This window comes from Ambystoma mexicanum, chromosome 11 (assembly GCF_040938575.1).
Source record: "Ambystoma mexicanum isolate Mex_15411 chromosome 11, UKY_AmexF1_1, whole genome shotgun sequence".
In the NCBI taxonomy this organism is placed as follows: Eukaryota; Metazoa; Chordata; class Amphibia; order Caudata; family Ambystomatidae; genus Ambystoma; species Ambystoma mexicanum.
In genome coordinates, this window is record NC_090934.1 from 30,304,093 (window position 1) to 30,448,271 (window position 144,179).

At 49.3% G+C, this 144,179-nt stretch overlaps 1 protein-coding gene across 1 annotated transcript; it reads right to left on the reverse strand.

The window, feature by feature from the left end:
- Positions 1–35,096: 35,096 nt before the first annotated feature.
- LOC138504890 (taste receptor type 2 member 40-like) lies at positions 35,097–118,589 on the reverse strand. The gene is made up of 2 exons (XM_069625297.1): positions 118,545–118,589; positions 35,097–36,104 (listed from the first exon to the last, which is right to left on the reverse strand). The coding sequence occupies exons 1-2, from the start codon at positions 118,587–118,589 to the stop codon at positions 35,097–35,099; spliced, it is 1,053 nt and encodes a 350-aa protein (XP_069481398.1).
- Between the last annotated feature and the right edge of the window lie 25,590 nt (positions 118,590–144,179).

Sequence of the window (144,179 nt, forward strand, 5' to 3'; positions counted from 1 at the left end):
TTTAAGACCATTTATCCCCAGTATGAAAAGTTATGTTAAAGACACAACAGATGCCATCAATAGAATTGAGGGAAATACCTTTGATCCAAGGACGAATCTGTTAATGTGTCTAGACATACAAGCCTTATACACGAATATACCTCAATTGGCAACATTAGAGGTAGTGGAAGAGACTTTGCTGAATAGACAAGATCACTCTCCAGTCTCGAATTCCTTTATAAAATGGTGCACAGAAATGGCCCTTGCGAACAACTTTTTTCAGTTTATGGGCCAGTTTTATAAACAAATTGAAGGGACGGCCATGGGGGCGGCAATGGCACCCAATGTGGCCAATTTGTATGTAAATATGTTCGAAGAAACGGTGGTGTACACCGACCGAAACCCTTTCCAAGAGAACATATTATGTTGGCTTCGGTATATAGATGACGTTTTCGTCATCTGGAAGGGGAGTGAAGAAGAGTCTAGAAATTTTGTATTATGGTTGAACTTACAGAATAGATATCTCAAATTCACCAGTAACATTAGCAATGAATTAATACATTATTTAGACATTTGTATTTATCATGAACAAGGTGTATTACTGATTAAACCTTTTACTAAGGAAACAGATAGGAATGCACTACTACATTACAATAGCCACCATGCGCAACACGTCAAGAACAATTTACCCTTTGGGCAATTTTTGCGGCTGAAGAAGAACAGCAGTACTAATGCCTTGTATGAAGATGGGGCTAATGTGCTCATTGACAAATTGGTAAACAGAGGATATCCTTCTTCTTTGGTCAAGAAGGTGGCTAAGAGAGCTTTTAATAACAACCGAGAAGCCCTTTTGGACCGACAAATACGTAAAGATGCGGAAATTAGAGAGACCCCGCTAGTATTTGTGAATACATTTAGTAACCTTTCATACAAAATCAAGGGTATTATTCAGAGGAATTGGAAGAAAATTATGACTAAAGAAATGAGAAGTCCCATTATAGCTTTTAAGAAAAGCACTACTGTGCGTGAGCTAGTTATGAGGAATGATGTTAAGACTAAGAAGAGAGGAGGTCAACAGACAAATTTGTGGGGCCTTTCGCCAGTCCAGGGTCATTATCCGTGTGGTAATTGTACCATGTGCCAGCAAACAAGGAAGACTACATCAGTTGATTTAGGTTTACGGAAAATATGGCAAATGACAGAACACACAAACTGTGAAACAAGCAATGTCATTTATTTAATTAAATGTCCATGTCAACTTATGTACATTGGAAAGACAAATAGAAAATGTAAAACAAGGATGATCGAGCATAGAAGCTGCATTAGGAATAGAGTTGAACAAGCACCAATGGTAAAACATTTTATTGAAAAGAAACATACTAGTAACGAATTCGAATGGGTGATTCTGAAACAAGTTAAAGGGGAGTCACAATCACTGATCAATGGAAAGTTATTACAATTGGAACAAAAACTTATTTTCTCATCTAGAAGCCATCTCCATGGTTTAAATGAAGGCGTGGAGTGGCACAATACTTAGACAGCTGTCTATGACTCGGTCTTCCTTTCTTTCCTTTGGGTTTTTTGAACTTTGAATCTCGATTGATGTAATTGTGAGATCATGTGGATCGCCGAATATATGCACATATTGGAGATTATGATATATGAGAAATAGGTACAGAAAGTATGTAATACATGTAGAAAATCTACCTTTTCTCAGAACATATGGCGGATTGTGCCACAATGTTTCGAAGCGAGTCTATGCTTTTTTGAATTGAAATGTATTGGGAATAGAAATGGTTACCTACGGCTCACATTTATTGTGGGGTTTTTGTTCAAGATGAAATTGCAGACATGGGGATATGTGGTGGCCAGACATGCAGTAGCACGGTAGATAAATGGGCGACCGGGGACTTCATTTCCCAGCTGCAGGCACACGCACGTATGGTGACGTCATCGCTACGCGACGCGCGTTCACCGACCCGCGTGGGACGTGATGACGGCATTACGTTACCCGTGGTGACATGCGCGAGACCTATATTGTTCCCGGAGTTGTTTGCCGGTGGTCTTTTGAACAAGTTGATGCTAAATTAAGAGCAGGATATAAGGAGATTACCTAGCCTGCGCTTTTGTACCAAGGGAAAGAGCGTGTAAAGCGCTGGTGACAGCACACTGGAGAGGGCAAACAGGATCTTATTGAAGACATCCAGCCCCAGTGGGAGTCATCAGTAAGTAATGGATGGTTTACCTAAACAAGATATGTAGGAGATCTGTATTATGTGGGAATTAAACTGAAGTTCTGTGTGCTTCGGTGTTGATGTCTTTCAGGTATACATAGCTGGAAGGGTAGATGAAGCTTTTTGAACCAAGTGAAACGTTTCAGCGTTGATGGAGTGATCCCGGGTGGCATAATTAAAACTATATGGTAAGATGCCTCCTTGCAATAAATAAGGGCTGATGAGCTCAAAGGTATGGGTAATAAGAGTTTAACACGGGTATATTTTGTGCACTAGGACAGAAGATATAGGAATACAGGCATGAAGTCCTCAATCAACGGGATATTTGTCTAAATTGAACCAATTGAGGTTGAGAAGAAGACTCTGGGATAGAGAACCCCCGAGTTAGGAAGGTATGTTATTAATTACATTCTCTTCACCCTTATGGGGATTAGGGTTATAAAGTTAGCATAACTATGTGAAAAGTGAGAGTGATACAGTGCCTCATTTTTGTATTAACAGGGTTTACAGACTTTTAACAAGAAGATAGAACTTTGGAAATGTGGTTTCATCTTGAATAAGATCTACACAAGACACACACCCCTGAAGAATGTCCCACATGTTTGTGATAGAGGGACAGAAACTTGTACAAGTTGGGTTTTTGGGAAACTAAGAACTGAATTAGTTATAAGTTTATCTTTGAAGTAAGGGGACTCAGTGTGATTGGGTCATACGAGCCTACCAAAAGATCAATTTTGAGATCTGATTCGATTGAAGCTGAATTACTTGTGTGGTTGTAGAAATTGATTGTTTGTTGTATGTGACATGATTATTTTTATGATTAATTTTTTATCTCAAAATGAATTTTGTATGATTAATAAAATTTGTATTTACTGTTAATTTTGTCTAAAAACATATTTTTGAGATAGGGTACCCGTGTAAGTGGTGGCATATCTTTCCTTTTTTAGGAAAAAACGTTAAACTTCTTTTTGTAGATATTAGGCTGGACATATGTTACCATGACAATGGGACAGTTTCAGACTTTTTATGATGTTTTCCACTTCCTTTGGTGTTACTTGGGAGAACTGGAAAGCTGTGCATTGCGGCTGACTTTTCACTGGTGCAGAATTGGGGCGATGGCGGCTTGAGAGGCAAGTCTTTTTAGATTCAATTTTACTTTGTAGTAGGGTGATTTTGTCTGCAAGTGCTTGCTGGATTTTTGTGCACCAGGCCCCATCCTTGGTGCAGTCCTGGGAGGGAGGTGCTGGGGATTCGAGCTCGTTTAGGTTACTAAAGAGCTCTTTAGTGCTTGATTTGGCATTGTGAATTCTGGTGTTGTAGGCTTCTTTTCTAGTGGATAGGATAACCGCTTTATAGGTTGCAGCTGCTGAGGTGAACAGGCTTTTGTTATGACTAATAGATGATTTACGCCAAGTGGTTTCCGCTGACCTTTTGATATTTCTTAGGGTTTTTAGTTCGGAGTGAACCATTGTGGAGATGGGCGGATGGGTTAGCTTTTCTTAGTTTTAGAGGTGCAGAGGTGTCTGAAGCTGATTTAAGGGTAGCATTATATAGGTCGACCAACTTGTTGGAGTCAAGATTCTTGAACTTGGAGGCGTCCAAGATGTTGTTGATCAGTGGCTGAAGACTATCAATAGAGATGTTTTGGCAATTTCTGGATAGAGTGGGGGGGTGATGGTGGTTCTGGGGTGGGGGGAGGTAGAACCCTGGATAGAGAATGAAATGAAGTGGTGGTCTGACCAAGCCACAGGTACTTTCTGTAGAATCGTGATGGAGCAGTTGAGGGCGGACACCCAGTCCAGTATTCGACCTTTGGTGTGTGTCGGTTCTGTGATTCTGTGTTTAAAGCCCAGTTGGGTGATGGAGTTTTCAACAGCTAGGGCGTATGGATCGTTGGGGTCTTGTAGACCTAGGTTGAGGTCTCCCAGGAGGATGGTTTGTGATCCCAATCTGGTATTGGTGCAGAGGAGGTTGGTAATGTGGTCATCAAAGGACGAGGTTGGGCCTGGGGGCGGTAGATGAGGTGCATCTGTATAGTTTGGGTGGGCAAGAGTGCGAATTTAACAGACAGGAGTTCTGCAGATGGGATGCTGGTAAGGGAGGTAGCTCTAAGGCCTAGGTGAGTTTTTGCAATGAAGGCCACTCATCCTCCATTGCCTGAGTTTCTGTCGGCCCTAATGATAGTATATCCTTCTGGAAGGGCTAGTGAGAGTGCTTGGCCTGCTGCTTGGTGGAGCCAAGTTTCTGTGATGGCCAGGAAGTCCAGGCGGTTTGCATAAGGTCAGCGATCTCAGTAGCATGGGCTACTAATGAACGAGCGTTGATAAGTGCTCCTTTGACAGTGGTTGGCAGAGGAGTAGAAATAAGTTGTGCTGAGATTAAGTTGTTTGGGGGTGGAGGGGTGGTCGTTGGTGGAGAGGGATTGGTGGGGATTGCGAGGTTGGGTGGTTGCGGAGGCTTAGGCGCTGCTGCTGAGAAGATAGATTGGTTGTATTTATTAGGTGTGGGCAGGGCGTGTTGACTGCTCATCCTTAGAGTGACTTTGTGGTTAGGGAAACGAGAACCTAATCTCATGGTTCTAATGTGTACAGGCCATGGGATGAGTGGTGTGGGAGGGACAGCGAAACGCTGTATCCATTCGAGAGGGCTGAGCGGGGGATTGGCTGCAGTCCTTGTGGAGGAATCAACGGTTGAGATGCTTTCATTGATTGGTTGGAGAGGTGGTAGGAAATTAGTTGGGGTAATGGTGTTGAATAGAGGTAGGAAGGAGGCCACGACAAAAGTGACTCTGTGTAATGTGGTCATAGTGGTATAGCGATACAGGCTATGGATGAACAGCACAGTGGCTAGTGCCAAAAGAGATAATTAGAGAGGGTGGGTGGACAGACTAATGGAATCTGGCCTTAAGCATAGATGCTTTGTGCGCAATCTATGCAGGAAGCAGTCTGGCTGTGAGATAGAGGTGCAGCGATAATGCTGAGAGCCAGGAGAGATATAGCACAATATTCAGTGTGCAGGACTGCTAGTAGGCACAGAGAGCAGATACTTCCCGGGTACAGCGACTTCAGACGTGGACGGTGGGCTAGTCCAAGTGTGACTGATGGTCCGGGACAATGGTGGATAAAGTGGGCTAGGTAGCAATGAGGATGCAATATTTAGGTACACAGAGGGCTAACGCTGCAGTAAGGTAATAGCAAAGGCTGGATGTGCAAAAGGCTTTGGCAGGTAAGTTTGTAAGTACAGTGGCTAGCATACAGGGCATGGTCAATTGGACCCATAATGATTAGAAATGCATCAAATACTGGCGTAGGCTAGACGTGGCATGCAAAAACATATACAGATTTAGACTACGAGTACAGAGGCTAGGGTCCGCTGATACTAGATGGTCACTTCCCTGTATAGATACAGGCCTAAAGCCGCTGTTAAGGCAATGTACTATATGGTAGGCATAGGCTAGGACAAGGATCAATGCTAATATGCTTCAGTGCACGGTTTAGTGGTCCTGAGGGAAAGGCACATTTCAAATTTCAAACGTAAAAACTTCAAAGCGCTGCTTATCGTGCAGGTTTGCTAAAACAACAGATTAATGCATGGTTTTGCTAGCAACTGCTAAGACCAATATCTAGACATATGTATTTTAATGCAATATCCAGCACACTTTCTGGAAACAATTGGCTAAAAAGCCAGAGTGTGTGCAATTGTTTTGTAGGGTAACACCAATCCAGTACATGCAAGACACCAACAGTGCACAGGAACATTAAAGCTTTGCTATTAAAATGCCATGCCTCAATGAAAACATGTCCAAGTGGCTGCACAGTCTAGACACTTAGTAACAATACAGTAAAGCATGCCAGGCCCCATTTAGACATAGCTAGACTGGTTGCAGTCATAATTTTAGTCGAAGCACTAACACTCATCAAGAAGTAAGCACACATTCAAGCCTGCATCTCTGCAGCCTCTAACAACAGAGCCAAACTCTTTAAAATCTGCAAGGAACTCACCAATCCTATTGCAGTCTCTGTCTCTCCTGTTCCCTCCCAGACCCTCTGTACGGCTCTGGCGTCTCACTTCTCAGCATAAACTCAGGACATTCTGTCCTCCATCTTCCTCTCCCTCTTCCTCTCTCGGCCCCCCTATCGCCATCTCTCCCTCTCCTCCTCCTTTCTCCTCTTTCTCTCTGATAACACCTGACAAGGTTTCTAGACAAGTCCGATCTATGAAATTGTCATCCAAACAGGTGCTCCCCTGCTCCTCCAGAACCATCTAGGACCATATTGACACTCTCGCCGATTTCTGTAATAACTCTTTGCCACTGGAACGTTCCCCACTCCCCTTAAGCACTCGCTTCCGCACCCACTCCTCAAGAAGCCATCTGCCGATCCTACCTGCCCGGCAAACTATCGCCCAATCTCCATTACCTCTTTCCTGGGCAAACTCTTGGAAATGCTGGCCATCTCCCAGCTAACTCTCCACACTAAATCTGTTGGTTGTCTCCATGACCATCAGCCTGGCTTCAGAGCTGCCAGAGGCATGGAAACGGCTCTCCTGAACACCCGTGAAGATCTGCCCTCTAATCTCGATTCCAGCATTCCGTCTGTCCTCATCCTTGATCTTTCCTCTGCTTTTCGACATGGTCAACCATGCCACCCTGATCAATCGACTCCGTGAGAACCTGGGCATCATGGATCAAGACATGAAGTGGCTGACCTCCTTCCTCTTGGACCACCCCTCCCATTCCAACTTTGTCCCTTTTGCTCTGCCACCTCTCTCTCTACCTGTGGTGTTCCCCAGGGATCTATTCTCTCACCCTGTTTTTTCAACTTCTACTTGGCCCACATGATCTCTACCTTCTCCTCTAACTTTCAGTGTTATGCAGATGACACTCAGCTTTCCTTCAGGCTCCCCTCAGCCTCCTCTCCTCTCTCTCTCATTCCTGACTGTCTATCCATGATTCAGGATTTGTGCGCCTCCAACAATCTTAATGCCAGTAAGGCACAGATCCTTACTGCCCCTGCTTTCCCTCTCTCACTCTGGCCGCCTGCCCTGGGCCCTCTTCCTTCGCCTTGCTGCGAGGCAAAAAACCTTGGTGTCATCTTCGACTCCACTCTCTCTTTCTCTCCTAACATCTCGTACGTCGCCAAGATGTCCCACTAACAGCTGCACCTCCTCAAAGGGACCCTTCCCTTTTTCAATTTCCCCCAGAAGCTCAATGCCTCCAGAGTCCTGGTTCTCCCTAGGCTGGACTACTGCAATAGCCTCTTTCTCAATCTGCCTGCCTTTACTCTCGGCCCTCTGCAACTGATCCAGAACAGGACTGCAGGACCTATCCTTGGTCACAAGCCCAGGGACCATATCTTTCCAGCCCTGAAATCTCTCCACTGGCTCCCGATGGCTGCAAGGATCAAGTACAAGACCCTTTGCATTGTCCACAAGGTTTTCGGGGTCAGGGCCTGCACTACATCCAATGCTCTCTTCCAAAATAACTTCCTTCTCGAGTCCTTTGCTCAGCTACCTCCAACTCTCTAAGGTTTTGACGCTTCTCCAGGCAGAGAGTGCAGGGTAGATACCTCTCCTCTGCAGGTGCCTCCCTCTGGAATGGCCTCAATGTCCCTCTCAAACTTGAGCCAGAATACCTGAAGTTCCGTAAGCAGCTCAAAACTTCCCTCTTCTCCCCTGCTTTCTCTCTCCCTCCCCTGCTGACCTACCTGACCTACCTGTCTGCTGTAACGACTGGTTGCTTGGCTACCCTCAGAGTCTCACTGAGTCACCCTTCCACTGCCTCCAGGCCTACCATGCACTTATGGGCTATAACTGTAACCCTACAGTCCCTTGTTCTCCTTGCACTACCCAGAGCCGCACTGCCCTGGCTAGACTTACTCAGAGCATTGCTGTTCTGTTTTCCACTCCCCTCTCCCTTGCACTCCCCCCTTTCCCCGTGCACTTCTCGTTCTTGCACTTGCATGATCAGAATGACACAAGGCCTAGTAAGATTGTTTGTCTTGTCATCCCTCCCTTGTCTTGTCGCGCCTAGAAACACCTGTGTACAAGCGCGTATAAATGACATATAATATATAATTTTTATCACAGATGCCCAGAAAAATACACAATGCCGTATTAAGAAATGGCTAGACTGGCAGCACCCAAATGTCAGTCTAGCCAGGTAATTACACTTAGCAGGACTGATTTACCAGAAATGCCTAGTTAAAAAAAAGTAATATCAAACTGAGGAATGACTAGACTGGCTGCACCAAAATGCATCTGTAGCCACTAATACCACATATCATGCCTTCTTTAACCTGGACACGGATGACCATTATGATTTATCGCACAATCTGGCACCCCACACATTCCCTCTGCCCCCCACTCCTACCCCAACCTCCAAAATCAGCTCCTTGGCCCAAAATTACCTCCACGTCCCTCTTCCTTGTCTCAGTGCTTACGTATGAGGCTCCTTGCCTCACAGGTAAGTACTGGGATGAGGAAGACTGGGACTAGGAGTAATGAAAATTACAGGTAGCTAACCCAGGCATTTCCTCTGTGTACCTCTACCTCATCCCAGTGCTTGTGTATGAGGCAGAGTACCTCATACACAAGTACTGCCTCATACACAAGTACTGGGACAAGAATAGGGCTAGGAGTAATGAAGATTACAAATAAGTAATGAAGCCATTAACTACAAGTAGTGGCGCAACACTATTGAGCTGAATGGGCTTCAGTACTCCCCCCCCCTTGAAATTTTGGGCTATGTTGTCTCGACCTGGCTGACCTACAGAGCAGATGCCGGACAGAACAGGACACAAATGTTAAACGACACCTGGGTTTCATGTTAACAAGGGCCCAGCAATTACTAACGTAAAGCATTTCACTGTTAGTACCTGCATTCAAATGCCACATTTTTTAGGCAATGGAAATTGGGATGTGGGTTTGGTAATTGCATGCTAGTGGAATGATTGGAAGGGTAGAGAGGAAACAGGAGACCGCTCATTCTCACAGCACTCCATAAGTGGGTGCTTTCAGACTTAAAGGAGAGAGTTAACTGCGTGTAACATTGAAGCTGCACTAGAATAGTCTCATTAAAATGCGTAAAGAAGTTAGGTGCCCTCACACAAATACGCTTGCCCCTCCCCCACCACCCATGAAGTTAGCGCCTCTGCCAACATTTGAAGGGTTAGCCCCCCGAAATGTAGGTTTTGTTGTGCCACTGAACACAAGCGCACACACCATTCACCATATATACACACACGCACACCCTGCCATCCATACATTTATGTGCGCATTCTCTCACCATACAGGCACACCCAGGCAGCCACGCATACATTTGAGTGTGCACACTTTCACCATACAGGCACACACAGGCACCCACCCATACGTTTAAGTGAGCACCATTTCACCATTCCCTCACACATGCAGCCACCTATACATTTAAGTGTGAACTTTTTCACTGTACACGCACACACGCACACCCAGCCACCCATACATTTTAGTGTGCACCCTTTCACCATACAGGCACACCCAGACAGCCACTCATACATTTAAGTGTGCACCCTTTTACCGTACACGCACACACGCACACCCAGCCACTCATACATTTGTGTGCACCCTTTCACCATACCCTCACACAGGCAACCACCTATAAATGTAAGTGTGCACCCTTTCACCATAGACTAGCACAGGCACACGTCATTGGGTTGAGGGGAGCCCTATTACTTCAAAAATAAATTGGTTTTTTTTAAGTCACTCTGACTTCATAAAGAAATTGATTTCCGTTAAGACCAAGCCATAATGGAAATAATTTCTTTATGAAGGCAGAGTGACTTCAAAAATAAACTATTTCTTTTGGAAGTCATAGGACTCCCCACCACATGGCATGGAGGCCTCCAGCCTAGGGTCTTCCATGTCATTGGGTGGAGGGAGCACTCAGACTTAAAAAAGAAAGTTTATTTTTGTAGTCACTCAGCCTTCATAAACAAATAATTTCTGTTACAGAAATAATTTCTTTATGAATGCAGAGTGAATTAAAAAAGAAACATTTTTTGAAACTTTAAAAAAAAAAAAGATTTTATTGATTGTCATGATGCCTACCTCCAAGGAGCCAGGTCCGACCCAGCGACCCCAGAGGCAGGCATCATTTCCCCCAGGGGAGTGCCAGCGGGCCCAAGGTGGGGCCCTTTGGACGCAGTCCTGGCGCCTTAGGCGCCAGGCTCATGTTGGACCTCTGTCCTGGCGCCTTAGGCGCCAGGCTCATAAAGCTAGACATGTGTTCAAGTGTTTTAATGTGCACTTACCTGATGCAGACCATGCTGCCACATCCAGGCCCTCTTGAGGCCTGAATGGAACTACTTTACCTGTGGGACTACTTTCCACCCGGGTGTGGTCGGGGAAGGATACATACCTGATCGGAGGAAGGATACACACTTGGGACTTCTTCCAAAGCTATTTAAACCACAACCGATCAGCAACTCACGCTTCGCGTTGTTCTGCTCCTCGCAGCTGGACGCTCACCGTGTCAGCTCCTGCATCTGGACTTCAGCCACGCCTGTCAGCATCCTGGGTCACCTGCAAAGGGAGATAAGAGACCTTACCAGCTAAATCTGCACCACAGAGACATCACACCGACGATCCTGAAAGGGAAGACATCATTTTAAAAGCATTTCGCTTCGATCGCTGCAGCGCTGCATTTCACTCACCTTTCCTGGGCGCCTCCATCTCAGCAGCGATCATCTGGATCCGCACCCACTTCCCAGAGCCTAGAGAGAAAAAGGCATGAAAACAAGATGAGAGAAGGAAGGGAATAGGAAAAGCTCAGTTCTAAGACTTACCTGTTGGGTCATTCCCATTTCATTTCGGGTCCTGCCGCTTCCCGGCATTCCGGACCCCGGCCCCTATGGGGAAAAAAGACAATGAACATTATTATTAAGCCTGGACTTTTGGACTTGCAACAGAACTTTTACAGAGCCTTACCTGAATAGTCAAGCTTACCTGAACTCCCATCAATCCTCAATCCAGTGAAGTAACTGGGTTTCAACGCGCCCCTGCATCAGAAGCAGGATGGAGAGCTCATCTTTCCTGACCCTAAGGTGAGACTTCACGGGGAATCGTGGAAGGGAATCGTGGAGGGTTGGAAGAGAGTGGGAGGCTTGAGCATAACTCAGTCAGTAGGTAATACTCCCTTTTCACGCACAGGGGAATATTCCTGCGAGCCGGAGAAGCCAGAGTAGAGGGCCCTTCCTGTCCATCTTCAGAGTCCTGCGCTCCACCATAGAAGAAGCATCAGCACTCGAAGCCAGACCTGCGCCTCCGTGGGAATCAGGTGAGCGTTACAGAACGCGAAGCCTACCCACAATTTCCCACCTGGGCGCTATGGAGACTTCCGAGACTGACCAGCTGGCCTAGCTTTTGGGGGAATTACAGGCAGAGGTGCACTCAGCCCGCCAGGAGACTAACGCTCTCAGAAGAGAACTGATCTTATCCAAGGAAAGAACAGATGACCTTGCCAAAAGGTTATTACAGGCAGGGCACACTCCTTTACCTAATTCCGGAGACATTTCCACATCAATGGGTTTGAGTAACCCGGTACAAATTAATCTACCTGGACACATGCCTTTGGCCCCGCCTGAACGTTTTGCGGGGGATCCCAAGAAATATGCCGTCTTTATGAACCAATGTCGTTACACTTTCTATGCAGACCCGGAGCCTTCCCTAACGACCTGACCAAGGTAGCCTTTATACTCTCTTACCTCAGTGGCAGTGCTGCCGATTGGTCTATTCCATTGATAAATCAGGATGATCCCATTCTCCAGAATTTTCAGGGCTTCCAGGCCAGCATGGAAAGATTGTTCGCTCGACACTCTCAAGGACAGGCCCTTGATAAGGAACTGCTATCCTTACGACAAGGTAATCAGGATCTTCTGTCCTACATAGCCACCTTTAACAGACTGGTTGTGGAAACTGGATGGCCAGAAAGCAAAAGGATCACATTGTTTCATCGAGGCCTGCGCGGAGAGCTTAAGGATGTTCTAGCTCAGATAGTAAACCCACCCAGGCCTGCGCAGACTACATTGACTTGGTGGTTCAACTTGATCACAGACTTCAAAATAGAAAAGCAGATCGGTTCAAGTATGAAAACCGAGCACCGATCAAAACCCACACTAACTCCAAGAGTAACGACGTATCTGAACCTATGCAAATCGGTGGTGTTAAAGGACCATTAACGCAGAAAGAACGAGAGAGAAGGCAGCAAATGCAACTTTGTCTGTATTGCGGGACTTCCGGTCACTTTCTTCGAAATTGTCCAGTTAAACCACTTAAGAAGGTGGTTGGAGCTACTGATAACGAATTAGTGACACCTGATTCGGGAAACGACCTAGCCCGGCAAGCGTAGGGGTCCGCTTGCCGAGCTTGAAAACTAACTCTTTGTCCTCGCATTTTGTCATGCCAATGGTGCTCGTGGACCCAAAACAGCCTCAGCAGTTGCATGCTATAAAAGCATACATCGACAGTGGAGCTATTGGAAATTACATAGACCGTGAATTGGCTTCCAGGATTAAGCTTCCTCTCCGCCCGAAAGTAACCCAAGATGTCATTACTACAGTAGATGGAACCGAAATAGCCTCAGGGCCTGTAACGCATTCCACTGTTGAAGTGACACTGGTGGGTCAGGATGGACATCGGGAAGCAATCGTGTTTGATGTGATCAAGGCCCCACAATTTCAAGTAATTCTTGGAATTCCTTGGTTAGAAACACATAATCCCAGAATCGACTGGCGAGCAAAGAAGATAAGTTTTCCTGATTGTGAACCAACTTGTTATCCAAGAAATCCAGCTATGGGTCTAGCCTCAGCAACTTCCACCCCTGTACAGCTACCGTCAGAATACCAAGAATTCCAAGACGTTTTTCAGAAAGAACAGGCTAACACGTTACCTCCCCATCGGTTTTATGATTGCCAAATCGATCTGGTACCCAATGCTCAACTACCTTGTGGTAGGATTTATGCTCTTATGGAACCTGAGAACCTGCATTTGCGTCAGTATTTAGATCAGTACCTAGCCAATGGTTTTATTCGCCCGTCCAAGTCTCCTGTCTTGTCAGCCCTGTTATCCGTGCCGAAAAAAGAAGGCGACTTTAGAACGTGTATAGACTACCGCGCCCTAAATCAAATAACGATTAAGAATTGTTATCCTCTGCCCTTGATCACTGAGCTTATCGACGAGGTGAAAGACGCTTGTGTGTACACGAAGTTAGATCTCCGAGGAGCTTATCACCTGGTGCGCATAAAAGAAGGCGACGAATGGAAGACTGCATTCCGCACCAAGTTTGGGCTCTTCGAATATCAGGTGATGCCCTTCGGTTTGTGCAATGCACCTGCCGCCTTTCAGTACTTTATGAACGATGTTCTTCGGAAACTTATCAATGTCTGTGTCATTGTTTACATTGACGACATCCTGGTGTACTCTTCTTCAGAATCTGATCACAGAAAACATGTTAGGGCAGTTCTTGAGAAACTGCACCAGCACAGATTATTTGCAAAACTCGAAAAATGTGTTTTTCATACCACAGAAGTTGAGTTTCTCGGATTCATCCTGACACCTCAAGGAGTCCGAATGGACTCGCGAAAGGTGGACGACATCCTCAAATGGCCATCTCCAAGCTCGGTGAAGGGAGTTCAGAGCATGCTCGGCTTTGCCAATTTCTATCGAAGATTCATCCCGGAATTTTCCCGAACAGTCCAACCCATCACCGCTCTCCTAAAGAAAAACAAACGCTTCGAATGGACTCTTGAGGCCGAACAAGCCTTCCAGGACCTGAAAACCAAATTCACCTCTGCACCTGTACTGAAGCACCCGCACCCAGATCTCCTGTACATAGTGGAAACCGATGCATCCAGTTCGGCCATGGGAGCTGTCCTGTCGCAAAGAGACCCAAAAACTAACCAACTACACCCAGTGGCCTTTTGGTCCAGAAAATGTTCTCCTCCTGAAATCAACTACGCAATTACCAATAAAGAGTTAGTGGCCATCAAATCTGCTTTCAAGGCTTGGCGTCACTACCTTCTCGGGGCAAGACACACCATCACCGTAATTATGGACCACAGAAACTTACAGTATTTAAAAACGGCCAAAGCTCAATCTTCATGACAACTCCGATGTACTCTATTCTTTGCGGAATTTGATTTTGTAATTACCTATCGCCCTGGCTGCAAGAATGGAAAAGCGGACGCCTTATCCCGGATTGGCATGGAAGAACCTAATTCGAGCTTAGAACCTGTGCCCATCATACCTGAGCAAAGAATCTTAGGCTTAACTTCATTGCAAACTATTGAGGATATCCAAACGCAAGTAAAACAACTTCTAGACTCTTCAACCTTACTGGAATGGAGTCAAAAAGGTCCTCATTATACCGTTAAGGATGTCTTACCCTACTTCCAGGAGCGGTTGTTTCTGCCAAGTAAAGAATTGCAAGAACTTGTTATTGCCCATCATCATGAATCTTTAATGGAAGGACACCGTGGTATCGCTAAAACGGAGGAAAAAATCAAACGCCACTTCTGGTGGCCTTCTTGGAGAAAAGACATAAATTCTTTTGTACTGTCTTGTGGAATTTGCGCCCAAAACAAGGCTCAAAAGAAAAGGCCAGCCGGCCTACTTCAACCCTTGGATATTCCACCGGCGTCATGGCACACCCTGTCAATGGACTTTATAACAGATCTGCCTCCTTGTGCTGGTTACAACACAATCCTTGTAATTGTGGACCTATTCTCCAAAATGGCCCACTTTATCCCTTTAAAGGGTTTGCCTTCAGCTTCCACCTTGGCCAAGGAATTCCTGGAGAATATAGTTCGCATACATGGTTTCCCTTCCATATTAGTCTCGGATCGTGGAAGTCAATTTATCTCACATTTTTGGAAGAAGTGTTGCCAACTAGCACAAATAGATGTGCGGTTATCCACCAGCCACCACCCCCAGACCAACGGACAAACCGAGAGAACCAATCAGACTCTCGAGCAATATCTTCGGTGCATGTTACCAATCCGAGGTAAATTGGAAAGACATCCTTTGGATCGCAGAATATGCATACAACAATTCAGTGCATTCTGGAACCGGACAAACCCCCTTTTATACTTTGTATGGTCACCATCCTCGGACCTCTGACCTAGATCCACCTCTGAACCTGGAAATGCCCGCAGTAAATCATCTGCATTCCACAATAACCCGAGCCTTCAAAGAAGCTGCAACTCATTTACAGCAAGCCAAGAAAAAGTATAAAGAAAACGCTGATTTGCACCGAAGTAAAACTCCTCCTTACCAAGTAGGAGACCAGGTATGGCTAGCAACTAAACATTTACCGCTCAAGGGCCCGCGAACCTTCAATCCCAGATTCATAGGACCTTATCCCATCAAAGCTATAATCAACCCAGTGGCCTTTAAACTGGATTTACCGTCCAACATGCGTATTCATCCAGTTTTTCATGCATCACTTTTGAAGCCAGTACAACCAGGAACCCGATTGTCCAAGCCTCCAGATCCAGTTCAAATTGAAGGGGAATTAGAATTCGAAGTTAAAGACCTTTTAGACTCCAAGGTGGTAAAGTCGAAACTCTTCTATCTTGTTGACTGGAAGGGATATGGACCTCAGGAGAGATCGTGGGAGCCTAGTAACCATGTCCACGCACCTCGATTAGTACAAAGGTTTCACCGGAGATTTCCGAACAAGCCCAAACCCCCGGAGGGAAGAACCTTGGGAGGGGCCTTGAGGGGGGGTACTGTCATGATGCCTACCTCCAAGGAGCCAGGTCCGACCCAGCGACCCCAGAGGCAGGCATCATTTCCCCCAGGGGAGTGCCAGAGGGCCCAAGCTGGGGTCCTTTGGACGCAGTCCTGGCGCCTTAGGCGCCAGGCTCATGTTGGACCTCTGTCCTGGTGCCTTAGGCGCCAGGCTCATAAAGCTAGACATGTGTTCAAGTGTTTTAATGTGCACTTACCTGATGCAGACCATGCTGCCACATCCAGGCCCTCTTGAGGCCTGAATGGAACTACTTTACCTGTGGGACTACTTTCCACCCGGGTGTGGTCGGGGAAGGATACATACCTGATCGGAGGAAGGATACACACTTGGGACTTCTTCCAAAGCTATTTAAACCACAACCGATCAGCAATTTACGCTTCGCGTTGTTCTGCTCCTCGCAGCTGGACGCTCACCGTGTCAGCTCCTGCATCTGGACTTCAGCCACGCCTGTCAGCATCCTGGGTCACCTGCAAAGGGAGATAAGAGACCTTACCAGCTAAATCTGCACCACGGAGACATCACCGACGATCCTGAAAGGGAAGACATTATTTTTAAAAGCATTTCGTTACGATCGCTGCAGCGCTGCATTTCACTCACCTTTCCTGGGTTCCTCCATCTTCAGCAGCGATCATCCGGATACACAGCCACTTCCCAGAGCCTAGAGAAAAAGACAAGAATAAGAGGGGCGAGAAGGAAGGGAATAAGACTTACCTGTTGGGTCATTCCCATTTCATTTCGGGTCTTGCCGCTTCCAGGACATGTTCCGGACCCCGGCCCCTATGGTGAAAAAAGACAAAGACATTGAATGAGCGAATGCAAAGACAGTTCCCGAGCGCTCATCCAGAACTAACCTGCCGTTTACTGGAACTGGAACTGCACGTTTCACTTCGGGTCGGTGCCATATCTCCGGCATTCCAAACCCCGGCGCCTAAGGGGAAAAAAGACATAAGCATTAGCGCTTGCTGCAAAAAGACAATGAACATTATTATTAAGCTTGGACTTTTGAACTTGCAACAGAACTTTTACAGAGCCTTACCTGAATAGTCAAGCTTACCTGAACTCCCATCAATCCTCAATCCAGTGAAGTAACTGGGTTTCAACGCGCCCCTGCATCAGAAGCAGGATGGAGAGCTCATCCTTCCTGACCCTAAGGTGAGGGTTGGAAGAGAGTGGGATGCTTGAGCATAACTCAGTCAGTAGGTAATACTCCCTTTTCACGCACAGGGGAATATTCCTGCGAGCCGGAGAAGCCAGAGTAGAGGGCCCTTCCTGTCCATCTTCAGAGTCCTGCGCTTCACCATAGAAGAAACATCAGCACTCGAAGCCAGACCTGCACCTCCGTGGGAATCAGGTGAGCGTTACATTGATTTTTTTAAAATTCCAAGTGGGGCCCCCTCCCAGGACATGTGCTGTGGGGGCCCCCGGCTCTGCAGGGGCTGTGGGGGCCCGTTACATCAGAGTATTTAGTATGAGAAGCGTTATCCGGCAGGTGCAGATGGAGAAGCTCATCAAAATGGTACTTTAACGACAGCATTTGACAAAGTGAAGGAACAAGAATCAGAACTCCAACTTGCTCCAATAGCCGACAGGTAATTCCTGCAGAAAAACATGTTAATACCCGTAGCAGCCAATTCTGATATGAAAGAAAGAAAGGTATTGATAGATGAAGAAAGAGGGCTGATCACATATGGACTATCGTCCCAACATACACACAGTGTTTTACTATAGCTTTTGATGCAAAAGGCACTTAGCTCTGTGGTTGAGTGCTGGCCTCCTGCCTGCGCACTCTCAGGTCCGGAGCTCGGAGCAGTTCCAATGCTGCAAGAGAGTTTTGGTATTAGTGACCTGTGTTAACTCACATAGGCATAATACATCACACACACATACAGTGCTGGCACATGCACATTACACATTGGAGACAATCTGCTCACTGAGCTTAAAAGTACCCAACTATAGCGAGTGGTTCAGAACATGTGGCCCAAGTTCGCCGCATGTGGCTTAAAGGGAATAAGATTCATCGTGCCGCCAAAGTTTTGCCGCACGTGGCCTTATATAAAACACTGCGTGCTGCCAAAGTTTGCTGCACGTAGCTGTGGTCAGAAATGCTCTCAGTGCTGCCAAAGTTTGCCGCTCGCGGCTGAAAACACGTTAGTAAATAAACGCTACCCGCGTTAATAGTAATGGGTCTTGGTAGCTGAAATCGTTGTTGGTTAAATGCTAGGGAGCGCTGATAGGCACTTAGCTTTTGCCCCTTGCAGGGGACGGAATATGGCTGGGCGGTGCCCCCTGCGCAAGCCCCTCAACGGACTGGATATCCCAATGCTTCTCCGCTTGTTCCGCGCTCTCCCCCCGCAGCTGCGCTTCTAATTCCCATGTGGGGGTTGATCGCTCATTCGCTATGGTTTTGCTGCACTTATCTGTTGTAAGCGAGGGGCCGGAATGCTGGTTCCATGGGGCGTGGCCCCTCACGTGATCCCCGTCGGCAAGAGCTCTGAAGGATGTGTCCGTTCCGGTCGGGAGCTTAAGCACAAGCCCCGTGCCTTTGTTCTGCGCGCATGCGCATGCGCGAGCCCCTCCCAACCTGGGAGTGGAAAAGTAGTTCCCGGCCCGGAGGCTGCTGGGAGTTGTGGTCCGGCGAGCCTTCCGCCTGCAAAAGGGACAGAGAAGCCTCCTATAACTGGAGGCTGTTCCTTTGGGTCTGTTTTGTTTTGCATCTGGTTCTTCTGCGCCCTGGGCCCCTCACTAAGCCCTGACTCCCCCTTACAACTCCCTGTACCCTGACAGTCTGGATGCAAACAACCATGCCTTTGATGCTTGACTGAAAAACTTTTAAGGCCAAGAACATCTCTGACAACTCCAAAACAAAAGATTATGTGTCCTCTCCTCTCTATATGCAATCAGAGGTTGAACACCTCCAGGTGGTCCAATGTCACCCCAGAATCCAGCGAAGAGGAGTCAGTACTTATGGTCACCTGAGGAACTAGGTCTGAAAATGAAGTCCCTTCTTTTAGGTTGCTCAGGTCGGACATCCACAAAAGATCGTTCTTCATTTCTGGGGACACCAGGACTGAGTGCGATTTGGGGTCTGTTGCCTGGGACCAGGGCTCACGGTCAACTATGTCCATGTAGTTTTGAGCTTTACCAATATAACCACCAGTATACAGGAGACCATTAGGCCCAACAACCTTTGAAACCACCATGCCCCCATGGGGGTGGAACTCAGAAAGAGGGCACAGGTTTGCAAAAGGTCTCTAATCCACTACTTTGTGATGAAAACCCTTCCACTGTTGTGTTCCAGCAGAATCCGATGAAATTCAGGTCCTGAGAGACCATCATGGAGGATTCCCTCCAGTTCACTGATAGGCCAAGGCAGAACAGAAGAGGAATATGTTTTCTTGCCGACTCCCTCCAAAATCTAATCTTCCTACATCATGAGTTGGAAAGCCGTAGAGTTGGATGTGAAGGGCTTAGAGAACAAGATGGTTTGTCCTCTTCTTCCTGCATGTCAGCTGCCCCTTTATCAGTGGTAATTTCTACCGGGTCCATCAGACGTGGCGTTTGCGGCAGAAAATCAGGCTGAGAGGACGGTCTTGTTCAGGTGTTGGGGTCTTCACAATTCCATCGAGGCTGCCACGATATTCCTTATTGAAAGTATCATTAGTATCATTAATCTGACCCAACCTTTACATCTAAGACAGATGCAACAAAGGATGGGCCCTCCAACCACGTTCCACATGTCCATTCAACTCCATGGCTAAAAGGCTCTCGCCGAAGGACGCGCTAGGCTTCGATCTCGGCCTGGTTTCAAGCGACGTAGTGGCTGTGTGAGTAGGCAAAAAAGGGAAGATGTTTGAGGTGCTGCTATTTTGAGGCCCTCTGTGGAGATGTGCATCACAGACTTTTCTGAGGCCTTTGAAGTTTTGACCGTTATTTTAGGAACTTTGATACCTCTTTGGCCCTCCTAGAGTGACCCTCTGCAACGCTGGTATTTCCAGTCTTCGGGTGAACATCTGACCTTTTTGCTCCCTCAGCATAGCTGGTGCTTTTTTATAGCCCCTCTTATGGGATCCTCTGATTTTACTCTGTTTCTTAGCCACAGGAAGGGGATCATCTGCATTGTCAGTAACAAGTTTAGTTCCTTAATTGGGTATCCTCTGTGTTGTCCCTGATACTTTTAGCCCCAAGATTGTGGGATGTATTGACCCACTCTGCTATACTATGCGGACCCACTCTGCTATCTATGGTGCGAGAAACAGCAAAATATTGGCAAAGCCCTTGTGCGTGCAAAACCTCCAAAACCGCGTTTTTCAACACACAAAAAGATGGCTGCACAACCTGCCACCCATGGTGCATGTGTGGTGGAACAGAGCTCACGCTGTAGAAAAAGTGCAGGTGGGCTCCATGACAAATAAACATGGGGTACCGAGGGAGCAGCAGCGCTTTGCCAGTGAAACTCCAAAATGTTCCTGTAAATGACATTTACCGTGCTGCTGAAACTTAAAAATGCCGGTACCAAACACTGTCCAACACTCAAAATCTTGCTTGGCGCTAAAATTCATTTAATCTAATGAAGCACCGTGAATTTACAAAGTCCTAAAATGTTAAGGGTAAAACATTTTCTCAGCAAAACTGGATTGCCTGTGAATGACAGTTCCTGTCAAAAATCTGTGTGCAGCCACACAGGGCTACCTGTGAGTGACAGCGCCTGTCAAATGGGCTCTCCTGATTAAACTTAAAGTTGTCTAAAACTAAAGATCTGCCGGATTAGCAAATATAAAAGGACTGTTGCTGAAGGGAACACTGATCTCAGTTGTTTTGATCCCACAGGTTTAAATCTAAGAATGTAATTTATCTATGTCATCTGATGCAACAAGTTTGTTTTGTGCTGATTTTAAGTCAAGAAATTAAAATGTAACTTAGGCTAGCTGGGCCTGCAAGAAGTTGAAAAACAGGTTTCCACCCAAGGGGAGCGCATTCCTCTCAGCAGATGCTCACTGACATATGATAATTGTGGGGCAGGACAGACTTTTGTCTGCTGCCTGGGACTGAACAATGGCAGATCCTCCAGGCCAGGAAACGGATGTGTGAAAAGGTTGTAAACTAGGCTTGCAGAAGGAAGTCCCAAGAAAGTGGGGGCTACTCCTTGACTCTATGACAGACAAAAGGGGGAACATTTGCTGCTAAGAATCTGTAATGAACAATTTTTAGAGACTTATAACTCGCTATCAGAAATGGTGAAAAATATAAAACGGGCAGATTTGTTACTCTAATTTTTGGCCCTACATTTCAAAATGTGGTGGCACTGTGTAGCATATTCTGAACAGGAATGTTATGTTATGTTATGTCAATTGAATTTATAACGCGCCAAAGCCCACAGACATCCAGGCGCCGAAAGACAAAAGTAAGAAGGGAGACAGGGGGTTTGTCCTAGCAAAACAGAATTGTCTTCAGCTGTTTATGAAAGGCGAGATGATCCTCTATCCTTCGTAGCTGTGGTGGGAGGGCATTCCAGGCTTGAGCACCCTGAACATGGAAGGCCCGCCCTAAACCACGAGATCGTTTTATCCGTGGCAGTGCCAACAGGGAGCCTTCAGTAGATCTTAAGCATCTCTAGGTCGATAGATGCTAATCTTCTCTTTCAAGTATAGAGGAGCATTTTCAAAGATACATTTGTGGCATGTAGTGAGCAGTTTAAATTGGATGCGAGCTGCCACCGGGAGCCAGTGGAGTTTTTTTCTTGCAGCTCTGGTGGGTTCAAACCTTTTCATCTGAAAGATGATCCGCACGGCTGCATTTTGTATCTTCTGCAACTGTTGGATATCAACCTTATTGGCCCCTCTCAATAAGGCGTTACAGTAGTCCACACGTGGCAGTATCACTGCCCTTACAAGTTTTATACGACTTTCCACCGATATTAGCGGAGCTACTTGTCTAAGCACCTTTAAATGGTACTTAGTGTTGGTAGAGATAGCTGTGACATGTGCCTCACTATCAAGACTTTCCTCTATTTATGTGCCTAAAGTCTTGACTTTCTGCACTATTTTAATTTGAATGCCTTCTATGGTAAAGTGATCATATTTTGGCTTAATTTAGATTGAGCATGCTGAGAGCCGAAGTGTCACGACCACCAACCCTGCAACACTCGCCGCCACCAATTCCGTATTCCATGTACACACGTTTGCCCCAAAGCGCCCTATTTGGGTTCATCATTCATTAAGACCCCTCTACTGCACCACCAAGAGAACTTGGAATGAGCCCAGCTGGACCCAGGCATGTGGTAAATGGCACCGGTACACTATAGATCATCGGATGGGCCACCCAACATGGAGGGGAATCAGCCCAAACTCTGTTGAAGGCTGCAGTCTAGCCTCCTGGGTGTGGCTGCTATATAAGCCACGCCCAGGCTTGATTTCACGCTTCACGTTGTTCTGCCAGCAGGCAGCGGAATGCTCACCGTGGTCCTCAGAAGCAGACATCAACACTGTGGATTCCAGCCATTGACTTTCACTGAGGAGAGCCGCCCTCTGCATTTCCTGAGAGGCTCAGTTGTTAAACTCACCAGTTTCCTCTTATCCGTCGTCGGCCCGGATGCTCCCATCAGCTTTTCCATCATCGGGTCTGCGGACCCTCTGCAGCACGTCCGCGTCGGCCGGCTCCTCCCATCAGCTGTTGCCATCATCGGATCCGCTGCCCCTCCATAACTCCTCTGTAGCTGCAGCCATCGATTCTGCGGCCCTCCACAAGCCATCAGCTGCTACGGCCATCCGCTCCAGCCACGTTAAAGGGCCCAGCTTCATCAGAACCCTGCAAAGGGGAGAAGAACTGTGAGTAAAGAAAGGGAAGAAGTGCACAGCGTGTACAAATGAACATTAGCACAAAGGAACGTTTATTGTGCATGCAAAATTAGACCAAGGCAAGACAGACACAACCAAAGACAAAAAGCTTGCCAGCAGAGACAATATTGTTACGCTCACCTGGTATCCACGGGGACACCACCCAGCCGTATGGACACTGGTATCCTTCTCTGCGGTTCCCAGATGTGGCCAGTGGGGGAGGTTCTGCCTGTAATACAGGATGGCTATGTTCAAGAGTGGCCAACTGGGGTAATTAGCCTCCCACCACCCCGTATGCCTTCAGCCCCTCTGGGGCCTCTCCTCACCTTATTGTTGATTCAGGTGTGCTCTCTGTCCTGCCTTCTTGGCAGGGGCGCGTTGTCCTTTGTGGGCGGATGCGATCTAGTTACTTCACTGATGCCGGCCCGTTTGAAGTCTTTCAGGTAGGTCTTATTGCTGTTGTATATTGTTGTTATTCCTGCATGCCTTTCTTGGTTTAATAATGTCTCTTTCTCTTCCTTAGATGTGCGGAAGTCCAGTGTGGTGCATTGGCTGAATTGGGTCTCGCCGGTAAATGATGGCATGTAATGAGCGCTATGATGCGGTAAGTAGGCGGTATGCGTAGCGCAGTGATGCCTTGCCTTTGCTAACCTGTTTTCTTTTCTTTTCCCATAGATCACGGTGTTCACCCAGGGTGTGGAATTCTGAGGCGATGCTGGTCGAGGGGCGAACTGCTAGGTAAGCTTTTCGGCACAGTTCGTTATGTTGCAATGTCTCTAATACCTTCTTTCTTCCCCTTTTGCAGATCTGTCGATCCGGGAGACGTGCTGATCCTAGAAAGCTGTTCGCAGGAGCTGTGGGCAGCTAACGATGAAAATTGCAGGTAAGATGCTGCTGCTAACAATGTTCCTTTTGTCTCCTTACAGGTGCTGTTTCTCCAAGGTTCGCGGGTATAGCTGGACACGGTGAACTTCACGTTGCAGGATTCCAAAGTAACGCGAAGCGTGTTATCCAAGATCGGTGTGGTTTAAATAGCTTCAAGAAAGTAGTCCAGGTAAAGTAGTTCCTAGGCTACCACACCCAAAACACTATACTGCATAGCTTGGTTCCTGGGTGCCAAGCTATGTGGATGCCTCCATGTTGGCGGGCAGCTTCAAAATAAAGTAGTTCCCCAAACACATGTCTTCACTATGTATGAGCCTGGCGCCATAGGCACCAGGACTGGCTCCAAGAGGCCCTAGGCAGTGGATGCCTAGGTTTATTGGAGAGCCGAGCCAAGACCTCTCCTGGCCATTGGGCTTGCCAGAGGGGTTTTTGGATGTGGGTCGTGACAAATATCTAAGAAGCCAGCAAGCAAGCCAATCTATACAACAACAATCACGCTCCAAAAGCGCAGCATTATCCAAACCACAGCCGGTCTGGGCAGGACTCATCAGTGAAGCAACTGGTGGAAGTGAACTATTGCACCCCTACTAAGGAAGAAAGCAGGATGGAGAGCTAATCTTCTTAACTCTTAAGGTGAGCACACGCATATATAGAGGGGAGGCGGTCACGGAAATGGTAAGGGGATAGGGTGGGGACTACAACTACCACTAGGCCTTTTAACCCACCACCACCTGTCTTCTTGGTTTCCCATAGATGCAGTCAGTCAAGTGAGCAAGAGAGAGCACCAAGCTGAGGTTCCTGATACTCCCGCAGAGCTAAGGTGAGCGTGACACAAAGAGCATCAACTCAGTTTTAGCAGCATTTAAGCAAAGCCAATTTGCTGACATCCATTGTTTTATGGCATGGTACGCTACAGTTAGGGTTTGTTGATCAACATCCTGGTTCCCGGTTATATTCAATACCAACTGAAAGTCATCTGCGTAATTACAGAAAAAGATCCCCAGATATTCCAGCTCAACACATAGGGGAAGAATGTAAATGATGAACAACAAAGGGGAAAGACATGCCCCTTGCGGAACTCCACATGTTATAGTCTGTGGCTCGGAGGCACAATCACCCCAATGGACACGTGACTGGCGGCCCTCCAAGAAGGATCTAAGCCAGGTAATGGCATTATTGGAGAGTCCGCCAACAGTAGCCATCCTTTTAAGCAGGATTTTATGGTCCAGCAAGTCAAAGGCTGCCAATAGCTCTAACAGCATCAGCAGCCCTGACTTGCTGTGTTCCAGTTTACCGAGCATATGTGTTTGTAAATCCAACAATGCAGTCTCAGTTCCGTGGAAGCTCCGGAAGCCTGATTGCTTCATGTGCAATTTACCAGTGTAAAAGTACGTAAGATTGCAGTTGTGTAGTAGCTGCCTTATCAATGAGCTTGAGGAAAAATAAAGTATTTGTGATGGGTCTTAAATTAGCCGTATCCAATGGGTCCAAACCCGTTTTTTTTTTTAGCAGAGGGGTAACTGCCACATTTTTAATGGAGTGGGGAATGGAGCCGGTACGAAAAGAACAGCTAACAAACCGACAAAGAAACGGCGTAAACAATTCTCGATGCTCCAGTATATATTTAGAAGGGAAGATTTCCCCTGGGCAATTTTTGGGGTGCATTGTTTTTAGTAACTCCAGCATTTCAGTTAAGTTGGGTCCTATAAAATTAAAATTGCCTGGAAGGTTGGTGGAAGTACCTATTTTAGATGATTTAGGTCTGGGCAAGGGATCAGACAATGGAAGTGTTAGTGCTTCCTGTTCAATTTTATTTTGAGCCTTCAGCAGTTTGTCTGCAAAAGCCTTCTGGACTCTACTACAGTCGTCAGTAGAAGGTTTAATGGAGGGGTTGCAGGCCATAGGTTTCTCCCATGTTCTGAAAAGGCGGAAAAGTTACTTTGTCTTATCTCCAGCCTGATTTATTTGGTCATCATAGAAAGATTTCTTAGTCTCTATGATCATCTTCCTGTACTGCTTTTCAATGAGTTTCCATGCTAGCAGATTCTCATTTGATTTATTTTTGTGCCAAGTATGTTCCGCCTGTCTTTTGCTGATTTTAAGTTCCGTAATGCAGGAGAGAACCATTTATGGCGATTGGGCAGGTCTTTAATCTTTCATGAGGACATACTTATCCAGCATTTCCAACATGACTTCATTATAGACTTTTATAAGTCTCTCAGGGTCATCAAGGTTGTCTGTTTTGTTCAATAGTGACTCTACACAAGTCGTTAAAATATGGGGAGTGATATTTTTGAAATTACGTGATTTGACCGTGTGTGCCGTAGCATGCACTCTTACGGATTTAACAGGAAGCTCCAGGCAACATGCCAGGAAATAATGATCAGACCAGATGCATGGAGTGGTAGAAATAGGTCAGAATTGGACATTTCCACGCCCAATCCAGTCTAAAATGTCCCTTGTTGTGCGTGGGCTCTGTATTGTGGTTGGCAATATGATGGGTTTTCATAATGTTTTCTAATAGGAGTGTTTTTTTGTCCGCTTTATCATTTTTCCAAAGATTGAAGTCGCCCAATATGACCAGCCCTGAGTTAGTAGTCAGCAATGGTACAACTAAATTGATTAAGTCGTCATTAAAGTTGCATAATTCTCCTGGTGGGCAGTAAAGTAAGACCATATTCAGGCTATAGTTAGGGTTTGAGGTCAATTCCACATGGATAATATCACATCCAGTGCATTGTATTTTAGCCTCATAAAACCCCAGCTGTTTTTTGCAAATTATGGCCACTCCACCCACGATGTTGTTCTCTCTGTGCTTCCCGAAGAACACGTAACCTGGAGGGGTCACCTACTCTATGGTGGGTCCATGGGTTTCCGTGAGCCATGTCTCCATAAGGCACATATCTGGCTTATACTCCTGGATATAGTCATGTAGTTCAATACCATGGCAATGGAATGGCAATATATGTGGTTTTATGGGAACTGTGTTCAGGCTAAAATTGTTACACTTTGCACACACATTCCCATGGTAAACACGCATATTTGTGTACATTTGGAGAAAGTTTGGAAAATGTGTTCATGGCGAAATGGACAAAATGCTGAAAAAGGCGATACAAGGTCTCATAGCTGTGGGATTTTGAGGAACAGATACTCCATAATATATGTAACCCTTGTATGTGATTTTCATAGAGGTTACAAATGTGTAAATATGTATTTAGGACAAAATTCGATTTTGATACTAGTGGCTAGGGGAGGTTTCTAAGGATTGTAAAACCCAAACCATAAATTTGACATCATCTGTCCTTGATGCAATCACTCGGGTGCAAGGCGGAGATGAGGCTCAGATCCAATCCCAGTTCACAGGGGGAGGCTTAGTAAGCCGGCCCATACACCCATTTTTGTGATATCATTTGAAAGGATAAATAGAGACATCTGACAACACATAGAAGATTCTCTCTTCTGATTCCAGCGAAGCACTCTGATCCAGCATTCAACGTCCAGCTTTTCACATCCTTCCAGATCCAGATGCCAATCACTAGGCCAAGCAGTAGCTGAACCATTTTCAGCTAGGCCTCACTTAATCCTGAACTAATCTTTACAACCCAGTGGAGCGCTGTGGTGTAGGAAAGCATCCTGAAACTATCTGGCTTGCTACCATAAATGCTTGCCTGATGAACACGCAATCCCAGTGAATTGAAATATACAGAAACAAAAAGGGCAGATCCTGTGAAGTTCCGGTGACCGGCCTAGCTCATTCAGTCCCGCGCCTGATGTGCTGTCTTTCCCTGTTGGACCCGATCCATTGACCAGAATCTTGACGGGCCTAAAATCTTAAATCCCTGTGGATTGTGAGTATTAATAGGACGCTAGAGAACTATTGCATACCTTGCCTGATCTTGTTCCACTCCATTCTCTGAACTACTCTTACTTTCATAACCAGTAACCATGCCAAAATCTTTAGTGCTATCTTATTCTGTCTGTTGGCTAATGCGTCATTTTTATAGTCATTTTATTTGTGTAACTCTCATCCAAAAATCCCACTTATGGGTGTGGACTGATTCCACCGGGGAAGGTGCTGGGGATCTGTTACTGAAGTCATGAATCAGTCTCAGAGCTTACTGCGGCCCAACCTTGTTGGCTAGTCTTCATGATCTAGTCTTGAGTAGAAGCATAAGCCATATTTTCTGATTTTGAACTGAAGTTTTTGTCCAAATTTGTGTCTTTATTTCCGAAAAACTTCTCTCACAAAAACCTCCATAACTCCCTCAGTTTTAAAGATAGAAACAAAATTCCCACTGATACCTAACATCCTTAGCTGCATCCACAACCGCAGTGCGAAACAGTGTGATTGACCCGTTATATAAAAAATCGCATAAGTAAAGGTTTGCCACGAATTTAAGTTTTGCAAAGGTTTTACACATGTGAATCGCCTTTAAATCATTTCCCACTTTGCCTTTGAGATTACAAATGTTTTCTTTTGATTAAATCATTGCTTGTGATTGTTTACATCTGTTCAAAGCGGCTCCCGTAGAAATTTATAATAATTTAAGCATTTCTGACCAAATTGTTTTTGATCAGCCAGTTTCAAAGCCATCCTGACAGTTGAAAAGTCAAATCCATTTTTCTCTTGTGTTTAAGGGGGGGAAGGTGGGAGTGATATTCTGTTTGGTCTGCATTATTCCTGAGTACCTGCTCTCTCCTCACATCTATTTAAATTGCCTATTGGTGGGTTGAGGGGTCTTGCAGGGGGAACTTCTAACCACAGTGCTATCTGTTCCAAACCAACCCAAAAGTATTCTTCTCTGAGCTGCATTCTTTTTGTGTTCCTTACCTGATTCCCAGTGCATTAAAGATATTATTCATTGTTCTTGTCACCCATTGGTGATTGTTGTTACCTATTAAAAATATATTGTGATTTTAAATTGTAAATAAATAAATATTTACCTTTGCAAACTAGCCTGATTCCTGGTTCAGTGTAACCTGGGGGTATTTTGAGAAGGGTGTGATATGAGTGGTATATCATTCTGAATATTGAACTTATAGATACAAATAAATAAGGGTTTAATTTGTGCACTACATGCTGGGCGAAACTTGGGTGTGTGCCTGATTGAAATCACTTACAAGATGGGGAACCTCAGAGGATGTCCCCCATAAGGGGGTCCTGGAGGAGAGCCCTGATTATAGTAGAGTCGTTATATAACCCCTCACTTAACTGGATGAGCCCAGAAAGGCATCACTCGGCCAGGTGCCCTAACATGAAACATACTCACCGAACAGAGCAACATGATGAAACACATCCTCCCACCTGACGTGTCTTCTCTCGAGTGCCCAGACTGAAAGAGACTCACAGTAGAAGCAGGAACTCCAGCAGTGTTCAGGTCCTAAACACTCAAGACAAAGGTCACAAGAGCCTGCCACGCGTATTGATGCATGCATACCACACATGATGCAAAAGACTTTCGCTTCGGCATAGAGGGAGGAAAAGAATCAACCTCAAAAATCAAAAAGGACATTTTTTGGTGCTACAAAGAAGTACTGCGGTCCGACGGGATATCTTGTAAGTATGGTAGAAAGGGCACAGGACTTAGGAGTAAGACTTGTATAAGCAGGAGATATGATGCAGTTGACAAAATACCTAAAGTCCAGGGATGGTCACAAGGAAGTGTATTGTTGAAACATAAATGTATCTTACTGCCTAAGGTATTATTTCCATTATTTAAAATTCTATGAAAACCCTGACAAATCTGGGTGTGAGGGCCACATTTCTCAGTATGGGGATACTCTGCCAGTTTCTCTGTCCATTTCCCTACAGCTGTAAATAAATATGTCTGTCTCCGCTATCCAGTGCCAGCTTATGCAGAGTTTGGAATTTCTTTGCAGTTTTGACAGTTTTGGTGCTGTCTGCTGTTAGGTCATCTGCCCAGCTGAGAGGGCAACAGGAGTTGCAGGGTGCTCCCCCTCAAACTCCTGTGTGCACAGGGGGCCAGGGAAAGGCCTTAATTGAAACCTTTGAGGGATTTCCAAGGAGGGCCACTTGTGTGGTTCGAGTCTCTACTTGGGCTGCACAATACCATTTCATGTTTAATTAATTGCCGTGATGTAGACCCAATAAGAGTTAAAACAGTAGTGTTCTGATATAACCCACCCTGGATATGCAAGAAGCAGTTAATCAGGGTCCCTAGGCCTGTTGAGGGGCACCAATGATTGAAACAAGAGATTAGATTAGATTACACAGAAAAAATCCACAGTGATGTAGCCACAATACTACTCATAATACTGCAATTTCTCTTGTATCAATATTCCAAACACGGGGGTGGTTGGTGTAATTTTGGTGTTCGTCTGGTTTTACATAACACTGCCAGAAATGTGGAGTCTTGATATATCAGAAATCGCTTTTGGAGGTCACATAAGGAAATACCTTTTTTTAAATACATATGTACCGAGAAATGCAGGAAAGGGAATTGATGCAATTGGGGGAGATCTTCTTTCATTTGTCCAAACATTGTATGCTCTGATGCAGGGTCTAGAAGAATTACACACCATCTGCAGAATCCAGAAAGATGCTATGACAATCTTTATTCAAAATGTGTGTTGAATAAAATAATGTTGATCCATTTTGGAGTCTAGTCCAAGGGGAAGCATTTGAGTGTCCTACTCATGCAAGCTCTGGTATATTTATTACATTATTCCAAACCCAAGTATGTTTCTCATTATTTTCCAAAAGTATTTTTCCCTCCCTAGCTGAACAGCCTTCTCTCTGAGATGGTGTTGTGATGTACCGCGCAGTGGGGTGCTGCCCTCTGGCGGTAGGAGTGAGATGTGCACTTTACATCAGTGGCAAGTGGGGAATCTTTCCTTTGGAGAGACATACATATTTTCCATGCATATGAGGCAACGACCGAGCAAAGCGAGGGACTCCAAACCAACCAAAGCAGTATCAGGGGGGTCTCCACTGAGAAAAGGTAAACATCAATGGGTGCCAATTGTGTTTTTTACAGCACACTTTTTGGGAAACATTTGGTAAAAAGAGACACGCTTGGCAATCAGTTGTGTAGCGTAGCACACAAAAGTCCAATAGATGCAGATCATCAACAGTGCAAATTAACATTTTTCAGCACATGTTCATGATGCCTTTCCCCACAATATATGCTGCCAGAGTATAATCGTGCTCATGCTGGCAGTGCCAGTACATGTAGATGCTCGAAGCACCGACATATGCCAGTATTAGCACTATATAAACTTTCTACTTTCAGCTTAGCCAGCCAGTAAAAACACCATGCCACAGTAAGAAAACATATCCAGGCTGGCTGCAGCAATATAGAGCAGTATGGTGCATCAGAACACTCATCATGTTTGCTTCACTCTTGATGGCAGTAAAAAAATCCCATGCCAGTAATGCCAGTAATGCCAGTAATGCCAGTAATGCCAGTAAGACCAGTAATGCCAGTAATGCCAGTAATGCCAGTAAGGCCAGCAAGGCCAGTAATGCCAGTAATGCCAGTAAGGCCAGTAATGCCAGTAATGACAGTAATGCCAGTAAGGCCAATAATGCCAGTAAGACCAGTAATGCCAGTAATGCCAGTAAGGCCAGTAATGCCAGTAATGCCAGTAATGCCAGTAAGGCCAGCAATGCCAGTAATGCCAGTAATGCCAGTAATGCCAGTAAGGCCAGTAATGCCAGTAAGACCAGTAATGCCAGTAATGCCAGTAATGCCAGTAAGGCCAGTAATGCCAGTAAGGCCAGAAATGCCAGTAAGGCCAGTAAGACCAGTAAGGCCAGTAATGCCAGTAATGCCAGTAAGACCAGTAATGCCAGTAATGCCAGTAATGCCAGTAAGGCCAGTAATGCCAGTAAGACCAGTAATGCCAGTAATGCCAGTAAGGCCAGTAATGCCAGTAAGGCCAGTAAGGCCAGTAATGCCAGTAATGCCAGTAATGCCAGTAAGGCCAGTAAGACCGGCATTCTCCTCATCGGCACACCTGCTTCCTCCTTTCCTGTCGCTCTCTGGCCGGCCTCTCTTGGCGCTCTTCATTGTCATAAATAAATTCTAGTGTATGTGGACAGAAGAGGTATCCTGCTTAATTACCCACTCTCTATCCCCCACCTGTGACTTGTTGACGTCCTGGCTGTGTCCTGACCCCTTATCACTTTACATCAGGGCGCTGGGTAAATTGCACTGTTCATGCACAGGCCGGCTCATGGGAGGTGGGTCTGGGGAAAAACATCTAATGCACTTAAGCCCAGCTGCCCTCTAACTGGGACGGACTATGCATGCAAGGGTGTGTGAATGAGAGTGGATGAGATGGGTGATTGAGAGAGTGAAAGGAAGGCTACTTGGGAGAAGGTGTGGGTGGAGTTAAGTGCAGTGGAAGGAGGGTTTAGTGGGAGGAGAGTGTGGTGGGAACAGAGTGTAGTGGGGAGTAATGGCAGGAGGGTGTGGTGGGAGTATAGTGTAGTGGAGAGTAGTGGGAGGAGAGTGTGGTGGTAGGAGAGTGCAGTGGGAGGAGAGAGTGGTGGCAGCAGACAGTAGAGGAGAGTAATGGAAGGAGAGTGTGGTGGGAGCAGAGTGTAGTGGAGAGTAGTGGGAGGAGAGTGTGGTGGGAACAGAGTGTGGTGGAGAGTAATGGTAGGAGAGTGTGGTGGCAGGAGAGAGAGTGTAGTGGAGAGTAATGGGATAAGAGTGTGGTGGTAGGAGAGTGTAGTGGAGAGTAATGGGAGGAGAGCGTGGTGGGAGCAGAGTGTAGTGGGGAGTAATGGCAGGAGAGTGTGGTGGGAGTGGAGTGTAGTGTAGAGTAGTGGGAGGAGAGTGTGGTGGTAGGATAGTGCAGTGGGAGGAGAGAGTGGTGGGAGCAGATAGTAGAGGAGAGTAATGGGAGGAGAGTGTGGTGGGAGCAGAGTGTAGTGGAGAGTAGTGGGAGGAGAGTGTGGTGGGAGCAGAGTGTGGTGGAGAGTAATGGTAGGAGAGTGTGGTTGCAGGAGAGAGAGTGTAGTGGAGAGTAATGGGAGGAGAGTGTGGTGGTAGGAGAGTGTAGTGGAAAGTAATGGGAGGAGAGTGTGGTGGGAGCAGAGTGTAGTGGGGAGTAATGGCAGGAGAGTGTGGTGGGAGTGGAGTGTAGTGGAGAGTAATGGTAGGAGAGTGTGGTGGCAGGAGAGAGAGTGTAGTGGAGGGTAATGGGAGGAGAGTGTGGTGGTAGGAGTGTGTAGTGGAGAGTAATGGGAGGAGAGTGTGGTGGGAGCAGAGTGTAGTGGAGAGTAATGGGAGGAGAGTGGTGGTAGGAGAGTGTAGTGGAGATTAATGGCAGGAGAGTGTGGTGGGAGCAGAGAGTAATTGGGAAGAGAACACAGCAGAATGTAGTGGTAGTAGAGTAGGAGCAGAGTAGGGGGAGTACGAGGGAGTAGTGGTCATGGGAGCAGTGGGGAGAGTAGTGGGAGGAGAGTGTGGTGGTAGGAGAGTGCAGTGGGAGGAGAGAGTGGTGGCAGCAGACAGTAGAGGAGAGTAATGGAAGGAGAGTGTGGTGGGAGCAGAGTGTAGTGGAGAGTAGTGGGAGGAGAGTGTGGTGGGAACAGAGTGTAGTGGAGAGTAATGGGAAGAGAACACAGCAGAATGTAGTGGTAATAGAGTAGGAGCAGAGATGGGGGAGTAAGAGGGAGTAGTGGTCATGGGAGCAGTGGGGAGAGTAGTGGGAGGAGAGTGTGGTGGTAGGAGAGTGCAGTGGGAGGAGAGAGTGGTGGGGAGCAGTGGGGAGTAGTGAGAACAGATGGTCTGAGGGAGAGAGAGGAGAGACAGTGGGAGGAAGAGCAGGCAGTAGAGTAGAGTAGGATGAAGGGAAAGAACCTCAGGGCGAGGAGTGAAAGGGCATTAGAAGACAGGGCACTGGAGCCTGGAATTGGAAGGCACTTAACCCATTCTAAAAGATCATTGTATTTTTTCTGTAGGATCCCGGGGCAGGATCTACCTACTGAGAGGGAGTTAGATAGATAAGGTGTTTGTGTTTATGCCGTCACAGCCAGCAAGTCAGATTACAGATAGTAGAGGTGACAATCCTAGCGTTCAGGGATGCCTAGGCTATGAGAGAAAAGCCTGGGAAATGAGAGAGGGAGAGGGACGGCCCTTAGTGAACCCATTCATGGAAAGTCAAATGAAAACCCTTGAAGCATCTTCTAGAGTTGGTGTGTTCCTGAGGGCGTCTGGGACACTTGCCAGTGGAGAGATTAATAGACTCGCGGTAGGAAGCTGAAGAGGACACGGTTAGACATAGCGAGCAAGCAGGCTTCAAGACTGTGAGGTGCGATGAGAGTCGAGTGGGAAACGTTGTAGAGTGAGTATAAAAGACACTACATTGCAACTACAAACACTTGCTGAGTTAGTGTCAAACTGTGTAGGGAAGATAGCATCTAATGTTTAGCATTGTAGAAGGGTAATAACATTGATACATAGATTCAAACAGAGGTGGACCCATGACAATACTGCTGTCTAATAGTGAGCCTGTCAGGGTGCTCATGGGCAGTAGTTTATCTTGCACTAAAGCGCAGAGACGCAGCTTTCTCCAGGGCCTTGCTTTGAGTACACTATTCTCTGCCGCAAAACCTACCACAGCCCCCGCTGGGCATTAAGACGGACATTCTGGGGGTGCTTAAGTACTGGCATGCAGGCTATGATTTAAATCGTGACACATACCCTTAGTTCCTAGATGCCATGTGGAACTAAACCAGGTACGGAAAATCAGTACTACATTTGATTTGAGGGCCAACACAAAACCGAGTTCAAATGGATCAGAGGTTATTTGAGGAGCTATTTTGTATGTGAACTGGCTGGATGGATGACGTCATGAGCGGTGTGTGGTGGAGACCAAGTCATGTTTGCATTGGGAACCACACGTGGTACATTTCTGTGTGTTTTTTGTTGTCACTGAAACCATAAAATCGTTTCAACTGAAGGTTTTCTAGCAAATAGACAAGCTTAAGGCACTAGAGCAAAAAAAACACAAAACACAAAATACCAAATATTCTGGGCACGTCTAAATCTTCTACTACTTGCACAATAAAAGAACACAGCTGTAGATAGTGATTACTACTTTATTTATTTATTGTTATACTAATAATGATACTAGTTATAGACTTTTCTAATTAACAATTATATTTTTGGCCTTATATTATAAGTCCAGTTCAGTCCTGTGGAATTTAGTTCATGAACGTCAGGTTGCAAAGATTGTAAAGATTACCCCCACAATATCCTGCTGAAGTTTCATGAAATCCACTTTCCGGCAGGAAGATCAGTCTTACCCTGTACCTATGCCAGTAACTATGCCTGTACCTATGCCAAGATTGCTTCTACTGGAGAATCTATAATTTGATAAAGAGCAGATGAGGCTCAGGCCGCATCAAACCCCAACTCTTCGGCAGCTCTTGGCACGATGGATAATCCTACTCAACACCTTCTTCAGTTTAGTGTTGCCCAGAATTAAGACTGCAGAGTTCAGAGCTGGGAAGCTTGAAATGATGTTCACAAATGCTAAAAATACAGGAGTTCCTCGGTGGACCACATCTGATGCCAGCAGCCACTGCGGGACATAAAGCAAGACATAGACGATGAACAAAGATGCAATCGTTTTCATGGCTCCGCAGTAGGCATCCAGGCGGGGGCTGCTGAAGCCGTCTAAATTCTGACCCATCTTCTTCCTGTGAATGCAGAGGAAGGTGAGGATTGTTGCAGCCGAGAAGGTGAGCATTGCGAAACAGAAGGACGCAACCAAGGCATTGATGGAGAGGGGATTCTCATGCACCCATGAATTGACAGAACTTTGACCTGAAACATTGATAGCTTCTTTAACCGAGTTGTTGAAGGCTGCCTTACCTGTGCCTTTGACTTGCATGTAGAAGACTATGGGCAGGCAAGAGGTGAAGGAAACTAGTACCGACCCCAACAGCAACCATGGCACCAATCCTGGGAACCTCACCTTTAGTCTCATGAGGTATGAGTTGTTGAAATTCACAATATTCACACAGTAGAAAATGCACAATATGGTTGCGAACGAGAGGCTGGATGATCGCACAGAGCACAACAAAAGCTGAATAGTTTTTTTAACGTGATTGTGGAAGTAGAATTTTCTCCAGAACATTCTGCAGATAGTGGTCCCAAACTGAATGCACAGGTGGCAAATGTTCAAGACTCCCATGCTGGAAAGGATGAGGTCAGGCGTATTGAAGTCATTGCTTCTTTGTAGCAAATCTGTGAAAGTCGCAGAGAGGATGAAGGTGTTTCCCAGCAAACCTATCATAAAGCAGACTCCATGATAAGCTAATTCTGCAATGTCTTTATAAGTCAGCATTTTCTCCTCTCGGCTCACAACCTTCGGACTGTAAAGGCTTTCAAATGCTTGTGAATTCACCTGGAAGACAGCTCAGATCATAAAGCAGACTCCATGATAAGCTAATTCTGCAATGTCTCTATAAGTCAGCATTTTCTCCTCTCGGCTCACAACCTTCTGACTGTAAAGGCTTTCAAATGCTTGTGAATTCACCTGGAAGACAGCTCAGATCTATTCAATACACAGGTTCCAATGACCGAGAAAGGCATTTGACTGATGCAAATGGTGTTTTCATTCCTCAATCGCTATCGTATTCATCTAAGCTGCCCAACATCCTGCCCAACATCCTGCCATCGCTTTGAATGCATTCCAAAAAGGGAAATGAGCATTTATTTCAACCACTGATAGTCCGCCGGCTTTACGCAGAATTTATCAGTGTTGGACGTGGGTTGAGGATTAGCTGCTGGTGAATGGATTTGCATTTGTGACTGGCAAGGTACATGCACATTTAAACCTATTACTCCTTGATACAAGCAGTGTCTTTTGTACGCATTTATTATTATTTTTAAAAGCAAAACTTATTTTGGCGTTGAAGTGAGACCAAAGATATTCAGAGAATAAGTCAGTATACATGATCAAGCACACTTTCAAGGCCTTCCAGAAAGCTAGAAGATCGTCCCAATCTTGTATGTGTGCAAGGAGGGAGTTCCAGAGAGTACTGGATTAAGATGAAAAGACACAACCCCCTTACCTTGTGAGTAGAACCAATAGTCTTTTCTTAGCTGATCTCCGTGTTTGCTTTGGTGAATATTGTTGGAACTTACTGAGGATGAAACTTGGGCCTGTGCCGTGGCATGTATGAGAAATGGCGCATAAGGCTTGGATCGTAGTTATATATAAAATGGGAAAGCAGAAGAGGACTCAGGCTGCTGTGTGATGTGGTACTGCTGTCGTAGTCTGAAGATGAGGCAGGCTGCTTCATCGTGGACCTTTGGTGAAGAGCAAGATAGAGTCCACTGCAACAGTCGAGTCAGAATGAGATGCGTGCATTGACCATGGTGATTTTGTGGTTGGTTATGTAGAAACATTTGATGCAATGTAGGGACCTTAGAAAGAACAAGCAGTTCTCGACTACCAAGCTCACTGGAGCATTGACTGTGGGGTTTCCATAGCTGGTGATTCCCAGGTTTTGCACTTTTGTAGGATAGGTGCGGGGCTAGGATGTGAGGCCACGTTCATGGGTTCCAGAATAATGGTTCAGCCTGGAATGGAATGCTCTTTCTTCTGGTGAGGTTGAAGTTTACTCTGTTTACATCCATCCATTGAGTAACTTTCATCACACAGTTGATGAAGTTGGTGGCCAATTTGTTCAAGTCCTTCTTCTAATCTTGGTAATATATGGGTGTTGCCTGCTTATGTGAAGAAACTGACATTAAAATAACTGATGAAGTCAGCCCATGGTTGAGATACATGCGGAAGGAAGGGGGTATGGTTTGTACTCTTTAAGGTAGGGCTAACTTGTTTGATTCAAAAATGTGAATGTCACTGGGTGTGTGCATCCATGAAGGATATAACCTCTCCTATTGCCAGATTACACACTCTGGCAGGGTGGGGACGACCCAGGAGGTATGGTTAGTATGCGGCATCAAAAGACATGGAGGGGGCCCAGTAGAAAGAAGGCCCTCGTACCATATGTGTCAGCATGGAGATGGCCACCATGACTATGCTTGATAGAATGACAGCAGAACTAGATGGTGGGGATCCAGCTAGACCTGTCAGCAGCCCTCTCCTCCTGACCCTCCCCCCCTGTCATCTCTCTGGGCCCTCCACCCCCAGACATGGGTAAATGTGGGCTGCGACACACGCAAGAGTGGTCGGATTTGGGCTTGGAACGAGCTGCACAGCTCTTCCACCAGGGCTCCTTCATCGACTACGACAAGTTAGCAGAAGTCATCGGGGGCAACCTGATGTCAATATTTGATTATCTCTCTGTCAAAGGGACCCTGACCAATACTCAGTGGGTTGAAGCCCTAACCCGCTCCCTCACCCCACTGGAAACAGTCCTTGTAGAATCTTCCTTGAGGAGGGCTCTTTGTCCAGGATATACAAGGCCTTGGTTACAGCAGACCTAGAGGGTAGACAGGGTTTTAAGCGCTACTGGGAGGTAACGTTGGGGAGGGTCCTGGAAGAGGCTATCTGGGCTAAACTCTTTGGGGACCTTTTCACTGGCTCCTTCAATACTTCGGCCATGGAACATAACTTCAAGATCCTCCATGCATGGCACCTCCCACCAGAGAGGCTGTCTAGAATATTCTTGGCCGTGTCCCCACTTTGCCCTAGGGAGTGTGGCCAACAAGGATCCTGGTATCACCTTTGGTGGGAATGTTCAGGTGCCCAGACCTACTGGTCCGATCTCCTGAGCTGGATCAAGGATATTGTTGGCCTCTCCCTTCCCTTGGGCCCACTCTAATTTCTCTTTGGTGTCCCATCCTCAGAGTAGGATCCCCACGATTGTCCCAAGGTGATCCAAGCCATGTTGCAGGCAGGGAGATTGGCCTCGGCATAAAAATGGAAAAAACAAACTGGTGCCTTCTAAATGAGAGTGGTTTGCCAAATTGTGGACGATTTTAATTTATGAGAAGTTAGCAGCATTGACCCACAACACCATGGAATCATTTCTGCTTGACTGGACTTTGGTGCTTCTCCACGAGGATTGAGGTGCAATGAGACTCTGATTCTGCTCACCCGAGATTGCCCTAACTTGCTATTACAGTTTAAACAATTCTCTGCCATCTACGTTCACTGTATTTGTTGAACCCACTATGTTAACTGGATGGGTGCCAACTTCCTTGATATAAACCCGTGCCTTTAATACCATGAATCGCCCCTGGGACAATACCTGTTGGCCCACATCATTTGGTGAGCCTCCAGCCCTTCCCCACTGGTAGGAAATCTTGGGATTGTATTTGATTCAGACCCGCGTGTGACACAAGAAGTATCTTTAGTTTCCAAATCCTGTTTTTTCCAACTCAGGAAACTCAGGGAGACACTGGAAAATCTCCCTGCTAATCACCATCATTAATTCCTTCATGCCCTTGTGTCAGTTCTTCAGAAACATGCCTATCCTCAAAAAATAAAAACTGGCCCCGTTGTAATGTGTATGGAATTGGGCCGCCAGGCTGCCTTGCGGGCTCAGAACATTCCATCCTATGTCTCATGGCTGCGTGCATTGCATTGGGCCAGTTCAACAGAGGATCACTCTTAAGAGCAGGCGTCTTGTGCATAAAGTCACATGTGTTTACCAAGCAACGCCTTTCTCAGTGAGATGGCATTGGCGCCTGTCCTGCAGATGGCATGGGCTCCATCAGCCCTCCTTTCTCATTATAATTAAAGTCCCTCTCAGGTGGAGGGACACTTGCAGAGAAGGAATCCAAACGCTGGAACAACATGCCCTTAAACCTGAGGAAGAGTGAACCCTCATTATCATTCAGGAAACGAATGATGGCGCCTCCCTATTCAGTTACGTCATGACTCCCTACTTCAATCCCCTTCATGCTTGTCGCATTTTAGTAGTACTTGTGCTCCTATAGCACCATGAACTCTTATAGTGAAACCTCCCAAAAAATACAAGCAGATTAATAACCCTTGATATCATCTTTTACAGGAAGGACAGCTTTGGTTCTCCAGCACGGGTAGACTCTAGTTTGGTGGTGATGAAGAATGGTGGTGTCTTTGTCACGGACTGTAATTGGGATCCTGTGAGGTGTAAAATGTGTATCTAATGTGCCAGCATACTTCTGGATGAGGGACCCAGGGATCCTGTGAGATGTAAAATGTGTTTCTAATGTGCCAGCATCCTTCTGGATGAGGGACCCGGGGATCCTGTGAGGTGTGACATGTGTATCTAATGTGCCAGCATCCTTCTGGATGAGGGACCCGGGGATCCTGTGAGGTGTGACATGTGTTTCTAATGTGCAAGCATCCTTCTGGATGAGGGACCCGGGGATCCTGTGAGGTGTGACATGTGTTTCTAATGTACAAACATCCTTCTGGATGAGGGGTCCGGGGATCCTGTGAGGTGTAACATGTGTATCTAATGTGCCAGCATCCTTCTGGATGAGGGACCCGGGGATCCTGTGAGGTGTAACATGTGTTTCTAATGTGCAAGCATCCTTCTGGATGAGGGACCCGGGGATCCTGTGAGGTGTGACATGTGTTTCTAATGTACAAACATCCTTCTGGATGAGGGGTCCGGGGATCCTGTGAGGTGTAACATGTGTATCTAATGTGCCAGCATCCTTCTGGATGAGAGACCCGGGGATCCTGTGAGGTGTAACATGTGTATCTAATGTGCCAGCATCCTTCTGGATGAGGGACCCTGGGATCCTGTGAGGTGTAACATGTGTATCTAATGTGCAAGCATCCTTCTGGGTGAGGGACCCGGGGATCCTGTGAGGTGTAACATGTGTATCTAATGTGCCAGCATCCTTCTGGATGAGGGACCCGGGGATCCTGTGAGGTGTAACATGTGTATCTAATGTGCAAGCATCCTTCTGGATGAGGGACCCGGGGATCCTGTGAGGTGTAACATGTGTATCTAATGTGCCAGCATCCTTCTGGGTGAGGGACCCGGGGATCCTGTGAGGTGTAACATGTGTATCTAATGTGCCAGCATCCTTCTGGATGAGGGACCCGGGATCCTGTGAGGTGTAACATGTGTATCTAATGTGCCAGCATCCTTCTGGATGAGGGACCCAGGGATCCTGTGAGGTGTAACATGTGTATCTAATGTGCCAGCATCCTTCTGGGTGAGGGACCCGGGGATCCTGTGAGGTGTGACATGTGTATCTAATGTGCCAGCATCCTTCTGGATGAGGGACCCGGGGATCCTGTGAGGTGTAACATGTGTATCTAATGTGCAAGCATCATTCTAGATGAGGGACCCAGGGATCCTGTGAGGTGTAACATGTGTATCTAATGTGCCAGCATCCTTCTGGATGAGGGACCCGGGGATCCTGTGAGGTGTAACATGTGTATCTAATGTGCCAGCATCCTTCTGGGTGAGGGACCCGGGGATCCTGCGAGGTGTAACATGTGTATCTAATGTGCAAGCATCCTTCTGGATGAGGGGCCCGGGATCCTGTGAGGTGTAACATGTGTATCTAATGTGCAAGCATCCTTCTGGATGAGGGGCCCGGGATCCTGTGAGGTGTAACATGTGTAACTAATGTGCCAGCATCCTTCTGGATGAGGGACCCGGGGATCCTGTGAGGTGTAACATGTGTATCTAATGTGCCAGCATCCTTCTGGATGAGGGACCCGGGGATCCTGTGAGGTGTAACATGTGTTTCTAATGTGCAAGCATCCTTCTGGATGAGGGACCCGGGGATCCTGTGAGGTGTAACATGTGTATCTAATGTACAAGCATCCTTCTGGATGAGGGACCCAGGGATCCTGTGAGGTGTAACATGTGTATCTAATGTGCCAGCATCCTTCTGGATGAGAGACCCGGGGATCCTGTGAGGTGTAACATGTGTATCTAATGTGCCAGCATCCTTCTGGATGAGGGACCCAGGGATCCTGTGAGGTGTAACATGTGTATCTAATGTGCCAGCATCCTTCTGGATGAGGGACCCGGGGATCCTGTGAGGTGTAACATGTGTTTCTAATGTGCAAGCATCCTTCTGGATGAGGGACCCGGGGATCCTGTGAGGTGTGACATGTGTTTCTAATGTACAAACATCCTTCTGGATGAGGGACCCGGGGATCCTGTGAGGTGTGACATGTGTTTCTAATGTGCCAGCATCCTTCTGGATGAGGGGTCCGGGGATCCTGTGAGGTGTAACATGTGTATCTAATGTGCCAGCATCCTTCTGGATGAGAGACCCGGGGATCCTGTGAGGTGTAACATGTGTATCTAATGTGCAAGCATCCTTCTGGATGAGAGACCCGGGGATCCTGTGAGGTGTAACATGTGTATCTAATGTGCCAGCATCCTTCTGGATGAGGGACCCAGGGATCCTGTGAGGTGTAACATGTGTATCTAATGTGCCAACATCCTTCTGGATGAGGGGCCCGGTATCCTGTGAGGTGTAACATGTGTAACGAATGTGCCAGCATCCTTCTGGATGAGGGACCCGGGGATCCTGTGAGGTGTAACATGTGTATCTAATGTGCAAGCATCCTTCTGGATGAGGGACCCGGGATCCTGTGAGGTGTAACATGTGTATCTAATGTGCCAGCATCCTTCTGGATGAGGGACCCTGGGATCCTGTGAGGTGTAACATGTGTATCTAATGTGCCAGCATCCTTCTGGATGAGGGACCCTGGGATCCTGTGAGGTGTAACATGTGTATCTAATGTGCCAGCATCCTTCTGGATGAGGGACCCGGGGATCCTGTGAGGTGTAACATGTGTATCTAATGTGCCAGCATCCTTCTGGATGAGGGACCCGGGGATCCTGTGAGGTGTAACATGTGTATCTAATGTGCCAGCATCCTTCTGGGTGAGGGACCCGGGGATCCTGTGAGGTGTAACATGTGTATCTAATGTGCCAGCATCCTTCTGGATGAGGGACCCGGGATCCTGTGAGGTGTAACATGTGTATCTAATGTGCCAGCATCCTTCTGGATGAGGGACCCGGGGATCCTGTGAGGTGTAACATGTGTATCTAATGTGCCAGCATCCTTCTGGATGAGGGACCCAGGGATCCTGTGAGGTGTAACATGTGTATCTAATGTGCCAGCATCCTTCTGGGTGAGGGACCCGGGGATCCTGTGAGGTGTGACATGTGTATCTAATGTGCCAGCATCCTTCTGGATGAGGGACCCGGGGATCCTGTGAGGTGTAACATGTGTATCTAATGTGCAAGCATCATTCTAGATGAGGGACCCAGGGATCCTGTGAGGTGTAACATGTGTATCTAATGTGCCAGCATCCTTCTGGATGAGGGACCCGGGGATCCTGTGAGGTGTAACATGTGTATCTAATGTGCCAGCATCCTTCTGGGTGAGGGACCCGGGGATCCTGCGAGGTGTAACATGTGTATCTAATGTGCAAGCATCCTTCTGGATGAGGGGCCCGGGATCCTGTGAGGTGTAACATGTGTATCTAATGTGCAAGCATCCTTCTGGATGAGGGGCCCGGGATCCTGTGAGGTGTAACATGTGTAACTAATGTGCAAGCATCCTTCTGGATGAGGGACCCGGGGATCCTGTGAGGTGTAACATGTGTTTCTAATGTGCAAGCATCCTTCTGGATGAGGGACCCGGGGATCCTGTGAGGTGTAACATGTGTATCTAATGTACAAGCATCCTTCTGGATGAGGGACCCAGGGATCCTGTGAGGTGTAACATGTGTATCTAATGTGCCAGCATCCTTCTGGATGAGGGATCCGGGGATCCTGTGAGGTGTAACATGTGTATCTAATGTGCCAGCATCCTTCTGGGTGAGGGACCCGGGGATCCTGTGAGGTGTAACATGTGTTTCTAATGTGCAAGCATCCTTCTGGGTGAGGGACCCGGGGATCCTGTGAGGTGTAACATGTGTATAAAATGTGCCAGCATCCTTCTGGGTGAGGGACCCGGGGATCCTGTGAGGTGTAACATGTGTATCTAATGTGCTAGCATCCTTCTGGATGAGAGACCCGGGGATCCTGTGAGGTGTAACATGTGTATCTAATGTGCCAGCATCCTTCTGGATGAGGGACCCAGGGATCCTGTGAGGTGTAACATGTGTATCTAATGTGCCAGCATCCTTCTGGATGAGGGACCCGGGGATCCTGTGAGGTGTAACATGTGTTTCTAATGTGCAAGCATCCTTCTGGATGAGGGGCCCGGGATCCTGTGAGGTGTAACATGTGTATCTAATGTGCAAGCATCCTTCTGGATGAGGGACCCGGGGATCCTGTGAGGTGTAACATGTGTATCTAATGTGCCAGCATCCTTCTGGATGAGAGACCCGGGGATCCTGTGAGGTGTAACATGTGTATCTAATGTGCCAGCATCCTTCTGGATGAGGGACCCAGGGATCCTGTGAGGTGTAACATGTGTATCTAATGTGCCAGCATCCTTCTGGATGAGGGACCCGGGGATCCTGTGAGGTGTAACATGTGTTTCTAATGTGCAAGCATCCTTCTGGATGAGGGGCCCGGGATCCTGTGAGGTGTAACATGTGTATCTAATGTGCAAGCATCCTTCTGGATGAGGGACCCGGGGATCCTGTGAGGTGTAACATGTGTATCTAATGTGCCAGCATCCTTCTGGATGAGGGACCCGGGGATCCTGTGAGGTGTGACATGTGTATCTAATGTGCAAGCATCCTTCTGGATGAGGGACCCGGGGATCCTGTGAGGTGTAACATGTGTATCTAATGTGCAAGCATCCTTCTGGATGAGGGACCCGGGGATCCTGTGAGGTGTAACATGTGTATCTAATGTGCCAGCATCCTTCTGGATGAGGGACCCGGGGATCCTGTGAGGTGTAACATGTGTATCTAATGTGCCAGCATCCTTCTGGGTGAGGGACCCAGGGATCATGTGAGGTGTAACATGTGTATCTAATGTGCAAACATCCTTCTGGATGAGGGACCCGGGGATCCTGTGAGGTGTGACATGTGTATCTAATGTGCAAGCATCCTTCTGGATGAGGGACCCGGGGATCCTGTGAGGTGTAACATGTGTATCTAATGTGCCAGCATCCTTCTGGGTGAGGGACCCGGGGATCCTGTGAGGTGTGACATGTGTATCTAATGTGCCAGCATCCTTCTGGATGAGGGACCCGGGGATCCTGTGAGGTGTAACATGTGTATCTAATGTGCAAACATCCTTCTGGATGAGGGACCCAGGGATCCTGTGAGGTGTAACATGTGTATCTAATGTGCAAGCATCCTTCTGGATGAGAGGTCCGGGGATCCTGTGAGGTGTGACATGTGTATCTAATGTGCAAGCATCCTTCTGGGTGAGGGACCCGGGGATCCTGTGAGGTGTAACATGTGTATCTAATGTGCAAACATCCTTCTGGATGAGGGACCCGGGGATCCTGTGAGGTGTAACATGTGTATCTAATGTGCAAGCATCCTTCTGGGTGAGGGACCCGGGGATCCTGTGAGGTGTGACATGTGTATCTAATGTGCCAGCATCCTTCTGGATGAGGGACCCGGGGATCCTGTGAGGTGTGACATGTGTTTCTAATGTGCAAACATCCTTCTGGATGAGGGACCCGGGGATCCTGTGAGGTGTAATATGTGTATCTAATGTGCCAGCATCCTTCTGGATGAGAGACCCGGGGATCCTGTGAGGTGTAACATGTGTATCTAATGTGCCAGCATCCTTCTGGATGAGGGACCCGGGGATCCTGTGAGGTGTAACATTTGCATCTAATGTGCAAGCATCCTTCTGGATGAGGGAACCAGGGATCCTGTGAGGTGTGACATGTGTATCTAATGTGCAAGCCTCCTTCTGGATGAGGGGCCCGGGATCCTGTGAGGTGTAACATGTGTATCTAATGTGCAAGCATCCTTCTGGATGAGGGACCCGGGGATCCTGTGAGGTGTAACATGTGTTTCTAATGTGCCAGCATCCTTCTGGGTGAGGGACCCGGGGATCCTGTGAGGTGCGACATGTGTATCTAATGTGCCAGCATCCTTCTGGATGAGGGACCCGGGGATCCTGTGAGGTGTAACATGTGTTTCTAATGTGCAAGCATCCTTCTGGATGAGAGACCCGGGGATCCTGTGAGGTGTAACATGTGTATCTAATGTGCAAGCATCCTTCTGGATGAGAGACCCGGGGATCCTGTGAGGTGTAACATGTGTATCTAATGTGCCAGCATCCTTCTGGATGAGGGACCCGGGGATCCTGTGAGGTGTAACATGTGTATCTAATGTGCAAGCATCCTTCTGGATGAGGGACCCGGGGATCCTGTGAGCTCTAACATGTGTATCTAATGTGCAAGCATCCTTCTGGATGAGGGACCCAGGGATCCTGTGAGGTGTAACATGTGTATCTAATGTGCAAGCATCCTTCTGGATGAGGACCCAGGGATCCTGTGAGGTGTAACATGTGTATCTAATGTGCCAGCATCCTTCTGGATGAGGGGCCCGGGATCCTGTGAGGTGTAACATGTGTATCTAATGTGCAAACATCCTTCTGGATGAGGGACCCGGGGATCCTGTGAGGTGTAACGTGTATAAAATGTGCCAGCATCCTTCTGGGTGAGGGACCCGGGGATCCTGTGAGGTGTAACATGTGTATCTAATGTGCAAACATCCTTCTGGATGAGAGGTCCGGGGATCCTGTGAGGTGTAACATGTGTATCTAATGTGCAAGCATCCTTCTGGATGAGGGACCCAGGGATCCTGTGAGGTGTGACATGTGTATCTAATGTGCCAGCATCCTTCTGGATGAGGGACCCGGGGATCCTGTGAGGTGTAACATGTGTATAAAATGTGCCAGCATCCTTCTGGGTGAGGGACCCGGGGATCCTGTGAGGTGTAACATGTGTATAAAATGTGCCAGCATCCTTCTGGGTGAGGGACCCGGGGATCCTGTGAGGTGTAACATGTGTATCTAATGTGCCAGCATCCTTCTGGATGAGGGGCCCGGGGATCCTGTGAGGTGTAACATGTGTATCTAATGTGCAAGCATCCTTCTGGATGAGGGACCCGGGGATCCTGTGAGGTCTAACATGTGTATCTAATGTGCAAGCATCCTTCTGGATGAGGGACCCGGGGATCCTGTGAGGTGTAACATGTGTATCTAATGTGCAAGCATCCTTCTGGATGAGGGACCCGGGGATCCTGTGAGGTGTAACATGTGTATCTAATGTGCCAGCATCCTTCTGGATGAGAGGTCCGGGGATCCTGTGAGGTGTAACATGTGTATCTAATGTGCCAGCATCCTTCTGGATGAGGGACCCGGGGATCCTGTGAGGTGTAACATGTGTATCTAATGTGCAAGCATCCTTCTGGATGAGAGGTCCGGGGATCCTGTGAGGTGTAACATGTGTAACTAATGTGCAAACATCCTTCTGGATGAGGGACCCAGGGATCCTGTGAGGTGTAACATGTGTATAAAATGTGCCAGCATCCTTCTGGATGAGGGGCCCGGGATCCTGTGAGGTGTAACATGTGTATCTAATGTGCAAGCATCCTTCTGGATGAGGGACCCGGGGATCCTGTGAGGTGTAACATGTGTATCTAATGTGCAAGCATCCTTCTGGATGAGGGGCCCGGTATCCTGTGAGGTGTAACATGTGTATCTAATGTGCCAGCATCCTTCTGGATGAGGGACCCGGGGATCCTGTGAGGTGTAACATGTGTATCTAATGTGCCAGCATCCTTCTGGATGAGGGACCCAGGGATCCTGTGAGGTGTAACATGTGTATCTAATGTGCCAGCATCCTTCTGGATGAGAGACCCGGGGATCCTGTGAGGTGTAACATGTGTAACTAATGTGCCAGCATCCTTCTGGATGAGGGACCCGGGGATCCTGTGAGGTGTGACATGTGTTTCTAATGTGCAAGCATCCTTCTGGATGAGGGACCCAGGGATCCTGTGAGGTGTAACATGTGTATCTAATGTGCCAGCATCCTTCTGGATGAGGGACCCGGGGATCCTGTGAGGTGTAACATGTGTATCTAATGTGCCAGCATCCTTCTGGATGAGGGGCCCGGGGATCCTGTGAGGTCTAACATGTGTATCTAATGTGCCAGCATTCTTCTGGGTGAGGGACCCGGGGATCCTGTGAGGTGTAACATGTGTATCTAATGTGCCAGCATCCTTCTGGATGAGGGACCCAGGGATCCTGTCAGGTGTAACATGTGTATCTAATGTGCCAGCATCCTTCTGGATGAGGGACCCGGGGATCCTGTGAGGTGTAACATGTGTATCTAATGTGCCAGCATCCTTCTGGATGAGGGACCCGGGGATCCTGTGAGGTGTAACATGTGTATCTAATGTGCAAGCATCCTTCTGGATGAGGGACCCGGGGATCCTGTGAGGTGTAACATGTGTTTCTAATGTGCAAGCATCCTTCTGGATGAGGGACCCGGGGATCCTGTGAGGTGTGACATGTGTTTCTAATGTGCAAGCATCCTTCTGGATGAGGGACCCGGGGATCCTGTGAGGTGTGACATGTGTTTCTAATGTACAAACATCCTTCTGGATGAGGGGTCCGGGGATCCTGTGAGGTGTAACATGTGTATCTAATGTGCCAGCATCCTTCTGGATGAGGGACCCGGGGATCCTGTGAGGTGTAACATGTGTTTCTAATGTGCAAGCATCCTTCTGGATGAGGGACCCGGGGATCCTGTGAGGTGTGACATGTGTTTCTAATGTACAAACATCCTTCTGGATGAGGGGTCCGGGGATCCTGTGAGGTGTAACATGTGTTTCTAATGTGCAAGCATCCTTCTGGGTGAGGGACCCGGGGATCCTGTGAGGTGTAACATGTGTATCTAATGTGCCAGCATCCTTCTGGATGAGGGACCCGGGGATCCTGTGAGGTGTAACATGTGTATCTAATGTGCCAGCATCCTTCTGGATGAGGGACCCGGGGATCCTGTGAGGTGTAACATGTGTATCTAATGTGCAAGCATCCTTCTGGATGAGGGACCCAGGGATCATGTGAGGTGTGACATGTGTATCTAATGTGCAAACATCCTTCTGGATGAGAGGTCCGGGGATCCTGTGAGGTGTAACATGTGTTTCTAATGTGCAAGCATCCTTCTGGATGAGGGACCCGGGGATCCTGTGAGGTGCGACATGTGTAACTAATGTGCAAACATCCTTCTGGATGAGGGACCCGGGGATCCTGTGAGGTGTAACATGTGTTTCTAATGTACAAGCATCCTTCTGGATGAGAGGTCCGGGGATCCTGTGAGGTGTAACATGTGTAACTAATGTGCAAACATCCTTCTGGATGAGGGACCCAGGGATCCTGTGAGGTGTAACATGTGTAACTAATGTGCAAACATCCTTCTGGATGAGGGGTCCGGGGATCCTGTGAGGTGTAACATGTGTATCTAATGTGCCAGCATCCTTCTGGATGAGGGACCCGGGGATCCTGTGAGGTGTAACATGTGTATCTAATGTGCAAGCATCCTTCTGGGTGAGGGACCCGGGGATCCTGTGAGGTGTAACATGTGTATCTAATGTGCCAGCATCCTTCTGGATGAGGGACCCGGGGATCCTGTGAGGTGTAACATGTGTATCTAATGTGCAAGCATCCTTCTGGATGAGGGACCCGGGGATCCTGTGAGGTGTAACATGTGTATCTAATGTGCCAGCATCCTTCTGGATGAGGGACCCGGGGATCCTGTGAGGTCTAACATGTGTATCTAATGTGCAAGCATCCTTCTGGATGAGGGACCCGGGTATCCTGTTAGGTGTAACATGTGTATCTAATGTGCAAACATCCTTCTGGATGAGGGACCCGGGGATCCTGTGAGGTGTAACATGTGTATCTAATGTGCCAGCATCCTTCTGGATGAGGGATCCGGGGATCCTGTGAGGTGTGACATGTGTATCTAATGTGCCAGCATCCTTCTGGGTGAGGGACCCGGGGATCCTGTGAGGTGTAACATGTGTATCTAATGTGCAAACATCCTTCTGGATGAGGGACCCGGGGATCCTGTGAGGTGTAACATGTGTATCTAATGTGCCAGCATCCTTCTGGATGAGGGATCCGGGGATCCTGTGAGGTGTGACATGTGTATCTAATGTGCCAGCATCCTTCTGGGTGAGGGACCCGGGGATCCTGTGAGGTGTAACATGTGTATCTAATGTGCAAACATCCTTCTGGATGAGAGGTCCGGGGATCCTGTGAGGTGTGACATGTGTATCTAATGTGCAAGCATCCTTCTGGATGAGGGACCCAGGGATCCTGTGAGGTGTAACATGTGTATCTAATGTGCCAGCATCCTTCTGGATGAGGGATCCGGGGATCCTGTGAGGTGTAACATGTGTTTCTAATGTGCCAGCATCCTTCTGGATGAGGGATCCGGGGATCCTGTGAGGTGTAACATGTGTATCTAATGTGCAAACATCCTTCTGGGTGAGGGACCCGGGGATCCTGTGAGGTGTAACATGTGTATCTAATGTGCAAGCATCCTTCTGGGTGAGGGACCCGGGGATCATGTGAGGTGTAACATGTGTATCTAATGTGCCAGCATCCTTCTGGATGAGGGACCCGGGGATCCTGTGAGGTGTAACATGTGTATCTAATGTGCCAGCATCCTTCTGGATGAGGGATCCGGGGATCCTGTGAGGTGTAACATGTGTTTCTAATGTGCCAGCATCCTTCTGGATGAGGGATCCGGGGATCCTGTGAGGTGTAACATGTGTATCTAATGTGCAAACATCCTTCTGGGTGAGGGACCCGGGGATCCTGTGAGGTGTAACATGTGTATCTAATGTGCCAGCATCCTTCTGGATGAGGGACCCGGGGATCCTGTGAGGTGTGACATGTGTTTCTAATGTGCCAGCATCCTTCTGGATGAGGGACCCGGGGATTCTGTGAGGTGTGACATGTGTTTCTAATGTACAAGCATCCTTCGGGATGAGGGACCCGGGGATCCTGTGAGGTGTGACATGTGTTTCTAATGTGCCAGCATCCTTCTGGATGAGGGACCCGGGGATCCTGTGAGGTGTGACATGTGTTTCTAATGTGCCAGCATCCTTCTGGATGAGGGACCCAGGGATCCTGTCAGGTGTAACATGTGTATCTAATGTGCAAGCATCCTTCTGGATGAGGGACCCGGGGATCCTGTGAGGTGTGACATGTGTTTCTAATGTGCCAGCATCCTTCTGGGTGAGGGACCCGGGGATCCTGTGAGGTGTAACATGTGTATCTAATGTGCCAGCATCCTTCTGGGTGAGGGACCCGGGGATCCTGTGAGGTGTAACATGTGTATCTAATGTGCCAGCATCCTTCTGGATGAGGGATCCGGGGATCCTGTGAGGTGTAACATGTATAAAATGTGCCAGCATCCTTCTGGATGAGGGACCCGGGGATCCTGTGAGGTGTGACATGTGTATCTAATGTGCCAGCATCCTTCTGGGTGAGGGACCCGGGGATCCTGTGAGGTGTAACATGTGTATAAAATGTGCCAGCATCCTTCTGGGTGAGGGACCCGGGCATCCTGTGAGGTGTAACATGTGTATCTAATGTGCCAGCATCCTTCTGGGTGAGGGACCCGGGGATCCTGTGAGGTGTAACATGTGTATAAAATGTGCCAGCATCCTTCTGGATGAGGGACCCGGGGATCCTGTGAGGTGTAACATGTGTATCTAATGTGCCAGCATCCTTCTGGATGAGGGACCCGGGGATCCTGTGAGGTGTAACATGTGTATCTAATGTGCAAGCATCCTTCTGGATGAGGGACCCGGGGATCCTGTGAGGTGTGACATGTGTATCTAATGTGCCAGCATCCTTCTGGATGAGGGACCCGGGGATCCTGTGAGGTGTAACATGTGTATCTAATGTGCAAGCATCCTTCTGGATGAGAGACCCGGGGATCCTGTGAGGTGTAACATGTGTATCTAATGTGCCAGCATCCTTCTGTATGAGAGACCCGGGGATCCTGTGAGGTGTGACATGTGTAACTAATGTGCAAGCATCCTTCTGGATGAGGGGCCCGGGGATCCTGTGAGGTGTAACATGTGTATCTAATGTGCAAGCATCATTCTAGATGAGGGACCCGGGGATCCTGTGAGGTGTAACATGTGTATCTAATGTGCCAGCATCCTTCTGGGTGAGGGACCCGGGGATCCTGTGAGGTGTAACATGTGTATCTAATGTGCAAGCATCCTTCTGTATGAGAGACCCGGGGATCCTGTGAGGTGTAACATGTGTTTCTAATGTGCCAGCATACTTCTGGATGAGGGACCCGGGGATCCTGTGAGGTGTGACATGTGTTTCTAATGTGCCAGCATCCTTCTGGATGAGGGACCCGGGGATCCTGTGAGGTGTAACATGTGTATCTAATGTGCAAGCATCCTTCTGGATGAGGGACCCGGGGATCCTGTGAGGTGTGACATGTGTTTCTAATGTACAAGCATCCTTCTGGATGAGGGGCCCGGGGATCCTGTGAGGTGTAATATGTGTATCTAATGTGCCAACATCCTTCTGGATGAGAGACCCGGGGATCCTGTGAGGTGTGACATGTGTATCTAATGTGCAAGCATCCTTCTGGATGAGGGACCCGGGGATCCTGTGAGGTGTAACATGTGTATCTAATGTGCCAGCATCCTTCTGGATGAGGGACCCAGGGATCCTGTGAGGTGTAACATGTGTATCTAATGTGCAAGCATCCTTCTGGATGAGAGACCCGGGGATCCTGTGAGGTGTAACATGTGTTTCTAATGTGCAAGCATCCTTCTGGATGAGGGACCCGGGGATCCTGTGAGGTGTAACATGTGTTTCTAATGTGCAAGCATCCTTCTGGATGAGGACCCAGGGATCCTGCGAGGTGTGACATGTGTTTCTAATGTGCAAGCATCCTTCTGGATGAGGGACCCGGGGATCCTGTGAGGTGTAACATGTGTATCTAATGTGCAAGCATCCTTCTGGATGAGGGACCCGGGGATCCTGTGAGGTGTAACATGTGTATCTAATGTGCCAGCATCCTTCTGGATGAGGGGCCCGGTATCCTGTGAGGTGTAACATGTGTATCTAATGTGCCAGCATCCTTCTGGATGAGGGGCCCGGTATCCTGTGAGGTGTAACATGTGTTTCTAATGTGCAAGCATCCTTCTGTATGAGAGACCCGGGGATCCTGTGAGGTGTAACATGTGTTTCTAATGTGCCAGCATACTTCTGGATGAGGGACCCGGGGATCCTGTGAGGTGTGACATGTGTTTCTAATGTGCCAGCATCCTTCTGGATGAGGGACCCGGGGATCCTGTGAGGTGTAATATGTGTATCTAATGTGCCAGCATCCTTCTGGATGAGGGACCCGGGGATCCTGTGAGGTGTGACATGTGTTTCTAATGTGCAAGCATCCTTCTGGATGAGGGACCCGGGGATCCTGTGAGGTGCGACATGTGTATCTAATGTGCCAGCCTCCTTCTGGATGAGGGACCCGGGGATCCTGTGAGGTGTGACATGTGTATCTAATGTGCCAGCATCCTTCTGGATGAGGGACCCGGGGATCCTGTGAGGTGTAACATGTGTATCTAATGTGCAAGCATCCTTCTGGATGAGGGACCCGGGGATCCTGTGAGGTGTAACATGTGTATCTAATGTGCAAGCCTCCTTCTGGATGAGAGACCCGGGGATCCTGTGAGGTGTAATATGTGTTTCTAATGTGCCAGCATCCTTCTGGGTGAGGGGCCCGGGGATCCTGTGAGGTGTGACATGTGTATCTAATGTGCCAGCATCCTTCTGGATGAGGGACCCGGGGATCCTGTGAGGTGTGACATGTGTATCTAATGTGCAAGCATCCTTCTGGATGAGGGACCCGGGGATCCTGTGAGGTGTGACATGTGTATCTAATGTGCCAGCATCCTTCTGGATGAGGGACCCGGGGATCCTGTGAGGTGTAACATGTGTTTCTAATGTGCCAGCATCCTTCTGGATGAGAGGTCCGGGGATCCTGTGAGGTGTGACATGTGTATCTAATGTGCAAGCATCCTTCTGGATGAGGGACCCGGGGATCCTGTGAGGTGTAATATGTGTTTCTAATGTGCCAGCATCCTTCTGGATGAGGGACCCGGGGATCCTGTGAGGTGTAACATGTGTATCTAATGTGCAAGCATCCTTCTGGATGAGGGACCCTGGGATCCTGTGAGGTGTGACATGTGTATCTAATGTGCAAGCATCCTTCTGGATGAGGGACCCGGGGATCCTGTGAGGTGTAACATGTGTATCTAATGTGCCAGCATCCTTCTGGGTGAGGGACCCGGGGATCCTGTGAGGTGTAACATGTGTATCTAATGTGCCAGCATCCTTCTGGATGAGGGACCCTGGGATCCTGTGAGGTGTGACATGTGTATCTAATGTGCAAGCATCCTTCTGGATGAGGGACCCGGGGATCCTGTGAGGTGTAATATGTGTTTCTAATGTGCCAGCATCCTTCTGGATGAGGGACCCTGGGATCCTGTGAGGTGTGACATGTGTATCTAATGTGCAAGCATCCTTCTGGGTGAGGGACCCGGGGATCCTGTGAGGTGTAACATGTGTATAAAATGTGCCAGCATCCTTCTGGATGAGGGGCCCGGGATCCTGTGAGGTGTAACATGTGTTTCTAATGTGCCAGCATCCTTCTGGATGAGGGACCCTGGGATCCTGTGAGGTGTGACATGTGTATCTAATGTGCCAGCATCCTTCTGGGTGAGGGACCCGGGGATCCTGTGAGGTGTGACATGTGTATCTAATGTGCCAGCATCCTTCTGGGTGAGGGACCCGGGGATCCTGTGAGATGTAATATGTGTATCTAATGTGCCAGCATCCTTCTGGATGAGAGACCCGGGGATCCTGTGAGGTGTAACATGTGTTTCTAATGTACAAGCATCCTTCTGGATGAGGGACCCGGGGATCCTGTGAGGTGTAATATGTGTTTCTAATGTGCCAGCATCCTTCTGGATGAGGGACCCGGGGATCCTGTGAGATGTAATATGTGTATCTAATGTGCCAGCATCCTTCTGGATGAGAGACCCGGGGATCCTGTGAGGTGTAACATGTGTTTCTAATGTACAAGCATCCTTCTGGATGAGGGATCCGGGGATCCTGTGAGGTGTAACATGTATAAAATGTGCCAGCATCCTTCTGGGTGAGGGGCCCGGGGATCCTGTGAGGTGTAACATGTGTATCTAATGTGCCAGCATCCTTCTGGATGAGAGGTCCGGGGATCCTGTGAGGTGTGACATGTGTATCTAATGTGCCAGCATCCTTCTGGATGAGGGACCCGGGGATCCTGTGAGGTGTGACATGTGTATCTAATGTGCCAGCATCCTTCTGGATGAGAGACCCGGGGATCCTGTGAGGTGTGACATGTGTTTCTAATGTACAAGCATCCTTCTGGATGAGGGATCCGGGGATCCTGTGAGGTGTGACATGTGTATCTAATGTGCAAACATCCTTCTGGATGAGGGACCCAGGGATCCTGTGAGGTGTAACATGTGTAACTAATGTGCAAGCATCCTTCTGGATGAGGGGTCCGGGGATCCTGTTAGGTGTAACATGTGTAACTAATGTGCAAGCATCCTTCTGGATGAGGGGTCCGGGGATCCTGTTAGGTGTAACATGTGTAACTAATGTGCAAGCATCCTTCTGGATGAGGGACCCGGGGATCCTGTGAGGTGTGACATGTGTAACTAATGTGCAAACATCCTTCTGGATGAGCGACCCGGGTATCCTGTGAGGTGTGACATGTGTATCTAATGTGCAAGCATCCTTCTGGATGAGGGACCCGGGGATCCTGTGAGGTGTAACATGTGTTTCTAATGTGCAAGCATCCTTCTGGATGAGGGACCCGGGGATCCTGTGAGGTGTGACATGTGTTTCTAATGTGCCAGCATCCTTCTGGATGAGGGACCCGGGATCCTGTGAGGTGTGACATGTGTATCTAATGTGCAAGCATCCTTCTGGATGAGGGACCCAGGGATCATGTGAGGTGTAACATGTGTATCTAATGTGCCAGCATCCTTCTGGATGAGGGATCCGGGGATCCTGTGAGGTGTAACATGTGTATCTAATGTGCCAGCATCCTTCTGGATGAGGGACCCGGGGATCCTGTGAGGTGTAACATGTGTATCTAATGTGCCAGCATCCTTCTGGATGAGGGACCCGGGGATCCTGTGAGGTGCGACATGTGTATCTAATGTGCCAGCATCCTTCTGGATGAGGGACCCGGGGATCCTGTGAGGTGTAACATGTGTATCTAATGTGCCAGCATCCTTCTGGATGAGGGACCCGGGGATCCTGTGAGGTGTAACATGTGTATCTAATGTGCCAGCATCCTTCTGGATGAGGGGTCCGGGGATCCTGTGAGGTGTAACATGTGTATCTAATGTGCAAACATCCTTCTGGATGAGGGGCCCGGGGATCCTGTGAGGTGTAACATGTGTATCTAATGTGCAAGCATCATTCTAGATGAGGGACCCGGGGATCCTGTGAGGTGTAACATGTGTATCTAATGTGCAAGCATCCTTCTGGATGAGGGACCCGGGGATCCTGTGAGGTGTAACATGTGTATCTAATGTGCCAGCATCCTTCTGGATGAGAGACCCGGGGATCCTGTGAGGTGTAACATGTGTTTCTAATGTGCAAGCATCCTTCTGGATGAGGGACCCGGGGATCCTGTTAGGTGTAACATGTGTTTCTAATGTGCAAGCATCCTTCTGGATGAGGGACCCGGGGATCCTGTGAGGTGTAACATGTGTATCTAATGTGCCAGCATCCTTCTGGATGAGGGACCCGGGGATCCTGTGAGGTGTAACATGTGTATCTAATGTGCCAGCATCCTTCTGGATGAGGGACCCGGGGATCCTGTGAGGTGTAACATGTGTTTCTAATGTACAAGCATCCTTCTGGATGAGGGACCCGGGGATCCTGTGAGGTGTAATATGTGTATCTAATGTGCCAGCATCCTTCTGGATGAGAGACCCGGGGATCCTGTGAGGTGTAACATGTGTATCTAATGTGCCAGCATCCTTCTGGATGAGGGACCCGGGGATCCTGTGAGGTGCGACATGTGTATCTAATGTGCCAGCATCCTTCTGGATGAGGGACCCGGGGATCCTGTGAGGTGTAACATGTGTTTCTAATGTACAAGCATCCTTCTGGATGAGGGGCCCGGGATCCTGTGAGGTGTAACATGTGTATCTAATGTGCAAGCATCCTTCTGGGTGAGGGACCCGGGGATCCTGTGAGGTGTAACATGTGTATCTAATGTGCCAGCATCCTTCTGGATGAGAGGTCCGGGGATCCTGTGAGGTGTAACATGTGTATCTAATGTGCAAGCATCCTTCTGGATGAGGGGCCCGGGATCCTGTGAGGTGTAACATGTGTATCTAATGTGCAAGCATCCTTCTGGATGAGGGACCCGGGGATCCTGTGAGGTGTAACATGTGTATCTAATGTGCAAGCATCCTTCTGGATGAGGGGCCCGGGGATCCTGTGAGGTGTAACATGTGTTTCTAATGTGCCAGCATCCTTCTGGGTGAGGGACCCGGGGATCCTGTGAGGTGTAACATGTGTATCTAATGTGCCAGCATCCTTCTGGATGAGGGACCCGGGGATCCTGTGAGGTGTAACATTTGCATCTAATGTACAAGCATCCTTCTGGATGAGGGACCCGGGGATCCTGTGAGGTGTAACATGTGTATCTAATGTGCAAACATCCTTCTGGATGAGAGGTCCGGGGATCCTGTGAGGTGTAACATTTGCATCTAATGTACAAGCATCCTTCTGGATGAGGGACCCGGGGATCCTGTGAGGTGTAACATGTGTATCTAATGTGCAAGCATCATTCTGGATGAGGGACCCAGGGATCCTGTGAGGTGTAACATGTGTATAAAATGTGCCAGCATCCTTCTGGATGAGGGACCCGGGGATCCTGTGAGATGTAACATGTGTATCTAATGTGCCAGCATCCTTCTGGGTGAGGGACCCGGGGATCCTGTGAGGTGTAACATGTGTTTCTAATGTACAAGCATCCTTCTGGATGAGGGATCCGGGGATCCTGTGAGGTGTAACATGTGTATCTAATGTGCCAGCATCCATCTGGATGAGGGACCCAGGGATCCTGTGAGGTGTAACATGTGTTTCTAATGTGCCAGCATCCTTCTGGATGAGGGACCCGGGGATCCTGTGAGGTGTAACATGTGTATCAATGTGAAAGCATCCTTCTGGATGAGGGACCCGGGGATCCTGTGAGGTGTGACATGTGTATCTAATGTGCAAACATCCTTCTGGATGAGGGACCCGGGGATCCTGTGAGGTGTGACATGTGTTTCTAATGTGCCAGCATCCTTCTGGATGAGGGACCCGGGGATCCTGTGAGGTGTAACATGTGTTTCTAATGTGCAAGCATCCTTCTGGATGAGGGACCCGGGGATCCTGTGAGGTGTAACATGTGTTTCTAATGTGCAAGCATCCTTCTGGATGAGGGACCCGGGGATCCTGTGAGGTGTAACATGTGTTTCTAATGTGCAAGCATCCTTCTGGATGAGGACCCAGGGATCCTGCGAGGTGTGACATGTGTTTCTAATGTGCAAGCATCCTTCTGGGTGAGGGACCCGGGGATCCTGTGAGGTGTGACATGTGTTTCTAATGTGCCAGCATCCTTCTGGATGAGGGGCCCGGGGATCCTGTGAGGTGTAACATGTGTATCTAATGTGCCAGCATACTTCTGGGTGAGGGACCCGGGGATCCTGTGAGGTGTAACATGTGTATCTAATGTGCAAGCATCCTTCTGGATGAGGGACCCGGGGATCCTGTGAGGTGTAACATTTGCATCTAATGTGCAAGCATCCTTCTGGATGAGGGAACCAGGGATCCTGTGAGGTGTAACATGTGTATCTAATGTGCAAACATCCTTCTGGATGAGGGACCCAGGGATCCTGTGAGGTGTAACATGTGTAACTAATGTGCCAGCATCCTTCTGGATGAGGGACCCGGGGATCCTGTGAGGTGTAACATGTGTATCTAATGTGCCAGCATCCTTCTGGATGAGGGACCCGGGGATCCTGTGAGGTGTAACATGTGTATCTAATGTGCCAGCATCCTTCTGGGTGAGGGACCCGGGGATCCTGTGAGGTGTAACATGTGTATAAAATGTGCCAGCATCCTTCTGGATGAGGGACCCGGGGATCCTGTGAGGTGTAACATGTGTTTCTAATGTGCAAGCATCCTTCTGGATGAGGGGCCCGGGATCCTGTGAGGTGTAACATGTGTATCTAATGTGCAAGCATCCTTCTGGATGAGGGACCCGGGGATCCTGTGAGGTGTAACATGTGTAACTAATGTGCAAACATCCTTCTGGATGAGGGGTCCGGGGATCCTGTTAGGTGTAACATGTGTAACTAATGTGCTAGCATCCTTCTGGATGAGGGACCCAGGGATCCTGTGAGGTGTAACATGTGTATCTAATGTGCCAGCATCCTTCTGGATGAGGGATCCGGGGATCCTGTGAGGTGTAACATGTGTTTCTAATGTGCCAGCATCCTTCTGGATGAGAGACCCGGGGATCCTGTGAGGTGTAACATGTGTAACGAATGTGCCAGCATCCTTCTGGATGAGGGACCCGGGGATCCTGTGAGGTGTAACATGTGTATCTAATGTGCAAGCATCCTTCTGGATGAGGACCCAGGGATCCTGCGAGGTGTAACATGTGTATCTAATGTGCAAACATCCTTCTGGATGAGGGACCCGGGGATCCTGTGAGGTGTGACATGTGTATCTAATGTGCCAGCATCCTTCTGGATGAGGGACCCAGGGATCCTGTGAGGTGTGACATGTGTATCTAATGTGCCAGCATCCTTCTGGATGAGGGACCCGGGGATCCTGTGAGGTGTAACATGTGTATCTAATGTGCAAACATCCTTCTGGATGAGGGACCCAGGGATCCTGTGAGGTGTAACATGTGTATAAAATGTGCCAGCATTCTTCTGGGTGAGGGACCCGGGGATCCTGTGAGGTGTAACATGTGTATCTAATGTGCCAGCCTCCTTCTGGATGAGGGACCCAGGGATCGTGTGAGGTGTGACATGTGTATCTAATGTGCCAGCATCCTTCTGGATGAGGACCCAGGGATCCTGTGAGGTGTAACATGTGTATCTAATGTGCAAACATCCTTCTGGATGAGGGACCCGGGGATCCTGTGAGGTGTAACATGTGTATAAAATGTGCCAGCATCCTTCTGGGTGAGGGACCCGGGGATCCTGTGAGGTGTAACATGTGTATCTAATGTGCAAACATCCTTCTGGATGAGGGACCCGGGGATCCTGTGAGGTGTAACATGTGTATAAAATGTGCCAGCATCCTTCTGGGTGAGGGACCCGGGGATCCTGTGAGGTGTAACATGTGTATCTAATGTGCCAGCATCCTTCTGGATGAGGGGCCCGGGGATCCTGTGAGGTGTAACATGTGTATCTAATGTGCAAGCATCCTTCTGGATGAGGGACCCGGGGATCCTGTGAGGTCTAACATGTGTATCTAATGTGCCAGCATTCTTCTGGGTGAGGGACCCGGGGATCCTGTGAGGTGTAACATGTGTATCTAATGTGCAAGCATCCTTCTGGATGAGGGACCCAGGGATCCTGTGAGGTGTAACATGTGTTTCTAATGTGCAAGCATCCTTCTGGATGAGGGACCCGGGGATCCTGTGAGGTGTAACATGTGTTTCTAATGTGCAAGCATCCTTCTGGATGAGGGACCCGGGGATCCTGTGAGGTGTAACATGTGTATCTAATGTGCAAGCATCCTTCTGGATGAGGGACCCGGGGATCCTGTGAGGTGTAACATGTGTATCTAATGTGCAAACATCCTTCTGGATGAGGGGCCCGGGATCCTGTGAGGTGTAACATGTGTATCTAATGTGCAAGCATCATTCTAGATGAGGGACCCAGGGATCCTGTGAGGTGTAACATGTGTATCTAATGTGCCAGCATCCTTCTGGATGAGGGACCCGGGGATCCTGTGAGGTGTGACATGTGTATCTAATGTGCCAGCATCCTTCTGGATGAGGGGCCCGGTATCCTGTGAGGTGTAACATGTGTATCTAATGTGCCAGCATCCTTCTGGATGAGGGACCTGTGTATCCTGTGAGGTGTAACATGTGTAACGAATGTGCAAGCATCCTTCTGGATGAGGGACCCGGGGATCCTGTGAGGTGTAACATGTGTATCTAATGTGCAAGCATCCTTCTGGATGAGGGACCCGGGGATCCTGTCAGGTGTAACATGTGTATCTAATGTGCAAGCATCCTTCTGGATGAGGGACCCGGGGATCCTGTGAGGTGTAACATGTGTATCTAATGTGCAAGCATCCTTCTGGGTGAGGGACCCGGGTATCCTGTGAGGTGTAACATGTGTATCTAATGTGCAAGCATCATTCTAGATGAGGGACCCAGGGATCCTGTGAGGTGTAACATGTGTATAAAATGTGCCAGCATCCTTCTGGGTGAGGGACCCGGGGATCCTGTGAGGTGTAACATGTGTATCTAATGTGCCAGCATCCTTCTGGGTGAGGGACCCGGGGATCCTGTGAGGTGTAACATGTGTATAAAATGTGCCAGCATCCTTCTGGGTGAGGGACCCGGGGATCCTGTGAGGTGTAACATGTGTATCTAATGTGCCAGCATCCTTCTGGATGAGGGACCCGGGGATCCTGTGAGGTGTAACATGTGTATCTAATGTGCAAGCATCCTTCTGGATGAGAGGTCCGGGGATCCTGTGAGGTGTGACATGTGTATCTAATGTGCAAGCATCCTTCTGGATGAGAGGTCCGGGGATCCTGTGAGGTGTAACATGTGTATCTAATGTGCCAGCATCCTTCTGGGTGAGGGACCCGGGGATCCTGTGAGGTGTAACATGTGTATAAAATGTGCCAGCATCCTTCTGGGTGAGGGACCCGGGGATCCTGTGAGGTGTAACATGTGTATCTAATGTGCAAGCATCCTTCTGGATGAGGGACCCGGGGATCCTGTGAGGTGTAACATGTGTATCTAATGTGCCAGCATCCTTCTGGATGAGGGGCCCGGGATCCTGTGAGGTGTAACATGTGTTTCTAATGTGCCAGCATCCTTCTGGGTGAGGGACCCGGGGATCCTGTGAGGTGTAACATGTGTATCTAATGTGCCAGCATCCTTCTGGATGAGGGGCCCGGGTATCCTGTGAGGTGTAACATGTGTATAAAATGTGCCAGCATCCTTCTGGATGAGAGACCCGGGGATCCTGTGAGGTGTAACATGTGTATCTAATGTGCCAGCATCCTTCTGGATGAGGGACCCGGGGATCCTGTGAGGTGTAACATGTGTATCTAATGTGCCAGCATCCTTCTGGATGAGGGACCCGGGGATCCTGTGAGGTGTAACATGTGTATCTAATGTGCAAGCATCCTTCTGGATGAGGGACCCGGGGATCCTGTGAGGTGTAACATGTGTATCTAATGTGCAAACATCCTTCTGGATGAGGGACCCGGGGATCCTGTGAGGTGTAACATGTGTATCTAATGTGCAAGCATCCTTCTGGATGAGGGGCCCGGTATCCTGTGAGGTGTGACATGTGTATCTAATGTGCAAGCATCCTTCTGGATGAGGGACCCGGGGATCCTGTGAGGTGTAACATGTGTATCTAATGTGCCAGCATCCTTCTGGGTGAGGGGCCCGGGGATCCTGTGAGGTGTAACATGTGTATCTAATGTGCCAGCATCCTTCTGGATGAGGGACCCGGGGATCCTGTGAGGTGTAACATGTGTATCTAATGTGCAAACATCCTTCTGGATGAGGGGTCCGGGGATCCTGTGAGGTGTGACATGTGTATCTAATGTGCAAGCATCCTTCTGGATGAGGGACCCGGGGATCCTGTGAGATGTAACATGTGTATCTAATGTACAAGCATCCTTCTGGATGAGGGACCCGGGGATCCTGTGAGGTGCGACATGTGTGTCTAATGTGCAAACATCCTTCTGGATGAGGGACCCAGGGATCCTGTCAGGTGTAACATGTGTATCTAATGTGCAAGCATCCTTCTGGATGAGGGACTCGGGGATCCTGTGAGGTGTGACATGTGTATCTAATGTGCCAGCATCCTTCTGGATGAGGGACCCGGGGATCCTGTGAGGTGTAACATGTGTTTCTAATGTGCAAGCATCCTTCTGGATGAGGGACCCGGGGATCCTGTGAGGTGTAACATGTGTATCTAATGTGCAAGCATCCTTCTGGATGAGGGACCCGGGGATCCTGTGAGGTGTAACATGTGTATCTAATGTGCCAGCATCCTTCTGGATGAGGGACCCAGGGATCCTGTCAGGTGTAACATGTGTATCTAATGTGCAAGCATCCTTCTGGATGAGGGACCCGGGGATCCTGTGAGGTGTAACATGTGTTTCTAATGTGCAAGCATCCTTCTGGATGAGGGACCCGGGGATCCTGTGAGGTGTAACATGTGTTTCTAATGTGCAAGCATCCTTCTGGATGAGGGACCCGGGGATCCTGTGAGGTGTAACATGTGTATCTAATGTGCAAGCATCCTTCTGGATGAGGGACCCGGGGATCCTGTGAGGTCTAACATGTGTATCTAATGTGCAAGCATCCTTCTGGATGAGAGGTCCGGGGATCCTGTGAGGTGTAACATGTGTATCTAATGTGCAAGCATCCTTCTGGATGAGGGGCCCGGGATCCTGTGAGGTGTAACATGTGTATCTAATGTGCAAGCATCCTTCTGGATGAGGGACCCGGGGATCCTGTGAGGTGTAACATGTGTATCTAATGTGCAAGCATCCTTCTGGATGAGGGGCCCGGGGATCCTGTGAGGTGTAACATGTGTATCTAATGTGCCAGCATCCTTCTGGATGAGGGGCCCGGGGATCCTGTGAGGTGTAACATGTGTATCTAATGTGCCAGCATCCTTCTGGATGAGGGACCCGGGGATCCTGTGAGGTGTAACATGTGTTTCTAATGTGCAAGCATCCTTCTGGATGAGGGACCCGGGGATCCTGTGAGGTGTAACATGTGTATCTAATGTGCAAACATCCTTCTGGATGAGGGACCCGGGGATCCTGTGAGGTGTAACATGTGTATCTAATGTGCCAGCATCCTTCTGGGTGAGGGACCCGGGGATCCTGTGAGGTGTAACATGTGTATCTAATGTGCCAGCATCCTTCTGGATGAGGGACCCGGGGATCCTGTGAGGTGTAACATGTGTTTCTAATGTACAAGCATCCTTCTGGATGAGGGACCCGGGGATCCTGTGAGGTGTAACATGTGTATCTAATGTGCCAGCATCCTTCTGGATGAGGGACCCGGGGATCCTGTGAGGTGTAACATGTGTTTCTAATGTGCCAGCATCCTTCTGGATGAGGGACCCGGGGATCCTGTGAGGTGTAACATGTGTATCTAATGTGCAAGCATCCTTCTGGATGAGAGACCCGGGGATCCTGTGAGGTGTAACATGTGTATCTAATGTGCCAGCATCCTTCTGTATGAGAGACCCGGGGATCCTGTGAGGTGTAACATGTGTATCTAATGTGCCAGCATCCTTCTGGATGAGGGACCCAGGGATCCTGTGAGGTGTGACATGTGTATCTAATGTGCCAGCATCATTCTAGATGAGGGACCCAGGGATCCTGTGAGGTGTAACATGTGTATCTAATGTACAAGCATCCTTCTGGATGAGGGGCCCGGGATCCTGTGAGGTGTAACATGTGTATCTAATGTGCAAGCATCCTTCTGGATGAGGGACCCGGGGATCCTGTGAGGTGTAACATGTGTATCTAATGTGCCAGCATCCTTCTGGATGAGGGGCCCGGGATCCTGTGAGGTGTAACATGTGTATCTAATGTGCAAGCATCCTTCTGGATGAGGGACCCGGGGATCCTGTGAGGTGTAACATGTGTATCTAATGTGCAAGCATCATTCTAGATGAGGGACCCAGGGATCCTGTGAGGTGTAACATGTGTATAAAATGTGCCAGCATCCTTCTGGGTGAGGGACCCGGGGATCCTGTGAGGTGTAACATGTGTATCTAATGTGCCAGCATCCTTCTGGGTGAGGGACCCGGGGATCCTGTGAGGTGTAACATGTGTATAAAATGTGCCAGCATCCTTCTGGGTGAGGGACCCGGGGATCCTGTGAGGTGTAACATGTGTATCTAATGTGCCAGCATCCTTCTGGGTGAGGGACCCGGGGATCCTGTGAGGTGTAACATGTGTATCTAATGTGCAAGCATCCTTCTGGGTGAGGGACCCGGGGATCCTGTGAGGTGTAACATGTGTATCTAATGTGCCAGCATCCTTCTGGATGAGGGACCCGGGGATCCTGTGAGGTGTAACATGTGTATCTAATGTGCCAGCATCCTTCTGGATGAGGGACCCGGGGATCCTGTGAGGTGTAACATGTGTTTCTAATGTGCAAGCATCCTTCTGGATGAGGGACCCGGGGATCCTGTGAGGTGTGACATGTGTATCTAATGTGCAAACATCCTTCTGGATGAGGGACCCGGGGATCCTGTGAGGTGTAACATGTGTATCAATGTGAAAGCATCCTTCTGGATGAGGGACCCGGGGATCCTGTGAGGTGTGACATGTGTATCTAATGTGCAAACATCCTTCTGGATGAGGGACCCGGGGATCCTGTGAGGTGTGACATGTGTATCTAATGTGCCAGCATCCTTCTGGATGAGGGACCCGGGGATCCTGTGAGGTGTAACATGTGTTTCTAATGTGCAAGCATCCTTCTGGATGAGGGACCCGGGGATCCTGTGAGGTGTGACATGTGTATCTAATGTGCCAGCATCCTTCTGGATGAGGGACCCGGGGATCCTGTGAGGTGTAACATGTGTTTCTAATGTGCAAGCATCCTTCTGGATGAGGGACCCGGGGATCCTGTGAGGTGTAACATGTGTTTCTAATGTGCAAGCATCCTTCTGGATGAGGGACCCGGGGATCCTGTGAGGTGTAACATGTGTATCTAATGTGCAAGCATCCTTCTGGATGAGGGACCCGGGGATCCTGTGAGGTGTGACATGTGTATCTAATGTGCCAGCATCCTTCTGGATGAGGGACCCGGGGATCCTGTGAGGTGTGACATGTGTTTCTAATGTACAAGCATCCTTCGGGATGAGGGACCCGGGGATCCTGTGAGGTGTGACATGTGTTTCTAATGTGCCAGCATCCTTCTGGATGAGGGACCCGGGGATCCTGTGAGGTGTGACATGTGTTTCTAATGTACAAGCATCCTTCGGGATGAGGGACCCGGGGATCCTGTGAGGTGTGACATGTGTTTCTAATGTGCCAGCATCCTTCTGGATGAGGGACCCGGGGATCCTGTGAGGTGTGACATGTGTTTCTAATGTGCCAGCATCCTTCTGGATGAGGGGCCCGGGGATCCTGTGAGGTGTAACATGTGTTTCTAATGTGCAAGCATCCTTCTGGATGAGGGACCCGGGGATCCTGTGAGGTGTAACATGTGTATCTAATGTGCAAGCATCCTTCTGGATGAGGGACCCGGGGATCCTGTGAGGTGTGACATGTGTAACTAATGTGCAAACATCCTTCTGGATGAGGGACCCGGGGATCGTGTGAGGTGTGACATGTGTATCTAATGTGCAAGCATCCTTCTGGATGAGGGACCCGGGGATCCTGTGAGGTGTAACATGTGTATCTAATGTGCCAGCATCCTTCTGGATGAGGGACCCGGGGATCCTGTGAGGTGTAACATGTGTATCTAATGTGCAAGCATCCTTCTGGATGAGGGGCCCGGTATCCTGTGAGGTGTAACATGTGTATCTAATGTGCCAGCATCCTTCTGGATGAGGGGCCCGGGATCCTGTGAGGTGTAACATGTGTATCTAATGTGCCAGCATCCTTCTGGGTGAGGGACCCGGGGATCCTGTGAGGTGTGACATGTGTTTCTAATGTACAAGCATCCTTCTGGATGAGAGGTCCGGGGATCCTGTGAGGTGTGACATGTGTATCTAATGTGCCAGCATCCTTCTGGATGAGGGACCCGGGGATCCTGTGAGGTGTAACATGTGTATCTAATGTGCCAGCATCCTTCTGGATGAGGGACCCGGGGATCCTGTGAGGTGCGACATGTGTATCTAATGTGCCAGCATCCTTCTGGGTGAGGGACCCGGGGATCCTGTGAGGTGTAACATGTGTATAAAATGTGCAAACATCCTTCTGGATGAGAGGTCCGGGGATCCTGTGAGGTGTAACATTTGCATCTAATGTGCAAGCATCCTTCTGGATGAGGGAACCAGGGATCCTGTGAGGTGTAACATGTGTATCTAATGTGCAAACATCCTTCTGGATGAGGGACCCAGGGATCCTGTGAGGTGTAACATGTGTAACTAATGTGCAAACATCCTTCTGGATGAGGGGTCCGGGGATCCTGTTAGGTGTAACATGTGTAACTAATGTGCTAGCATCCTTCTGGATGAGGGACCCAGGGATCCTGTGAGGTGTAACATGTGTATCTAATGTGCCAGCATCCTTCTGGGTGAGGGACCCGGGGATCCTGTGAGGTGTAACATGTGTATCTAATGTGCAAGCATCCTTCTGGGTGAGGGACCCGGGGATCCTGTGAGGTGTAACATGTGTATCTAATGTGCAAACATCCTTCTGGATGAGGGGCCCGGGATCCTGTGAGGTGTAACATGTGTATCTAATGTGCAAGCATCCTTCTGGATGAGGGACCCGGGGATCCTGTGAGGTGTAACATGTGTATCTAATGTGCCAGCATCCTTCTGGGTGAGGGACCCGGGGATCCTGTGAGGTGTAACATGTGTATCTAATGTGCAAGCATCCTTCTGGGTGAGGGACCCGGGGATCCTGTGAGGTGTAACATGTGTATCTAATGTGCAAACATCCTTCTGGATGAGGGGCCCGGGATCCTGTGAGGTGTAACATGTGTATCTAATGTGCCAGCATCCTTCTGGATGAGGGACCCGGGGATCCTGTGAGGTGTAACATGTGTATCTAATGTGCAAGCATCCTTCTGGATGAGGGACCCGGGGATCCTGTGAGGTGTAACATGTGTATCTAATGTGCCAGCATCCTTCTGGATGAGGGACCCGGGGATCCTGTGAGGTGTAACATGTGTATCTAATGTGCAAGCATCCTTCTGGATGAGGGACCCGGGGATCCTGTGAGGTGTAACATGTGTATCTAATGTACAAGCATCCTTCTGGGTGAGGGACCCGGGGATCCTGTGAGGTGTAACATGTGTATCTAATGTGCCAGCATCCTTCTGGATGAGGGACCCGGGGATCCTGTGAGGTGTAACATGTGTATCTAATGTGCAAGCATCCTTCTGGATGAGGGACCCGGGGATCCTGTGAGGTGTAACATGTGTATCTAATGTGCCAGCATCCTTCTGGATGAGGGACCCGGGGATCCTGTGAGGTGTAACATGTGTATCTAATGTGCCAGCATCCTTCTGGATGAGGGACCCGGGGATCCTGTGAGGTGTAACATGTGTATCTAATGTGCCAGCATCCTTCTGGATGAGGGACCCGGGGATCCTGTGAGGTGTAACATGTGTATCTAATGTGCCAGCATCCTTCTGGGTGAGGGACCCGGGGATCCTGTGAGGTGTAACATGTGTATCTAATGTGCCAGCATCCTTCTGGATGAGGGACCCGGGGATCCTGTGAGGTGTAACATGTGTATCTAATGTGCAAGCATCCTTCTGGATGAGGGACCCGGGGATCCTGTGAGGTGTAACATGTGTTTCTAATGTGCCAGCATCCTTCTGGGTGAGGGACCCGGGGATCCTGTGAGGTGTAACATGTGTATCTAATGTGCAAGCATCCTTCTGGATGAGGACCCAGGGATCCTGCGAGGTGTAACATGTGTATCTAATGTGCAAACATCCTTCTGGATGAGGGACCCGGGGATCCTGTGAGGTGTAACATGTGTAACTAATGTGCAAACATCCTTCTGGATGAGGGGTCCGGGGATCCTGTGAGGTGTAACATGTGTATCTAATGTGCCAGCATCCTTCTGGATGAGGGACCCGGGGATCCTGTGAGGTGTAACATGTGTATCTAATGTGCAAGCATCCTTCTGGATGAGGGGCCCGGTATCCTGTGAGGTGTAACATGTGTATCTAATGTGCCAGCATCCTTCTGGATGAGGGGCCCGGGATCCTGTGAGGTGTAACATGTGTATCTAATGTGCCAGCATCCTTCTGGGTGAGGGACCCGGGGATCCTGTGAGGTGTGACATGTGTTTCTAATGTACAAGCATCCTTCTGGATGAGAGGTCCGGGGATCCTGTGAGGTGTAACATGTGTATCTAATGTGCCAGCATCCTTCTGGATGAGGGGCCCGGGATCCTGTGAGGTGTAACATGTGTATCTAATGTGCAAGCATCCTTCTGGATGAGGACCCAGGGATCCTGCGAGGTGTAACATGTGTATCTAATGTGCAAACATCCTTCTGGATGAGGGACCCGGGGATCCTGTGAGGTGTAACATGTGTAACTAATGTGCAAACATCCTTCTGGATGAGGGACCCAGGGATCCTGTGAGGTGTAACGTGTATAAAATGTGCCAGCATCCTTCTGGGTGAGGGACCCGGGGATCCTGTGAGGTGTAACATGTGTATCTAATGTGCCAGCATCCTTCTGGATGAGGGACCCAGGGATCCTGTGAGGTGTAACATGTGTATCTAATGTGCAAACATCCTTCTGGATGAGGGACCCAGGGATCCTGTGAGGTGTAACATGTGTATAAAATGTGCCAGCATCCTTCTGGATGAGGGACCCAGGGATCGTGTGAGGTGTGACATGTGTATCTAATGTGCCAGCATCCTTCTGGATGAGGGACCCAGGGATCCTGTGAGGTGTAACATGTGTATAAAATGTGCCAGCATCCTTCTGGGTGAGGGACCCGGGGATCCTGTGAGGTGTAACATGTGTATAAAATGTGCCAGCATTCTTCTGGGTGAGGGATCCGGGGATCCTGTGAGGTGTGACATGTGTATCTAATGTGCAAACATCCTTCTGGATGAGGGACCCAGGGATCCTGTGAGGTGTAACATGTGTATAAAATGTGCCAGCATTCTTCTGGGTGAGGGACCCAGGGATCCTGTGAGGTGTAACATGTGTATCTAATGTGCCAGCATCCTTCTGGGTGAGGGACCCGGGGATCCTGTGAGGTGTAACATGTGTATCTAATGTGCCAGCATCCTTCTGGATGAGGGACCCGGGGATCCTGTGAGGTGTAACATGTGTATCTAATGTGCCAGCATCCTTCTGGATGAGGGACCCGGGGATCCTGTGAGGTGTAACATGTGTATCTAATGTGCAAGCATCCTTCTGGATGAGGGACCCGGGGATCCTGTGAGGTGTAACATGTGTTTCTAATGTGCAAGCATCCTTCTGGATGAGGGACCCGGGGATCCTGTGAGGTGTAACATGTGTATCTAATGTGCCAGCATCCTTCTGGGTGAGGGACCCGGGGATCCTGTGAGGTGTAACATGTGTATAAAATGTGCCAGCATCCTTCTGGATGAGGGGCCCGGGATCCTGTGAGGTGTAACATGTGTATCTAATGTGCAAGCATCCTTCTGGATGAGAGGTCCGGGGATCCTGTGAGGTGTGACATGTGTATCTAATGTGCCAGCATCCTTCTGGATGAGGGACCCGGGGATCCTGTGAGGTGTAACATGTGTATCTAATGTGCCAGCATCCTTTCGGATGAGGGGTCCGGGGATCCTGTGAGGTGTAACATGTGTATCTAATGTGCAAGCATCCTTCTGGATGAGAGGTCCGGGGATCCTGTGAGGTGTGACATGTGTTTCTAATGTGCCAGCATCCTTCTGGATGAGGGACCCGGGGATCCTGTGAGGTGTAACATGTGTTTCTAATGTGCCAGCATCCTTCTGGATGAGGGACCCAGGGATCCTGTCAGGTGTAACATGTGTATCTAATGTGCAAGCATCCTTCTGGATGAGGGACCCGGGGATCCTGTTAGGTGTAACATGTGTTTCTAATGTGCAAGCATCCTTCTGGATGAGAGGTCCGGGGATCCTGTGAGGTGTAACATGTGTATCTAATGTGCCAGCATCCTTCTGGATGAGGGACCCGGGGATCCTGTGAGGTGTAACATGTGTTTCTAATGTGCAAGCATCCTTCTGGATGAGGGACCCGGGGATCCTGTGAGGTGTAACATGTGTTTCTAATGTGCAAGCATCCTTCTGGATGAGGGACCCGGGGATCCTGTGAGGTGTAACATGTGTATCTAATGTGCCAGCATCCTTCTGGATGAGGGGCCCGGGATCCTGTGAGGTGTAACATGTGTATCTAATGTGCAAGCATCCTTCTGGATGAGGGACCCAGGGATCCTGTGAGGTGTGACATGTGTTTCTAATGTGCCAGCATCCTTCTGGATGAGGGACCCAGGGATCCTGTGAGGTGTAACATGTGTATCTAATGTGCAAGCATCCTTCTGGATGAGAGACCCGGGGATCCTGTGAGGTGTAACATGTGTATCTAATGTGCCAGCATCCTTCTGTATGAGAGACCCGGGGATCCTGTGAGGTGTAACATGTGTATCTAATGTGCAAGCATCCTTCTGGATGAGGGACCCGGGGATCCTGTGAGGTGTGACATGTGTATCTAATGTGCCAGCATCCTTCTGGATGAGGGACCCAGGGATCCTGTGAGGTGTAACATGTGTTTCTAATGTGCCAGCATCCTTCTGGATGAGGGACCCGGGGATCCTGTGAGGTGTAACATGTGTATCTAATGTGCCAGCATCCTTCTGGATGAGGGACCCGGGGATCCTGTGAGGTGTAACATGTGTATCTAATGTGCCAGCATCCTTCTGGATGAGGGACCCGGGGATCCTGTGAGGTGTAACATGTGTATTTAATGTGCCAGCATCCTTCTGGATGAGGGACCCGGGGATCCTGTGAGGTGTAACATGTGTATAAAATGTGCCAGCATCCTTCTGGGTGAGGGACCCGGGGATCCTGTGAGGTGTAATATGTGTTTCTAATGTGCCAGCATCCTTCTGGGTGAGGGGCCCGGGGATCCTGTGAGGTGTGACATGTGTATTTAATGTGCCAGCATCCTTCTGGATGAGGGACCCGGGGATCCTGTGAGGTGTAACATGTGTATAAAATGTGCCAGCATCCTTCTGGGTGAGGGACCCGGGGATCCTGTGAGGTGTAATATGTGTTTCTAATGTGCCAGCATCCTTCTGGGTGAGGGGCCCGGGGATCCTGTGAGGTGTGACATGTGTATCTAATGTGCCAGCATCCTTCTGGATGAGGGACCCGGGGATCCTGTGAGGTGTGACATGTGTATCTAATGTGCAAGCATCCTTCTGGATGAGGGACCCGGGGATCCTGTGAGGTGTAACATGTGTATCTAATGTGCCAGCATCCTTCTGGATGAGGGACCCGGGGATCCTGTGAGGTGTAACATGTGTATCTAATGTGCAAACATCCTTCTGGATGAGGGACCCGGGGATCCTGTGAGGTGTAACATGTGTATCTAATGTGCAAGCATCCTTCTGGATGAGAGGTCCGGGGATCCTGTGAGGTGTGACATGTGTATCTAATGTGCCAGCATCCTTCTGGATGAGGGACCCGGGGATCCTGTGAGGTGTGACATGTGTTTCTAATGTGCAAGCATCCTTCTGGGTGAGGGACCCGGGGATCCTGTGAGGTGTAACATGTGTATCTAATGTGCCAGCATCCTTCTGGGTGAGGGACCCGGGGATCCTGTGAGGTGTAACATGTGTATAAAATGTGCCAGCATCCTTCTGGGTGAGGGACCCGGGGATCCTGTGAGGTGTGACATGTGTATCTAATGTGCAAGCATCCTTCTGGGTGAGGGACCCAGGGATCATGTGAGGTGTAACATGTGTTTCTAATGTGCCAGCATCCTTCTGGATGAGGGACCCGGGGATCCTGTGAGGTGTAACATGTGTATCTAATGTGCCAGCATCCTTCTGGATGAGGGATCCGGGGATCCTGTGAGGTGTAACATGTGTATCTAATGTGCCAGCATCCTTCTGGGTGAGGGACCCGGGGATCCTGTGAGGTGTGACATGTGTATCTAATGTGCCAGCATCCTTCTGGGTGAGGGACCCGGGGATCCTGTGAGGTGTAACATGTGTATCTAATGTGCCAGCATCCTTCTGGATGAGGGACCCGGGGATCCTGTGAGGTGTAACATGTGTATCTAATGTGCCAGCATCCTTCTGGATGAGGGACCCGGGGATCCTGTGAGGTGTAACATGTGTATCTAATGTGCCAGCATCCTTCTGGATGAGGGACCCGGGGATCCTGTGAGGTGTAACATGTGTTTCTAATGTGCAAGCATCCTTCTGGATGAGAGGTCCGGGGATCCTGTGAGGTCTAACATGTGTATCTAATGTGCCAGCATCCTTCTGGATGAGGGGTCCGGGGATCCTGTGAGGTGTAACATGTGTATCTAATGTGCCAGCATCCTTCTGGGTGAGGGACCCGGGGATCCTGTGAGGTGTAACATGTGTATAAAATGTGCCAGCATCCTTCTGGATGAGGGGCCCGGGATCCTGTGAGGTGTAACATGTGTATCTAATGTGCCAGCATCCTTTCGGATGAGGGGTCCGGGGATCCTGTGAGGTGTAACATGTGTATCTAATGTGCCAGCATCCTTCTGGATGAGGGACCCGGGGATCCTGTGAGGTGTAACATGTGTATCTAATGTGCCAGCATCCTTCTGGATGAGGGACCCGGGGATCCTGTGAGGTGTGACATGTATAAAATGTGCCAGCATCCTTCTGGATGAGGGACCCGGGGATCCTGTGAGGTGTAACATGTGTATCTAATGTGCCAGCATCCTTCTGGATGAGGGGCCCGGGATCCTGTGAGGTGTAACATGTGTATCTAATGTGCAAACATCCTTCTGGATGAGGGACCCAGGGATCCTGTGAGGTGTAACATGTGTATAAAATGTGCCAGCATCCTTCTGGATGAGGGACCCGGGGATCCTGTGAGGTGTAACATGTGTATCTAATGTGCCAGCATCCTTCTGGATGAGGGCCCCGGGTATCCTGTGAGGTGTAACATGTGTATCTAATGTGCCAGCATCCTTCTGGGTGAGGGACCCGGGGATCCTGTGAGGTGTAACATGTGTATCTAATGTGCCAGCATCCTTCTGGATGAGGGACCCGGGGATCCTGTGAGGTGTAACATGTGTATAAAATGTGCCAGCATCCTTCTGGATGAGGGACCCGGGGATCCTGTGAGGTGTAACATGTGTATCTAATGTGCCAGCATCCTTCTGGATGAGGGACCCGGGGATCCTGTGAGGTGTAACATGTGTATCTAATGTGCCAGCATCCTTCTGGATGAGGGACCCGGGGATCCTGTGAGGTGTAACATGTGTATCTAATGTGCAAGCATCCTTCTGGATGAGAGGTCCGGGGATCCTGTGAGGTGTAACATGTGTATCTAATGTGCAAGCATCCTTCTGGATGAGGGGCCCGGGATCCTGTGAGGTGTAACATGTGTATCTAATGTGCCAGCATCCTTCTGGGTGAGGGACCCGGGGATCCTGTGAGGTGTAACATGTGTTTCTAATGTGCAAGCATCCTTCTGGATGAGGGACCCGGGGATCCTGTGAGGTGTAACATGTGTATCTAATGTGCCAGCATCCTTCTGGATGAGGGACCCGGGGATCCTGTGAGGTGTAACATGTGTATCTAATGTGCCAGCATCCTTCTGGGTGAGGGACCCGGGGATCCTGTGAGGTGTAACATGTGTATCTAATGTGCCAGCATCCTTCTGGGTGAGGGACCCGGGGATCCTGCGAGGTGTAACATGTGTATCTAATGTGCAAGCATCCTTCTGGATGAGGGGCCCGGGATCCTGTGAGGTGTAACATGTGTATCTAATGTGCAAGCATCCTTCTGGATGAGGGGCCCGGGATCCTGTGAGGTGTAACATGTGTAACTAATGTGCAAGCATCCTTCTGGATGAGGGACCCGGGGATCCTGTGAGGTGTAACATGTGTTTCTAATGTGCAAGCATCCTTCTGGATGAGGGACCCGGGGATCCTGTGAGGTGTAACATGTGTATCTAATGTACAAGCATCCTTCTGGATGAGGGACCCAGGGATCCTGTGAGGTGTAACATGTGTATCTAATGTGCCAGCATCCTTCTGGATGAGAGACCCGGGGATCCTGTGAGGTGTAACATGTGTATCTAATGTGCCAGCATCCTTCTGGATGAGGGACCCAGGGATCCTGTGAGGTGTAACATGTGTATCTAATGTGCCAGCATCCTTCTGGATGAGGGACCCGGGGATCCTGTGAGGTGTAACATGTGTTTCTAATGTGCAAGCATCCTTCTGGATGAGGGGCCCGGGATCCTGTGAGGTGTAACATGTGTATCTAATGTGCAAGCATCCTTCTGGATGAGGGACCCGGGGATCCTGTGAGGTGTAACATGTGTATCTAATGTGCCAGCATCCTTCTGGATGAGAGACCCGGGGATCCTGTGAGGTGTAACATGTGTATCTAATGTGCCAGCATCCTTCTGGATGAGGGACCCAGGGATCCTGTGAGGTGTAACATGTGTATCTAATGTGCCAGCATCCTTCTGGATGAGGGACCCGGGGATCCTGTGAGGTGTAACATGTGTTTCTAATGTGCAAGCATCCTTCTGGATGAGGGGCCCGGGATCCTGTGAGGTGTAACATGTGTATCTAATGTGCAAGCATCCTTCTGGATGAGGGACCCGGGGATCCTGTGAGGTGTAACATGTGTATCTAATGTGCCAGCATCCTTCTGGATGAGGGACCCGGGGATCCTGTGAGGTGTGACATGTGTATCTAATGTGCAAGCATCCTTCTGGATGAGGGACCCGGGGATCCTGTGAGGTGTAACATGTGTATCTAATGTGCAAGCATCCTTCTGGATGAGGGACCCGGGGATCCTGTGAGGTGTAACATGTGTATCTAATGTGCCAGCATCCTTCTGGATGAGGGACCCGGGGATCCTGTGAGGTGTAACATGTGTATCTAATGTGCCAGCATCCTTCTGGGTGAGGGACCCAGGGATCATGTGAGGTGTAACATGTGTATCTAATGTGCAAACATCCTTCTGGATGAGGGACCCGGGGATCCTGTGAGGTGTGACATGTGTATCTAATGTGCAAGCATCCTTCTGGATGAGGGACCCGGGGATCCTGTGAGGTGTAACATGTGTATCTAATGTGCCAGCATCCTTCTGGGTGAGGGACCCGGGGATCCTGTGAGGTGTGACATGTGTATCTAATGTGCCAGCATCCTTCTGGATGAGGGACCCGGGGATCCTGTGAGGTGTAACATGTGTATCTAATGTGCAAACATCCTTCTGGATGAGGGACCCAGGGATCCTGTGAGGTGTAACATGTGTATCTAATGTGCAAGCATCCTTCTGGATGAGAGGTCCGGGGATCCTGTGAGGTGTGACATGTGTATCTAATGTGCAAGCATCCTTCTGGGTGAGGGACCCGGGGATCCTGTGAGGTGTAACATGTGTATCTAATGTGCAAACATCCTTCTGGATGAGGGACCCGGGGATCCTGTGAGGTGTAACATGTGTATCTAATGTGCAAGCATCCTTCTGGGTGAGGGACCCGGGGATCCTGTGAGGTGTGACATGTGTATCTAATGTGCCAGCATCCTTCTGGATGAGGGACCCGGGGATCCTGTGAGGTGTGACATGTGTTTCTAATGTGCAAACATCCTTCTGGATGAGGGACCCGGGGATCCTGTGAGGTGTAATATGTGTATCTAATGTGCCAGCATCCTTCTGGATGAGAGACCCGGGGATCCTGTGAGGTGTAACATGTGTATCTAATGTGCCAGCATCCTTCTGGATGAGGGACCCGGGGATCCTGTGAGGTGTAACATTTGCATCTAATGTGCAAGCATCCTTCTGGATGAGGGAACCAGGGATCCTGTGAGGTGTGACATGTGTATCTAATGTGCAAGCCTCCTTCTGGATGAGGGGCCCGGGATCCTGTGAGGTGTAACATGTGTATCTAATGTGCAAGCATCCTTCTGGATGAGGGACCCGGGGATCCTGTGAGGTGTAACATGTGTTTCTAATGTGCCAGCATCCTTCTGGGTGAGGGACCCGGGGATCCTGTGAGGTGCGACATGTGTATCTAATGTGCCAGCATCCTTCTGGATGAGGGACCCGGGGATCCTGTGAGGTGTAACATGTGTTTCTAATGTGCAAGCATCCTTCTGGATGAGAGACCCGGGGATCCTGTGAGGTGTAACATGTGTATCTAATGTGCAAGCATCCTTCTGGATGAGAGACCCGGGGATCCTGTGAGGTGTAACATGTGTATCTAATGTGCCAGCATCCTTCTGGATGAGGGACCCGGGGATCCTGTGAGGTGTAACATGTGTATCTAATGTGCAAGCATCCTTCTGGATGAGGGACCCGGGGATCCTGTGAGCTCTAACATGTGTATCTAATGTGCAAGCATCCTTCTGGATGAGGGACCCAGGGATCCTGTGAGGTGTAACATGTGTATCTAATGTGCAAGCATCCTTCTGGATGAGGACCCAGGGATCCTGTGAGGTGTAACATGTGTATCTAATGTGCCAGCATCCTTCTGGATGAGGGGCCCGGGATCCTGTGAGGTGTAACATGTGTATCTAATGTGCAAACATCCTTCTGGATGAGGGACCCGGGGATCCTGTGAGGTGTAACGTGTATAAAATGTGCCAGCATCCTTCTGGGTGAGGGACCCGGGGATCCTGTGAGGTGTAACATGTGTATCTAATGTGCAAACATCCTTCTGGATGAGAGGTCCGGGGATCCTGTGAGGTGTAACATGTGTATCTAATGTGCAAGCATCCTTCTGGATGAGGGACCCAGGGATCCTGTGAGGTGTGACATGTGTATCTAATGTGCCAGCATCCTTCTGGATGAGGGACCCGGGGATCCTGTGAGGTGTAACATGTGTATAAAATGTGCCAGCATCCTTCTGGGTGAGGGACCCGGGGATCCTGTGAGGTGTAACATGTGTATAAAATGTGCCAGCATCCTTCTGGGTGAGGGACCCGGGGATCCTGTGAGGTGTAACATGTGTATCTAATGTGCCAGCATCCTTCTGGATGAGGGGCCCGGGGATCCTGTGAGGTGTAACATGTGTATCTAATGTGCAAGCATCCTTCTGGATGAGGGACCCGGGGATCCTGTGAGGTCTAACATGTGTATCTAATGTGCAAGCATCCTTCTGGATGAGGGACCCGGGGATCCTGTGAGGTGTAACATGTGTATCTAATGTGCAAGCATCCTTCTGGATGAGGGACCCGGGGATCCTGTGAGGTGTAACATGTGTATCTAATGTGCCAGCATCCTTCTGGATGAGAGGTCCGGGGATCCTGTGAGGTGTAACATGTGTATCTAATGTGCCAGCATCCTTCTGGATGAGGGACCCGGGGATCCTGTGAGGTGTAACATGTGTATCTAATGTGCAAGCATCCTTCTGGATGAGAGGTCCGGGGATCCTGTGAGGTGTAACATGTGTAACTAATGTGCAAACATCCTTCTGGATGAGGGACCCAGGGATCCTGTGAGGTGTAACATGTGTATAAAATGTGCCAGCATCCTTCTGGATGAGGGGCCCGGGATCCTGTGAGGTGTAACATGTGTATCTAATGTGCAAGCATCCTTCTGGATGAGGGACCCGGGGATCCTGTGAGGTGTAACATGTGTATCTAATGTGCAAGCATCCTTCTGGATGAGGGGCCCGGTATCCTGTGAGGTGTAACATGTGTATCTAATGTGCCAGCATCCTTCTGGATGAGGGACCCGGGGATCCTGTGAGGTGTAACATGTGTATCTAATGTGCCAGCATCCTTCTGGATGAGGGACCCAGGGATCCTGTGAGGTGTAACATGTGTATCTAATGTGCCAGCATCCTTCTGGATGAGAGACCCGGGGATCCTGTGAGGTGTAACATGTGTAACTAATGTGCCAGCATCCTTCTGGATGAGGGACCCGGGGATCCTGTGAGGTGTGACATGTGTTTCTAATGTGCAAGCATCCTTCTGGATGAGGGACCCAGGGATCCTGTGAGGTGTAACATGTGTATCTAATGTGCCAGCATCCTTCTGGATGAGGGGCCCGGGGATCCTGTGAGGTCTAACATGTGTATCTAATGTGCCAGCATTCTTCTGGGTGAGGGACCCGGGGATCCTGTGAGGTGTAACATGTGTATCTAATGTGCCAGCATCCTTCTGGATGAGGGACCCAGGGATCCTGTCAGGTGTAACATGTGTATCTAATGTGCCAGCATCCTTCTGGATGAGGGACCCGGGGATCCTGTGAGGTGTAACATGTGTATCTAATGTGCCAGCATCCTTCTGGATGAGGGACCCGGGGATCCTGTGAGGTGTAACATGTGTATCTAATGTGCAAGCATCCTTCTGGATGAGGGACCCGGGGATCCTGTGAGGTGTAACATGTGTTTCTAATGTGCAAGCATCCTTCTGGATGAGGGACCCGGGGATCCTGTGAGGTGTGACATGTGTTTCTAATGTGCAAGCATCCTTCTGGATGAGGGACCCGGGGATCCTGTGAGGTGTGACATGTGTTTCTAATGTACAAACATCCTTCTGGATGAGGGGTCCGGGGATCCTGTGAGGTGTAACATGTGTATCTAATGTGCCAGCATCCTTCTGGATGAGGGACCCGGGGATCCTGTGAGGTGTAACATGTGTTTCTAATGTGCAAGCATCCTTCTGGATGAGGGACCCGGGGATCCTGTGAGGTGTGACATGTGTTTCTAATGTACAAACATCCTTCTGGATGAGGGGTCCGGGGATCCTGTGAGGTGTAACATGTGTTTCTAATGTGCAAGCATCCTTCTGGGTGAGGGACCCGGGGATCCTGTGAGGTGTAACATGTGTATCTAATGTGCCAGCATCCTTCTGGATGAGGGACCCGGGGATCCTGTGAGGTGTAACATGTGTATCTAATGTGCAAGCATCCTTCTGGATGAGGGACCCAGGGATCATGTGAGGTGTGACATGTGTATCTAATGTGCAAACATCCTTCTGGATGAGAGGTCCGGGGATCCTGTGAGGTGTAACATGTGTTTCTAATGTGCAAGCATCCTTCTGGATGAGGGACCCGGGGATCCTGTGAGGTGCGACATGTGTAACTAATGTGCAAACATCCTTCTGGATGAGGGACCCGGGGATCCTGTGAGGTGTAACATGTGTTTCTAATGTACAAGCATCCTTCTGGATGAGAGGTCCGGGGATCCTGTGAGGTGTAACATGTGTAACTAATGTGCAAACATCCTTCTGGATGAGGGACCCAGGGATCCTGTGAGGTGTAACATGTGTAACTAATGTGCAAACATCCTTCTGGATGAGGGGTCCGGGGATCCTGTGAGGTGTAACATGTGTATCTAATGTGCCAGCATCCTTCTGGGTGAGGGACCCGGGGATCCTGTGAGGTGTAACATGTGTATCTAATGTGCCAGCATCCTTCTGGATGAGGGACCCGGGGATCCTGTGAGGTGTAACATGTGTATCTAATGTGCAAGCATCCTTCTGGATGAGGGACCCGGGGATCCTGTGAGGTGTAACATGTGTATCTAATGTGCCAGCATCCTTCTGGATGAGGGACCCGGGGATCCTGTGAGGTCTAACATGTGTATCTAATGTGCAAGCATCCTTCTGGATGAGGGACCCGGGTATCCTGTTAGGTGTAACATGTGTATCTAATGTGCAAACATCCTTCTGGATGAGGGACCCGGGGATCCTGTGAGGTGTAACATGTGTATCTAATGTGCCAGCATCCTTCTGGATGAGGGACCCGGGGATCCTGTGAGGTGTAACATGTGTATCTAATGTGCCAGCATCCTTCTGGATGAGGGATCCGGGGATCCTGTGAGGTGTGACATGTGTATCTAATGTGCCAGCATCCTTCTGGGTGAGGGACCCGGGGATCCTGTGAGGTGTAACATGTGTATCTAATGTGCAAACATCCTTCTGGATGAGGGACCCGGGGATCCTGTGAGGTGTAACATGTGTATCTAATGTGCCAGCATCCTTCTGGATGAGGGATCCGGGGATCCTGTGAGGTGTGACATGTGTATCTAATGTGCCAGCATCCTTCTGGGTGAGGGACCCGGGGATCCTGTGAGGTGTAACATGTGTATCTAATGTGCAAACATCCTTCTGGATGAGAGGTCCGGGGATCCTGTGAGGTGTGACATGTGTATCTAATGTGCAAGCATCCTTCTGGATGAGGGACCCAGGGATCCTGTGAGGTGTAACATGTGTATCTAATGTGCCAGCATCCTTCTGGATGAGGGATCCGGGGATCCTGTGAGGTGTAACATGTGTTTCTAATGTGCCAGCATCCTTCTGGATGAGGGATCCGGGGATCCTGTGAGGTGTAACATGTGTATCTAATGTGCAAACATCCTTCTGGGTGAGGGACCCGGGGATCCTGTGAGGTGTAACATGTGTATCTAATGTGCAAGCATCCTTCTGGGTGAGGGACCCGGGGATCATGTGAGGTGTAACATGTGTATCTAATGTGCCAGCATCCTTCTGGATGAGGGACCCGGGGATCCTGTGAGGTGTAACATGTGTATCTAATGTGCCAGCATCCTTCTGGATGAGGGATCCGGGGATCCTGTGAGGTGTAACATGTGTTTCTAATGTGCCAGCATCCTTCTGGATGAGGGATCCGGGGATCCTGTGAGGTGTAACATGTGTATCTAATGTGCAAACATCCTTCTGGGTGAGGGACCCGGGGATCCTGTGAGGTGTAACATGTGTATCTAATGTGCCAGCATCCTTCTGGATGAGGGACCCGGGGATCCTGTGAGGTGTGACATGTGTTTCTAATGTGCCAGCATCCTTCTGGATGAGGGACCCGGGGATTCTGTGAGGTGTGACATGTGTTTCTAATGTACAAGCATCCTTCGGGATGAGGGACCCGGGGATCCTGTGAGGTGTGACATGTGTTTCTAATGTGCCAGCATCCTTCTGGATGAGGGACCCGGGGATCCTGTGAGGTGTGACATGTGTTTCTAATGTGCCAGCATCCTTCTGGATGAGGGACCCAGGGATCCTGTCAGGTGTAACATGTGTATCTAATGTGCAAGCATCCTTCTGGATGAGGGACCCGGGGATCCTGTGAGGTGTGACATGTGTTTCTAATGTGCCAGCATCCTTCTGGGTGAGGGACCCGGGGATCCTGTGAGGTGTAACATGTGTATCTAATGTGCCAGCATCCTTCTGGGTGAGGGACCCGGGGATCCTGTGAGGTGTAACATGTGTATCTAATGTGCCAGCATCCTTCTGGATGAGGGATCCGGGGATCCTGTGAGGTGTAACATGTATAAAATGTGCCAGCATCCTTCTGGATGAGGGACCCGGGGATCCTGTGAGGTGTGACATGTGTATCTAATGTGCCAGCATCCTTCTGGGTGAGGGACCCGGGGATCCTGTGAGGTGTAACATGTGTATAAAATGTGCCAGCATCCTTCTGGGTGAGGGACCCGGGCATCCTGTGAGGTGTAACATGTGTATCTAATGTGCCAGCATCCTTCTGGGTGAGGGACCCGGGGATCCTGTGAGGTGTAACATGTGTATAAAATGTGCCAGCATCCTTCTGGATGAGGGACCCGGGGATCCTGTGAGGTGTAACATGTGTATCTAATGTGCCAGCATCCTTCTGGATGAGGGACCCGGGGATCCTGTGAGGTGTAACATGTGTATCTAATGTGCAAGCATCATTCTAGATGAGGGACCCGGGGATCCTGTGAGGTGTAACATGTGTATCTAATGTGCCAGCATCCTTCTGGGTGAGGGACCCGGGGATCCTGTGAGGTGTAACATGTGTATCTAATGTGCAAGCATCCTTCTGTATGAGAGACCCGGGGATCCTGTGAGGTGTAACATGTGTTTCTAATGTGCCAGCATACTTCTGGATGAGGGACCCGGGGATCCTGTGAGGTGTGACATGTGTTTCTAATGTGCCAGCATCCTTCTGGATGAGGGACCCGGGGATCCTGTGAGGTGTAACATGTGTATCTAATGTGCAAGCATCCTTCTGGATGAGGGACCCGGGGATCCTGTGAGGTGTGACATGTGTTTCTAATGTACAAGCATCCTTCTGGATGAGGGGCCCGGGGATCCTGTGAGGTGTAATATGTGTATCTAATGTGCCAACATCCTTCTGGATGAGAGACCCGGGGATCCTGTGAGGTGTGACATGTGTATCTAATGTGCAAGCATCCTTCTGGATGAGGGACCCGGGGATCCTGTGAGGTGTAACATGTGTATCTAATGTGCCAGCATCCTTCTGGATGAGGGACCCAGGGATCCTGTGAGGTGTAACATGTGTATCTAATGTGCAAGCATCCTTCTGGATGAGAGACCCGGGGATCCTGTGAGGTGTAACATGTGTTTCTAATGTGCAAGCATCCTTCTGTATGAGAGACCCGGGGATCCTGTGAGGTGTAACATGTGTTTCTAATGTGCCAGCATACTTCTGGATGAGGGACCCGGGGATCCTGTGAGGTGTGACATGTGTTTCTAATGTGCCAGCATCCTTCTGGATGAGGGACCCGGGGATCCTGTGAGGTGTAATATGTGTATCTAATGTGCCAGCATCCTTCTGGATGAGGGACCCGGGGATCCTGTGAGGTGTGACATGTGTTTCTAATGTGCAAGCATCCTTCTGGATGAGGGACCCGGGGATCCTGTGAGGTGCGACATGTGTATCTAATGTGCCAGCCTCCTTCTGGATGAGGGACCCGGGGATCCTGTGAGGTGTGACATGTGTATCTAATGTGCCAGCATCCTTCTGGATGAGGGACCCGGGGATCCTGTGAGGTGTAACATGTGTATCTAATGTGCAAGCATCCTTCTGGATGAGGGACCCGGGGATCCTGTGAGGTGTAACATGTGTATCTAATGTGCAAGCCTCCTTCTGGATGAGAGACCCGGGGATCCTGTGAGGTGTAATATGTGTTTCTAATGTGCCAGCATCCTTCTGGGTGAGGGGCCCGGGGATCCTGTGAGGTGTGACATGTGTATCTAATGTGCCAGCATCCTTCTGGATGAGGGACCCGGGGATCCTGTGAGGTGTGACATGTGTATCTAATGTGCAAGCATCCTTCTGGATGAGGGACCCGGGGATCCTGTGAGGTGTGACATGTGTATCTAATGTGCCAGCATCCTTCTGGATGAGGGACCCGGGGATCCTGTGAGGTGTAACATGTGTTTCTAATGTGCCAGCATCCTTCTGGATGAGAGGTCCGGGGATCCTGTGAGGTGTGACATGTGTATCTAATGTGCAAGCATCCTTCTGGATGAGGGACCCGGGGATCCTGTGAGGTGTAATATGTGTTTCTAATGTGCCAGCATCCTTCTGGATGAGGGACCCGGGGATCCTGTGAGGTGTAACATGTGTATCTAATGTGCAAGCATCCTTCTGGATGAGGGACCCTGGGATCCTGTGAGGTGTGACATGTGTATCTAATGTGCAAGCATCCTTCTGGATGAGGGACCCGGGGATCCTGTGAGGTGTAACATGTGTATCTAATGTGCCAGCATCCTTCTGGGTGAGGGACCCGGGGATCCTGTGAGGTGTAACATGTGTATCTAATGTGCCAGCATCCTTCTGGATGAGGGACCCTGGGATCCTGTGAGGTGTGACATGTGTATCTAATGTGCAAGCATCCTTCTGGATGAGGGACCCGGGGATCCTGTGAGGTGTAATATGTGTTTCTAATGTGCCAGCATCCTTCTGGATGAGGGACCCTGGGATCCTGTGAGGTGTGACATGTGTATCTAATGTGCAAGCATCCTTCTGGGTGAGGGACCCGGGGATCCTGTGAGGTGTAACATGTGTATAAAATGTGCCAGCATCCTTCTGGATGAGGGGCCCGGGATCCTGTGAGGTGTAACATGTGTTTCTAATGTGCCAGCATCCTTCTGGATGAGGGACCCTGGGATCCTGTGAGGTGTGACATGTGTATCTAATGTGCCAGCATCCTTCTGGGTGAGGGACCCGGGGATCCTGTGAGGTGTGACATGTGTATCTAATGTGCCAGCATCCTTCTGGGTGAGGGACCCGGGGATCCTGTGAGATGTAATATGTGTATCTAATGTGCCAGCATCCTTCTGGATGAGAGACCCGGGGATCCTGTGAGGTGTAACATGTGTTTCTAATGTACAAGCATCCTTCTGGATGAGGGACCCGGGGATCCTGTGAGGTGTAATATGTGTTTCTAATGTGCCAGCATCCTTCTGGATGAGGGACCCGGGGATCCTGTGAGATGTAATATGTGTATCTAATGTGCCAGCATCCTTCTGGATGAGAGACCCGGGGATCCTGTGAGGTGTAACATGTGTTTCTAATGTACAAGCATCCTTCTGGATGAGGGATCCGGGGATCCTGTGAGGTGTAACATGTATAAAATGTGCCAGCATCCTTCTGGGTGAGGGGCCCGGGGATCCTGTGAGGTGTAACATGTGTATCTAATGTGCCAGCATCCTTCTGGATGAGAGGTCCGGGGATCCTGTGAGGTGTGACATGTGTATCTAATGTGCCAGCATCCTTCTGGATGAGGGACCCGGGGATCCTGTGAGGTGTGACATGTGTATCTAATGTGCCAGCATCCTTCTGGATGAGAGACCCGGGGATCCTGTGAGGTGTGACATGTGTTTCTAATGTACAAGCATCCTTCTGGATGAGGGATCCGGGGATCCTGTGAGGTGTGACATGTGTATCTAATGTGCAAACATCCTTCTGGATGAGGGACCCAGGGATCCTGTGAGGTGTAACATGTGTAACTAATGTGCAAGCATCCTTCTGGATGAGGGGTCCGGGGATCCTGTTAGGTGTAACATGTGTAACTAATGTGCAAGCATCCTTCTGGATGAGGGGTCCGGGGATCCTGTTAGGTGTAACATGTGTAACTAATGTGCAAGCATCCTTCTGGATGAGGGACCCGGGGATCCTGTGAGGTGTGACATGTGTAACTAATGTGCAAACATCCTTCTGGATGAGCGACCCGGGTATCCTGTGAGGTGTGACATGTGTATCTAATGTGCAAGCATCCTTCTGGATGAGGGACCCGGGGATCCTGTGAGGTGTAACATGTGTTTCTAATGTGCAAGCATCCTTCTGGATGAGGGACCCGGGGATCCTGTGAGGTGTGACATGTGTTTCTAATGTGCCAGCATCCTTCTGGATGAGGGACCCGGGATCCTGTGAGGTGTGACATGTGTATCTAATGTGCAAGCATCCTTCTGGATGAGGGACCCAGGGATCATGTGAGGTGTAACATGTGTATCTAATGTGCCAGCATCCTTCTGGATGAGGGATCCGGGGATCCTGTGAGGTGTAACATGTGTATCTAATGTGCCAGCATCCTTCTGGATGAGGGACCCGGGGATCCTGTGAGGTGTAACATGTGTATCAATGTGCAAGCATCCTTCTGGATGAGGGACCCGGGGATCCTGTGAGGTGTAACATGTGTTTCTAATGTGCAAGCATCCTTCTGGATGAGGGACCCGGGGATCCTGTGAGGTGTGACATGTGTTTCTAATGTGCCAGCATCCTTCTGGATGAGGGACCCGGGGATCCTGTGAGGTGTGACATGTGTTTCTAATGTGCCAGCATCCTTCTGGATGAGGGACCCGGGGATCCTGTGAGGTGTGACATGTGTTTCTAATGTGCAAGCATCCTTCTGGATGAGGGACCCGGGGATCCTGTGAGGTGTGACATGTGTATCTAATGTGCCAGCATCCTTCTGGATGAGGGAACCAGGGATCCTGTGAGGTGTGACATGTGTATCTAATGTGCAAGCATCCTTCTGGATGAGGGACCCGGGGATCCTGTGAGGTGTAACATGTGTATCTAATGTGCCAGCATCCTTCTGGATGAGGGACCCGGGGATCCTGTGAGGTGCGACATGTGTATCTAATGTGCCAGCATCCTTCTGGATGAGGGACCCGGGGATCCTGTGAGGTGTAACATGTGTATCTAATGTGCCAGCATCCTTCTGGATGAGGGACCCGGGGATCCTGTGAGGTGTAACATGTGTATCTAATGTGCCAGCATCCTTCTGGATGAGGGGTCCGGGGATCCTGTGAGGTGTAACATGTGTATCTAATGTGCAAACATCCTTCTGGATGAGGGGCCCGGGGATCCTGTGAGGTGTAACATGTGTATCTAATGTGCAAGCATCATTCTAGATGAGGGACCCGGGGATCCTGTGAGGTGTAACATGTGTATCTAATGTGCAAGCATCCTTCTGGATGAGGGACCCGGGGATCCTGTGAGGTGTAACATGTGTATCTAATGTGCCAGCATCCTTCTGGATGAGAGACCCGGGGATCCTGTGAGGTGTAACATGTGTTTCTAATGTGCAAGCATCCTTCTGGATGAGGGACCCGGGGATCCTGTTAGGTGTAACATGTGTTTCTAATGTGCAAGCATCCTTCTGGATGAGGGACCCGGGGATCCTGTGAGGTGTAACATGTGTATCTAATGTGCCAGCATCCTTCTGGATGAGGGACCCGGGGATCCTGTGAGGTGTAACATGTGTATCTAATGTGCCAGCATCCTTCTGGATGAGGGACCCGGGGATCCTGTGAGGTGTAACATGTGTTTCTAATGTACAAGCATCCTTCTGGATGAGGGACCCGGGGATCCTGTGAGGTGTAATATGTGTATCTAATGTGCCAGCATCCTTCTGGATGAGAGACCCGGGGATCCTGTGAGGTGTAACATGTGTATCTAATGTGCCAGCATCCTTCTGGATGAGGGACCCGGGGATCCTGTGAGGTGCGACATGTGTATCTAATGTGCCAGCATCCTTCTGGATGAGGGACCCGGGGATCCTGTGAGGTGTAACATGTGTTTCTAATGTACAAGCATCCTTCTGGATGAGGGGCCCGGGATCCTGTGAGGTGTAACATGTGTATCTAATGTGCAAGCATCCTTCTGGGTGAGGGACCCGGGGATCCTGTGAGGTGTAACATGTGTATCTAATGTGCCAGCATCCTTCTGGATGAGAGGTCCGGGATCCTGTGAGGTGTAACATGTGTATCTAATGTGCAAGCATCCTTCTGGGTGAGGGACCCGGGGATCCTGTGAGGTGTAACATGTGTATCTAATGTGCAAGCATCCTTCTGGATGAGGGACCCGGGGATCCTGTGAGGTGTAACATTTGCATCTAATGTACAAGCATCCTTCTGGATGAGGGACCCGGGGATCCTGTGAGGTGTAACATGTGTATCTAATGTGCAAACATCCTTCTGGATGAGAGGTCCGGGGATCCTGTGAGGTGTAACATTTGCATCTAATGTACAAGCATCCTTCTGGATGAGGGACCCGGGGATCCTGTGAGGTGTAACATGTGTATCTAATGTGCAAGCATCATTCTGGATGAGGGACCCAGGGATCCTGTGAGGTGTAACATGTGTATAAAATGTGCCAGCATCCTTCTGGATGAGGGACCCGGGGATCCTGTGAGATGTAACATGTGTATCTAATGTGCCAGCATCCTTCTGGGTGAGGGACCCGGGGATCCTGTGAGGTGTAACATGTGTTTCTAATGTACAAGCATCCTTCTGGATGAGGGATCCGGGGATCCTGTGAGGTGTAACATGTGTATCTAATGTGCCAGCATCCATCTGGATGAGGGACCCAGGGATCCTGTGAGGTGTAACATGTGTTTCTAATGTGCCAGCATCCTTCTGGATGAGGGACCCGGGGATCCTGTGAGGTGTAACATGTGTATCAATGTGAAAGCATCCTTCTGGATGAGGGACCCGGGGATCCTGTGAGGTGTGACATGTGTATCTAATGTGCAAACATCCTTCTGGATGAGGGACCCGGGGATCCTGTGAGGTGTGACATGTGTTTCTAATGTGCCAGCATCCTTCTGGATGAGGGACCCGGGGATCCTGTGAGGTGTAACATGTGTTTCTAATGTGCAAGCATCCTTCTGGATGAGGGACCCGGGGATCCTGTGAGGTGTAACATGTGTTTCTAATGTGCAAGCATCCTTCTGGATGAGGGACCCGGGGATCCTGTGAGGTGTAACATGTGTTTCTAATGTGCAAGCATCCTTCTGGATGAGGACCCAGGGATCCTGCGAGGTGTGACATGTGTTTCTAATGTGCAAGCATCCTTCTGGGTGAGGGACCCGGGGATCCTGTGAGGTGTGACATGTGTTTCTAATGTGCCAGCATCCTTCTGGATGAGGGGCCCGGGGATCCTGTGAGGTGTAACATGTGTATCTAATGTGCCAGCATACTTCTGGGTGAGGGACCCGGGGATCCTGTGAGGTGTAACATGTGTATCTAATGTGCAAGCATCCTTCTGGATGAGGGACCCGGGGATCCTGTGAGGTGTAACATTTGCATCTAATGTGCAAGCATCCTTCTGGATGAGGGAACCAGGGATCCTGTGAGGTGTAACATGTGTATCTAATGTGCAAACATCCTTCTGGATGAGGGACCCAGGGATCCTGTGAGGTGTAACATGTGTAACTAATGTGCCAGCATCCTTCTGGATGAGGGACCCGGGGATCCTGTGAGGTGTAACATGTGTATCTAATGTGCCAGCATCCTTCTGGGTGAGGGACCCGGGGATCCTGTGAGGTGTAACATGTGTATAAAATGTGCCAGCATCCTTCTGGATGAGGGACCCGGGGATCCTGTGAGGTGTAACATGTGTTTCTAATGTGCAAGCATCCTTCTGGATGAGGGGCCCGGGATCCTGTGAGGTGTAACATGTGTATCTAATGTGCAAGCATCCTTCTGGATGAGGGACCCGGGGATCCTGTGAGGTGTAACATGTGTAACTAATGTGCAAACATCCTTCTGGATGAGGGGTCCGGGGATCCTGTTAGGTGTAACATGTGTAACTAATGTGCTAGCATCCTTCTGGATGAGGGACCCAGGGATCCTGTGAGGTGTAACATGTGTATCTAATGTGCCAGCATCCTTCTGGATGAGGGATCCGGGGATCCTGTGAGGTGTAACATGTGTTTCTAATGTGCCAGCATCCTTCTGGATGAGAGACCCGGGGATCCTGTGAGGTGTAACATGTGTAACGAATGTGCCAGCATCCTTCTGGATGAGGGACCCGGGGATCCTGTGAGGTGTAACATGTGTATCTAATGTGCAAGCATCCTTCTGGATGAGGACCCAGGGATCCTGCGAGGTGTAACATGTGTATCTAATGTGCAAACATCCTTCTGGATGAGGGACCCGGGGATCCTGTGAGGTGTGACATGTGTATCTAATGTGCCAGCATCCTTCTGGATGAGGGACCCAGGGATCCTGTGAGGTGTGACATGTGTATCTAATGTGCCAGCATCCTTCTGGATGAGGGACCCGGGGATCCTGTGAGGTGTAACATGTGTATCTAATGTGCAAACATCCTTCTGGATGAGGGACCCAGGGATCCTGTGAGGTGTAACATGTGTATAAAATGTGCCAGCATTCTTCTGGGTGAGGGACCCGGGGATCCTGTGAGGTGTAACATGTGTATCTAATGTGCCAGCATCCTTCTGGATGAGGACCCAGGGATCCTGTGAGGTGTAACATGTGTATCTAATGTGCAAACATCCTTCTGGATGAGGGACCCGGGGATCCTGTGAGGTGTAACATGTGTATAAAATGTGCCAGCATCCTTCTGGGTGAGGGACCCGGGGATCCTGTGAGGTGTAACATGTGTATCTAATGTGCAAACATCCTTCTGGATGAGGGACCCGGGGATCCTGTGAGGTGTAACATGTGTATAAAATGTGCCAGCATCCTTCTGGGTGAGGGACCCGGGGATCCTGTGAGGTGTAACATGTGTATCTAATGTGCCAGCATCCTTCTGGATGAGGGGCCCGGGGATCCTGTGAGGTGTAACATGTGTATCTAATGTGCAAGCATCCTTCTGGATGAGGGACCCGGGGATCCTGTGAGGTCTAACATGTGTATCTAATGTGCCAGCATTCTTCTGGGTGAGGGACCCGGGGATCCTGTGAGGTGTAACATGTGTATCTAATGTGCAAGCATCCTTCTGGATGAGGGACCCAGGGATCCTGTGAGGTGTAACATGTGTTTCTAATGTGCAAGCATCCTTCTGGATGAGGGACCCGGGGATCCTGTGAGGTGTAACATGTGTTTCTAATGTGCAAGCATCCTTCTGGATGAGGGACCCGGGGATCCTGTGAGGTGTAACATGTGTATCTAATGTGCAAGCATCCTTCTGGATGAGGGACCCGGGGATCCTGTGAGGTGTAACATGTGTATCTAATGTGCAAACATCCTTCTGGATGAGGGGCCCGGGATCCTGTGAGGTGTAACATGTGTATCTAATGTGCAAGCATCATTCTAGATGAGGGACCCAGGGATCCTGTGAGGTGTAACATGTGTATCTAATGTGCCAGCATCCTTCTGGATGAGGGACCCGGGGATCCTGTGAGGTGTGACATGTGTATCTAATGTGCCAGCATCCTTCTGGATGAGGGGCCCGGTATCCTGTGAGGTGTAACATGTGTATCTAATGTGCCAGCATCCTTCTGGATGAGGGACCTGTGTATCCTGTGAGGTGTAACATGTGTAACGAATGTGCAAGCATCCTTCTGGATGAGGGACCCGGGGATCCTGTGAGGTGTAACATGTGTATCTAATGTGCAAGCATCCTTCTGGATGAGGGACCCGGGGATCCTGTCAGGTGTAACATGTGTATCTAATGTGCAAGCATCCTTCTGGATGAGGGACCCGGGGATCCTGTGAGGTGTAACATGTGTATCTAATGTGCAAGCATCCTTCTGGGTGAGGGACCCGGGTATCCTGTGAGGTGTAACATGTGTATCTAATGTGCAAGCATCATTCTAGATGAGGGACCCAGGGATCCTGTGAGGTGTAACATGTGTATAAAATGTGCCAGCATCCTTCTGGGTGAGGGACCCGGGGATCCTGTGAGGTGTAACATGTGTATCTAATGTGCCAGCATCCTTCTGGGTGAGGGACCCGGGGATCCTGTGAGGTGTAACATGTGTATAAAATGTGCCAGCATCCTTCTGGGTGAGGGACCCGGGGATCCTGTGAGGTGTAACATGTGTATCTAATGTGCCAGCATCCTTCTGGATGAGGGACCCGGGGATCCTGTGAGGTGTAACATGTGTATCTAATGTGCAAGCATCCTTCTGGATGAGAGGTCCGGGGATCCTGTGAGGTGTGACATGTGTATCTAATGTGCAAGCATCCTTCTGGATGAGAGGTCCGGGGATCCTGTGAGGTGTAACATGTGTATCTAATGTGCCAGCATCCTTCTGGGTGAGGGACCCGGGGATCCTGTGAGGTGTAACATGTGTATAAAATGTGCCAGCATCCTTCTGGGTGAGGGACCCGGGGATCCTGTGAGGTGTAACATGTGTATCTAATGTGCAAGCATCCTTCTGGATGAGGGACCCGGGGATCCTGTGAGGTGTAACATGTGTATCTAATGTGCCAGCATCCTTCTGGATGAGGGGCCCGGGATCCTGTGAGGTGTAACATGTGTTTCTAATGTGCCAGCATCCTTCTGGGTGAGGGACCCGGGGATCCTGTGAGGTGTAACATGTGTATCTAATGTGCCAGCATCCTTCTGGATGAGGGGCCCGGGTATCCTGTGAGGTGTAACATGTGTATAAAATGTGCCAGCATCCTTCTGGATGAGAGACCCGGGGATCCTGTGAGGTGTAACATGTGTATCTAATGTGCCAGCATCCTTCTGGATGAGGGACCCGGGGATCCTGTGAGGTGTAACATGTGTATCTAATGTGCCAGCATCCTTCTGGATGAGGGACCCGGGGATCCTGTGAGGTGTAACATGTGTATCTAATGTGCAAGCATCCTTCTGGATGAGGGACCCGGGGATCCTGTGAGGTGTAACATGTGTATCTAATGTGCAAACATCCTTCTGGATGAGGGACCCGGGGATCCTGTGAGGTGTAACATGTGTATCTAATGTGCAAGCATCCTTCTGGATGAGGGGCCCGGTATCCTGTGAGGTGTGACATGTGTATCTAATGTGCAAGCATCCTTCTGGATGAGGGACCCGGGGATCCTGTGAGGTGTAACATGTGTATCTAATGTGCCAGCATCCTTCTGGGTGAGGGGCCCGGGGATCCTGTGAGGTGTAACATGTGTATCTAATGTGCCAGCATCCTTCTGGATGAGGGACCCGGGGATCCTGTGAGGTGTAACATGTGTATCTAATGTGCAAACATCCTTCTGGATGAGGGGTCCGGGGATCCTGTGAGGTGTGACATGTGTATCTAATGTGCAAGCATCCTTCTGGATGAGGGACCCGGGGATCCTGTGAGATGTAACATGTGTATCTAATGTACAAGCATCCTTCTGGATGAGGGACCCGGGGATCCTGTGAGGTGCGACATGTGTGTCTAATGTGCAAACATCCTTCTGGATGAGGGACCCAGGGATCCTGTCAGGTGTAACATGTGTATCTAATGTGCAAGCATCCTTCTGGATGAGGGACTCGGGGATCCTGTGAGGTGTGACATGTGTATCTAATGTGCCAGCATCCTTCTGGATGAGGGACCCGGGGATCCTGTGAGGTGTAACATGTGTTTCTAATGTGCAAGCATCCTTCTGGATGAGGGACCCGGGGATCCTGTGAGGTGTAACATGTGTATCTAATGTGCAAGCATCCTTCTGGATGAGGGACCCGGGGATCCTGTGAGGTGTAACATGTGTATCTAATGTGCCAGCATCCTTCTGGATGAGGGACCCAGGGATCCTGTCAGGTGTAACATGTGTATCTAATGTGCAAGCATCCTTCTGGATGAGGGACCCGGGGATCCTGTGAGGTGTAACATGTGTTTCTAATGTGCAAGCATCCTTCTGGATGAGGGACCCGGGGATCCTGTGAGGTGTAACATGTGTTTCTAATGTGCAAGCATCCTTCTGGATGAGGGACCCGGGGATCCTGTGAGGTGTAACATGTGTATCTAATGTGCAAGCATCCTTCTGGATGAGGGACCCGGGGATCCTGTGAGGTCTAACATGTGTATCTAATGTGCAAGCATCCTTCTGGATGAGAGGTCCGGGGATCCTGTGAGGTGTAACATGTGTATCTAATGTGCAAGCATCCTTCTGGATGAGGGGCCCGGGATCCTGTGAGGTGTAACATGTGTATCTAATGTGCAAGCATCCTTCTGGATGAGGGACCCGGGGATCCTGTGAGGTGTAACATGTGTATCTAATGTGCAAGCATCCTTCTGGATGAGGGGCCCGGGGATCCTGTGAGGTGTAACATGTGTATCTAATGTGCCAGCATCCTTCTGGATGAGGGGCCCGGGGATCCTGTGAGGTGTAACATGTGTATCTAATGTGCCAGCATCCTTCTGGATGAGGGACCCGGGGATCCTGTGAGGTGTAACATGTGTTTCTAATGTGCAAGCATCCTTCTGGATGAGGGACCCGGGGATCCTGTGAGGTGTAACATGTGTATCTAATGTGCAAACATCCTTCTGGATGAGGGACCCGGGGATCCTGTGAGGTGTAACATGTGTATCTAATGTGCCAGCATCCTTCTGGGTGAGGGACCCGGGGATCCTGTGAGGTGTAACATGTGTATCTAATGTGCCAGCATCCTTCTGGATGAGGGACCCGGGGATCCTGTGAGGTGTAACATGTGTTTCTAATGTACAAGCATCCTTCTGGATGAGGGACCCGGGGATCCTGTGAGGTGTAACATGTGTATCTAATGTGCCAGCATCCTTCTGGATGAGGGACCCGGGGATCCTGTGAGGTGTAACATGTGTTTCTAATGTGCCAGCATCCTTCTGGATGAGGGACCCGGGGATCCTGTGAGGTGTAACATGTGTATCTAATGTGCAAGCATCCTTCTGGATGAGAGACCCGGGGATCCTGTGAGGTGTAACATGTGTATCTAATGTGCCAGCATCCTTCTGTATGAGAGACCCGGGGATCCTGTGAGGTGTAACATGTGTATCTAATGTGCCAGCATCCTTCTGGATGAGGGACCCAGGGATCCTGTGAGGTGTGACATGTGTATCTAATGTGCCAGCATCATTCTAGATGAGGGACCCAGGGATCCTGTGAGGTGTAACATGTGTATCTAATGTACAAGCATCCTTCTGGATGAGGGGCCCGGGATCCTGTGAGGTGTAACATGTGTATCTAATGTGCAAGCATCCTTCTGGATGAGGGACCCGGGGATCCTGTGAGGTGTAACATGTGTATCTAATGTGCCAGCATCCTTCTGGATGAGGGGCCCGGGATCCTGTGAGGTGTAACATGTGTATCTAATGTGCAAGCATCCTTCTGGATGAGGGACCCGGGGATCCTGTGAGGTGTAACATGTGTATCTAATGTGCAAGCATCATTCTAGATGAGGGACCCAGGGATCCTGTGAGGTGTAACATGTGTATAAAATGTGCCAGCATCCTTCTGGGTGAGGGACCCGGGGATCCTGTGAGGTGTAACATGTGTATCTAATGTGCCAGCATCCTTCTGGGTGAGGGACCCGGGGATCCTGTGAGGTGTAACATGTGTATAAAATGTGCCAGCATCCTTCTGGGTGAGGGACCCGGGGATCCTGTGAGGTGTAACATGTGTATCTAATGTGCCAGCATCCTTCTGGGTGAGGGACCCGGGGATCCTGTGAGGTGTAACATGTGTATCTAATGTGCAAGCATCCTTCTGGGTGAGGGACCCGGGGATCCTGTGAGGTGTAACATGTGTATCTAATGTGCCAGCATCCTTCTGGATGAGGGACCCGGGGATCCTGTGAGGTGTAACATGTGTATCTAATGTGCCAGCATCCTTCTGGATGAGGGACCCGGGGATCCTGTGAGGTGTAACATGTGTTTCTAATGTGCAAGCATCCTTCTGGATGAGGGACCCGGGGATCCTGTGAGGTGTGACATGTGTATCTAATGTGCAAACATCCTTCTGGATGAGGGACCCGGGGATCCTGTGAGGTGTAACATGTGTATCAATGTGAAAGCATCCTTCTGGATGAGGGACCCGGGGATCCTGTGAGGTGTGACATGTGTATCTAATGTGCAAACATCCTTCTGGATGAGGGACCCGGGGATCCTGTGAGGTGTGACATGTGTATCTAATGTGCCAGCATCCTTCTGGATGAGGGACCCGGGGATCCTGTGAGGTGTAACATGTGTTTCTAATGTGCAAGCATCCTTCTGGATGAGGGACCCGGGGATCCTGTGAGGTGTGACATGTGTATCTAATGTGCCAGCATCCTTCTGGATGAGGGACCCGGGGATCCTGTGAGGTGTAACATGTGTTTCTAATGTGCAAGCATCCTTCTGGATGAGGGACCCGGGGATCCTGTGAGGTGTAACATGTGTTTCTAATGTGCAAGCATCCTTCTGGATGAGGGACCCGGGGATCCTGTGAGGTGTAACATGTGTATCTAATGTGCAAGCATCCTTCTGGATGAGGGACCCGGGGATCCTGTGAGGTGTGACATGTGTATCTAATGTGCCAGCATCCTTCTGGATGAGGGACCCGGGGATCCTGTGAGGTGTGACATGTGTTTCTAATGTACAAGCATCCTTCGGGATGAGGGACCCGGGGATCCTGTGAGGTGTGACATGTGTTTCTAATGTGCCAGCATCCTTCTGGATGAGGGACCCGGGGATCCTGTGAGGTGTGACATGTGTTTCTAATGTACAAGCATCCTTCGGGATGAGGGACCCGGGGATCCTGTGAGGTGTGACATGTGTTTCTAATGTGCCAGCATCCTTCTGGATGAGGGACCCGGGGATCCTGTGAGGTGTGACATGTGTTTCTAATGTGCCAGCATCCTTCTGGATGAGGGGCCCGGGGATCCTGTGAGGTGTAACATGTGTTTCTAATGTGCAAGCATCCTTCTGGATGAGGGACCCGGGGATCCTGTGAGGTGTAACATGTGTATCTAATGTGCAAGCATCCTTCTGGATGAGGGACCCGGGGATCCTGTGAGGTGTGACATGTGTAACTAATGTGCAAACATCCTTCTGGATGAGGGACCCGGGGATCGTGTGAGGTGTGACATGTGTATCTAATGTGCAAGCATCCTTCTGGATGAGGGACCCGGGGATCCTGTGAGGTGTAACATGTGTATCTAATGTGCCAGCATCCTTCTGGATGAGGGACCCGGGGATCCTGTGAGGTGTAACATGTGTATCTAATGTGCAAGCATCCTTCTGGATGAGGGGCCCGGTATCCTGTGAGGTGTAACATGTGTATCTAATGTGCCAGCATCCTTCTGGATGAGGGGCCCGGGATCCTGTGAGGTGTAACATGTGTATCTAATGTGCCAGCATCCTTCTGGGTGAGGGACCCGGGGATCCTGTGAGGTGTGACATGTGTTTCTAATGTACAAGCATCCTTCTGGATGAGAGGTCCGGGGATCCTGTGAGGTGTGACATGTGTATCTAATGTGCCAGCATCCTTCTGGATGAGGGACCCGGGGATCCTGTGAGGTGTAACATGTGTATCTAATGTGCCAGCATCCTTCTGGATGAGGGACCCGGGGATCCTGTGAGGTGCGACATGTGTATCTAATGTGCCAGCATCCTTCTGGGTGAGGGACCCGGGGATCCTGTGAGGTGTAACATGTGTATAAAATGTGCAAACATCCTTCTGGATGAGAGGTCCGGGGATCCTGTGAGGTGTAACATTTGCATCTAATGTGCAAGCATCCTTCTGGATGAGGGAACCAGGGATCCTGTGAGGTGTAACATGTGTATCTAATGTGCAAACATCCTTCTGGATGAGGGACCCAGGGATCCTGTGAGGTGTAACATGTGTAACTAATGTGCAAACATCCTTCTGGATGAGGGGTCCGGGGATCCTGTTAGGTGTAACATGTGTAACTAATGTGCTAGCATCCTTCTGGATGAGGGACCCAGGGATCCTGTGAGGTGTAACATGTGTATCTAATGTGCCAGCATCCTTCTGGGTGAGGGACCCGGGGATCCTGTGAGGTGTAACATGTGTATCTAATGTGCAAGCATCCTTCTGGGTGAGGGACCCGGGGATCCTGTGAGGTGTAACATGTGTATCTAATGTGCAAACATCCTTCTGGATGAGGGGCCCGGGATCCTGTGAGGTGTAACATGTGTATCTAATGTGCAAGCATCCTTCTGGATGAGGGACCCGGGGATCCTGTGAGGTGTAACATGTGTATCTAATGTGCCAGCATCCTTCTGGGTGAGGGACCCGGGGATCCTGTGAGGTGTAACATGTGTATCTAATGTGCAAGCATCCTTCTGGGTGAGGGACCCGGGGATCCTGTGAGGTGTAACATGTGTATCTAATGTGCAAACATCCTTCTGGATGAGGGGCCCGGGATCCTGTGAGGTGTAACATGTGTATCTAATGTGCCAGCATCCTTCTGGATGAGGGACCCGGGGATCCTGTGAGGTGTAACATGTGTATCTAATGTGCAAGCATCCTTCTGGATGAGGGACCCGGGGATCCTGTGAGGTGTAACATGTGTATCTAATGTGCCAGCATCCTTCTGGATGAGGGACCCGGGGATCCTGTGAGGTGTAACATGTGTATCTAATGTGCAAGCATCCTTCTGGATGAGGGACCCGGGGATCCTGTGAGGTGTAACATGTGTATCTAATGTACAAGCATCCTTCTGGGTGAGGGACCCGGGGATCCTGTGAGGTGTAACATGTGTATCTAATGTGCCAGCATCCTTCTGGATGAGGGACCCGGGGATCCTGTGAGGTGTAACATGTGTATCTAATGTGCAAGCATCCTTCTGGATGAGGGACCCGGGGATCCTGTGAGGTGTAACATGTGTATCTAATGTGCCAGCATCCTTCTGGATGAGGGACCCGGGGATCCTGTGAGGTGTAACATGTGTATCTAATGTGCCAGCATCCTTCTGGATGAGGGACCCGGGGATCCTGTGAGGTGTAACATGTGTATCTAATGTGCCAGCATCCTTCTGGATGAGGGACCCGGGGATCCTGTGAGGTGTAACATGTGTATCTAATGTGCCAGCATCCTTCTGGGTGAGGGACCCGGGGATCCTGTGAGGTGTAACATGTGTATCTAATGTGCCAGCATCCTTCTGGATGAGGGACCCGGGGATCCTGTGAGGTGTAACATGTGTATCTAATGTGCAAGCATCCTTCTGGATGAGGGACCCGGGGATCCTGTGAGGTGTAACATGTGTTTCTAATGTGCCAGCATCCTTCTGGGTGAGGGACCCGGGGATCCTGTGAGGTGTAACATGTGTATCTAATGTGCAAGCATCCTTCTGGATGAGGACCCAGGGATCCTGCGAGGTGTAACATGTGTATCTAATGTGCAAACATCCTTCTGGATGAGGGACCCGGGGATCCTGTGAGGTGTAACATGTGTAACTAATGTGCAAACATCCTTCTGGATGAGGGGTCCGGGGATCCTGTGAGGTGTAACATGTGTATCTAATGTGCCAGCATCCTTCTGGATGAGGGACCCGGGGATCCTGTGAGGTGTAACATGTGTATCTAATGTGCAAGCATCCTTCTGGATGAGGGGCCCGGTATCCTGTGAGGTGTAACATGTGTATCTAATGTGCCAGCATCCTTCTGGATGAGGGGCCCGGGATCCTGTGAGGTGTAACATGTGTATCTAATGTGCCAGCATCCTTCTGGGTGAGGGACCCGGGGATCCTGTGAGGTGTGACATGTGTTTCTAATGTACAAGCATCCTTCTGGATGAGAGGTCCGGGGATCCTGTGAGGTGTAACATGTGTATCTAATGTGCCAGCATCCTTCTGGATGAGGGGCCCGGGATCCTGTGAGGTGTAACATGTGTATCTAATGTGCAAGCATCCTTCTGGATGAGGACCCAGGGATCCTGCGAGGTGTAACATGTGTATCTAATGTGCAAACATCCTTCTGGATGAGGGACCCGGGGATCCTGTGAGGTGTAACATGTGTAACTAATGTGCAAACATCCTTCTGGATGAGGGACCCAGGGATCCTGTGAGGTGTAACGTGTATAAAATGTGCCAGCATCCTTCTGGGTGAGGGACCCGGGGATCCTGTGAGGTGTAACATGTGTATCTAATGTGCCAGCATCCTTCTGGATGAGGGACCCAGGGATCCTGTGAGGTGTAACATGTGTATCTAATGTGCAAACATCCTTCTGGATGAGGGACCCAGGGATCCTGTGAGGTGTAACATGTGTATAAAATGTGCCAGCATCCTTCTGGATGAGGGACCCAGGGATCGTGTGAGGTGTGACATGTGTATCTAATGTGCCAGCATCCTTCTGGATGAGGGACCCAGGGATCCTGTGAGGTGTAACATGTGTATAAAATGTGCCAGCATCCTTCTGGGTGAGGGACCCGGGGATCCTGTGAGGTGTAACATGTGTATAAAATGTGCCAGCATTCTTCTGGGTGAGGGATCCGGGGATCCTGTGAGGTGTGACATGTGTATCTAATGTGCAAACATCCTTCTGGATGAGGGACCCAGGGATCCTGTGAGGTGTAACATGTGTATAAAATGTGCCAGCATTCTTCTGGGTGAGGGACCCAGGGATCCTGTGAGGTGTAACATGTGTATCTAATGTGCCAGCATCCTTCTGGGTGAGGGACCCGGGGATCCTGTGAGGTGTAACATGTGTATCTAATGTGCCAGCATCCTTCTGGATGAGGGACCCGGGGATCCTGTGAGGTGTAACATGTGTATCTAATGTGCCAGCATCCTTCTGGATGAGGGACCCGGGGATCCTGTGAGGTGTAACATGTGTATCTAATGTGCAAGCATCCTTCTGGATGAGGGACCCGGGGATCCTGTGAGGTGTAACATGTGTTTCTAATGTGCAAGCATCCTTCTGGATGAGGGACCCGGGGATCCTGTGAGGTGTAACATGTGTATCTAATGTGCCAGCATCCTTCTGGGTGAGGGACCCGGGGATCCTGTGAGGTGTAACATGTGTATAAAATGTGCCAGCATCCTTCTGGATGAGGGGCCCGGGATCCTGTGAGGTGTAACATGTGTATCTAATGTGCAAGCATCCTTCTGGATGAGAGGTCCGGGGATCCTGTGAGGTGTGACATGTGTATCTAATGTGCCAGCATCCTTCTGGATGAGGGACCCGGGGATCCTGTGAGGTGTAACATGTGTATCTAATGTGCCAGCATCCTTTCGGATGAGGGGTCCGGGGATCCTGTGAGGTGTAACATGTGTATCTAATGTGCAAGCATCCTTCTGGATGAGAGGTCCGGGGATCCTGTGAGGTGTGACATGTGTTTCTAATGTGCCAGCATCCTTCTGGATGAGGGACCCGGGGATCCTGTGAGGTGTAACATGTGTTTCTAATGTGCCAGCATCCTTCTGGATGAGAGGTCCGGGGATCCTGTGAGGTGTGACATGTGTTTCTAATGTGCCAGCATCCTTCTGGATGAGGGACCCGGGGATCCTGTGAGGTGTAACATGTGTTTCTAATGTGCCAGCATCCTTCTGGATGAGGGACCCAGGGATCCTGTCAGGTGTAACATGTGTATCTAATGTGCAAGCATCCTTCTGGATGAGGGACCCGGGGATCCTGTTAGGTGTAACATGTGTTTCTAATGTGCAAGCATCCTTCTGGATGAGAGGTCCGGGGATCCTGTGAGGTGTAACATGTGTATCTAATGTGCCAGCATCCTTCTGGATGAGGGACCCGGGGATCCTGTGAGGTGTAACATGTGTTTCTAATGTGCAAGCATCCTTCTGGATGAGGGACCCGGGGATCCTGTGAGGTGTAACATGTGTTTCTAATGTGCAAGCATCCTTCTGGATGAGGGACCCGGGGATCCTGTGAGGTGTAACATGTGTATCTAATGTGCCAGCATCCTTCTGGATGAGGGGCCCGGGATCCTGTGAGGTGTAACATGTGTATCTAATGTGCAAGCATCCTTCTGGATGAGGGACCCAGGGATCCTGTGAGGTGTGACATGTGTTTCTAATGTGCCAGCATCCTTCTGGATGAGGGACCCAGGGATCCTGTGAGGTGTAACATGTGTATCTAATGTGCAAGCATCCTTCTGGATGAGAGACCCGGGGATCCTGTGAGGTGTAACATGTGTATCTAATGTGCCAGCATCCTTCTGTATGAGAGACCCGGGGATCCTGTGAGGTGTAACATGTGTATCTAATGTGCAAGCATCCTTCTGGATGAGGGACCCGGGGATCCTGTGAGGTGTGACATGTGTATCTAATGTGCCAGCATCCTTCTGGATGAGGGACCCAGGGATCCTGTGAGGTGTAACATGTGTTTCTAATGTGCCAGCATCCTTCTGGATGAGGGACCCGGGGATCCTGTGAGGTGTAACATGTGTATCTAATGTGCCAGCATCCTTCTGGATGAGGGACCCGGGGATCCTGTGAGGTGTAACATGTGTATCTAATGTGCCAGCATCCTTCTGGATGAGGGACCCGGGGATCCTGTGAGGTGTAACATGTGTATTTAATGTGCCAGCATCCTTCTGGATGAGGGACCCGGGGATCCTGTGAGGTGTAACATGTGTATAAAATGTGCCAGCATCCTTCTGGGTGAGGGACCCGGGGATCCTGTGAGGTGTAATATGTGTTTCTAATGTGCCAGCATCCTTCTGGGTGAGGGGCCCGGGGATCCTGTGAGGTGTGACATGTGTATTTAATGTGCCAGCATCCTTCTGGATGAGGGACCCGGGGATCCTGTGAGGTGTAACATGTGTATAAAATGTGCCAGCATCCTTCTGGGTGAGGGACCCGGGGATCCTGTGAGGTGTAATATGTGTTTCTAATGTGCCAGCATCCTTCTGGGTGAGGGGCCCGGGGATCCTGTGAGGTGTGACATGTGTATCTAATGTGCCAGCATCCTTCTGGATGAGGGACCCGGGGATCCTGTGAGGTGTGACATGTGTATCTAATGTGCAAGCATCCTTCTGGATGAGGGACCCGGGGATCCTGTGAGGTGTAACATGTGTATCTAATGTGCCAGCATCCTTCTGGATGAGGGACCCGGGGATCCTGTGAGGTGTAACATGTGTATCTAATGTGCAAACATCCTTCTGGATGAGGGACCCGGGGATCCTGTGAGGTGTAACATGTGTATCTAATGTGCAAGCATCCTTCTGGATGAGAGGTCCGGGGATCCTGTGAGGTGTGACATGTGTATCTAATGTGCCAGCATCCTTCTGGATGAGGGACCCGGGGATCCTGTGAGGTGTGACATGTGTTTCTAATGTGCAAGCATCCTTCTGGGTGAGGGACCCGGGGATCCTGTGAGGTGTAACATGTGTATCTAATGTGCCAGCATCCTTCTGGGTGAGGGACCCGGGGATCCTGTGAGGTGTAACATGTGTATAAAATGTGCCAGCATCCTTCTGGGTGAGGGACCCGGGGATCCTGTGAGGTGTGACATGTGTATCTAATGTGCAAGCATCCTTCTGGGTGAGGGACCCAGGGATCATGTGAGGTGTAACATGTGTTTCTAATGTGCCAGCATCCTTCTGGATGAGGGACCCGGGGATCCTGTGAGGTGTAACATGTGTATCTAATGTGCCAGCATCCTTCTGGATGAGGGATCCGGGGATCCTGTGAGGTGTAACATGTGTATCTAATGTGCCAGCATCCTTCTGGGTGAGGGACCCGGGGATCCTGTGAGGTGTGACATGTGTATCTAATGTGCCAGCATCCTTCTGGATGAGGGACCCGGGGATCCTGTGAGGTGTAACATGTGTATCTAATGTGCCAGCATCCTTCTGGATGAGGGACCCGGGGATCCTGTGAGGTGTAACATGTGTATCTAATGTGCCAGCATCCTTCTGGATGAGGGACCCGGGGATCCTGTGAGGTGTAACATGTGTTTCTAATGTGCAAGCATCCTTCTGGATGAGAGGTCCGGGGATCCTGTGAGGTCTAACATGTGTATCTAATGTGCCAGCATCCTTCTGGATGAGGGGTCCGGGGATCCTGTGAGGTGTAACATGTGTATCTAATGTGCCAGCATCCTTCTGGGTGAGGGACCCGGGGATCCTGTGAGGTGTAACATGTGTATAAAATGTGCCAGCATCCTTCTGGATGAGGGGCCCGGGATCCTGTGAGGTGTAACATGTGTATCTAATGTGCCAGCATCCTTTCGGATGAGGGGTCCGGGGATCCTGTGAGGTGTAACATGTGTATCTAATGTGCCAGCATCCTTCTGGATGAGGGACCCGGGGATCCTGTGAGGTGTAACATGTGTATCTAATGTGCCAGCATCCTTCTGGATGAGGGACCCGGGGATCCTGTGAGGTGTGACATGTATAAAATGTGCCAGCATCCTTCTGGATGAGGGACCCGGGGATCCTGTGAGGTGTAACATGTGTATCTAATGTGCCAGCATCCTTCTGGATGAGGGGCCCGGGATCCTGTGAGGTGTAACATGTGTATCTAATGTGCAAACATCCTTCTGGATGAGGGACCCAGGGATCCTGTGAGGTGTAACATGTGTATAAAATGTGCCAGCATCCTTCTGGATGAGGGACCCGGGGATCCTGTGAGGTGTAACATGTGTATCTAATGTGCCAGCATCCTTCTGGATGAGGGCCCCGGGTATCCTGTGAGGTGTAACATGTGTATCTAATGTGCCAGCATCCTTCTGGGTGAGGGACCCGGGGATCCTGTGAGGTGTAACATGTGTATCTAATGTGCCAGCATCCTTCTGGATGAGGGACCCGGGGATCCTGTGAGGTGTAACATGTGTATAAAATGTGCCAGCATCCTTCTGGATGAGGGACCCGGGGATCCTGTGAGGTGTAACATGTGTATCTAATGTGCCAGCATCCTTCTGGATGAGGGACCCGGGGATCCTGTGAGGTGTAACATGTGTATCTAATGTGCCAGCATCCTTCTGGATGAGGGACCCGGGGATCCTGTGAGGTGTAACATGTGTATCTAATGTGCAAGCATCCTTCTGGATGAGAGGTCCGGGGATCCTGTGAGGTGTAACATGTGTATCTAATGTGCAAGCATCCTTCTGGATGAGGGGCCCGGGATCCTGTGAGGTGTAACATGTGTATCTAATGTGCCAGCATCCTTCTGGGTGAGGGACCCGGGGATCCTGTGAGGTGTAACATGTGTTTCTAATGTGCAAGCATCCTTCTGGATGAGGGACCCGGGGATCCTGTGAGGTGTAACATGTGTATCTAATGTGCCAGCATCCTTCTGGATGAGGGGCCCGGGATCCTGTGAGGTGTAACATGTGTATCTAATGTGCAAGCATCATTCTAGATGAGGGGCCCGGGGATCCTGTGAGGTGTAACATGTGTATCTAATGTGCCAGCATCCTTCTGGATGAGAGACCCGGGGATCCTGTGAGGTGTAACATGTGTATCTAATGTGCCAGCATCCTTCTGGATGAGGGATCCGGGGATCCTGTGAGGTGTAACATGTGTATCTAATGTGCAAACATCCTTCTGGATGAGGGACCCGGGGATCCTGTGAGGTGTAACATGTGTATCTAATGTACAAGCATCCTTCTGGATGAGGGACCCGGGGATCCTGTGAGGTGTAACATGTGTATAAAATGTGCCAGCATCCTTCTGGGTGAGGGACCCGGGGATCCTGTGAGGTGTAACATGTGTATCTAATGTGCAAACATCCTTCTGGATGAGGGACCCTGGGATCCTGTGAGGTGTAACATGTGTATCTAATGTGCAAGCATCCTTCTGGATGAGGGACCCGGGGATCCTGTGAGGTGTAACATGTGTATCTAATGTGCAAGCATCCTTCTGGATGAGGGACCCGGGGATCCTGTGAGGTGCGACATGTGTATCTAATGTGCCAGCATCCTTCTGGGTGAGGGACCCGGGGATCCTGTGAGGTGTAACATGTGTATCTAATGTGCCAGCATCCTTCTGGGTGAGGGACCCGGGGATCCTGTGAGGTGTAACATGTGTATCTAATGTGCCAGCATCCTTCTGGGTGAGGGACCCGGGGATCCTGTGAGGTGTAACATGTGTATCTAATGTGCAAGCATCCTTCTGGATGAGGGACCCGGGGATCCTGTGAGGTGTAACATGTGTATCTAATGTGCCAGCATCCTTCTGGATGAGGGACCCAGGGATCCTGTGAGGTGTAACATGTGTATCTAATGTGCAAGCATCCTTCTGGATGAGGGACCCGGGGATCCTGTGAGGTGCGACATGTGTATCTAATGTGCCAGCATCCTTCTGGGTGAGGGACCCGGGGATCCTGTGAGGTGTAACATGTGTATAAAATGTGCCAGCATCCTTCTGGGTGAGGGACCCGGGGATCCTGTGAGGTGTAATATGTGTTTCTAATGTGCAAGCATCCTTCTGGATGAGGGGTCCGGGGATCCTGTGAGGTGTAACATGTGTATCTAATGTGCCAGCATCCTTCTGGATGAGGGGCCCGGGATCCTGTGAGGTGTAACATGTGTATCTAATGTGCAAGCATCCTTCTGGATGAGGGACCCGGGGATCCTGTGAGGTGTAACATGTGTATCTAATGTGCAAGCATCATTCTAGATGAGGGACCCAGGGATCCTGTGAGGTGTAACATGTGTATAAAATGTGCCAGCATCCTTCTGGGTGAGGGACCCGGGGATCCTGTGAGGTGTAACATGTGTATAAAATGTGCCAGCATCCTTCTGGGTGAGGGACCCGGGGATCCTGTGAGGTGTAACATGTGTATCTAATGTGCAAGCATCCTTCTGGATGAGGGACCCGGGGATCCTGTGAGGTGTAACATGTGTATCTAATGTGCCAGCATCCTTCTGGATGAGAGACCCGGGGATCCTGTGAGGTGTAACATGTGTATCTAATGTGCAAGCATCCTTCTGGATGAGGGACCCGGGGATCCTGTGAGGTGTGACATGTGTATCTAATGTGCCAGCATCCTTCTGGATGAGGGACCCGGGGATCCTGTGAGGTGTAACATGTGTATCTAATGTGCAAGCATCCTTCTGGATGAGGGACCCGGGGATCCTGTGAGGTGTAACATGTGTATCTAATGTGCCAGCATCCTTCTGGATGAGGGACCCGGGGATCCTGTGAGGTGTAACATGTGTTTCTAATGTGCCAGCATACTTCTGGATGAGGGACCCGGGGATCCTGTGAGGTGTAACATGTGTATCTAATGTGCAAGCATCCTTCTGGATGAGGGACCCGGGGATCCTGTGAGGTGTAACATGTGTATCTAATGTGCCAGCATCCTTCTGGATGAGGGACCCGGGGATCCTGTGAGGTGTGACATGTGTATCTAATGTGCAAGCATCCTTCTGGATGAGGGACCCGGGGATCCTGTGAGGTGTGACATGTGTATCTAATGTGCAAGCATCCTTCTGGATGAGGGGCCCGGGATCCTGTGAGGTGTAACATGTGTATCTAATGTGCAAGCATCCTTCTGGATGAGGGACCCGGGGATCCTGTGAGGTGTAACATGTGTATCTAATGTGCCAGCATCCTTCTGGATGAGGGACCCGGGGATCCTGTGAGGTGTAACATGTGTATCTAATGTGCCAGCATCCTTCTGGATGAGGGACCCGGGGATCCTGTGAGGTGTAACATGTGTATCTAATGTGCCAGCATCCTTCTGGATGAGGGACCCGGGGATCCTGTGAGGTGTGACATGTGTATCTAATGTGCCAGCATCCTTCTGGATGAGGGACCCGGGGATCCTGTGAGGTGTAACATGTGTTTCTAATGTGCCAGCATCCTTCTGGATGAGGGGCCCGGGATCCTGTGAGGTGTAACATGTGTATCTAATGTGCAAGCATCCTTCTGGATGAGGGACCCGGGGATCCTGTGAGGTGTAACATGTGTATCTAATGTGCCAGCATCCTTCTGGATGAGGGACCCGGGGATCCTGTGAGGTGTAACATGTGTATCTAATGTGCCAGCATCCTTCTGGATGAGGGGCCCGGGATCCTGTGAGGTGTAACATGTGTTTCTAATGTACAAGCATCCTTTTGGATTAGAGACCAAGAGGTTGTGTTATTCTGTATGGGCAAGGCTCTAGACTTAAGACGTCATTCATGTGAGGGTTGAGACCTCTGTTCAGGATTTGGGGTGCTCGCAATGACATTTTGCTGAACAGTGCAGATTTTTATGGACAAAAGATATTGGTTTAGTAGATAAATTGCGCTGATGCTTCATTGCGATTGGCGGTTGTTTTGCTTCCCTTAAGGTTGTTTAGGGCATTGTGGAGCTCTTTTGAGGTGTTAAATGCTGATGGAAGTATCATGTTTTGGTTACATGGACTTGGTTTATGTGGAGGGTAAGTTTTTAATATTGCCTTCGCCTGAGGAAATCATTGGCTATGCCATTTTCTGTCCAGTCTTGTAAGGACTTTTGTAACGTGAAGCTGACTTTATTTGATTGACAGTTGGCTTTGCTGCATTTTACGGTCGTGTGTGGAGCAACGGTATCCAGGTTTCGGGTGAGTCTCTGGAAGTAACTATGATTGAGTGCTACACTGGTGATATCAAGGGCTTATGCAGTTAAGTGTGGCTCGAATGTCTGAGTGTGCAACTTGTTTGTGGTGTAGGGGAGCAAAGAGAAGACATTTCATCCAGTGTGTGTCCAGCACTACACAATAGGATGACATCATAGAAAGATAAATGTGGTGACCGCTAGAGAACGGATAGCATCCAAGCGTTCGAATGAATGATACTTGACTCCCAAGGTTCCTTCTTAACCCGAGGGTCTGCACCCACACCTTGTCTTTAAGTGAAAGCTATCACTGGGATGAGTCTGTGGATAGTGAGAGAACATGTGATGTGTTCCTACGAGCACTGAGTGTGCCTCCTGATCTGGCCAGGGCCGCACCGCAGCCGCGATTACTGATATGACATGGCTTATCCACAAGCGGCCAGAATGTGTTCATGCAAAATGCTGCCCATTAGGCTGAGCAGCTGTGACGCAAATCCCTGCTTGAGGTCTAGCCACACCCAGTGATGCATATAAGCAAAGCATTATATATGAAAGTGAGACTAAGTCTCTGAGACTGAGAACCAAAGGAAAAGTAAAAAGGGATAGCAGTTACCAGGACGTGACTGATTACGTATGGTGGATCGTTCCACCACATACGAGGATTGTCACATGTTCATGGAAAAGAGAATTGAATAGGTAGAAGTGTTACCCCTCAAACCCCTCAAACCCCTTTGTGCAGAGAAGGATATGTAAAACGCCTAATTGAAACCTCAGAGGGGTTTGAAGGGTGGGCTGGCAGTGCGGTTGGAGCCTCTCCTTGGGCTGCACAAAACCATTTCATTCAAAATGCATGGCAGCGAGGTGAGAGTACCAATGTGCAGTAGTACCTGGAGCGTTCCAAATGCCGAATGGCATTACCACAGTAAATGATCTCAGGCATACATAATAGGAAAGAGTCAAAGAATGTGGCGCAAAACTAATTTATTCTCAGTTCAATAAAGTAGGGAAATCTGGCAAACTAACAGATTGTAGCTCACACTCTCTTAAATGCATTTCAGTTATACAAAAGGTAGGTAATATACCCCATTATACGTCAGCTATGATGTCATCCTACATGGCAAACAATAAAACCTACTGGGTGTAGGGATTGGTTAGGGGAAATATATATAGCTATAATCCATATAAGTGTTAGTATCATCATTGGTGGCCCCTTATCTGGTAGGCACGCCTCGGCCTACCTTTAACTAGGTACAATACAGATACCAGCATAACAACAGCAGCGGATCGGCTTCTGCAACAACATATGGTCCACCATTACTAAGCCCCTCATGATTGGTTAGCACTCTCTCAACAACCTTGGACACATGGCTCGTTAGCAGCACATAAGCAACGAACCCCAGGTGCAAGGGAACGTCAGACAACTCCCTTTCTTAGCTGATTAGCCTACCATCTCTCATTAGTTAGGCCCTAAGCCAAGGCTTCTTCTTTGTAGTTGACCATGCTGCATGTTCTCCTCCTCAGAACCTTAAAGGGAGTGAAGGTACATTGCCGTCTTCGTCTGGAGCTTCATGAATAGGCCTTGTCTTCTGGTTTTACACCACGTGTGAAGAGACCATGATTTCGTCCATTCTGTCCTTCTTTTAATGCTATTTGATCCAATTATATCAGGTGCTATTACTCCTCTTGGCCTCTGGAGACTTAGTTGCTCCGTCCTGCATGCACTTTCTGCATCTTTGATTACCTTAAAATACCTTTACATCGAGCGGAGCGAGGCAGAGTGTGGAAGAGTGTTTTTCTGCAGTGGACTGATCGTACCTGTGTTCCCTGTATTGAGTCTGCTTTCTACTTTCATTACTGCAGGTGGGAGTTCCCTTGAAATACCTTTACATCGAGCGGAGTGAAGCAGAGTGTGGCAGAGAGTTTTTCTGCAGTGGACTGACCGTACCTGTGTTCCCTGTATTGAGTCTGCTTTCTACTTTCATTACTGCAGGTGGGAGTTCCCTTGAAATACCTTTACATCGAGCGGAGTGAAGCAGAGTGTGGCAGAGAGTTTTTGTGCAGTGGACTGATGTTAGGCAGAATTATATGCAGTAGCCTTTGGGAACACCACACACAATTAAGACTACAGGTGACAGTACAATTTCACCTTTGGTAAAAGCCTGTACTACACAGTTAGAGTGGTAGCAGTAGCGTAGCAGCCAGACTTATCTCAAGAGTAATTGAGCAGTATCAAATAGTTACACAAAGGACAGCAATTAGTATGATTCAGGCAAACACTGACTCAAGGTTTTCAAGTAAAAGAATATACATTTATTTCACTCTCCAGTTGTATAACAGTACACTATTATAAGCAGTTTAAAAATCACACTCTTAATACACCACACCACTCCCAATAAGTTCCAGACAAGTTAAGCTCACAAATTGAAGTGGGAGCAAAATGGCACTCTAGCAATTTAAAAGGGAGGCAAAGACAAAGTTAATAGAAATGGAACCACACCAACAAGTAAGTACTCAGGGCATTGAGCAATAGGAACTACAGTGATAGAATCAGGTAGAAAAGGCTTAGGGCCAAAGTCAATGGGCTTCATTACGGCTTTGGCGGTAGCCATGCCGCTACTGGTCGCATGGCTGCCACCAAAACCGGGTCCGGGTTCCCTGAATGGGGAATTACCGGGCCATTCCGAGTTTGGAGGGCCCGGTAATTCCCCCTAGAGGGAACCCGGGCCCGGACCTTCCCGATTCCCATTTGAGCCCACATAGGGCTCAATGGGAATAGGTGCAGGCAGCTAACAACGGGCCGATTACGACCGACCCGTTGTTAGCTCCCTGGTCCCCTCGCGGGACCCGGTAAGGATGCCTGGTTTCACCAGGCATCCTTACCGGGTCCCGCGAGGTGACCTCATAATTTTTGCGGAATGGGTTGAACGGGTCCACCCACATTAGCGGAGCCCGTTAACCCATTCCGCAAATCTTGTAATGAGGCCCCATGGGTCAAAAGTCTTTTGCTCAAGATCACACAGTTCAGGGTAGTTCGTGGTAAAGTTCGTGCCACGGATTCCGGACGAGATTGGTTGGCAGAAAAGTTAGTTCAAAGAGAAGGGAAGGACAAGCCCTCGGTTTGGAGAACGATTTCAAACACTTTCACCGTGGCTGAACGAAATGAACAACCGGATTTGCACAGTACCTTTAAATGGAGAAGAAGCTGTAGCTGAGGTGGATGTCCCTGGTAGTTCCTGCAGGCTCACGGTTCCTGAAGCGACTGTCGGACTGACATGAAGTAGGAAGACTGGAGGGTCCTGCACTACCCAGGGAAGAAACCAGCAGCAGAGCAAAGCAACAAATAAAAGGTGTGCTCCTTAAAACCCAAGCAGGGTCTGACCTTCCTGGCTATCGGCCCACTGTAGCTCTGTACAGCGAATTCGACCAGAGGAGGGGTCCTGGCTTGCAGTTTGGGCAAACTGGTTGGTCCCACCAGCTGTCGTGGGATTCTGAAGATTCGGACCTGCAGCAGGGCTTCACCGGGCGGTTCAGTCGTTGTAGGGGTCCTCTTCCATCAGCTCCTCATTGGTTCTTTCGTTCCAGTGGCGACTCTGCCTTTCCAGTCCCAGAGACCTGCTTTTTATACAGTTTTCCCCAATTCATACAGCCTGGCTGTCAATCACAGAGCAGGGTGGCTGTCCTGGCAAGGACAGTCACCCAGCCAATCAAACAGGAGTGTGACTTGGGTTACCAAGGGAACCCATGGCAGGGGTCCTAAGACCCCTCCCTCACATCCTGCCTACCCGGACTTTCAGGCGCCTTAAGGAGGACTTCTGTGCAGAAGCCCGCGAAAAGACGGAGAACAAGGGGACCAAACCTGGTTTGGCATGCAGAGTGAAACACGAAAAAGACATTTACAAAAAGAAATGGTGAATAAACCCAGCCAGAACCGTAATAAAATATATATGGTCAAGCGGGTTTATGCTTGAGGCTAATATAATAGCCTAAAACAATACGATGGTTATTTAAGATAACCGCAGTATAAAAAATAGGGTAGTTACCACTGCCACCAGCCAAGTCTACGTGTAAAGGGAGCGAAACAATGCTCCAAGAGACACAGACAAAAAGGGATAAGAATTAACCCTTTCCAATACTCCATGTAAGATGGGGTGTATTGGGTCTGTGGTTTAAAGTGACTAAAATAAAGTTAATGGCAACTTTACCTTTTCTGGGGGACAGTAGTCAGTCCCAGGAAATGGAGTCAGGGGGAAGTATCAAAGACAACCCTGTGTCACTGCACTGAAGGTGCTGTGTAACACACATGTAAAACATGAGGCCATGGAGTAGGTGAGGCTCCAGTGCTCAAGATCACACAAAAAGTGTAAACACACACAGCAAAACACATATAAGAGTGGGAAAAAGGCTCACACTCTTACCGGGTGAAAAAAATAAACCCTAGAAATCCAGCAAAGCTGCTAAGGGACTCATTAGATAAGGGAAATCAGCCATTTATGAGAATTCTCCATAACAACTGAGCATACCTGTGTTCCCTGTATTGAGTCTGCTTTATACTTTCATTACTGCAGGTCGGAGTTCCTTTGAAATACATTTACACCGAGCGGAGCGAGGCGGAGTGTGGCAGAGTGTTTTTGTGCAGTACATTGAGCATACCTGTGTTCCCCATATTGAGTCTGATTTCTACTCTCAATACTGCAAGTGAGAGTTCCCTTAAAATACCTTTACACCGAGCGGAGCGAGGCGGAGTGTGGCAGAGTGTTTTTTTGCAGTGGACTGAGCATACCTGTGTCCCCTGTATTGAGTTTGCTTTCTACTTTCATTACTGCAGGTGGGAGATCCCTTACAAATACCTTTACACCGAGCGGAGTGAGGCAGAGTGTGGAAGAGTGTTTCTGTGCAGTGGACTGAGCATACCTGTGTTCCCTGTATTGAGTCTGCTTTCTACTTTCATTACTGCCGGTGGGAGTTCCCTTGAAATACCTTTACACCGAGCAGAGCGATACAGAGTGTGGCTGAGTCTTTTTGTGCAGTAGAGTGAGCATACCTGTGTTGCCTGTATTGAGTCTGCTTTCTATTTCATTACTGCATGTGGGAGTTCCCTTGAAATACCTTTACACCGAGCAGAGCGATACAGAGTGTGGCTGAGTCTGTTTGTGCAGTAGAGTGAGCATACCTGTGTTGCCTGTATTGAGTCTGCTTTCTACTTTCATTACTGCAGATGGGAGTTCCCTTGAATACCTTAACACTGAGCAGAATATAATATTCGAGCAACATATCCAATGCTGTAGTAAGAAATGGCTAGACTGGCTGCACCCAAATTACAGTCTAGCCAGGCAATTACACTTAGCAGGACTGCTTTATCAGAAATGCCCAGTTAGGGAAAGGGTGTCCAGTTAAAGGCTTGAAAGCAAAAGGGTCGAATGCAAAAGGGTCTAGTGCATTCGATCGAAAACCAAAGGATCGAAAAAAAAATTGAAAAATATATATATATTTTTTGCTCTAGTGTAGCTTTAAAAGGTTTTTTTTTACCCCAAAAACTGGGGTTTGGGGAGGGACCCCCCAAAAAAAACGAAAAAAAAAAACATTTGATCCTTTTTTTCCGTCGAATTGACTCGACCCTTTCGTCATTCAACCCTTTTTTTCGAGCCTTTGACCTATAACCAAGGAAAGTCATACCAAACTGAAGAATGACTAGACTGTCTGCACCAAAATGCCTCCATGTACCTCTACCTCATCCCAGTACCTGTGTATGAGGCAGAGTGCCTCATACACAAGTACTGCCTCATACACAAGTACTGGGATGAGGAAGAATAGGGCTAGGTGTAAAGAAGATTACCATTAATTAATCAAGGCATTAAACACAAGTAGTGGTGCAACAGCATTGAGCTGACTGGCCCTCAGCACTCCTCCTACACTGTGAAATTTTGCACTATGTTGACTCGACCTGGCTGACCTACAGAGCAGTTGCCGGACAGAACAGGACATAAATGTTAAACGGCACCTGGGTTTCACTGGTAACAAGGGCCCAGTAATTACTAACGTAAAGCATATCACTGTTAGTACCTACATTCAAATGCCAAACTTTTTAGGCAATGTTAATCGTGTTGTGGGTTTAGTACTTGCATGCCAGGGAGTGATTGGAAGGGTAGAGAGGGAACAGGAGACCGCTCATTCTCACAGCCGTCCATAAGTGGGTGCTTTCAGACTTAAAGGAGAGAGTTTACTGTGTGTAACATTGAATCTGAACTAATAGACTAATAGTCTCATTAAAATGTGCAAAGAAGTTAGATGCCCCCACACAAATAAGCTTCTCCCTCCCCCACTAACCGTGAAGTTATCGCCTCTCCCAACATTTGAAGGGTTAGCCCCCCTAAATGTAGGTTTTGTTGTGCCCCTGAACACAAGTACACACACCATTCACCATGTACACAAACCCAGCCATACATACATTTAAGTGTGCACTCTTTCACCATAAAGTCACACCCAGGCACCCACCCTTACATTTATGTGTGCACCCTTTCACCATGCACTCACACATGCAGCCACCCATACATTTAAGTGTGCACCCTTTCACTGTACACGCACAGACGCACACCCAGCCACCCATACATTTAAGTGTGCACCCTTTCACTGTACACGCACAGACGCACACCCAGCCACCCATTCATTTGTGTGCATCCTTTAGCCACACACTCACACAGGCAACCACCTATACATTTAAGTGTGCACCCTTTCACCATGCACTCACACATGCAGCCACCCATACATTTAAGTGTGCACCCTTTCAACATAGACCCACACAGGCACACGGCGTGGGGTTGAGGGATAGCCTATTACTTAAAAAATAAATGGTTTCTTTTTGAAGTCATAGGGCTCCCATCACCAGATGGCATGGAGGCCTCCAGCCTAGGGTCTTCCATGTCATGGAGTGGGGCAAGGACTCCGACTTCAAAAAGAAAGTTTCTTTTTATAGTCACTCTGCATTCATAATGAAATGATTTCTGTTACAGAAATTATTTCTTTATGAATGCAGAGTGAATTAAAAAAGATTTTTTTTTGTTAATTTATTTTTTTGAGAAAAAGATTGTTTTGCATTTGTTTTACTCCAAGTGGTGCCCCCTCCCAGGACATGTGCTGGCGGGGCCCCCAGCACCACAGTGGCTGCAGGGGCCCCAGTTACGCCAGTGTGTTAAGTATGAGAAGCTTTAACCGGCAGGTGCAGAGGAGCCCATCAAAATGGTACTTTAACCACAGCATTTGACAAATTGAAGGCACAAAAATTCAGAACCTAAACTCGCTCCAATAGCCGACAGGTAAGTCCTGCAGAAAAACATGTTAAAACCCGTAGCAGCCAATTCTGAGATGAAAGAAAGAAAGGTATTGATAGATGAAGAAAGAGGGCTGATAGCCTTGACTAGGCACCAGTGGCACAAACAAAGCCATTCACTTTTATACTGCACCGCCTCGATGGTTATGCTCCATGTGTATGGTATGCAGATTGTCCAGGTGAGCTAACGACTTGATCTCAGAAACCAGGCCGCCTAGCTCATCGATTGTGGGGAGGGGCCCCACACCCGAGCGTTGTTCTGTTGGGAGGAGTTTCCGGATCTCCAGCAGATGAGTTGGAGGATGGACTGATAGGCTGGTCAGGTCCGGGAACCAGAAGCTGGCTGGCCACCATGGTGCTATACACATCAATACACAATTCTTCGCTTCTCTCAGCTTCAGACGCGTGCAATTAATTAGAGGCAGCTGTGGAAAAGCTAGCGCGTTTAGATTGTTCCAGGATATTTCTAGGGCGTCTCCCAGAGAGCCCTGCCCCTGACCCTCTCTCACGGCATACACGGGGAGCTTCATGTTGCTGTGTGTTGCAAATAGTTCTATTGGAGGAGTTTCCCATTCAAAAATCTGAATCTTTGTTGTTCAGCGCCCATTCGGGATTCGCCGTTTCCAAGCAACTCTGGGAGTCTGTCGCTGAATTCTGTTGACCCGGATGCCCTAACAAGAAACATACTCACCGAACATCTTCCCTGAGGTAAGACCGAGCAACATGATGAAACACATCCTCCCACCTGACGTGTCTTCTCTCGAGGGCCCAGACTGCAAGCGACTCACAGTAGAAGCAGGAACTCCAGCAGTTCCTTCAATTCAATTCAATTCAATTCAATTCAGTGTTCAGGTCCAAAACACTCAAGACAAAGGATACGAGAGTCTGCCACCGCCTACTGATGCATACATGACACACACGATGCAAAGACCTTCGCTTCGGCATAGGCGGAGGAAAAGAATCAACCGCAGGAACCAGGCATGAAGTTTAATTGAAGGACAAAAAGAAGAGTCAAGAAATAAATGTCCCACATGTGTCAACACATGTCTGATTCCGACCGCGTGTAGAATAGGACTGAAGGGTGAGGCACGGGGCAGGGCGCAGGAAGGAAGGGCTGAAGCCGCACGAATGCTGCCCTTGAGTAAAATAAAAAAAGGACAACATTTTTTGGTGCTACAAAGAAGTGCTGCGGTCCTACGGGATATCTCGTAAGTATGGTAGAAAGGGGACAGGACGTAGGAGTAAAACTTGTATAAGCAGGAGATATGATGCAGTTGACAAAATACCCAAAGCACAGGGATGGTCACAAGGAAGTGTATTGTTGAAACATAAATGTATCTTACTGCCTAAGGTATTATTTCCATTATTTAAAATTCTATGAAAACCCTGCCAAATCTGGGTGTGAGGGCCACATTTCTCAGTATGGGGATACTCTGCCAGTTTCTCTGTCCATTTCCCTACAGCTGTAAATAAATATGTCTGTCTCCGCTACCAGTGCCATCTTATGCAGAGTTTGGAATTTCTTTGCAGTTGTGACAGTTTTGGTGCCGTCTGCCCTTCGATCATCATGCCCAGCTGAGAGGGAAACAGGAGTTGCAGGCTGCTCCCCCTCAAACCCCTGTGTGCACAAGAGGACAGGGATGGCCTTAATTGAAACCTTTGAGGGATTTCCATGGAGGGCCACTTGTGTGGTTCAAGTCTCTACTTGGGCTGCACAATACCATTTCAATTTTAATTGATGGCTGTGATATAGACCCAGAATGGGGGTGCAGAGGGTAAAGGCTAGAATGAGCAATGGGGTTTAAGATTAAAACACAGATCAGTGAACAGGTTGTATAACAATATCAAGAAAGAAAAGTTGGAATGGGCCTGGGGGCGGGGCCACCAGCTTGCATGGATCAGATGGCAAACCGTAAAATCTGGCCTTTCTAGGAAAGCTCTCAAATAAGGGAATGAGCGGTAAGTGCAACAAGTCTAGTATAAATATGGTGTCAATATGACAGGTGGTGAGTGTGGAATATATTCTTCCAGCCTTCATGTCATGCGCCCGTTCTTCCATTGCGTCTGGAACAGCTGGAGACGGGTCCGCCATTAGTTACTCCACCACATCCTCTGTCGTTCTCTGGGCAGCGGTCTAGTTCTTTTCCATCATGGCCGCTGCCGGGTGATTTAGCCCGCATTCACCCAACGGTGGCCGCCTTGCAACTTCGCTGGGATTCTTCTCTCTGAGTTGTCACGCTGTGCATTTCCCTTGGCTTTGGTAAGCCCTCTGTTCTTGTCCCTCTTGGACCCGCTACTGTCTCTCCTTTCTGTTTCTCCCACGTTGGGTCTCGCCCCGTTCGTGCGCTCCATTAGCGCTTCCTGTTCCGTCTCCCCGCATCTCCTTCTCACTTCCTCTCCTCCTTTCAGCACCCTCCGGGGCCTCAGACTTCCATTTCCTCTGCGGTTGTTCCACCTGCCGGCTACCTCTACGATACCACACGGACCCCTTATCTCTGGCCCGGATCTCCTTCACTTCGCTCCAAGGACACGGAAACGAAAAAGTCATCTCTGCTGGACAACCCAACAGCCTCACGTAACACCTGGGGTTTTTTGCCTGTCTTAAGCTTTTTCCCCTCCTGGCTACTGTGGGACCGGGGCCATTGGTCTTCTGGTTCACCCAACGACCAGAGTGGCATCGACCTGCGGTAGGCCATATCTCTACAAAAAGCCATCAGTGTTCAAGCATCAAAGAAGAAAGAAGCTTCCTGCGGAGGAGACCTATAGTTCAGGTGAGGACCTGGATGCAAGCTCAGCCCACAGCAGTGACTCTGATAGTTTGCAACGCCCGCCCACTCCCAGCATGGCGACAGCAAAGCAGGTGCAGGAACTTGTTGCTGCTGTGCCGTCCCTCACCATGGAGGTACAGAACTTGAAAGTGGAAAACACTGTATTACGTCAACTAGTCTCAACCCGTAACCCTCATACTACAGACCTTCCACCCAGGGCACTCTAATCAGGGAAGTTTGATGGGTCCCCAAAACGACAACAAGTATTCATCAAAGCATCTGAGGTGCATTTTGCCTTCCGTCCCACCTTGTACGCCTCCGATTTAAGCAGAATAGGCTTCATGATTTCCATCTTAGTTGGCAATGCCCTGGCATGGGCCACCCCATTGGTTACGGACAACGATACCATACTCAGGGACTTTGGGTCTATTGTGGATAAATTGCGGCAGGCTTTTGAAAGACCCAAGACACGTACACGGCCTGTGAAGAATTACTCGATGTCCAACAAGGTCAGATGTGTCCTACATAACGCAATTGAAACGCTTGGTAACGGAAGCTTGGTGGCCTGAGCAAGCCCAGTTTTCTATCTTTCGCCGTGGTCTCAAGGAAGACCTGAAGAATGAGTTGGCCAGGATCACTCGCCCTTCCTCATTTTGAGAGCTTCTTTCAACTTTTCTACAGAACCGAATACCGTCTATGAGAACGAAGAAACGAAAAGAGAAAGCACTGCGATTCTTCATGATCTCTGGCACCCCTGTTAGCCCTGCCTCCGGCATCTGGAACCACAGCTGCTGCAGAGGAACCCATGCAGATTGGGACCACAAAAGCTCCTCTCACCCCAGAGGAAAGGAAACGCCAGAGGGACTCAGGATTGTGCATGTACTGCGGGGTATCGTCACACTTACTGAGGAATTGCCCTGAAGTGGAACCCCCGCTGTCGGGAAACGGGCGGCCTCGGACCTAGGTGGGACTAAGGTCCGAGGTATTCCCAGAAGTCCCGATGTTGCTTTGGCTGTTTCACCTTCGCACATAACCGAAGATTCGCGGCTCATGGTGGTCGCATTACATCTGTCAGGGAGAGAAAAGAAAGTGGACACTCAAGCTCTCATCGACTGTGGCACTGCAGGAAACTTCATTGACACCTTGTGGGCATTTAAAGTGGGCATTCACCGGATACCTAAAGAAGAAGACCAAAAAGTTGAAGGAGTGGACGGCACGCCCTTAAGCTTTGGTCCTATCACTCACTCGACTGAGACACTCCAAGTAACCATTCAACAGCATGTGGAGGACATGACCTTCGACAGCATCAGAGCAGCACATTTCCCGGTAATCCAGGGTATCGCCTGGATACGGAAGCACAATGCGCCGATCGATTGGAACCAGAACACGCCCAGTTTTCACTCCATTTATTGCAAAGACCTGCTTACACCAGCAGTTCTATGCCTCCGACCACCTTGCAGGTTGTGGATACCGACACCCGCACAGTGCACTTCATCCTGACTGAGGTTAAGGAATACGACAGTGTCTTTGAGGAGAAAGAGGTACATGACTTACTACCACACCGGACCGAAGACTGTGTCATTGACCTGGTCCCAGGAGCACTGGTACCATTCGGTCGTATGTTCTCATTGTCACTCAGGGAAAAGGAGGCCCTCCGTCACTACCTTGACGCTAACCTCGAAAATTGACATATTCAGCCCACGGGAGCTTCCCTGTTCTTTATTGCCAAGAAAGACTCCTCCGAGCTATGCCCTTGCATAGATTACCGGGGCCTGAATCGTATCACCGTGAGGGACAGGTATCCAATGCCTCTCATCTCAGATATCATCGAGGCAGTACAAAGGGCTATGGTCTTTTCCAAGTTAGATCTTTGGAACGCTTACCACCTGCTCCGCATACGCGAAGGGGATGAGTGGAAGACTGCCTTCAGAACCCCCTACGGTCACCATGAGTATCGGGTTATGCCTTTTGGCCTGGTCAACGCCCCAGCGGTTTACCAGAGATCCATGGATCGCACATTCTCGGACCTCTTATACCAATCAATCATCGTTTATCTAGATGATATCCTGGTCTATTCTGACTCCTCACAAGATCCATCCATGCATCTGCGTGTTGTTCTACAACGGTTACAGGACAATAACCTTCTGGTGAAACTGAGCAAATGTTTGTTCCATGAGTCTTTGGTCCCGTTTCTGAGATTCATCTTGTCCAAGGAAGGGATTAAAATGGACCAGATGAAAGTAACTGCAATACTCAGTTGGCCAACCCCGCTTCTGTAAAGGATGTACAGAGCTTCCTAGGGTTCTCAAATTTTTATAGAAAATTAATTGCCAACTGCTCCAACACAGTTCTCCCCATCACAATTCTCTTGAAGAAAGATAAGATGCCTTTTCGATGGACTTCTGCAGCAGAAGCGGCCTTTCAATGTCTGAAGGATAAGTTCAGTTCCACTCCGATACTCCGCCAACTGGATCAAGCCAAGGAGTTCATCGTGGAAGCAGATGCCTCAGCAAATGCTGTCAGTGATGTTCTTCTCTAGGAACATGATGAAATCGATCACCCAGTGGAATATCTGACAAAAACCCTTACCGGCAGCCAAAGCAATTACACGGTAATCGAGAGAGAGCTCCTCGCTATGAAACTGGCCTGCGAGGAGTGGAGGCATCTTCTACAGGTGGGCGCAAAGCCTTTCGTTATCAGAACTGACCATAGGAACCTTAAGGCTCTTCAAAACATGGAATGCGTGTTACGCTCACCTGGTATCCACGGCGACACCACCCAGCCGGGCTGCTCGCTGGCATACTTCTCAGTGGTTGCCAGATGTGGTCTGCGGGGAAGATTCCGCCTGAAAATACAGGATGGCTGTGTTCAAGACTGGCGGATCAGGCTAAGTATCCTCCCTCCACCCTGTATGATTTCAGCCCCTCTGGGCCCTCTCCTCACCTTGTTGTAGAATTAGGCTTGCTCTCCGTGCTGCCTTCTTTGCAGGGCGCGTTTTCATTCATGGACGTGTGCAGTCCAGTTACTTCACTGACGCCGGCCCGTTTGATGTCTTTCCGGTAGGTCATATTGCTGTTTTTTTTGTATCGTTGTTATTCCTGCATGCCTTTCTTTGTTTAGTAATGTCTCTTTTCTCCCTTAGATATACTGAGCTTCAGCGTGGCGAACTGACTTTGTGAACCTCGACGGTCAATGATGGCGCGTAATTAGCGCTATGATGCGGTAAGTATGCGCAGCGCTGCAATGTCTTGTCTTTGCTAACCTGTTTTCCTTCTTTTCTTGTAGGTCGCGGTGTTCTCCCAGCGCATGTGGAATTTCCAGAGCGATGCCAGGCGAGAGGCGACCAACCAGGTAAGCCTTTTGAGCAGTTTGTTGTTTTACAAAGTGTCTAATGCCTTCTTTAGTGTTGTCTTTACCTTCCTCTTTTAGGTCTTTCGATTCGGGAGGCGTGCAGATCCAAGGAAGCTGTTCACAGGAGCTGCGAGCGGATACAGATGAAGATTGCAGTTAAAATGCTGCTCCTAACAGTGTTCCTCCTGTCTCCCTGCAGGTTCTGCTTCTTCGAGGCTCGTGGGTATAGCTGGACACGGTGAGCATCACGTTGCAGACTGAAAAGTAACGCAAAGCATGTTGTCTTGTTCGGGTGTGGTTTAAATAGCCCCAACAAAGTAGTCCAGGTAAAATAGTCCCTAGGCCACCACAACCAAAACACTATACCGCATAGCTTGGTTCCCAGGAGCCAAGCTATGTGGATGCCTCCATGCTGGCTGAAAGCATCAACAAAGTAGTTCCCTGAACACATGTCTTTCACGGTGTATGAGCCTTGTGCCATAGGCACCAGGACTGGCCCCAAGAGGGCTTTTGAAGTCGATATCAGGCCTTAGAGACCCGAGTCCTGATCCCACCTGGCCAATAGGCTTGCCAGTGGGGATTCGGGACGAGGGTCGTGACAGCACTCCCCCCGAAGGCCCCTCCCACAGTGTTCCTTCTGTCTGGCCCAGGTTTAGTTGGGAAGTTCTGATGAAACTTCCTGATTAGACGTGGTGCGTGGATGTTCACACTGGGTTCCCAGGATCTATCTTGGGGTACCAATCCCTTCCAATTGACGAGATAATATAACTTGGACCTAGAGTATTTAGAGTCCAGGATATCTCTGACTTTGAATTCTGGTTCTCCGTCAATAAGTATGGGCTTTGGCGGTGTCCCAATCCGTGTACAGGGTTGCATTGGTTTTAAGAGGGACACATGAAATACCGGGTGGATTTGTAGATTAGGTGGTAAATCCAGTTTGACGGCTGCCAGGTTGATAATTGCCTTGATGGTATAGGGTCCTAAGTATCGGGGATGAAAGGTCCGGGTTCCCTTGATGGACACAAATTTAGCAGCTAACCAAACTTTGTCTCATACTTGATAGTCAGGGGCTTTCTTTCAGTGTTGGTAAGCGAATTTCTTTTGTTTTTCTATGGCATGAATATGATGTTCCTTCGTCTTTTTGAAAGTGATAGTTGTGTGAAGAGTCTTTACCGCTGGCATTACCAAGCTGGCTGGAAGGTCTAGTTCAGAGGTACGTGGATGTCTGCCATAAAGGGTATAGAAGGGCGTTTGTCCTGTGCTTGAATGCAAGGAATTGTTATATGCATATTCGGCTATCCATAGTAAGTCTTTCCAATTCCTTTGTTCGTGGTGCAGCATGCACCGTAAATATTGCTCAAGCGTCTGATTGGTCCTCTCGGTTTGGCCGTCCGTTTGGGGATGGTGACTGGTAGATAACCGGACGTCAATCTGCGCCATAGCACAACATTTTCTCCTGAAGTTGGATACCAACTGGCTGCCTCGATCAGAGACCAGAACTGATGGGAAGCCATGTAGCTTAACAATACCCTCCAGGAACACTTTTGCTAAAGTGGATGCGCCTGGGAGGCCTTTGAGAGGAATAAAGTGTGCCATCTTTGAGAATAAGTCCATGACTACAAGAATGGTGTTGAACCCTTGACTGGGAGGTAGGTCAGTGATGAAGTTGAGGGAAAGAGTGTGCCATGGAGCGGGAGAAATGTCCAATGGTTGTAGGAGACCAGATGGTTTTTGTTTTTGTGATTTATTTTGTGCGCAGACACCGCAGGACTGAATATACTGGATGATGTCCTTACGCCAGGTAGGCCACCAAAAGTTTTGTTTCACATTAGCTATGGTTTTGGCGATCCCAGGGTGCCCTTCGATCAGTGAATCATGATAACCTGAAATAATATGTTGGTGTAATTCCTTCTTGGGTACATATAGACGATCCCTAAAAAAGGGTAAGTGGTCCTTAATGGAATATTGTTCTCCTTGAGTTTGCCATGCCAGGAAAGCATCAGGATTCATTGTCCGTTGAATTTCTTTTCGTATATCTGCTTGTGTTAAGGCTGTCATGATACCCAAGAGTTTGTCTTCAGGTATAATGGGTACTGGGTCTGGAGTTGTGTATACCATTTCATCAATGCCCATACGAGATAAGGCATCAGCCTTTCCATTCCTGACCAATGTGATTACATAATCATATTCGGTGAAGAAAAGGGCCCACCGCAATTGGCGCGAGCACTGGGCCTTGGCTGTTTTGAGATATTGCAGGTTTCGGTGGTCCGTGATGACTGTAATGGTGTGTCTGGCCCCCAGAAGGTAGTGCCGCCAGGCTTTAAAGGCGGATTTGATAGCCAGGAGTTCTTTGTCAGTGATGGCATAATTAGTCTCTGGAGGTGAGAACTTTTTTGACCAGATGGCCACAGGATGTAGTTGGCCGGCTTCTGGGTCTCTCTGTGAAAGGACAGCCCTCATTGCTATACTGGAAGCATCAGTTTCAATGACCTAAGGGAGATCTGGACGAGGATGTCGCAGGATTGGGGTGGATGTAAACCGTCATTTAAGTTGCTGAAAAGCTTTTTCTGTTTCTTCAATCCAAGCAAACCTTTTATTGTTTTTTCGTAATAGTACAGTGATCGGGTGCACAACCTGAGAGAGTGCACGTCCATTCTGATGCCTCCTGGAGTAAGGATAAAACCAAGAAACTCTACTTCGGTGATGTGGAAAAAGCATTTTTTTAAGCTTTGCATATAAGCAATGTTGACGGAGCTTGGTGAGGACTGAACGAACGTGCCTGATATGATCTTGTTTCGAGGCTGAGTACACTAAGATGACGTCTATGTACACTAAGGCGCAAACGTCAATTTATTCTCTCAAGACGTCATTCGTGAAGTATTGAAACGCCGTAGGAGCATTGCATAACCCGAAGGGCATGAATTAATATTCATACAAGCCGTATTTAGTACGGAAAGTGGTTTTCCACTCATCACTGCTTCTGACTCGGACCAGGTGGTACGCTCCTCGAAGATCCAATTTGGTATAAATCTGGGCATCTTTGACTTGGTCTAGCATCTCAGGGATAGGTGGCAAGGGGTAGCAGTTCTTCACGGTGATCTGGTTTAATGCGCGGCAGTCAATACAGGTCCTCAAGTCCCCTTCCTTCTTCGGTACGAAGAACAAAGGGCTGGCTGCTGGGGACTTCGATGGGTGGATAAATCCGTTTGCAAGGTACTGGTCTAAATAGGATTTCAAATGAAGGTTTTCTGGTTCTGTGAGAGCGTAGATCCTGCCGCAAGGGATTTCTGCACCAGGAACAAGGTCGATCTGACAGCCATAGGACCTGTGTGGCGGCAATGTGTTTTCTTGGTCCTTTCGGAATACATCCTGGAAATCGTGGTATTCACTTGGCAAGGTATTAGTTACTCCCAGGGTTGCTACTGTCGCTCCGGGAGTCATGGGGATACATATGTCGGGTTTCTGCTCTTGGTAATAGCAGGTAGGGGAGCAGTCGCCGGGGAAGGTTAATTTCCGTGCCCGCCAGTCTATCAAAGGGTTGTGAGCACCTAACCATGGCATCCCTAGTATTAGCTGGAACTGAGGTGCCTTGATGAGATCGAACAAAATAGACTCCCGATGTCCATCCTGGCACAGCAAGGTTAACCCGGCTGTGCACTGCTTTACTGGTCCGGGAGCGATTTCTGTCCCATCCACGGTGGTTACCTTGTCCATGGTCGGCTTGGAACATAAAAGAAGCCCCATCTCTGCTGCCAGTTCTTGATCAATATAATTTCCAACTGCTCCACTGTCGGTGTATGCTTCAACGGCATGCATCCTTGACGACCGTTGGTGGTTAATTAAGATCACTGGTATTGCAAAGTGCGAGGTCAGCAACTCTTTCTTCTCACTCGACAAACTGACCTCTACGTTTGCCGAGCTTGGACGTTTTCTGATTCCTTAACTTCATCCTTTTCTGTGGCCCCGACTATTCTCCTTGGGGGTTTTACTGGGTAGTCCTTCAGGAAATGTCCTGGTTTCCCACAATACAAACAAAGCTGTTTTTGTCTTCTTTTATCACGCTCTTGTTTTGTTAATGGAGGTTGTATCCCTCCGATCTGCATGGGTTCTACTGCGTTTTCTGACACACGTGATGTGTTGTCCCTTGGTCGAACATACCCGGCCCGAGGGTCCGTTTTAGACTGGTCTGCTCTTCGGTCCTGCAACCAGTGGTCTAGCTGCAAGACCAAATTTATGAATTCGGTACAGTCTCTGGGGTGATCAACCACCTGGGCTAAGACGTCCTTTAATTCGCCTTGTAAGCCTCGATGGAATAACGTGGTGCTTTTGTTTTCTGGCCACCTAGCTTCAGCAACCAGTCTATTGAAGGTAGCAATGTACGTTAACAAGTCCTGATTCCCCTGTCGGAGGGATAAGAGTTCGTTGTCTGCTGCATGTTCCTGGGCATGGCGAGCAAAAAGCTTTTCCATTTCTCTCTGGAACCCCCCAAAGTCATGTAACAGAGGATCATCATGGGTCACCAACAGCACCGACTAACCCGCTGCACTACCACTCAGGTATGACAAGACAAAAGCTACCCGAGCTTGGTCGTTTGGAAATGCTCCAGGCCTACAAAGAAAGTGAAGGCAACACTGATTTATGAATGCTGCATACTTCCGTGGGTCGCCTGAGAACCTTTTTAGTGATGCCGGGGAACTGTTCCAGGTAACGTGATCTGTACTTGAGTGGAGGTAGTGGATGGCAAGGTGGGTTTTTACATCAGTGGGTTGCTCCCAGGCAGAGGTGTCTGTCCTGCCTGTGATTGCAAGAACTGCCTACCGATCGCCTCAGTCTGATCCTTGGTCACTACTAGGGCTCTCTGGAGAGCATTAGTCTCTTGTCAGGCAGAATGAACCTCGGCACGAAGTTCCCTTAACAATCGGGCCAATTGGTCCATTTCCAATGTCTCCATGGCGCCCAGGTGGATTAATTATGGTAGGCTTTGCATTCTGTTACGCTCACCTGGTATCCACGGGGACGCCACCCAGCCGGGCTGCTCGCTGGTATACTTCTCAGTGGTTCCCAGATGTGGTCTGCGGGGAAGATTCTGCCTGAAAATACAGGAGGGCTGTGTTCAAGACTGGCCGATCTGGGAAAGTATCCTCCCTCCACCCTGTATGATTTCAGCCCCTCTGGGCCCTCTCCTCACCTTGTTGTAGAATTAGGCGTGCTCTCCATCCTGCCTTCTTTGCAGGGGCGCGTTGTCTTTCATGTGCATGTGCAGTCCAGTTACTTCACTGACGCCGGCCCGTTTGATGTCTTTCAGGTAGGCTGTTTTTTCGTATAATTGTTATTCCTGCATGCCTTTCTTTGTTTAGTAATGTCTCTTTTCTCCCTTAGATAGGCGGAGCTTCAGCTTGGCAAACTGTCTTTGTTGAGCCTCGACCGGCGCGTAATGAGCACTATGATGCGGTAAGTAAACGCTATACGCAACGCTGCGGTGTCTTGCCTTTGCTAACCTGTTTTCCTTCTTTTCTGGTAGGTCTCGGTGTTCTCCCAACGCGTGTGGAATTTCCGGAGCGATTCCAGCGGAAAGGCGACCAGCCAGGTAAGCCTTTTGAGCAGTTTGTTGTTTTACAAAGTCTTTAATGCCTTCTTTAATATTGTCTTTACCTTCCTCTTTCAAGTCTTTCAGTCCGGGCGACGTGCAGATCCAAGGAAGCTGTTCACAGGAGCTGCGAGCAGATAAAGATGAAGATTGCAGGTAAGATGCTGCTGCTAATGGTGTTCCTTTTGTCTCCCTGCAGGTTCTGCTTCTCCGAGGCTCGTGGGTGTAGCTGGACACGGTGAGCGTCACGTTGCAGACTGCAAAGTAATGCAAAGCGTGTTGTCTTGTTTGAGTGTGGTTTAAATAGCCCCAACAAAGTAGTCCAGGTAAAATAGTCCCTAGGCCACCACAACCAAAACACTATACCGCATAGCTTGGTTCCCAGGAGCCAAGCTATGTGGATGCCTCCATGTTGGCTGAAAGCCTCAATAAAGTAGTTCCCTGAACACATGTCTTTCACGGTTTATGAGCCTGGTGCCATAGGCGCCAGGACTGGCCCCAAGACGGCTTTTGAAGTGGATATCAGGCCTTAGAGACCCTAGTCCTGATTCCACCTGGTCAATAGGCTTGCCAGTGGGGATTCGGGACGGGGGTCGTGACAGCACTCCCCCCGAAGGCCCCTCCCACAGTGTTCCTTCTGTCTGGCCCAGGTTTAGTTGGGAAGTTCTGATGAAACTTCCTGATTAGACGTGGTGCGTGGATGTTCTCACTGGGTTCCCAGGATCTATCTTGGGGTACCAATCCCTTCCAATCGACGAGGTAATATAACTTGGACCTAGAGTATTTAGAGTCCAGGATATCTCTGACTTCGAATTCTGGTTCTCCGTCAATAAGTATGGGCTTTGGCGGTGTCCAAATCTGTGTACCGGGTTGCATTGGTTTTAAGAGGGACACATGAAATACCGGGTGGATTTGTAGATTAGGTGGTAAATCCAGTTTGACGGCTGCCAGGTTGATAATTGCCTTGATGGTATAGGGTCCTAAGTATCAGGGATGAAAGGTCCGGGTTCCCTTGATGGACACACATTTAGCAGCTAACCAAACTTTGTTTACTACTTGATAGTCAGGGGCTTTCTTTCAGTGTTGGTAAGCGAATTTCTTTTGTTTTTCTTTGGCATGAATATGATGTTCCTTCATCTTTTTGAAAGCCTGAGTGATAGGTGTGTGAAGAGTCTTTACCGCTGGCATTTCCAAGCTGGCTGGAAGGTCTAGTTCAGAGGTACGTGGATGTCTGCCATAAAGGGTATAGAAGGGCGTTTGTCCTGTGCTTGAATGCAAGGAATTGTTATATGCATATTCGGCTATCCATAGTAAGTCTTTCCAATTCCTTTGTTCGTGGTGCAGCATGCACCGTAAATATTGCTCAAGCGTCTGATTGGTTCTCTCGGTTTGGCCGTCCGTTTGGGGATGGTGACTGGTAGATAACCGGACGTCAATCTGCGCCATAGCACAACATTTTCTCCAGAAGTTGGATACAAACTGGCTGCCTCAATCAGAGACCAGAACTGATGGGAAGCCATGTAGCTTAACAATACCCTCCAGGAACACTTTTGCTAAAGTGGATGCGCCTGGGAGGCCTTTGAGAGGAATAAAGTGTGCCATCTTTGAGAATAAGTCCATGACTACAAGAATGGTGTTGAACCCTTGACTGGGAGGTAGGTCAGTGATGAAGTTGAGGGAAAGAGTGTGCCATGGAGCGGGAGAAATGTCCAATGGTTGTAGGAGACCAGATGGTTTTTGTTTTTGTGATTTATTTTGTGCGCAGACACCGCAGGACTGAATATACTGGATGATGTCCTTACGCCAGGTAGGCCACCAAAAGTTTTGTTTCACATTAGCTATGGTTTTGGCGATCCCAGCGTGCCCTTTGATCAGTGAATCATGATAACTTGAAATAATATATTGTTGTAATTCCTTCTTGGGTACATATAGACGATCCCTAAAAAAGGGTAAGTGGTCCTTGATGGAATATTGTTCTCCTTGAGTTTGCCATGCCAGGAAAGCATCAGGATTCATTGCCCGTTGAATTTCTTTTCGTATATCTGCTTGTGTTAAGGCTGTCATGATACCCAAGAGTTTGTCTTCAGGTGTAATGGGTACTGGGTCTGGAGTTGTGTATACCATTTCATCAATGCCCATACGAGATAAGGCATCCACCTTTCCATTCCTGACCAATGTGATTACATAATCATATTCGGTGAAGAAAAGGGCCCACCGCAATTGGCGCGAGCACTGGGCCTCGGCTGTTTTGAGATATTGCAGGTTTCGGTGGCCCCTGATGACTGTAATGGTGTGTCTGGCCCTCAGAAGGTAGTGCCGCCAGGCTTTAAAGGCAGATTTCATAGCCAGGAGTTCTTTGTCAGTGATGGCATAATTAGTCTCTGGAGCTGAGAACTTTTTTGACCAGAAGGCCACAGGATGTAGTTGGCCGGCTTCTGGGTCTCTCTGTGAAAGGACAGCCCTCATTTCTATACTCGAAGCATCAGTTTCAACGACCTAAGGGAGATCTGGACGAGGATGTCGCAGGATTGGGGTGGATGTAAACCATCATTTAAGTTGCTGAAAAGCTTTTTATGCTTCTTCGATCCAAGCAAACCTTTTATTGTTTTTTCGTAATAGTACTGTGATCGGGTGCACAACCTGAGAGAGTGCAAGTCCATTCTGATGCCTCCTGGAGTAAGGATAAAACCAAGAAACTCTACTTCGGTGATGTGGAAAAAGAATTTTTCAAGCTTTGCATATAAGCGATGTTGACGGAGCTTGGTGAGGACTGAATGAACGTGCCTGATATGATCTTGTTTCGAGGCTGAGTACACTAAGATGTCGTCTATGTACACTAAGGCGCAAACGTCAATTAATTCTCTCAAGACGTCATTCGTGAAGTATTGAAATGCCGTGGGAGCGTTGCATAACCCGAAGGGCATGAATTAATATTCATACAAGCCATAATTATTACGGAAAGTGGTTTTCCACTCATCACCGCTTCTGACTCGGACCAGGTTGTACGCTCCTCGAAGATCCAATTTGGTATAAATCGGGGCATCTTTGACTTGGTCTAGCATCTGAGGGATAAGTGGCAAGGGATAGCAGTTCTTCACGGTGATCTGGTTTAATGCGCGGTAGTCAATTCAGGTCCTCAAGTCCCCTTCCTTCTTCGGTACGAAGAACAAAGGACTGGCTGCTGGGGACTTCAGTGGGTGGATAAATCCGTTTGCAAGGTGCTGGTCTAAATAGGATTTCAAATGAAGGTTTTCTGGTTCTGTGAGAGCGTAGATCCTGCGGCAAAGGAATTTCTGCATCAGGAACAAGGTCGATCTGACAGTCATAGGGCCTGTGCGGCGGCAATGTGTTTGCTTGGTCCTTTCGGAATACATCCTGGAAATCGTGATATTCACTTGGCAAGGTATTAGGTATTAACTCCCAGGGTTGATACTGTCGCTCCGGGAGTCATGGGGATACATATGTCGGGTTTCTGCTCTTGATAATAGCAGGCAGGGGTGCAGTCGCCGGGGAAGGTTAATTTCTGTGCCCGCCAGTCTATCAAAGGGTTGTGAGCACCTAACCATGGCATCCCTAGTATTAGCCGAAACTGAGGTGCCTTGATGAGATCGAACGAAATAGACTCCCGATGTCCATCCTGGCACAGCAAGGTTACCCCGGCTGTGCACTGCGTTACTGGTCCGGAAGCGATTTCTGTCCCATCCACGGTGGTTACCTTGTCCATGGTCGGCTTGGAACATAAAAGAAGCCCCATCTCTGCTGCCAGTTCTTGATCAATATAATTTCCAACTGCTCCGCTGTCGATGTATGCTTCAACGGCATGCATCCTTGACGACCGTTGGTGGTTAATTAAGATCACTGGTATTGCAAAGTGCGAGGTCAGCAACTCTTTCTTCTCACTCGACAAACTGACCTCTACGTTTGCCGAGCTTGCTAGTTTTCTGATTCCTTAACTTCATAATTTTCTGTGGCCCCGACTATTCTCCTTGGGGGTTTTACTGGGTAGTCCTTCAGGAAATGTCCTGGTTTCCCACAATACAAACAAAGTTGTTTTTGTCTTCTTTTATCACGCTCTTGTTTTGTTAATGGAGGTTGTATCCCTCCGATCTGCATGGGTTCTACTGCGTTTTCTGGCACACGTGATGTGTTGTCCCTTGGTCGAACATACCCGGCCCGAGGGTCTGTTTTAGACCGGTCTGCTCTTCGGTCCTGCAACCAGCGGTCTAGCTGCAAGACCAAATTTATGAATTCGGTACAGTCTCTGGGGTGATCAACCACCTGGGCTAAGACGTCCTTTAATTCGCCTTGTAAGCCTCGATGGAATAACGTGGTGCTTTTGTTTTCTGGCCACCTAGCTTCAGCAACCAGTCTATTGAAGGTAGCAATGTACGTTAACAAGTCCTGATTCCCCTGTCGGAGGGATAAGAGTTTGTTGTCTACTGCATGTTCCTGGGTATGACGAGCAAAAAGCTTTTCCATTTCTCTCTGGAACCCCCCAAAGTCATGTAACAGAGGATCATCATGGGTCACCAACAGCACCGACCAATCCGCTGCACTACCACTCAGGTATGACAAGACAAAAGCCACCCGAGCTTGGTCGTTTGGAAATGCTCCAGGCCTACAAAGAAAGTGAAGGCAACACTGATTTATGAATGCTGCATACTTCCGTGGGTCGCCTGAGAACCTTTCTGGTGGGGCCGGGGAACTGTTCCAGGTAAAGCGATCTGTACTGGAGTGGAGGTAGTGGATGGTAAAGTGGGGTTTTGCATCAGTGGGTTGCTCCCAGGCAGAGGTGTCTGTCCTGCCTGTGATTGCAAGAACTGCCTACCGATCGCCTCAGTGCGATCCTTGGTCACTACTAGGTCTCTCCGGAGAGCATTAGTCTCTTGTCAGGCAGAATGAACCTCGGCACGAAGTTCCCTTAACAATCGGGCCAATTGGTCCATTTTCAATGTCTCCATGGCGCCCAGGTGGATTAGTTATGGTAGGCTTTGCATTCTGTTACGCTCACCTGGTATCCACGGGGACGCCACCCACCCGGGCTGCTCGCTGGTATACTTCTCAGTGGTTCCCAGATGTGGTCTGCGGGGAAGATTCTGCCTGAAAATACAGGAGGGCTGTGTTCAAGACTGGCCGATCTGGAAAAGTATCCTCCCTCCACCCTGTATAATTTCAGCCCCTCTGGGCCCTCTCCTCACCTTGTTGTAGAATTAGGCGTGCTCTCCGTCCTGCCTTCTTTGCAGGGGCGCGTTGTCTTTCATGTGCGTGTGCAGTCCAATTACTTCACTGACGCCGGCCCGTTTGATGTCTTTCAGGTAGGCTGTTTTTTTGTATCATTGTTATTCCTGCATGACTTTCTTTGTTTAGTAATGTCTCTTTTCTCCCTTAGATAGGCGGAGCTTCAGCGTGGCAAACTGACTTTGTTGAGCCTCGACCGTCACGTAATGAGCACTATGATGCGGTAAGTAAGCGCTATGCGCAACGCTGCGATTTCTTGCCTTTGCTAACCTGTTTTCCTTCTTTTCTGGTAGGTCTGGGTGTTCTCCCAACGCGTGTGGAATTTCCGGAGCGATGCCAGCAGAGAGGCGACCAGCCAGGTAAGCCTTTTGAGCAGTTTGTTGTTTTACAAAGTCTTTAATGCCTTCTTTAATGTTGTCTTTACCTTCCTCTTTCAAGTCTTTCAGTCCAGGCGGCGTGCAGATCCAAGGAAGCTGTTCACAGGAGCTGCGAGCAGATAAAGATGAAGATTGCAGGTAAGATGCTGCTGCTAATGGTGTTCCTTTTGTCCCCCTGCAGGTTCTGCTTCTCCGAGGCTTGTGGGTATAGCTGGACACGGTGAGCGTCACGTTGCAGACTGCAAAGTAATGCAAAGCGTGTTGTCTTGTTCGGGTGTGGTTTAAATAGCCCCAACAAAGTAGTCCAGGTAAAATAGTCCCTAGGTCACCACACCCAAAACACTATACCGCATAGCTTGGTTCCCAGGAGCCAAGCTATGTGGATGCCTCCATGTTGGCTGAAAGCCTCAATAAAGTAGTTCCCTGAACACATGTCTTTCACGGTGTATGAGCCTGGCCCCAAGAGGGCTTTTGACGTGGATACCAGGCCTTACAGACCTGAGTCCTGATCCCACCCGGCCAATGGGCTTGCCAGTGGGGATTCGGGACAAGGGTCGTGACAATGCGCCAACTCCAGACAAGCCCGATGGGCGCACTTCTGTGCTCACTATGATTTCACGATCACATACTGTAAAGACTGGAGGGGGTGTCTGCACTTCCGCTCTCTATATGGTAGAGGGGAGGCACAGAGACTCCTGCCAAGATTCTCTATTATGGTAACGTAGTCGAGCAATCAAGGCCTAGCTTCTCTGGAGATGATGCGAGCTGGTTCTTAAGTACAGTGTAGTCCCCAAGCACCCACAAAGGAATGTCCACACACTGTATCGGTTAAAACACCGTCTTTATATAATTAATATTCGAAGTCATATACATGATCACGATAACTCACTTTGTACTCCGAAAATCAGCAATGGTAAATATGTACAGTTCTTAATTGGTACCACTAACGTTACTCGATCTTATCAAAGTGCATACGGTCAGAATGACACACAGATCAAAATAAAGAGGAAACCAGCAGTAGAGAGAGGAAGGAAAGCAGGATGGTTGAGCAATAGGCAGAGTACTGGTAACTACCGTTAAACACAGCTCTGTGTGGAGATCCCCCCACCTGGGCAACCTGTAGAATAAAGATACAGGCCCAGTCCATATATTGTTCACCCCTAGACTTCCCAAGAGTTCTGCAACCCCAAAGTACCTTGGTGTTGTAGCGTTCCGCGTTGGGGAAATCGACAACCCTTCTTGAGTGTCCTCCCTTTCAGGCAGGAGTCACGGGTCGTCGAATGCCCAACGGAGAACAGGTCGAGCTACGACGGTGAGGTGGCCGTGTCGTTCCTAGCGGTGCTCGTTGACGGGGAAGCGTAAACGTCCTGCAAGGAAGAGGCCTGCGGGACACCTTGGTGTCGATAGTCCTGGACCGCAAAGAGTTGAAGAACTGTGGCCCAGCAAGGGCGTCGAGTCGTCGGCGTCTCTGTGGTCTTTGGGTGGCAGGAAACCCACCGGTGGATGCTCCTCAGCGCGTCGATGGTCAGGCCTTCTGCAGCAGGATACAGTGGCGACGATGCGGACGAGAGCGTCCTTGGATCAGTGGAGTTCTTAGGCAACAGGAGCACGGCGGCTCCGGTCGGCGACGGTGGTCGGCGACGGTGGCGGACAACAGTCCGGGCGCTTCTCTTTTGAGTTCCACAGCAATCCCCGTATCGGGTCGGCAGCCTGTCGAAGGTCTGTCTACCAGGGAGCGTAGGCAAAGATCAGCTGTGCACGATGGCCCCTCATAGCTCGGGAAGAGGGCGCCTTACCAGGTCCTCTCTGGGTCAGTTCCTGAAGCACAGCAGCTTTCAGATTGCGAAGGAGAGCAACAGCAATTCTTCTCGTCCAGCAGAGCTCAAGGTTAAGCTTCACTCCAGTTACTCGTCGTAGTGGATTTCAGCTTCTGGACACAATTCCTAGCAGTGAGAGGTCCCCAGATATACTGTTGATCTCCTATTGAATCCACTGGGTCGCACTCAAGCATCCAATCACGACTACGGGCATTCATGCAGGCAGGCAACCAGTCAGGTACATGAGGTATTCAGGCCATTCACTTCTCTCCAGACACTCACAACAAGTTATCTGTATTGGGACAAGTACCGAGCCATTCAACACTCCAAACTGCATTCACACCGGTTTCGGGAAGGGCTGTCTCAACCATTGTGTCAAACACCAGATACTAGACAGTCACAACATAGAATGTATATTTGGCACACACTCCATTCACCCAGGTCCCACCCACAGGCGTACCCACAACATACGGTCGTTGAGAAGGCTCCAGCCAGTCTGGTCGGCACTTCCCCACACTACCATATACGGAACTTCCACCCAACAGCCAGTCAGGGGGAAGGGACAGAGGCAGGGCTTCCCGGGACTTCGGGAAGATCAGGGTAACAGGTGGTGGAAGGCAAGAGGCCATGGGGCCATTTTGTCTCCATCAGGAATCTACCGATTCCAATGACAGGGCCTGGGCATCCCAAAATGGAGGACGCTCAGGGCACCAGTCATTTCAGCACGGAGCTGCCACCAGCCCGTACCCTGCTCTGTGGCTCACACACAGGTGCCCAAAAACATACACTAGGGGCACAGGGTTGTACCCCTGCCCATGGGTGCCATAAGGGTATCCCATGGGTCTGTTCACCAAACCAAAAGAGAGAGAGCTGCACCGCCAGGAGTCCCACTCACACTCCTGCACGCAGGACATTGAGGAATCAAATCAACAGAAGAACTACTTAAGCTGTCTTTTTTCTGGCCTGTTATGGATACTGACGTAGCGGCCTATGTCAAGGCTTGCTCCCGGTATGCCAGAAGCAAGTGCCATTAACAGAAACCAATAGGACTGCTGGAGCAGACCCCATTACCCGACACTCCTTGGAGCCAAGTCTCAACAGACCTCATTGTGGATCTACCCAGTTCCTACGGTTACACTTGCATTATGGTAACTGTCGGTTCATTAACCAAGCTTGCACACGTTTCCCCTTTCTCTGCGGTCCCTTCCACATCCGGAATTGCCGAGCTATTCATTCGGGACATCTTCCGTCTACAAAGACAACCCAAACAGATTATATCAGACAGGGGTAGCAAGTACACCTCGCGGTTTTGGCAGGCTCTCTGCAAGAAGCTGGAATTTGCATATGATAACTCCATCCATTTGGCTCTGGCCCTTAGCCCTTTCTATTGTACCTATGGTTTGCATCCAGAGGAATCCTCCCCGTGGTTGCCCATACTTCCAACATACCCTCTATTGAGGATAAGATATGAGCAATCTCAGACTCTTACAAGACGGCCAAACTCGCCCTAACGGAGACACGGCAAAGATATAAGACTCTAGCTGATCGGAAACGCACCTCTGATCCTTCTTTGTTGGTGGGTTCCAAGGTTTGGTTATCAACGAAATATCTCCTGCGATGGGTTCATCCCACCAAACTGACCCCACGATTCCTGGGACCTTACGAAATACTCTCTCAGATCAACCCAGTAGCTTTCCGCCTTAAACTTCCCAAAGGCCTTAGCCGGATACATGCGGTCTTCCATGCCTCCCTGTTACGGCCAGCAAAGTTCTCTACACAGACGATACCCATACTCAGAACAAACGGTCGGACTCCCACCAATGGGGAAGAATACGAAGTGTCCCACATCAGAGATTCTTGCTACCGGAAGGGGCGATTGGAATACCTGATATCTTGGACAGGGTACCCATCCTCCGAAGACTTGTGGGAACCAAGCTCACATGTGAAGGCCCCCAAACTGGTACGAAGATTCCATTTCACTCATCCTGGCAAACCGGAGTGCCTAGGCACCAGAGGGGGCATACTATCATGCGCCTGTTCTTCCAGTGCATCTGGGACCACTGGAGACGGATCCGCCATTAGTTACTCCACCACGTCTTCTGCCGTTCTCTGGGCAGCGGTCTAGTTCTTTTCCATCATGGCCACCGCCGGGTGATTTAGCCTGCATTCACCCAACGGCAGCCGCCTTGCAACCTCGCTGGGATCCTGCTCTTAGAGGTGTCACGCTGTGCATTTCCCTGGGATTTGGTAAGCCCTCTGTTCTTGTCCCTCTTGTACCCGCTCCCGTCTCTCCTTTCTGTTTCTCCCACGCTAGGTCTCGCTCTGTTCATGCGCTCCTTTAGCAGCTCCTATTCCTTCTCCCTGTGGGTCCTTCCTGCATCACTTTCTATCTTCTTCTCTTCCTTTCAGCGCCCTCTGGTGCCTCAGGCCTCCATTCCCTCCGCGGTTCTTCCGCCTGCCGGCTACCGCTACCATACCGCACGGACCCCTTATCTCTGGTCCTTCAATTTATTTCAAAATCTTTTTATTGGCATTTTAAGATATACATCACATCAGTGACACTTTCCCTTCCAACTGATTATCTCCGCACTCTGCAATTATGATACATCCCCGATTATTTTCTGGAAGGAAACATCCCTCAGGACAACATAACAACATTAACTAAACATAAACTGTCTTCATGTTCAACGATTATGGAGTCTGTAGCACCTTATATCAAGTTGGTGGCCTGTCCATGTCCCTGTAGGTGGGAGACGGGTGGGGTTGGCATTCTTTCCCTTTGAGACTCGTCACCCCCTTCTTTTTGTTGTGAGCTATGCATTTCTTGCAGCTGAGCGCTGTTCATCACATTTCTAGGCCTCATGGGGGCATGTCGTCGGATGGTAGGAATTATCTCTGGTCCTTCAATGCGCTCCAAGGAGCGAAAGAGTCATCTCTACTGGACAACCCCTCAGCCTCGTGTAGCACCTGGTTTTTTTTGCCTGTCTTAAGCTTTTTCCCCTCCTGGCTACTGCGGGATCAGGGCCACTGGTCTTCTGGTTCACCTAATGACCAGAGTGGCGTCGACCTGCGGTAGGCCATATCTCTAAAAAAAGAAATCAGTGTTCAAGCATCAAAGAAGAAAGAAGTTTCCTGCGGAGGAGACCTGTTGTTCAGGTGAGGACTTGGATGCAAGCTCAGCCCACAGCACTGACTATGATACTCCGGCCACATTAAAGCAGAGCCTTCTCAAGATATGGAGGTAGTACTCTTGGTGCTCCCACACGCAGCATGAGCAAAGTCGATTCTTCCCAAATTCTAAGGAAAGTTGTTCCAAGGGGAGAGGCACACTGGCCTCCTTGATACATACATATAACTGGCTGGATTTGTGCAAGTATTTAGAGGGATGGAGGTCTAAGACCCTGGGAGATAGCCATAAGCAGTTCCAAAGTATCGTTCATCTGACCCAACCTTTACATCTAAGGCAGAGTGCGAAGTGATCAGGTCTCCCCAAGACTTCCCTTTATCAGCAGAGGGGGGAGGGATCAAGTCTCCCCATGACTTCCCTTCATCAGCAGAGGGGGAAGGGATCAGGTCTCCCCATGACTTCCCTTCATCAGCAGAGGCGGAAGGGATCGGGTCTCCCCATGACTTCCCATTATCAGCAGAGGGGGAAGGGATCGGGCCTCCCCATGACTTCCCTTTATCAGCAGAGGGGGAAGGGATCAGGTCTCCCCATGACTTCCCTTTATCAGCAGAGGGGGAAGGGAGCAGGTCTCCCCGTGGCTTCCCTTTATCAGCAGAGGGGGAAGGGATCAGGTCTCCCTGTGACTTCCATTTATCAGCAGAGGGGGAAGGGATCGGGTCTCCCCATGACTTCCCTTCATCAGCAGAGGGGGAAGGGATCAGGTCTCCCCATGACTCCCGTTTATCAGCAGAGGGGGAAGGGATCAGGTCTCCCCATGACTTCCCTTTATCAGCAGAGGGGGAAGGGAGCAGGTCTCCCCGTGGCTTCCCTTTATCAGCAGAGGGGGAAGGGATCAGGTCTCCCTGTGACTTCCATTTATCAGCAGAGGGGGAAGGGATCGGGTCTCCCCATGACTTCCCTTTATCAGTAGAGAGGAAAGGGATCAGGTCTCCCCATGACTCCCGTTTATCAGCAGAGGGGGAAGGGGTCAGGTCTCCCCATGACTTCCCTTCATCAGCAGAGGGGGAAGGGATCAGGTCTGCCCATGACTTCCCTTTATCAGCAGAGGGGGAAGGGATCAGGTCTCCCCATGACTTCCCTTTATCAGCAGAGGGGGAAGGGATCGGTTCTCCCCTTGACTTCCCTTCATCAGCAGAGGGGGAAGGGATCAGGTCTCCCCATGACTTCCCTTTATCAGCAGAGGGGGAAGGGATCAGGTCTGCCCATGGCTTCCCTTTATCAGAAGAGGGGGAAGGGATTGGTTCTCCCCTTGACTTCCCTTCATCAGCAGAGGGGGAAGGGATCGGGTCTCCCCATGACTTCCTTCTATCAGCAGAGGGGGAAGGGATCAGGTCTGCCCATGACTTCCCTTTATCAGCAGAGAGGGAAGGGATCAGGTCTCCCCATGACTCCCGTTTATCAGCAGAGGGGGAAGGGGTCAGGTCTCCCCATGACTTCCCTTCATCAGCAGAGGGGGAAGGGATCAGGTCTGCCCATGACTTCCCTTTATCAGCAGAGGGGGATGGGATCAGGTCTCCCCATGACTTCCCTTCATCAGCAGAGGGGACAGGGATCAGGTCTCCCCATGACTTCCCTTCATCAGCAGAGGGGGAAGGGATCAGGTCTGCCCATGACTTCCCTTTATCAGCAGAGGGGGATGGGATCAGGTCTCCCCATGACTTCCCTTTATCAGCAGAGGGGGAAGGGATCAGGTCTCCCGTGACTTCCCTTTATCAGCAGAGGGGGATGGGATCAGGTCTCCCCATGACTTCCCTTCATCAGCAGAGGGGGAAGGAATCAGGTCTGCCCATGACTTCCCTTTATCATCAGAGGGGGAAGGGATCAGGTCTCCCCATGGCTTCCCTTTATCAGCAGAGGGGGAAGGGATTGGTTCTCCCCTTGACTTCCCTTCATCAGCAGAGGGGGAAGGGATCAGGTCTCCCCATGACTTCCCTTTATCAGCAGAGGGGGAAGGGATCAGGTCTGCCCATGGCTTCCCTTTATCAGAAGAGGGGGAAGGGATCGGTTCTCCCCTTGACTTCCCTTCATCAGCAGAGGGGGAAGGGATCGGGTCTCCCCATGACTTCCTTCTATCAGCAGAGGGGGAAGGGATCAGGTCTGCCCATGACTTCCGTTTATCAGCAGAGAGGGAAGGGATCAGGTCTCCCCATGACTCCCGTTTATCAGCAGAGGGGGAAGGGGTCAGGTCTCCCCATGACTTCCCTTCATCAGCAGAGGGGGAAGGGATCAGGTCTGCCCATGACTTCCCTTTATCAGCAGAGGGGGATGGGATCAGGTCTCCCCATGACTTCCCTTCATCAGCAGAGGGGACAGGGATCAGGTCTCCCCATGACTTCCCTTCATCAGCAGAGGGGGAAGGGATCAGGTCTGCCCATGACTTCCCTTTATCAGCAGAGGGGGATGGGATAAGGTCTCCCCATGACTTCCCTTTATCAGCAGAGGGGGAAGGGATCAGGTCTCCCGTGACTTCCCTTTATCAGCAGAGGGGGATGGGATCAGGTCTCCCCAGGACTTCCCTTCATCAGCAGAGGGGACAGGGATCAAGTCTCCCCATGACTTCCCTCTATCAGAAGAGGGGGAAGGGATCAGGTCTCCCCATGACTCCCTTTTATCAGCAGAGGGGGAAGGGGTCAGGTCTCCCCTTGACTTCCCTTCATCAGCAGAGGGGGAAGGAGTCAGGTCTCCCCATGACTTCCCTTCATCAGCAGAGGGGGAAGGGATCAGGTCTGCCCATGACTTCCCTTTATCAGCAGAGAGGGAAGGGATCAGGTCTCCCCATGACTCCCGTTTATCAGCAGAGGGGGAAGGGGTCAGGTCTCCCCATGACTTCCCTTCATCAGCAGAGGGGGAAGGGATCAGGTCTGCCCATGACTTCCCTTTATTAGCAGAGGGGGATGGGATCAGGTCTCCCCATGACTTCCCTTCATCAGCAGAGGGGACAGGGATCAGGTCTGCCATGACTTCCCTTTATCAGCAGAAAGGGAAGGGATCGGGTCTCCCCATGACTTCCCTTTATCAGAAGAGGGAGAAGGGATCAGGTCTGCCCATGACTTCCCTTTATCAGCAGAAAGGGAAGGGATCAGGTCTCCCCATGACTCCCGTTTATCAGCAGAGGGGGAAGAGGTCATGTGTTGTGGTGTACCCGGCAGCACAAGCTCCTCTTTCAGCCCAGTGGGGTGCTGCCCTCTGGCGGTAGGAGTGAGATGTGCACTTTACATCAGTGGCAAGTGGGGAATTTTTCCTTTGGAGAGACATACATATTTTCCATGGATATGAGGCAACGACCGAGCAAAGCGAGGGACTCCAAACCAACCAAAGCAGTATCAGGGGGGTCTCCACTGAGAAAATGTAAACATTAATGGGTGAAAATTGTGTTTTTTACAGCATACTTTCTGTGAATCATTTGGTAAAAAGATACACGGTTGGCAATCAGTTGTGTATCGTAGGACACAAAAGTTGAATAGATGCAGATCATCAACAGTGCAAATGAGCATTTTTCATAAATTTTCATGATGCCTTTCACCACAATATATGCCAGAGTATATTCGTGCTCATGCTGGCAGTGCCAATACATGTAGATGCTAGAAGCACCGACATATGCCAGTATTAGCACATATAAGCTTTCTACTGTCTGCTTAGCCAGCCAATAAAAACATCATGCCACAGTAAGAAAATATATCCAAGCTGGCTGCAACAATATAGAGCAGTATCGTGCATTAGAACACTCATCATGTTTGCTTTACTCTTGATGCCCAGTACAAAATCCCATGCCACAGTAGGGAAGTATATCCAGGCTGGCTGTGCCAATGAAGCCCAAAGTAGCCACCGGATAACATGTATGTTTACTTTACCCTTGGAGCCCAGTAACAAAGTCATTTCCCAATAATAAAATATATGCAGATTGTCAGTACTAATGTAGGCCAGTCTAGCCATGTAATAAGACTTACATTTGCTTTTCCCTCGCAGAGTATGGTTGAATGTCCCTGTCTTCCTGATTGTTGTGTCGGTTCAGGATGGTGGAAACTGGTAAACCCTTTCATTTATTAAAATCAGGGTCTTCACCAACCCATCTCATGGTAACACTAGGACCTGAATGTTCTTGTTAGGTTATTCGCCCAGCGTTCACCCAATGCAGGACTTTGTGGCTGCTTTCCAGATTACAGAAAATGTGTTAACAGGAACGGTGATGGGTCATTTTATAGAATTTGGTGTGTGGAAAGGTTTTTAGTTATTTCCTAAACAACAGATAAGATATGATGGCTCTTTTCTCGAGTGGCGTGCTGTTACATTCCAGGGGGCTTTCTCTGTAGAAATGTGAGGTCTTTTAAACTTCTTTTGAGCCAGAGTCTGAGAAGCATAAAGTTCAGGAGGGACAATGTGGGGGAAATCTGTTTGCTATAATATAAGCCTCTATACCATGTAGTGATTGGTGGATAAGTGTTTAAGCCCAATATGCTTTTATGCAGGAAGTACTCCCCATAACCTACCCAGTGTATATGTGTGGAGCCCAAGACAGACCCAAATGGTCTAATCTAGTCTTTGCTGGGTGAAGACCCTCTCATAATGCCAGGAATGGTGCCACACGAAACTGCTGTGCTGGCTGTGAGCCCCCTAATTGCCTCCCTCCATTAATGCCAGTAATGATGCCAATGTGAGTAGACAAGTCATTGCTGGCCATGAACCCCCTCCCCCAAACCTAATGGTGCCACTGTAAGAAGGAAAGTGTGTGCTGATTGTGGGGACCTCCCACAACCTCCCCACATAATGCCAGTAGATATGCCGCTGTAACAGAAGGAGACTGTGCTGGCTGCGCCACCCACACCGCCGTACTGCCACACTGCCCGCAGTGCCACACATACCTGATGCTGGCTCTTGCTGGGTCCTGCAGGATGACTGAATCTCTCACTGCAATAGGAAGTCAGTGTAACTGGTCATGTATTTCAGCAAATACATTGTCAGAAATCATCTATAGTGCATATAAACAGAACAGTTGACCGGCTTAATTACCCACTCTCTATCCCCCACCTGTGACTTGTTTACGTCCTGGCTGGTCGTGTCCCCTTATCACTTTACATCAGGGCGCTGGGTAAGTTGCACTGTTCATGCACAGGCCGGCTCAGGGGAGGTGGGTCTGGGGACAACATCTAATGCCCTTAAGCCCAGCTGCCCTCTAACTGGGACGGACTATGCATGCAAGGGTGTGTGAATGAGAGTGGATGAGATGGGTGATTGATTGAGAGAGTAAAAGGAAGGCTACTTGGGAGAAGGTGTGGGTGGAGTTAAGTGCAGTGGAAGGAGGGTTTAGTGGGAGGAGAGTGTGGCGGGAGCAGAGTGTAGTGGGGAGTAATGGCAGGAGAGTGTGGTGGGAGTGTAGTGTAGTGGAGAGTAGTGGGAGGAGAGTGTGGTGGTTGGAAAGTGCAGTGGGAGGAGAGAGTGGTGGAAGCAGAGAGTAGTGGAGAGTAGTGGGAGGAGAGTGTGGTGGGAGCAGAGTGTAGTGGAGAGTAGTGGGAGGAGAGTGTGGTGGGAGCAGAGTGTGGTGGAGAGTAATGGTAGGAGAGTGTGGTGGCAGGAGAGAGAGTGAAGTGGAGAGTAATGGGAGGAGAGTGTGGTGGTAGGAGAGTGTAGTGGAGAATAATGGGAGGAGAGTGTGGTGGGAGCAGAGTGTAGTGGAGAGTAATGGGAGGAGAGTGTGGTGGTAGGAGAGTGTAGTGGGAGCAGAATGTAGTGGTAGTAGAGTAGGAGCAGAGTAGGGGGAGTAGGAGGGAGTAGTGGTCATGGGAGCAGTGGGGAGTAGTGAGAACAGATGGTCTGAGGGAGAGAGAGGAGAGACAGTGGGAGGAAGAGCAGGCAGTAGAGTAGAGTAGGATGAAGGGAAAGAACCTCAGGGCGAGGAGTGAAAGGGCATTAGAAGACAGGGCACTGGAGCCTGGAATTGGAAGGCACTTAACCCATTCTTAAAGATCACTGTATTTTTTCTGTAGGATCCCTGGGCAGGATCTACCTACTGAGAGGGAGTTAGATAGATAAGGTATTTGTGTTTATGCCGTCACATCCAGCAAGTCAGATTACAGATAGTAGAGGTGACAATCCTAGGGTTCATGGATGCCTAGGCTAAGGAGAGAAAAGCCTGGGAAATAAAGTCAAATGAAAACCCTTGAACCATCTTCTAGAGTTGGTGTGTTCCTGAGGGCGTCTGGGACACTTGCCAGTGGAGAGATTAATAGACTTGCGGTAGGAAGCTGAAGAGGACACGGTTAGACATAGAGAGCAAGCTGGCTTCAAGACTGTGAGGTGCGATGAGAGTCGAGTGGGAAAGGTTGTAGAGCGTTTATAAAAGACACTATATTGCAAGTACTAACACTTGCTGAGTTAGTGACAACACTGT

What these genes read in the sequence shown, in the direction of transcription:
- LOC138504890 (XM_069625297.1), bottom strand. Translation starts at nt 118,589, where the DNA reads ATGGAAATCATGAAGCCTATTCTGCTTAAATCGGAGGCGTACAAG. An exon ending in TTAAATCGGAGGCGTACAAG is followed by an intron (nt 36,105 to 118,544) that starts GTGGGACGGAAG and finishes GCTGTCTTCCAG; the next exon opens with GTGAATTCACAAGCATTTGA.